This window comes from Panthera tigris, chromosome C1, assembly GCF_018350195.1.
Source record: "Panthera tigris isolate Pti1 chromosome C1, P.tigris_Pti1_mat1.1, whole genome shotgun sequence".
Taxonomy (NCBI): Eukaryota; Metazoa; Chordata; class Mammalia; order Carnivora; family Felidae; genus Panthera; species Panthera tigris.
In genome coordinates, this window is record NC_056667.1 from 67550270 (window position 1) to 67694448 (window position 144179).

The following is a 144179-nucleotide window of genomic DNA, read 5'->3' on the forward strand; positions in this document are numbered from 1 at the left end:
CAGGCGCCCCATCACTTACGATTTTTTAAATCACAACAAACAATCGGTCATTTGACACCTTTTACTGGCAATATTTGTCACCTCCACGTGTCAGAGGAAGATTTTTTAAATATTCTAAAAACCAATCAAAATGCATTTCGGCTTATCTTCGGTTTGGTGGGAAAGAAAAAGACTTTATCCATAACACTGCAAATTTAATCCTTGTCGGATTACTTTTGGTACCTCTTAAGTCACTATTTCAGTGTGCAGAATTAACCTGAGTTTGTTCACCTAATACCCACCGTCACGAGTTATGGCAGCTCCTTTCAACTTCCATTTAACTTCTTAATTTAGTGAACTTCATTAGTGAATTCTAAAGATCAGGCTGTTTTATAAATGAAACTTTTGCTTCTTATGTCTAAGCACTGTATGCGCTTTTGCCATAGTGAGAAATAAAAAAATAAGTAAAATAAAAAAGTTGAATTTTCATTTGTTAATTGCAGATGTGATACAGAAAAATCTTCCAGTATACATCTTTATCCTTGTAGCCTCGCACCCAGTGCACTGCCTCACGTATAGTAAATAATCAGTATGCATTGAGTATATGTGAATATTAATTTCATTGGAACCTAGATACATAGAAAAGTCTGTAGGTAGACAGTCACTTTTGATTCTAATGTAATCTTAAATGTGGTTTGAAAATGAAAAAGCGACATTTTAGAAGTGAAGCAAGCAACTAACGTTTCTTAATAAGCTTCTCATTTAAAAACTTCTAAAATAATTAATAAATCAGTTAGAAACAGTTCAAGTTCATACCCTTTGCAGGTAAGTTCAAATCAAAGTACTTCCCATGAAAAATGGTTCCGAAGCAAATCACTATCTTTGAAAGGTGAAAGCAAAATTCTAATACATTCCATTACACACATATTTTCTCCTTTCTTAAATCTATGAAATGTTATTCACTATTACTTCATTGTGTATAATATTTTCTCAAGAAATGCCAAGAGTCAATTCTACATCTCCATAAACTCTCCTTTAATGCCACTATAAAAATCCATATATATTTAGAATCAATATAATCCTTTAGAGTCAAATTTCTTCAAACGTTAGGCATTTGTAACCTAAGTGTCTATACTCATCTATGTGCCATTGCTGAATAGAACATTCTTTTTTTATTGCCAGAGACATGAAAGTCAGAGGCAACTATCTAGATTTCATGTTAAGTCTTCAACTTAATCCAAACATTATGTACTATTGGTAAAAATCAAAAAGGGGCTGGTGTTTTGAGTAAGGAAAAATTAATACATGCAACTGGAATTCTGTTTGTATTGCAAACTATTCATCTTTTTTTTTTCTTTACTGTGAGCAAACATATTCTCTTCATATAACTGTGAATATGTTTTAATAGTTTCTATATACCAAAACTCTATTTAAATTTTATGCATCACATATTTGGATGGAACTCAAATTCCACTCGTAAACTTCTAATTACAAGCCCACAAATTACTTCACAAAAATAGGATGCTAATTAATGTGTGAGTTAAAAGATGTTCCTTTTATAGCCAGTAGTCACTGGTTTTTCTTCAAATCTCCTTTTTAAATACTATTTATCAAAGATAATATCATTTATATTCTTTCTCAGAGTGTCTTAGAGCATACTATCTTTTATCCAGATACTTTATCATGTTTTAAATGTTTTGATAAAGACACTTTATTGAACTTTTAAGTATTTAGTAAAATAACACAATACATTCAAAACTGAACATGATAATTGGCACAATGTTATGATTATTAAATTCATGCTACTTCTTCCAAGAGAAATAAAATGCTAAAAGTTCTTTAACAATTTATTTTAAATGACCCACCAAACTACAGCAGTGATATATTGTCCTTGACATTTGATGGGTAATTTATATTTTCAGATGAAGGAGATCTACAATCAATGTAAATAAAAAGCATTAATTTTCAGAGGAAAAACTAAATCAGGGTGATCCTTTTAGAGTCACATTTCTGCAATCATCTGGTATTTATGAATGTAAATATCTTTACTTGTCTCTGTCCCATTATTGAATAGGGTGTCGTTTTCTTATTGCAAAGGACAGGAAAGTCAGAACTGATTACCAACTTTTCATCTTGAGTCTTTGACTTAATCCAGACATGAGATTTGTCTTTTTTTTCTCTCTTACTGTCTTAACAAATTTAAAAATCAATATTTTTCCGGGTATAGCATTAACTTTCTACAAGTTGTAATGTTATTTTCTGAAGTATTCTGTGCTGATAGTAAAAATCTTAGAGAAAGAAAAAAAGCACATGCAAATTTACTTTTCTGAATGTCTGGATACTTTTCATAACTTTTGGGAATGAGGCTATAAAGTTACAATTGTAAAGTTAGTGCTTTTAACAGATGCCATTGGATTTTCATTACCATTGTTTAGATTAACCATTTTAAGAGATTTGAGATGGTAGAATGTTAATACAAATGAAGGGAAATGTGAGAATCAATAAAATGCAGCAATGACTGGTATAAACAACAACAAAAAAAATTCTGAAAAGTTGAAGGACTCCACAAACTGTTAGTCACTTAATAAGTTAACACTTCTTTTATCCTGTTTTTCATGACTCTTTTAGTTTACGTTTAGTATAGACTCAAGCAAATAAGTCCTATTGAATAGTTGATTGTCTCTGGCTATAGTTGTCTTTACAGAAGAGCATTCCAACATAGACAACTTCCACACCATTTACATGGCCTTTCACATATGGGACAAACTGACTACCTCAATCGGCATTCATTCTGCCTCAAGAAACCTTTCTGAGATGTGACTTCTCTTTATGTCATACTGTGACTCTCTCCACTAAATTAAAGATTAAAATGTTGGCTTTAAAAGTATGCATTTAAGGAAACCAGTTTAAACTCTTTGTCCAGCCTTCTTATAAAGTATCAACTTATTGTATTCTTGTATCATGTTTTGAAAGCCTCTGATTATATTTCACATAGAAAAAAAATATCCCAAGGTATTGATTTAACTCCTTGAAAAAGTGACGTTATTCTTAAAATACATTGCTACCTATATAGGGCTTTAGAAACTTCAGTCTTAGACAATAAATTATTTTCAGAATAAAATCTAAAAAACATGATTTGGAAACGCTTAGTGATTTGGATTTTGTTTTCCTTGTTACGCTCATCTCTCATGACTTCATCCTGAACTACATTCTGCTCATTGCCCAGAAGGTATGATGTGTCTCCTCACTTCCAATGGTTGAGAATACCATCTTCTGTGAATGAGACAGTACAGACTTAGCCAACGCCGCTGATCCCCTCACATGCCTTCTCTTGGCTGATTCCACTACACTCCATCTAAGACAATAAGGAATTTCCTCCACAAAAGGACACTGACCTTTAAAGAATGGATTTAATTTCTTTCAAAAATATCAAAGAGGCAGGAATGGTATAATGAATCCCCATGTAGCTGTCAACTAGATAAACAGTTATCATTCTGCCATTCTTCATATCATGGTTTTTATCACTATGTTGGAACTGATGAGGTATATGTCTGTATTACCCTGGACTCTAACTTCAATGGTGAGTAGGACCACGTCTATCTAATTTACTACTTATGCTTACTGCCTGGCCAGCCCAGTGTCTGGCACATGGTACCTTCACTAAACACTACATGGATTCAGATCCTTACATTCGCACTAGGAAGAGCCTAGGAAATATGCCATTGATATAACTGATATTCAAAACAATTTATGGTGACTAACTAGCTTTTAATTAGTGACTGATTTATATTATTTATCCTCTTACAATGATTTAAGTATATATGCCTATATGTGTGCATGTGTCTGTGTATATGTATGCTCAAATGTAAACATATATATATTTAAGACAAGAAGTAAACTGTATCAAAAGTACATATAAATATTAAATGTAAAATATTTAATTATTCAATATATAATATATAATGTATTAGACTATTAATATATAATACATTATGATATATATGTATTGAGATCACTTACCTAAAAGATATCTAAAATAATTGAAGTCCATGGATCATGAAAGTGAACCATATGCTAAGTATGTGGCTAATGTAAATACCTTAAATGAATGCCATAATAAGCTCCAAGTTTTTTGATAACCACAGCACAAAGGAGTTCCATATGATATAGAATTCTAACTATCAGAAAGAAAGATTGCAATTTTTCAAGAAAAACAGCTTTGGAAGGGGGTGGGGGAGTCCTTAAACTATAAATGTGATTTCACCACAAACATTATACAGAAAATATTTAAAATTATTTTGATGACATATTTGAAATCATATGATTTATTATATTTCCTATTAATGGAAATCAAACATATATCTATTAAAACACCACATATACCCCTATGTCCATGGTATATAAACATTTTCTTTGGTAGTAAGAATAAAGGAGATAAGCATAAATATATAGATTTTAAGTAAATTAAGAGATAAATATTTATTTAAATTCATAGATTATCCTTTATGATTTTTAATAGTATTGGACAGTTCCATAAGCCTCTTACCTTAGGTTTTGATCTGATTAACTTGTCTATGAGTCACTCTAATTATCCAAGACTGATAATTGGCATTCAAAAAGGTAGCAGAATGCACCTGCCACTCTGACCACTGCTGACCTTCACCATGAATTAACTGCAAAATCCATGTCAGGCAGCTAATTGAATGAAGCTGCAGACTTGTAAGTGGTAATGGTTATGATTAGTGTGTAACATACCACATAACGGTAATGATGTAATCTGGTCTCAATAGACCTCAAGTTGAAGTCTAAGGAGTCATATTCTAATGAAAGGGAGACTAAATGACAATAAGAAAACTTCAAATGGACAGACAGAACTCCCTCGCTCCTGTCTCCAAAAAGAGAAATGTTCAATCAGATTTGAAAGGTTAGTGGGTTTTATGCTGCACCCTTGTGCTTGATAGCCCTTTAAGGTAGATAGGCCTGTCAGCACTCCTTTCATTTAGGTCTGAGTAGTTATTCTTCATTTGCCGCAGGGAGTGAGGAGTCAAATTGGCACTGCTGACTGCTGCCTTTCTTAGCAGCCGGTGAATTGCATGTTTCAATGAGGGGCATGCTGAGCATGGCATGTGTATGTGCAGTGGCTTACCGGTTACTTTTTGTCGCATGTTTTCAGAGCTATTACAGTAATGAGATTAGTGATGCCCAAGCTGATCATGCTTTCTTTAGACATTACACGTTGTATACAAGTGACAAATATGAAGTGAGCAGCCAGAAAATGTCATTTGGTAAGAAAGCACGAAGTGTGGGTGTTCTGGCTAAGCACACACTGTGTGCAGGGTGAAGAGCTTTTGTGGACTAGATGAATCCTGCTGGGCTCTCAGCCCCAGTGCTCTCGGATAAAAAAGAAAGCCTGTCCTGTGTGAAATTTGCTCCTGACTCCAGAGTCTATCCGATGCTTGTGAGAATATGACATCTTGTAAATATCCTCAGCAAGACATGTTGCTGAACCTCTAAATGAGAAAAATGAAGCCTTTCATAGCAAATGTATCAGCCCAGTGACCAGCTTACTCATGAGCAGAAATTGAACATGTGTCCAGAAATGCAAAGTGACGCTTCAGAATGTGCTGTCAGTCCAGAATATTCTAAATGTGGTTGGTGCTTCTGTAATTCAACAGTATCCTGTGGTGTGTAAATGGGCTGCACTTCTGGTATTCCTTTCCATAGAATCATATATTTACTACGTAAATGATACTTGAAGTTAATGGTGACTGGGAAACTGCTTAATGGAACTCAAGAGCAGATCTGAGAAATGGCATCGGTCTACCAATAGAGCTATTAGAATGGTCACAGATTTGCATCACAGATGCTACATTAACCTTGCAAGTGCATCGACTAATTCCATAAAGCCTGGTGTGTTTATACTGTATCCTGTCAGTAGGTTTGCAAGCTGTCTGCCATAAAACCGAAGTCATGGTATGGGACTATTAGGGGTGTAGCATATGTCTACGTTGTGTAACCAGTGTGAAAGGTAGATGGAATGTTCTTTTCCTTCTATCGGTACAAAAGTTAGGCTAAGAAATATCTTTTCAGTTTGAGTAGAGATACTGATAAACAAGGAAATTCAAAATCCTGAATTGGAAGATTAGAAATACTGATAATAAAGAAAAATGCTGTGAGGTCAATGGTGATCTCAGCTCACAACACTGAATTTTATCTTTGTCTTCCAGGATATTGTTTTCACAGTATGAGCTTGAATTCATATTAAATGTTTTCGAATTTAATAACTGGCAGCCCATTGAAACAAGACATTTAGCCAGGCTCTGGAATTAAGAAAAGGAAGGAAGAAAAGAAGGAAGGAAGGAAGGAAGGAAGGAAGGAAGGAAGGGAAGGAGGGAAGGAAAAAAAGGTCATAGCCTGAAAATCATTTTAAAATAATGCTTGAGAATAAATTACTAGAATTTATGCTTAGTATTTCAATTATTGATTCTAACCCAATGAATGGAACAGATTTTTTAAATGAGAGGCTTTTCTACTTCTTTAGTTAAGGTATTAAGGGATATTTACATGGAAAATTGTGTATTTACAAAATTTATCTTCTAGCAGAGTGTTATCTATTGCTCATTTAATATAAAACACTGAAAAATAAGAGATTTTCCACTAAAAAAGGAAAATATCTTTTTTTTTAATTTTTTTTTAACGTTTATTTATTTTTGAGACAGAGAGAGACAGAGCATGAACGGGGGAGGGGCAGAGAGAGCGGGAGACACAGAATCGGAAGCAGGCTCCAGGCTCTGAGCCATAAGCCCAGAGCCCGACGCCGGGCTCGTACTCGCGGACCGCGAGATCGTGACCTGAGCTGAAGTCGGAGACTTAACCGACTGAGGCACCCAGGCGCCCCTAAAAAGGAAAATATCTTAAATCAATATTTTACTTTCTAAATTTTGAAATCAGAATTTATAGGAGTATCTTCAAGTATTATTTGCACTGATTTTACCTCATTATACTTTTTCTCTTTTCAAATTGTACAACACATCTCTATATCTGACATATACATACATACATATATACATATATATGTATATATATTTAATGTTATATGTATCATATTTAATGTTACTGGCATTTAGGATTAAATTGTAGGTAATAAAGACAAATCAAAACTGAATACATATTGCAAACTAATATTTTTAAAAATGTTAACTTTGTCCTTATAGATATAGACATTTGATATAGACATATATATACAAAGATACAGATATTTGTCAACATTGCTAAACAAATCATAAGAGAGCCAATCGGCTCTCTAATGCATAGGAAGATAGTCAAAGCTTTATGGTGGTTTGCGATATTATAGATCAGTATGACGTCTACTGACCCGGATGTTTGGTAAGAAGTTATTTTAATCGTACATGGATTTAGGTTTTTTTCCCCCAATCATCTGTGCAACTAACAGAAACCATAAATGTAGTTTTAAAAATTGCCAAAATATATTCACGACATATAAAATTTACTATCGCATTTAACAGATAACACATTCTTTTAAGCTCCAACTATTAAAACACACTTAAAAAGATTAAGTGTATATTTAAGCTTGATTAATTTAATTATTAACTTTGCTTTACCTAAGAACTTCAGAAACCTACATATGCATCCCTAAAAACATTCACACTAGTTGAGCTACAATATATCTTATATAGACTAATGCATTAAAATTAAAGGTTTGTCAGCTTTATATTCTAACTTGCTTGTCAGTATATTGTTACATCATTACATTCTTAACAGTTTTGAGAGAGGGGAAGAATGTACATATAAAGGATCATAAGAATGCAGTTTTAAACAGGCAGGTGGGGGTGAGAAGTATTAAAAATTCAAAAGAAGTTTTAAAATAAAGCAAGGTATTATAAAGTTTGTATAACTTTATTTTTTTAAGTTTATTTATTTATTTTGAGCGAGAGAGAGAGAAAGAGAGAGCACGAGCAGGGGAGGGACAGAGAGAGAGAGAGAGAGAGAGAGAGAGAGAATCCTAAGCAGCCTCCATGCTATCAGTGCAGCCTGAAGTGAAGCTCAGTCTCACAAACCATGAGCTAATGACCTTAGCTGAGATTAACAGTCAGATGCCCAACAGACTGAGCCCCAAGTTTGTAAAACTTGAAATAATCTAAGTTAAAGCAAAAATAAAACCAGTGTTTTAAAGGTATGGCTACAGTCAGTAGGATCTCTTTGGGGTAAGAAAACAGTAAGTACCACAAAAATTGAAAATTTTCCTATCCAAATACGTTTATCTTCATATACTCCACTTTCCAGGTTAGATTAATTCAAATTTAAGGTTTGTCATGAATTTAATAACTTTTATATTAAAGTCTGAAGATGAAAAGCAAAACCTTCTCTTTTATAAAGATTGCTTCGAGGAAAACATTTCTCCCATCCAAGTACTAACCAGGCCCGACCCTGCTTAGCTTCCGAGATCAGACGAGATCGGGCGCGTTCAGGGTGGTATGGCCGTAGACAAAACATTTCTGAAAAAATTGATAAAATCAACTGGTATAAAGTAATATTCCAAGGGTATCAATGACTTCCATGCCAGGAATGATTTTAAAAGTCATATCAGGACTTTAGGAATATACTTCTATAGCTTGGACAGAAATCTTTTTTTTAATTAATTAATTAATTAATTTATTATTTTTTTTAAATTTTTTTTTCTTTAATGTTTATTCATTTGTGAGAGACAGAGAGAGAGACAGAGAGAGAGAGTGAACAGGGGCGGAGCAGAGAGAGAGGGAGACAGAATCAGAGGCAGGCTCCAGGCTCTGAGCTGTCAGCACAGAGCCCCACGCGGGGCTCAAACTCACAAGCGGTGAGATCATGACCTGAGCTGAAATCGGACGCTCAACCGACTGAGCCACCCAGGCGCCCCCAGAAATCTTTTTAAAGATATGTTCCATAATTTTTAAGTTTGAAACATTTTTAAAAAGTTGGGTGGGTAAGAATAATTTAGTTCTTCCTCAACAAAGTTTTCATATATTCATAGGTGCTTGTATTATTAATTTTGTTAGCATGTTATGGCATTAAAGAATGAACACATCAGATATTCTTCAGAATACATGAATGTAAAACATTAGGAAACATAAGGGATTCATAGAAAAGGATCCAGTGAAATTATCACCATATCTATATGACTATAGAACCATAGTCATATCCTCCAGCGTGCTTGTTCACGAGTATGTGTGTGGGGGGGAGAGAGCTGCACTGAAGACTTCAGTGACCATACTCTTGGATGAGACATACATGGCCTCTGACAAATTTGGTTCCATTTTAGATCATTCAAGACAAAGGGAGTGGTATTAGTAAGAGACTGTCTACTGACAGGCTCCGTGTCTACAACATTACTCCAATACTGTTATAAGCCGTTTAAATCAAATTACACGCATCAATCTAACGAGCTGCTTTATTTTTTACAGAAACATATGTTTAGAGGTAAAACAACGAAAGAGCAAAGTTTGATCCTAGTTTTCAGGTGGGTAGGTATCAGCCTGAAAAACCAAGATGGTCACATGTTCCACTTTATATTTTTAATTTGGAGAAACCGGAAACTTCGTGGTGAATAGTTGGAATATAGTTTAAATTTCGTAAGTTATCTTTTTAATTTTGGCTATCAGTCTGTATCTGCTCAATATGAGTGGATCTATTTATTTGGTGAAAAACCAATGCCAAACTGATCATCTGCCAAACGGGTAAAAAATAAATGTTTCATTTCATTATCTCAAACTAGAGAAACAATGTGGTTATACCTATTTGCTGCTGGCCATAGATGAAAATAGGAAAAATATTCAAACAATTGCCTACCTTTTGGAAATACCTAAATATCTGACAGGAGTAACTGGTTCTTATTTCTAAATACAAAGGTATAACAAAAAGATATGCTAAAGATTATTTTTTCATATTTTATTAAAATTAAAATCTGTTAGTCTACATTAAACAAATTGAAAAAAAAACCTCACATTTTGAATCCATTTGATGATAACTTAACTATTTTTAAAATTTCTCTTTCTTATTTTTCCCCTTATTTTTATGTACTGGATTGCATTTTAGACTCCTTAAAAACTTTGATTTCTTGTTGATTAAGCTAATTTCAATTAAGCTAATTTTAAACTATTTTAAGCCGAAGCCGATGTACTTCCTGTATTTTCATTTAATATCACCCATATTTATATCTACATATTTTTCCCTATTTTCTGGGAATGTACAACTATACCATAGATAACAAGTTCAAAGAAAATTCTCAATTACAACTAGAGTATACATATTTAAATTTCGATATGTGCCTACAAAAAAAAGAATCATTTTGATTTTATTTCTACCAAAGTGTGGGTGTATTAAGTTATTATATATGCTTGGTCTAAGTCATTGAAATAAAATACATTTATCTAACTTGCTGTACTAGTTTTTATCTTTTGTTTCTGTTTTGCAGTATTTTTTTGTTTTTATTGTTGATAGGTAGCCTATAAAAGCTACCTAGTTTTGTTTTGTTTTTTAAACTTTTGAGCAACTTCTACTCATTACATATATCAAGGGGATTTTTAGTAAAGCCGACAAATCTTTTCATTTTGGTTTTATAAATGCAGATATATGAGCTATCATTCAATTCACAAATTCAGAAAAAAAATCTATTTCCTAGATTTAATCAAGATGCCTAAAACTGAAAGTTACATTTCATTTATCTTCTCATTTCTTTGGGTTTGGGCAATATCTTGCAAATTAGTTTGTGATAGCAGAACTCTAAAATAGGTAGCCCTTCATGCCTATCTACTGACTTCCTGACTTGTGTCTACCATGGGGGTAAACACAACATATTATTCTTAAATACTTTTGTGAATGTTAACAAAATGAAATAGGGCATTGCTCCAAAGGAAGGGAGGAGAAAGAAAGAAAAAGACCTTCTCTATAATGCTGCTAGCAAGGCTTTATCTTTATGACACTAACGATAATCCCTTGTGTAATTAACTGTAGAGTGGTTATGCATGCCGCACGCAGCCCATGACAAGCCTCATAGAAAATACATCAGTATTAGCCACAGGTGAATTCGTTTAGAAAGATTAATGACTGCACCTGAATTTTAATGTCTGAAAAGGGATGGAACACTGAATCCTTAATTAAAAAGTTGAATGACTGGTATGGTTTGTTTAACATCACAAATTTCAACGGGAGGGTTTTGTATTCAAATGAAGTATGCAAAAGGAAACTTTCCTTAGAAAGTGGTGAAGTAAGGGTGAAAAGCAAAAATGTTTTATGTGCTTTACTTTATGTAAATCGATACATGGATCAGTTGCTTTGATATGGATCAAATGTGGTGTAATTATGGCTCTTTTCTGTTTACAGTGAATGTGAAGCGAAGAATTCTTACAGAACATGAGCTGGCATTACCCTCAAACCAAGAGAAAGTTTGAGTAGGGGAGCAGTAAAACCGACAAGTAATCTTATTCTTTCCTTAATGGGAAGCCGTTTCTTCTTCATTATTATTTTACAAAGTTTTTTAATGAAGAGAAAGTAACCTTGAAAAACAACTTGGCAATGCCATTCCCAGTAGAATTTTAACTCTGCTTTGCAAACTCGTTTACGGAGTATGTTAAAGCTTGTCACAGACAGAAGATTTTTCAATGACAATTTTAATCTTCCTTTTAAGGATTTAGGAGGGGGCCAGAGGAAGGATGACGTGGGCATGCTTCTATCTAGAAGAGAAGGAAACAACTCCGACTAATCATTTGTCCTTCGGGTAATAGTCAAAAGCAGATGTCTTAAGAGTGACCCAAAATAGTAATTATTTTGGCCACTGTGCTTACAATTTTAAAGTTATTATTTTCCAATTAATCACAGAAACAGTTAACATTTGGAAGTGTCAACAAAATCCAATATAGAAAAAAAAAGAGAGAGAGAAGAAAGTACACAAGGAAAAGAATTACATAATATGCTTGATCTATCCAGAGTCGAGAATTGACATATTTAATGTAGATGCAAAACTAGATCACTTTTTCTTTAAAACAAAAAAACAAAAAACAAAAAACAAACCCAAAAACTTAGTTTTATGGTCAGAATGTAGAGTTTTAAAAAAAGAAACCAAGAATATATCTGGTAGCTTTGTACTAACACAGTTTATACAATTGTCTGCATTTTCTGTTTGTTCTTTTCTTGAGATGGGAATTCTATTGAATTTTTACTTTAACACATATCAAAGCACATGTAAAATTCCTTTGCCTTTTTATTTTCTAGGTCAGAATGCTGCTCACATCCATGGCAAAGTAGATTTTGATGCTCCTTAGCTTCACACATTGCCTGCTGCACTATTTTTTTTCTGCCAAGTAAAAGCATGGCTTTTAGTTCTGTCCGCTTTCCAAGGGAACACATTTTTAATGAAATGTCATTTAGGAGTATTTGTTACTTCCTGTAAAAGCTTCTTTCATGGTTTTGTGTGTGTGTGTGAAGAAGAAAAAAAAAAACAGCCTCTTAAAATGTTGTAGTTGTAACTGTTCCCAGTATTCAGAACACTAGAGAGGGAAAAAGAGAAACTCCAGTTCTCACAGATGTATCAGATGTTTTTAATAATGGATTGAAAAAGCATGTGTTCCGTATATGGCTAGCGCCTCTGAGATGATTATAAAGCAAGTTTATCACTGCCGATTTCCATTAGTTATAATTACCTGTGCCATAGGGTGAGACAATGTTATTGGCACAAAAAGTATAAATATTTTTCAGAGACTGGATTTAGTTTTAAAGTAAACATTGACATCTTAGCATAAAGCCAAAATTGAAATGTAAAGAAATGCTAATGCTTTGGCAGCTCTTGTCTGTTGAATTCAGTTAATCCATTAGGAGTCAATCTGTGGGATAAGGTTTGAGGAGGCTTAAGGATCAGTATTGTTAATACCAGTTAAAATAATTTACAAAGGTGTCCATTAAATCTGTCAGCAAAGTGTTGACGGACAAAAATAGGTTGAGTCTGGATCCGCCCAGAGCTATTCACATTAAATGCCAGTTAATAATGTCTGTTATAATTTTAGTAAGTAAATGTCTGAAAGTTCAGTATTAGAGCTTTCTCTCTGTTATGTACCTAAATCTCTTTCCAAACTTATTTAAATCCTCGTCAGTAAAAGTTAAGCATAGTCTCAATGGGTTCATAAGCATTGCTGGGAGAGTCCTTGTAATTTTCTCAAACTCCAGGGGGTTATGTTCACTCCTAAACCAATTAAATAAGAAAGAATAAGCAAATTTCAAATGTAACAAAAATTAAAGGATTAAAACAAAAAAAAAATTTAAGTCACCGTAAAACAATCATTGAAAGACATTGTTAAAGAGGAAAAAGTGCTGTGATTCACTGAGATATTGGACCAAAATGTCAAATTGGACTAAAACTCATATTCATAACTAAGCATACTATATATATATATATATATATATATATATATATATATATATATATATATAATTTCTTCTAAAGATTCTAAATTTACTAGGTCCTGCTAACTCTGAAAGGTAGAATACAACTCTCATGATATGTGATAAACCCTCACCTCTGAGGCATCTTACCCTGTTCGTAAACCTGCCACATGTAATGCCTTAGTAGACAGAATATGAACCACTTTCCTTGCTGAATGAAGGGATAATATGTTTATATGTGAGTCTCCCTCCCTCTCTCTCTTCCTCAAGAGCAACACAAATTTTTGACATTGAATCCCAGTATATACTCTACTAGTAAACATAGTTTAGAGCTCTTGAAATATATTGTAGTTTAACTGGAAGGAATACTTATATATTTTGATGAAATGATTTTAACATACATTTATATATATATAGTATACATTTACATACATTTATATATATTTATATACATACATTTATATATATGTATATATATATAGTATAACCCATATGGCTAGTTAGTTATTAATAATATAGTATAATTACAGCAAAATTGTTACTATCTGAGAAATGAGAATGACACTAGGATGCCAATACTAATATGTATTGATTATTTATTATATGACAGTCACTATATTACAGGCTTTAAATGTTATCTCATTTTGACCTGAAAATATGTTTGTGAGAAGTATCATATTTTAAAAAAAATTTTGTAATGTTTATTTATTTTTGAGACAATGCGAGAGACAGAGTGCAAGCAGCAGAGGGGCAGACAGAGGGAGACACAGAATCTGAAACAGGCTCCAGGCTCTGAGCTGTCAGCCCAGAGCCCGATGCAAGGCTCGAACTCACAAACCGTGAGTTCATGACCTGAGCCGAAGTCGGATGCTTAACCGACTGAGCCACTCAGGTGCCCCGAGAAGTGTCATATGAAGTACATTTTGTAGATAAGAAAACTGAGGGGGCGGCTACTGTAGGCTCAATGCACTACGTTGTGCTAAAAACACAAAGACTTTTTCTTTCAATTTGCCGTTTCTCTGCCCACTCTATTTAACTCTCTATCATTGCTAAATTAAGAGCTACCCAGTTTTCATTCTATAATTCTAGAATGTTTGTCCTGGAGTTTGTTTAAAGATTTGTTACCCAACTTGTACACAGTCCTATGACAGCAAATGCATAAACAAGCAATTGCAGAAAACTGTAACTGCTTTCTGGCCCCGACTGGGATAGATTGGATGTATCACAGCACTTATAAACCATCCTTGGAGGGCTGCACCTAGGAGATAGCAGTAGATATAGGCAACATTTATGGAAATGCAAGCACTGAGTAAGGCAATCCACTAATACCTATTTTATTTAAGAGCACATATAAAGTTTTCTGTTCCTTTGGTTTGGGTTGGGGGTTTCATTAAGTAGACAGGATACACATTTCATTTTCTGTCAAGCTTTCCTTAGGTTCCATTCACTACAAGGCTGAAGTCCTCAGAGAACCGGGGAAACATACAAATGACACTTTTCTTCTTGTGGGAGGCTTCCTTTGCATTACATACTTTTCTGTAATTACATACATATCCTTTGCATTACATACATATCTGTAAAATAAAAACCATTTACTGGTTAAGAAATAAAACACATAATATTTTTTACACATTAAAAGCTTAAGATACAACAGTAAAATTCACTTGCAGAATCCAAGTAGTGGGTATATGGGTGTTTACAATACTTTCTACTTTTCTGGATGTTTAAAAACTTTCATAATAAAATGTTGAGTGGGGGAAGCTTCATATAATTAAATACAGTCTAAAATCATACATCAAACTACTAACAGTAGTTATTGCTATGAGACTTTCCGTTCCTCTGAATTTTTCTATTTTGTGCAAAAGCTTGTGCTATCTATTAGGGGAGGTTATTTCTATTTTATATGTAAAATAAAATTTGTAGAAAAAAGTTATCAGTGAAACAGAAACTGGATCACTGAACCGCTTTAAAATTCTGTTTCCCTTTGATGGAGAGTGAAAAGAAAAATAATGTCACTGATGTTGGAAAGGTTCTTTCTTCCTGTGTGTTGTGCCAGAGGAATTACCTTTTAAATTTCATTAGGATCCACATAATAGCAAAGTCAAAGAGCAACCACAAATAGAATATGTTGACACTCTATTATGTGCAGTATCTTGTTGGATATTTTATATATTTATGTATAAGTATTTTATATTATGTATGCTTATGATGTTTCCCTATCTTCAAATCGCATATGAATTAGTTGAGGAGACAAAACTAACATATTAAAGAAAAGAAATGTTTAAATGAAACTCTCAAACAGAAATTCAGAGAAAGGGATTTGAATGGAGTGGTTAGACAGAATTAATGTCTTGGAAGAAACTACAGGGAAGAGTCTGGGAGCTCAAAAATCTTTCCAAACATGTAGATTAGTCATTTACACACACACACACACACACACACACACACACACACACACACCAGGATCATGCTGCATAAGCAATTTTAACCGAGTTTTTCTATAAATATATAACATGAAAACTTGCGCTTATTAACTATTCTTAAAGCTATGACTTTTAATTGTTGCCTGAAGTTCAGTCATGTGGGCATATCCAATTTCATTAATGCTTATTTTGTGGATGGCTGTGTTTGGTCAGCAATTAGCTAGTATTCTAAATAATGTTGTAAAATATTCTTGGATTGAATATTTTGATATTTTTGCATAGATAAATCTACTGCTCTTTTCATTTATTTTTGTTTCTTCCTTTTCTTTTATCTTTGGGGTCTGGGATAATGGATGATTTTTATACCAAAGAGGAGATCTAGCAACAGGTGCTCTGAGTTAGGGAAAAGTCACATATGAAAATCAGTTTCTATAAAAGATCAAACTGTGAACGAATTCCTCATTTTATATGAACGGTTTCCCCTAAGTTCTCTAACTATAGATGTGCTTAAAGTGTACTTGTATTCATAGCATTTTAATGTATACGTCATAGTACCCACAATTTTGTTAAGATGTATGTTGAGTTTATTTCGTTATAATTTAGACAAACTTTTCTAAAAGTGAAATTAATTGGTACAAATACCATAAACTTTCCTTTTAAGTACTTTTTAAGCTGCTTTTGTTAAGAATGAGCTTCAGTATATTTTATATCAACATCATGCTGAAATTATTTTAATTCCATCCACAAGCTAAACTATTTGTCTCCAGCATATCAGAAATTCTGATGTTAAGATTTTATTGAAAAATAAGTTATTCTTACAACGCAGAGATGAAGTATTTCCAGGGTGAAAATGTGGTACTGCTGCTTTCTCTGGCAGTGTGCGTCTTCCATTTTCTTTAAAGATTTAATATTTTTCCAAACGTAGCTGTATGAAAAAGCTAAAGTACAGCATTTCCTGTGGAACCATTTGTCATTTACCTACATTCACTGTGTTTACTGTCCTCCGAGTATTGCTAAACTTCACTTTTAATAGGAGAAAATAGGCCTTAAAAGGGAAGCAGTATTTTACTGCTGAGCAAGAAACTATTTGTATTCCTCTTTCCAAGCCTGCCCAGGAGCATGTAGAATGCCTCTTGACCAAAGGAGATGGTATGAATATTCATGTGCTTTATGAATCACAGAGCTGAGGCCGTATGGTTTTCCCATTTATCAATTACTGGTTTAGGATTACCCAGGCGAAGAGTTGAACTGATTAACAACGTTCTTTTTGTTTGCTCCGTGTTGAGGTGAAACAGCCCGGTGACGACTGTATTATTTCTTGCCTCTTCAGCTGTCCACACTTGTGCAGGAAGCTTAACATCCTGTCAGGTTTCATCATGTAGTCTCTTTATTACCACGTTGTGAGAATTTGTGTAGTTGTAAATCAGAATAACTTTTTAAAGTTTCATTTCTCATTGCGGGAAAGACGCCATGGTTTCTATGGCTAAGGAGCATGGCTAATCGTGCCCATCATAAGGGAGCTCAGGTATGCTTGGCATCTGATTGGAAAATTAAAGTTGTAAAAGTTAATGCCACAGGCAGTTGAGAAAAGCAGCTGCAGTGAGAACCTGACTGTCGTAGAGAAGTTGGAATCATGCAGACAAGCTCACCTTGATTGATTAAGATAGCATGTTTGTGTTGGTCTTGATTTACGTCTGTTGGTGTTTTTTCCCTCTGACCTTCTATCTTAGTTCCTATTTAAACTCCCACTCCGAGACTTCTGCTAGGACTACTGACACTGTTAGTAAAATTAGAAAAAAAAAAAAAAACAAAATAAAACTGAATCCTTTAGTGGTTTGAGAATGCTGCTGTTCAGAAACTTTAAATCCTAAACTCTTCAAAAAAGAAATGAGTCATTGGTAACCTAGAGGCTTGATCCTCCTCTCCTCTCTACCCACCCCCCAACCCTCGTTGCCCCCACCTCGCCCCCCCCACCCGCCTTCATGTTTACTTTCATTAGTATGCACTGGTTTCGTTTAATTGGGTAGTGTGAAAATAGTCAAAGCCTGAAGGGGCTTTCTTGATGCTGAAGTAGCGATTTCTTTTCCAAGAGAACAATGAACCTGCTCATCCAGTATTTAGCAGCTTAGATTTAAATTCAAACTTTTCTTTTTTGCCCTGTTCCGTATTGATTCCCACTTTATCCCTCTTTTTCTGTTTCTTTGTGGTTTCATGTGCTATCTCTGACTAGGGTCATCTGTTTCCATCTGTGTGTGTATAAACATCCCAAGCTTTCTTCTCTTCTTCAGTGACAGGCAGCCAGTTTTAAATCTGTCGAAGACTGTTTTTTAGACCGTCTGAATTATTTCTCAGATTCCTTTAGTATTGTAAATATGGAGGAAATCAGGCAGTCGCTCCAATCCACTGAAGAGTCCGGTGCAGTCTGAATTTGCTGTCATCTGTTCTTTTTTCATGGACACAACCTTTACTGCTAACCTACTTGAAAAGGAGCCAGGGAGAAGAGAGAAACTGCCCTACACTTTAGTTGTGTAGAGCTAATACCTTTGCTCTAGTGTGAGAGAATCTAATTTTCTCTCTGAATCTGGAACTGCACAAGAGGCAAGTTATCACCTTCCAGCACTTAAGAATACCCCATGCTGACCTAGAGTCTCTGAGTGATTGAATCACCTTCCCCCACAAAAACAAACCTGATGCCAAAATCAAACAAACAAACAAGCAAACAAACCTTCATATTTTAAGTAGATTTAAAAGAAGTCTATAGTGTAGGAAAACAAAACTCTTTTTTTTTTCTCTTTGGAAAAATAATCCATTTGCCACGTAGGACTGTATAGCATCAAGACAGTGTCAGGGCTGTTGAATTTCTTCTCTCAGATCCAAGCATATCATTCTACATAGAATAGGAGCCTTTGGCTGTCTGGGATTCTGAAAATTCCATTTGTGAAGCAAGGAACAGTGTCAAGTTCTTTGTTCAACATTCTGAACACCAAGTCTCACACTGTGAATTCCGTTTTCTGGTTTCTAAATCCTGAGTGGTTGAATGCAATATGTATGTGGGATGAAGATTAGAAAGATTGTCTATATAAGTTCTTACTCCTTCTAAGGTGTTTATTTTTTGAGTGTGACTTAAGTATATCCATGCTCATTTTTTTTTCTGATGAGTGAGTTCAATTCTTTGGTTTACGTTTTATCAAATATACTTTTGACATTATGTACAGTCTAAGGTTCTAACACTGCATATCACTTTTTTATTTAAATTTAGTGTCTTCTAGATCATGATATGACTGAAGGAAGATTATGGATTCATTAACAAAATAGTGAATAAAACACAGGCATAGATCAATGAACATGCAAGAAAGAGAAAACCGACAGTCTTCATTGTCGAGTTTGTTTTTCGATAAGGTTGATCTCTCACTTATTCCAGTGCTCTCCTTCCTCATACACTTTTCTCTTCAAGTCATTTCTCATCCATATTATATTATACGCATAAAAAATATCAAAGGCAGAATTTTATATTTCTACTTTGCCATTTTTATTTATTTAAATTTTTTTCACCATTTTATTTATTTTTGAGAGACTGAGAGAGAGCATGAGTAGGGGAAGGGCAGAGAGAGAGAGAGACAAAGAATCCCAAGCAGGCTCCAGGTTCTGAGTTGTCAGTGCAGAGCCTGACATGGGGCTTGAACCCATGAACCGGGAGATCATGACTTGAGCCAAAGTCAGACTCTTAACCGACTGAGCCACCAAGGTGCCCCAATATTTTCAAATGTTTATTTAATTACTTTGAGAGAGAGAGGAGGGGAGGTGCAGAGAGAGGGAGAGAGAGAATCCCAAACAGGTTCCGCACTGTCAGCACAGAGCCCGCACACGGGGCTTGAACTCACAAATTGTGAGATCATGACCTGAGCCGAAATCAAGAGTCGGACACTTAACTGACTGAGCCACATAGTGCCCCTACACTGCCAGTTTTATAATTCAAAATCTTACCAATTAAAGTTATTCATGCTGTTGTTTTGGCTGAAAAATAATGTATAAGGTGCTTACAATTTTCTGCATGGTGATAACAACTTCAGAGAAAGTTGCATTTGGCAAACAACAATGAAAAAAGTTGTCTTAAGACTTATAAATTCACTAATAAGTGCACCTTACAGAGAAAACCATGGCAAATATAAAGTAGACCTGAATCACAAAACCAAATATCTCTTTAAAAACGCAAATATGTCATCTCTGTTTATATAAATGGATTATTAATCCCCCCTCCATTTTAAGTAGACTTTATTTTTTAAAGTAGTTTTAGGTTAAGAGCAAAACTGAGCAGAAACTACACAGAGTTCCCATAACCCCCTTCCCCCTACCTACTCACAGCCTCCCCCACTATCAACATTATACACTAGAGTGGTACATTTCTTGCAATTTACTTTTCTATTTGTTAATGAAAAGAGACAACTCTTGGGTATCGCATCCACTGATAATCTGGGTTTAAAAAAATCCCATTTTAGCTCAGTTTCAAGCCTTGCTGAGGTGCATTATTCCAAGAGATGAATAATTCTTTGAGTGCTGCTAAATTTGTGACGTTAAATGAGTTACTGAGGGTATACTGTGTTCAGTTCATGATACAGAGAGGATGCTAAAAGAAACAACTTGGAAAAGGTGCCAGTAAAAACACTAGTTGGTTTTTAGATAGAAACTGAGTGCCTGGCCAGAGATGAACATGGTGGATGCAATACAGCCATTTTGAGCCTTCTCCTCCTTCTGCCATCGCCAATTGCTTCTACCTGTGGGTGGACAAAATTCCAGATGTAATCGGTCAACGCTCAATCCTGCTTTGTCAATCTGCCTCCAAGTGGGACTATCAAATAGAACCTGCACAGAGAAATTAAAATGAAATTGTCGTATCATCTTAGGAAAAAATAAACGAGTTTTTAAGCCATATACAGATCTCAATATATGACAGCAACAAAATAAAGAGCATACTTAAGAGTGGAATGAAGCATGTGAAAGAGATGGTATTAGAGGTAATACATTCTTGGATAGCCTGGGTGTTTTCAGACTATCATGAGACTATAAACATCCTTTTTGTTTGGGGGATCTAACAGCAATTCCAGTACGGATACCGATTCGGAGCATTAAATACAGTGTGTTGCAAGAGCTTGCTAATGAATCCGCAGAATACCATCTATCCTGTTTATTCATCCAGGTCTTGAATATTAAATAGGATAGCCTTAAAAACTTGAGTTCCATAAGCTTTCATTATATCGGAGACAGATATATATTTGAGTGAATCAAGACTATGAGCATTGATTCTATCAAAGAGTTCTGGGAACATTAACAGAAAAGATATTCTCATGACATCATGTCCCTCAACATAATGTGTGCATATACTCCATGTAGGCATGTATATTTTATAAAATTATTGATGGGCAAAGAGATTCCTTTAAGGCTTTCCTCTTTAAATGGAGTCTCTCCTCAATTGTCTTATCTTGTTGCTTTGAGGCTTTTTAAGTGCTTGCTGGTTCATGGATCTAGTAAGCTTATCCACGAGCATCTTCGTCAAGGATTGTCCTAAAGCTTCAGTTAGTCCTCATTGTGATTGCCTCCAGTGGTCTTGCCTCTGTACACTTTTCCATCTTACCCTAATCCCACAAACCATTTACAAATAATTGTTATTTAAGAGTTAATTAAGCACTCATAATATTCCTGCTTTGGAGGAAAATTGGCTGCACATTAGAAAAGCTGAAGCTGTCATTATTCTATTATAACATTTCTGATGGAGCTTTCAATTTCAAGGCCAACAGGGGCACCTGGGTGGCTCAGTCAGTTAAGCAACTGACTTTGGCTCATGTCATGATCTCATGGTTCATGGGTTTGAGCCCCGCATCAGGCTTTGTGCTGATAGCTCAGAGCCTGGAGCCTGCTTCGAATCTGTGTCCCTCTCCCTCTCTGTTTCTCCCCTTCCCCTGCTCACTCTCTGTCTCTCTTTGGCTTTCAAAAATAAATAAATGTTAATTTTTTTTTAATTGAAGGCTAGAGGTAAAAAAAGCCCAAAATAAGTTGTTGTTATTTTTTTTTACTTCCCAATACTACTTTCTTAGTGCTCAATATCCATTGGGTGCCAGTGGTATTTAAGTCATTTCTTATAACAATCACTTACTTCTACCCATTTTTATCTTCATCATTTTTAACATTTTGGATAAAGAAGATCAACCTTATGTATCAACCCTAATACACAAAAGATGCTCTATGGTCATTTATTGTATGAATGAACAAGGAAAACTTTTCCATTTGGCTTTGGGGGTTTTCTTTTCACAAGTAAAGTATTTAATGAAATAAGTATGGAAAAGCATTACCAAATCCACGTGTATACATACCACAAAATACTTGGACGTTAGTACTTATTTAAGCATTAGGGGTACTTTTTTTTCCCTCCAGTGTTTACAAGACAGTAACAGGTCTTCTATCTTGGCATAATGTTGTCAAAAACTACAAGACTGTAGATAAGAAAAGGGTGCCTTTTCTTCATAGCTGTGCTCTGACAGAAAGAAGGGATTGGTGGTTTCAATCTGTGCTACATAACTGAAGGCAGACAGTTACTTAGGGCTCATTACATGCGGTTTGAACGGCTAAGAATAGATCTGTTCAAAGCATAGATATCAATGTCTTAAAAGCCATTCGTGGGATAGACAACAGCTTCTTCTTTAAGCCACTTAATTTTTTGTCTCAAAATTAATATTTCATTATTCCTTGGAGCACTTGACATGGTCTGTATGGTTTGAAGATGTACAGCAACCACCATACAAACTAATATTAAACTGTGTCTTTAAAACCCATCGAGAAGGTTTTGCAACTAAATGCTTTCACACATAACTGCAGTAATTAACTGTGGGAGACAGATTTAATGCTGCGATGGTTTATTTTAACCAAGGACAAAGGTAGGCAGAGACAGGGCAGGAGAAGAAATGGCTACTGTGGGAAAGTAAAAAATTAAATAAATGTCAATGTTGCCCATGTCAGGAACAGTGGCTCCCTGCTACTTTCTGAACTATCATGTTCAAAGCTGTTGATTTAGGCTCCTGCTGGTAAACATGTTTTTTTATAACCTCAACTCATCCATATTTCACACAAGAGACTTCATAAAAGAGACAGATTTATAATTTTCTGTCACTGAATTCAAGATTACCAATTATTTCTTTATTGAAATTTTTTGCATCCTTTACTAGAATAGGTATTCATAGCTTTATAGACCTTTTCTTTTTTCTCAGTCACTCAATTTAGATTTATGAAGCTTAAGAGTTTTCTCCTGCAGCAACTCACAAAAACATTCTACTTCAAATTCACAGTGCCTCAATCAATGTAATTATTTCCAGGAACAAGCCACAAGTTTTAGAATTTATATGCTTTAATAATTCTATATTCTTGGATTATGACATGATTTTACATGAATGGAAAACAAGGATTTTTGAGGACAGAATATATGAGAATATTTAAAGATCGCTTTGTAGATTAATTGGACATTTATATTGAAAACTTTAACTTTTCTCTGTGTACGGTCCAAGATTTAAAACTTTCCAAACCATATCAATAGCATACTTTCAGAACACTAATTATGTTGATGTTTGCAGAAATGGCACAGAATTTCAACCCAAATAGCATACAGAGAAACTGTAATAATGGCGATAGAAAAGTTTATGAAATGGGTGTAATCTTTTGACCCTGAGGGCTTAAGGGCATTGTCCACAAAAAGATGAACAACATGTTGGATCATCTTCTACAGGCACTACGTTCTGTCTTGTTGATAGAGTTTTGTCCCTGTTGCAGTTCTAAGAAGGGGTGGAATTTGTGGGGGTGTTACAACAACACGATCAGGCACAGGTCCTGTAGGATAGCCTGAGAAATGGTGAGGACCTAGAGGAAAACTATCTAAAATATGTCTTGAGGGCCCTGGCATTTCTTTTTTTTTTTATTTTTTAAAATTAATTTTCTTTATTTTTTGAGAGGCAGAGAGAGACAGAGCACATGTGGGGAAGGGGCAGAGAGAGAGGGAGACCCAGAATCCGAAGCAGGCCCCAGGCTCTGAGCTGTCAGCACAGAGCCTGATGTGGGACTCGAACTCATGAACTGTGAGATCATGACCTGAGCCGAAGTCGGACACTCAACCGACTGAGCCACCCAGGCACCCCAACCCTGGCATTTCTTAGTCGGCCAAGAATGATGTTCTATTCAGCCTGAAGAGATGAGTGGTGATCCCACAGGGAGAGAGTCGCAGACTTAGCCCATTCTGTGGCTTTTGAAGACTGGAAAAAAGAGCCCCCAACTCCAGCCAGACTCAGCAGCTCCCTCTCTAGGGGATATTTTCTTCTTTTCTTCTTCTTTTCTTTCTTTCTTTCTTTCTTTCTTTCTTTCTTTCTTTCTCTTTCTTTCTTTCTTTCTTTCTTTCTTTCTTTCTTTTTCTTCTTTCTTTCTTTCTTATTTATTTATCTCCAAGTTTTTATTTAAATTCCAGCTAGTTAACATACAGTGCAATATTAATTTCTGGTGTCCATGTAGTGATTCATCACTTACATACAACACTCAGTGCTCATCCCAACGAGTGCCCTCCTTAATCCCCATTACCTGTTTAGCCCATCTCCCCCACCCACCTCCTCTCCAGCAACCTTCAGTTTGTTCTCTATAGTTGAGAGTCTGTTTCTCAGTTTGCCTCTCTTTACCACCCCCCCCACCCTATATTTATTTGTTTCTTAAATTCCACATGTGAGTGAAATCACATAATATTTGTCTTTCTCTGACAGACCTATTTTGCTTAGCATGATACTCTCTAGCTCCATCCACATCATCGTAAATGGCAAGATTTCTTTCTTTTTATGGCTGAGTAGTGTTCCATCAGATAAACCACATCTTCTTTACCCCATTTGTCAGTTGGTGGACATTTGGGCTTGTTCCATAGTTTGGCTACTGTTGATAATGCTGCCGTAAACATCAGGGTGTATGCACCCTTTCAAATTAGTATTTTTGTATCCTTTGGATAAATACTTAGTAGTGTAATTGCTGGATTGTAGGAGAGTTCTATTTTTAGCTTTTTGAGAACCTTCATACTCTTCTCCAGAGTGGCCACACCAGTTTGGATTCCCACCAATAGTGTAAGAAGGTTCCTCTTTCTCTAGGGCATACTTCCTGAGGAGCAGAGAGGAACCTGGATTTCATCCCTCCCGCCACCAGGCACCTGGAGCCAGCGTCCCTTGAACAGCCACATGTTACAGCCATTGATTAGGCTCCAGGCAATTCAACAGCAAGGGCATCTCCAGAAAGTAAGACCCCAAAACCTATTCTTTCCAGACGTCACACCTGAAACACTCCCTTATGGACACCTTGGCTGAGTGCTCAATGCTCAGAATGGGAATGTTCAACAAAGGTTTGCAGAATAAATACATTAAATCTGCGGCTGAAAAGCCACAGATTACTACTAAGAATTAAAATTATTTGGATCTAATATGTGTCTAGGTTAACACTGCTTATCTAAACTATGTATACATGTTTATAGTTGATGTAATCTTCATGTTGATCTTCACAGCAATCCTCTGAATAGACAGGGTCCAATATTTTAATCCAAATTTTCATATTAAGAAGCAGTATTGTTCAGAGAGCTTAAGTGGCTTTCCTCAAGCTACACAGAAAGTTAGGTAGTACCACAAATAGAACTCATGTTCTGAATGTAGAAACAAGAGAGTGAAGACTGGAGATTCACATATGAGAAACAGAATAATTTGGATTTTGAGATTTTATGAAATGATGATTTTCAGCTAACGCTGAATACGGATAGATAGGAGAGTCCATGGAAACCATGGGAAGGTCTTCCACAGCTGTGTGAGTCATTCTTTTTCTAGTTTCCTTTATCTTTCAGACATTTTCCACATGTACAGTCACTTACACTACTGTTGTCACGTTTCCCAGTTTGTTTTGTTTGTCTGTGACTGTGCATGTTTGTCTGTGAGGGTGTGCGTATACTTTGATGCTGGATGCAGGAATAACCACCACCCCCTGAAGGGGGTCCAAAATAGGACCCAAGAATAAAGATTTAAAAAGAGATTTTGGGGGGGGGGAATTGCAAATAAAGATTATTATAAGAAAGTTTATAAATAATATTATAGAATCATTTCTGGGCCTCCTGGGTGGCTCAGTTGGTTGGGCATTAGACTTTGGTCATGATCTTGTGGTTTGTGAGTTTGAGCCCTGTGTTGGGCTCTGTGCTGACAGTTCAGAGCCTGGAGCCTGCTTGGGATTCTGTGTCTCCTCTGTCTGCCCCTCCCCTGCATGTACTCTGTCTCTGTCTCTCTCTCGAAAATAAATAACTGTTAAAAAAAAGAAAAAGAATCATTTCTGATTATTTTTACAGATAAGTATGTTTTCATGGGGCACTCTTCAAAAAAAAAAAAAGCAATGAGAGTCTCACATGTTAAGTCACTTCTGAAGTCAATTCGTTCACTTGTCTTTGTCCAGAATTTTTTAAATTACATGAAAATCCCAGATTCAGTTAGGTAGCCATTAAGGCTACATGTTTTATTAAGATGTCAGGAAATGAAAGTCCTAAAACTTTTGAGATTCTAGAAGCAGTATAAGAGTTGGAAATTTTGTGAGTGATGTAAGCGCACTATATGTGATGTTGAACGAGCCACATTGCAAATGAGTTGAAATTGTGCAATTCTGAGTTTTTGTTTATCCTCAAGGGTATATTGTTTTTATATTTTAAAAACATAAATATAACAAAGTACAGTATCAGAGGCCCTTTATAGAGTCACATTTAGTGGTGCAAACTCTGAGTTGCTATAATATAAAGAACGGTATAACTTGAAGGTAACAAAGCAGAAAAACAAGGCAAGAAAAAAAACCATGCATTTTATGTAAAGTATTTTGGCTTACAGTATTCTAAAGAGGGCAAAAAATTGCTGGACTGTAACATTCACATATTGTTTATGAACATACTAACAGCAAGATCTGGGATTCACAAACCCATCTCGGTCCATTTATTTTTCATCAGTACTTCTGTCCTTTCCTCTATCCTCTAAACAATACGTTGAAAACAGGAGACGTATAATCAGTGGTTTTCAAGATTCATTTTGATAGAAATAAAATCAAGTAAACTTGCTTATATTTTCCAGTGGTGAACCACACTATATTTTATTCTAGCTTCTCTTAATGCATCGATTTTATCCCCTGTCAGTGTGGGATCACTTTAAAGAAATAATTTTGTAACTACTTTTAAAGTACAAAAATTTACATCTCAATTTTCATCTGTTTTTGTGACTTAAGAATATGCAGCAATTTTCAAGTACTGTAAAAATGAGACACATAATAATGTAAAGTGAACAATGAGAGAGAAATCTGGGTAGTAAGTTTGATATGTCAATAGATTAAGAACTCTTTGGTTTCTCATGCTGCATTTTCAGATTTCTTTTTAAGGAGATATCTTCTTTTACTTTCTTCCTATTTTTTTTTATAAGATTTAAGAAATCCTCCCAAGATTCTGCAAGCTCCTTTTGGGGGCTTTCCATAATAAGGGCTGCAGGCTGTTACTTCAGGTGACTGTGAAATCTTCTTCATAGAAGTCAGTTGAAATTATGCTCATAGTAATCATACTGAATTTACTCTGAGAATAGATAGAGCATATAAATATGTATAGGATCAATTTTTACATTCAATCAAATATTTGCATTTTGCTCAAATAATTAACATGAGGATGAAAATGATCCTGCGAAGCACATTATCCACATTTATATAGCATGCAATACTTTACCAGGGTTCAAATATTATCATTATGCCTGATGTGCACATGTGAAAGCAGATCTTAGGAATGAAGCATTTATAGTAAACATCCATATGTTTTAGTAAACACAATTGCATGCTTTCCAGAGTAAACAAATGTGTGAATTCCTTAAATGGTACTGAGAATTAAAATAGTCACTCTTTTTATATCCCTAAAAGAAAAGAAAAAAAAAAAAAAACTAAGTAGCATGCTTTGAGATTGCAATGAAATAACAGTGATGAAAACAGTGACAAGAACCTATTTGGATTTAAGCCCCTTCCTCCCCCCACCCCAACCCCACCCCCCACACACTCACACAGGACCATCATACTAAGCCTACAGCTTGGGTCCTATTATCTTCATATTTTACAGAAGTCTTACCTCAGAGAGAAGCAATTTAGTAATTTTCAGGTCATAACTGACCCAGTAGAACATAAGCTCTAGTCTTAAAGAACTATACTATATTAAAGAATTCTACTAAAGCTAATGCTTTCATACTATTTACGAAGTTGAGACATTGGGCGCTTTCCTAAGTGTTTTCCGCATATTGAGTCATGTAATCTACCCTATTTGGTTGATTCCATTATGGTCTTCATCCTCCTGATGAGGAAACTTTCATCAATAAGAAATTGTAAGTGGAATTTGGGCTGAAGTCGTAGATTAGTAAAAAAAAGGGTAACAGTTGATTTCTACAGCTTTCTTGACTCTGAAGTCTCTGTCTCTCGTAATAAGGATGTCTTTTTACTTTTTAGGCCAGACAGGGTATTTTTCACATGGGAGATTTGTTTCCTGCTTTCAGGGTGGACAGGGGAGGCTTGGAGTCTCCTTGGACTGGTTGCTTCCCAAGCTTTAATTCAAAGTAGTCGATATGCCATTATGGTATGTTTGGGGACAGCCTGCTCTGGGGCCCTTCACTTCACTCTCGATGGTGGTATACCGGGATTCCCAGTGGTAATAAAACACGATGGCATTTCTCCCCTCTTTCAGTTAGGGACTTCACTGTCATGAGACCCTTCACATTTTTAGGACTTCACGATCTCATGAATTAGGGGTGAAATTTTGCCATTTATTAAAAGTTTACTTTTGGGGTAGCTACCCCTAGGAAAGTACCCTAGTAAGGTAAGTACTTTTAGACCATCTGTTAGGCTGTCTCTTCAAGAAAGAAATCACAGGAAACAAGAGGTATACAAAAACATTACTGTGGAGAATAATGAAAACACTTTGCATGAAAAAGTCATGGGAATTGAACTATGGTTAAAGCAAGAAAAAAGGAACTATATAAACTCAATTGCTTCATAAGTGTCCTCCCAGTGTCCTTCTGGACTTGCTGCATCCCTAGACTAGGAATCAGGGGGATCAGGACTCAGGCAGAAGTTCAGGAATATACTGTCAGGGTTGTAGCAGTGCTCTTTCCTCCCCCATATGAGCAGCATTGTCAGGATCCCAGCCATTTTCTAAACCTTCCCCGGATAAGACAGGCTCTGGGAGCATCACGAAACCAACCATTTTAGGTGTTGCTGGGACTCATTTTCCACAATTGTGACTACATTTATTACAGCTGTGGGAACAAACTTTCTTAAATCTCTTTCATGTTTTCTTTTCTTTCTTTTTTTTTTAATGTTTATTTATTTTTGACAGAGAGACAGGGTGCAAGCGGGGGAGAGGCAGAGAGAGAGGGAGACACAGAATTTGAAGCAGGCTCCAGGCTCTGAGCTCCAAGCTATCAGCACAGAGCCCATCATGGGGCTCGAACTCATGGACTGCGACTCGGATGCTTAACTGACTGAGCCACCCAGGTCCCTTTTTAATGTTTTCTTATGCTAAACAAAATTCTTAAAGAAAGAAAATGGCTTTTTTACACTGGTGGCTAAATGTCTTTAAGCTTACCCTCAGAGCCTAACCTCCTAGTCCCTGGGCCAGGTTTCACCAACAACTTCCAGCTTATGATTTTTGAATCGAATTTATAACTAGCCTCCTTAGAAGGCCTCACCTTGGTTCCTGATATAATCATTTCTCCCAAACTCAAAACCCTGAAAGCTCTTTTTTTACTGAATTCTATAATACCTTGAGCACCTTTGAAACTTATTAAAGTAGGATACTAACTTATTCAATAGCTGTCCAATTTTCCCCTTCAGAGAGTGATGTTTCCCTCATATGTGAATCCCCCCATAAGGAAAACACTACATGGCATGTTGACAACTATTGACTCTGAGGCTCTTTCACTCTTTTGCAGATTTTACATTTCTTTTTTTAATGTTTATTTATTTTTGAGAGAGAGAGACAGAGAGAGAGAATGAGCAGGGGGAGGAGCAGAGAGAGAGGGAGAGAGGATCCGAAGCAGGTTCTGAGCTGACAGCTCAGTGTGGGGCTCAAACTCATCATCTGTGAGATCATGACTTGAGCCAAATTCAAACACTTGGACACTTAACTGACTGAGCCACCCAGGCACCACTCTTTTACAAATCTTAAAATCCTGGCCAAATCTAGACCTCTCTGGTTCACTTACAACAAATTATCTTCCCCTTAAATGGAGGGAATATTGTCAAGCATTGCCAACCCTTATGAGTAAAAAACTAAATACGTCTTCAGGACACTCTAGCAATTTGGTATTTCGGGTATATAAATACCAAGTGTTAGTATCATAGGTTACTAGTAAAACAAAACAAAACAAAAATTTCTTAGTTATAAGTAAAGGTAAGATAGGTCAATGGAATGAAGCTTTATTTTTCATTACTGATGAGAAGGACCACCTGTACATTTTGATCAGTTCCAGGCATTTTGGGAAGTCCCTTAAAGCTGACCAACGGGCCACAGAACATTCTTCAAGAATCATTGCAATAGACCATATTTATGCTTATCTCAAGGAAGTAAAGTTGAACAGCCCACCTCCTTTTCATCTCAAGTGATACTATTTTTAAAAAAAAACAATAGACATTGCTTTTTATGTTTCAAAAGCACCGTGGGCTTTATGGGGAGCACAAGAAGATAACATATCTTCCAATTTTGAAAAATGTCCCATTGCATTGCAGCTGTTCTCTCCCGACTTTGCATTCTTCATTTGGTGAAATATCACCATTTACCACAGATATTCACGCACCAAATCTCTCTTCTTTCTTTCTCTCATATAAGCAAATGCTGTCACCTCTACCTATAGATGTATCTCAGATTTATTCACTACATTATCTAAGCCCTGGTCTCCCCTGGGTGCTTTCAACAGCTGCCTGATTAGACCTTCTATTTTTCTTTTTTTCTTTTTTTGTTTTTAAGTTTTACTTATTTTGAAAGAGAAAGAGAGAGCGAGAGCAAGCTTGAGCAGAGGATGGGCAGAGAGAGAGGGAGAGAGAGAACCCCAAGCAGGCTCCCACGCTCTCAACACAGCCCCACTCAGGGCTCAGTCTCACAAACCATGAGATCATGACCTGATCCAAAATCAAGAGTTGGAGGCTTAACTGAACCACCCAGACCCCTTGACCTTCTATTTTTTTTCATATTTATTTATTTTTGAAAGAGAGAGAGAGGGGCAGAGCACAAGCAGAGGAGGGGCAGAGAGAGAGGGAGACACAGAATCTGAAGCAGGCTCCAGGCTCTGAGCTGTCAGCATAGAACACAATGAGGGGCTGGAACTCACAAACCATGAGATCATGACCTGAGTGGAAGTCAGACGCTTAACTGACTGAGCCACCCAGAGCCTTCTTGACCTTCTATTTCTGTGCTTCCTTATTCTCTCTGCCCCATAAAGTGATCTTTCCAAAATGAAAATCAGATCATAACACTTTGATGGTCTCAATGACCCATGACCCAGAAACCCACATCCTTCCCCAACAGCCTCATCTCCTACCCTTGCTCTCCTCATTCCCTCATTCGAGGGGGTCAAATGGCCTCCTTGCTGTTCTAGAACACACCAGAAATGTTCCCACCTCGAGCCTTTACACTTGGACTTTTCTCTGCCTGGAATGTTTTCCCCAGGACTACAGCTTACATCTTTGTTGCATTTGTGTCTCATTCTTATGACACTTCCTCAGAGATCTCAGAGCCTATCGCAAATGCACATTCTATCACACTTCATTCCTTTACCCCACATCACGTTTTTCTGCCTAGCCCTTGTCACTATGTAACATTATATTGTATGTTCAATTCCTTTAATGTTTATCAGCTGTCTCCCCCAACTACAATGTAAGTTCTATGAGGCAGGGACTTTTTAATTTATCTCTGTAGCCCTAGTTCCTAAAAGAGTTTCTTGGATACAGGACATGTCCAGTGAATATTTTTTTTAATGTTTTGGTTTTTTTTGTTTTTGTTTTTTTTTTTTTTTGTAGAGAGAGGAGGACAGAGGATGTGAAGGTGGCTCTGTGCTGACAGCAGAGAGCCCGATGCAGGACTTGAACTCATGAACCGTGAGATCATGACCTGAGTCGAGGTCGGGTGCTCAACCAACTGAGCCACCCAGGTGCCCCTCAGCAAATATTTCTTAAGTGAATGATGGCTATATTTACACCTTCACTTAGGTCATTGTTGGGATTGATTTAGATAACTGCCTAATGCCACATTCAGGTAGCAAATTACTGGAGAGTTTCTCTAGAATTCTTACTCATTTGTAATACACTTGATTTTCATAGGCTCCAGAGACCCAGTGACCATATTCGAATCTAGCATGAAACCAGGAAGACAGGAGGTCTGATTTCAATTTCCCTCATCCCCAGCTAGCCGGACAATTAGGTTTCCTGATTTAATCGTTTTTAAAAAAAAAAAAAAAAAAAAAAAAAAAAAAAAAAAAGCTATCTCCTCACAATCTACCCACCCCAGAACACTCTAAGAGATTTGAATCTCCAACCAAGGACCCCTATTCATAATTTTGAATGACAACTATTGTAACCACACTCCATCCCTTAATTTTGCTGTTCCTGGGGAAGAAAAAAACCTGATGTTTAGGAACCAAAAACTTTAACAAGCCTCTGTCTTTATTTCATATGACACTTTGACTTGGTAGATAGAAGGATTGCAGATTGGAACTGAATTATATCTCAAATGAGCTAAATATATTCTAATAGGTGAAAAATATTTAAAAGACATATCCTAGCAATATCATGCAACTCTAATCCAATAAGAACTTTTTCAACTTTTCTAAGTAAAAGAGTTTGGATTTTTTTAAAGACCTATAAGCACTGTTATAAATAATTTTACTGAAAACAGTTGAATAATTAACATCAGAATATGTCCTAATAATTGGAAACATGGTGTAGGAAATATGGATATTTTATATTTTTATATTCGTGATGAAAATTAATAAAGAAGGTAACACTAACTATAATACCATGTGACAGGGAATGTTACAAGCATTTTATAATCACTCTCTTCAGATTTGACTCCAGCAGCACTGTCTCTTATGTGGGTATTAGTGAGAGCTTCACCACCTTGTCCATCGGCTACTGCCCTTGACTCCTACAGCCTATTTTCAGTATAGCTGCCCAAAGATGCTTTAAAGACTAAGCCATACCATATTGCTTTCCTGCTCAAAACTTTGCTGCTTTGATGACTTTCTACCTCTTTTAGAGTAACATGAAAAACGCTATCATGTCCTACTAGATCCTATGTAAGGCAGCCCTCAGGACCTCCCTGATATCATCTCCTTGCTCAGGCTGGCTTCTGTGCTCCTTCTAAACTTTCCTGGCATCCTCCTTCCCCTGGGTCTTGCTACTTGGTATTGTCTCTGCCCGGAACACTTCCTCCAGATGTTTGCATGACAGCTTATTTTTCTTCCTTCAGTGCTTTGCTAAAATGCCATCCTCTCACTGACACCTTCTCTGACCACACAGTTTACAAATGGCAGTCCCCACCCCAATATTTTTTTCTGCCCTCAAGTTCCTTCCATGCTAGAACTTATCACCAACCTCCATATACATTTACCACTAATTTCTTTGTTCCCAGCCTCTACCGACTACAATACAGACTCCATGGGGGGCTTTTTTGTCTGTTTTATTCACTCTTATAACCCCAGTCTTTAGAACAGGGGCTGGTACAAAATAGCTAATAAATATTTGTTTTATATATATATATATTATATTATATTAAACAATAATAAGATTCATTACCTATGTACTTAAATGGATAAAATCCAAAACACTGGCATAAGTATGGCAAGGATGTGAAGCAAAATATCACTCATTCATAGCTAGTGGGAATGCAAAATGGCACCGCCACTTTGGAAGACAGTTTGGCATTTTCTTACAAGGCTAAACATACTCTTACTGTCTGATCCAGCAATGGTGCTTTTATCCAAGGGAGTTGAAAACATGTCCACACAAAACCTACACAAGACTGTTTATAGTGGCTTTACTCATAACCACTAAAACAACCAAGATGTTGTTCAATAAGTGAATGAATAAACAAACTATAGCACATCAACGTGATGGAATATTAGTGATAGAAATAAATGCGTTGTCAGGTCACAAAAAGTCATGAAAAAAATCTTAAATATATGTTGCTAAGTGAAATAAGCAAGTCTGCAAAGGCTACATACCATATGATTCCAACTATGTAACATTCTGGAAAAGGTAAAACTATGGAGAAAATAAAAATACCAATAGTTGCCAGGGCTTTTGTGGAGGGAGGTAAGGATGAAAGGGTAGAGCACAGGAAAATTTTAGGGCAATGAAACTATTCTGTACCATATTGTATTGGTGAATACTTGGCATTAGATATTTGTAAAAATCCATAGAATGGTATTAACTCAAAGAATGAATCCTTATGTGAATTATGGGCTTCAGTTAATAATGTGCCAACATTGGCTTGTCAGTCATAACAAATGTGCCACACTAATGCAAGATGTTATTAAGAGGGGATTGGGAGTAGCAAGTACACGGGAACTCTCTGTATGTCCTGCACAATTTTTTGGTAAACCTAAACTTGCTAAAAAAAAAAAAAAGTTTATAAAGTTAAATAAATACCTTTATTTTGGGGCTCCTGGGTGGCTCAGTGGGTTAAGTGTCCAACTTTGGCTCAGGTCATGATCTCACCATTCCGAGTTTGAGCCCCGTGTGGGGGTTCTGTGCTGACAGCTCAGAGCCTGGAGCCTGTTTCAGATTCAGTGTCTCCCTCTCTCTCTCTCTCTCTGCCCCTTCCCTGCTCATGCTCTGTCTCTCTCTCAGAAAAATAAATAAACATTAAGAAAAAAAAGGAAATAACTTTATTTTTAGTCAATACTTTTAGTTCCCAATTTGGTAATAGACAAGTAGATTAACTTGTTTAATTCTCACAAACTCACCTTGATGTAGTTTCTATTGTTGTCCCATTTTGAAAATGGGGAGACGGCCTTGCCCAGGTTATGTGACTCTTGTCCAAGCTCATGTGGCTAGTTCTTGGGAGCCATAGGTGTGGAATCCAGAATGGATCATCTCCAGAGGCAGCACTCCCGATTTTACTCTCACCAAAGGCACTAAATATACAAGAGAAATATAGTGGTAAAAGAAGAGCTGTAGTCAGACATGGACACTGAGGTATATTTCCACCACATGTGCAGAGATGGTCTGTTCCTTGCGGTCAGAGAATGAAGGCATCTGTACGTAGTAGCTGTGCTGAGAAGGACATTACCATTCAGGAAGGAAGTCTGATGGTTTGTTGTCATTGCTTAGTATCTCTGTTGTTGCTTTTGAAAACAATTTGATCACTGTTGACGTACACAGTCTTTTGATGATAACTATGAACATTTTCTATATTACTGCATAGATCTCAATACAAACAGATTCAGAGATACATCTTTTCTAGTTTGCTTTTTAATTCATCGGTGGACCTAACATGTGTCTGCTATAGAGGGAAGGATGGGTTATCTAATTTTTGTAAAGGATTTTTTAATATACCTGAGGGGACATTTATGTAAAATTAAAAATATGGCAGGATGAGTCATTGAGTGTGAAACAGAATTCCAGTTGGCTGATGGGCCCCGCAGGCACATCGCTGAGGGCTTTATGTTATTCTTCTTTAAAGCAGTTTCTAGATATCCTGTTATCATGACAATCGTTCTCAAAGTCTGGATCTTCAAAGTGACCTTTTCCCTGTACTGCCCAAAATAGAAATTTCACTCCATCTCTGCCTGTGGCAGTAATAAAACAACCCTGATATTCAGCCTCTTTCCAGATTATACAGTTTATAATAGGATATCATCATAACTTCTTTCCAAAGCATAATATCCATCCAATTAACCTTGAATATTTTTAAAGAAAGCTCACAATAGAAAAGATAATTGCATAGTTGTCAAAAATTATGACTAACCAGGTACAATAGAACCAGTAAAATAATTCCTATCAAAAGATTAACATTTACCATGTTGTACTAATGAAACGTATTGTAAGAGATTTTAAAATAAATAATTGGAAAAATGGTAAATAGTCATCGCATGCAAAATATACAACTCAAATGAACTAAAATGGTAGAAAAATACATTAAATATAAAGAAATACAGTCTCTGTATTTAACATAGGAATATGTCCTGTCATCTAGAAATTAGTTTCCCTAAATACTTGTTAAAGAAAGAACATATGAAAAAAAAATGCTTTCCTTGCCCCTTTGTGGTGTCACGAGGTTATTCTAAGAACAACTTTCTCCTGGATCTCCTTACCAAAAGTCAAAGACGTTAAGGTACAGTCCTTGGTGAGAAATAGCAAGGAAAACCTTTCACACATATAGAAATGGAGAAAATTGCTAAAGAAAGAGAAAAAAAACCCCCTTGACAGATAAGCAATAGCTCTGCTTACACAGTAATTTATGGTAATATCAGAAAGCTTTTGATAAAATTTCACACATATTGCAGGGTAGGACATTGAAGAAGATAAAGGACTCAAAGAGATAGGGGAAAATTAAACCATTTATAAGAGGGGGAAGTATTTTGTAAAAAAATTTTGGCAAGTGGTTTTGATAGTCATAACAATTTATGTAATTTCTGTGTGCATTAGGCGCTTGCTGTCTGAGAAGTGGCAACCTAACATTTCCCCCATTGCTACAAAAAGTAATTTTTGAGAATAATAAATATGGAAAGCTTTGAAAATACGCACACACACGCGTGTACGCGTGAAACTTTTGTAACATATTCGGTAACGTTTGTGAGCAAAATTTCTATCATTTGACTAGTTTGGACCTTTTAAACTCTTATCTTTATTTTATTTGATAGCAAATCAATTTTCCAATAAAATAATTTTGCCTTTGGGGTAACATAATGAAAAAGCAATTTAAAATATATTCCTATAAATACCAAAAAGTATTTTCACACTAGGTGAAATATTTACACAAGTTGCTACTTCCTTTCTTTTTATCGGAAAAATAATAAGCCTTAATTTACGCATGTCTCCATCAACCCCTGAAGCCTTTATGAAGGTCAAACCTTGAATATAACATATTTGCCATTCTATGGAATTTTATGTTTTGAATTTTAAAGTTCTATTTGAGGCTCTGACTTCACCTTCTATACTAAAATATATAAATGGCAACATTAAGGAGTTTTTAAATGTTTAAAAAATATTCTTCAATGACCATGTTCAGTAAGGTGGCTCTGTCTTCTTCTGAACTACAGTGTATTTTTGGCTGGTGATTATCATTGTTACTCAGTGATTTCTCTCAACTCAGTTTCTGACCACAGCCACTACAGAAAGCTTCAGTTTAGCAAACAAAAGATTCTGTCGTTCCAAAAGCATATTATAAGAACTCTTATTTGTTTCTAAAGAAAACTAAGAGGAAAAATGGGAAAAAGTAATGCCAGTTTGTCTCTGTTCTCCCTAACAAATTTCTCCTGAGGCAGAGCTTTAATGAGTAGTTCTAGAAACTTCTTAGACAATGTATGTCACTGAACAGAATGGCTGACCCTTTCAAGCTGGCTGATTCTATTCAATAAAGATACTATCAGAATCTGAAGTAACTGGTTTGAGTTTTTAAAGTATTTCGAGGAAATATTTTGTAAGAGTGGGAAGCATATTTTAATGCCATTCCCATGTTTCCCTGAGAACAAAAGCTGATCTGCAAGGGCGTTGAAAGCATTACAGGCTAATTTCATTGCAATTTTGGGAGCTGGGAGGGAGGCTGGGAGACCAGGAGGTGGGTGAGGGTTCAAGAACATTGAGGTGAACACTGTTGACCCTCTGGAAAATCGCTAAGTGCTGGAACCCACTCTAGAAGGCTCATGTTTTGAACCTTTACAACCATCGTGCACCTCTCTTGAAAATTTACACTGTCATTTTATTTATAGCAGATGTCTCTTAAAGCAAACATTTTTACTTTATACTCTACAAATCTTACGGAAAATTGCAAACATAATGTGAGTTTTGGTCATGCTGTAGAAATCTACAGTATTTTCTATAATGGATTGTGAGCAAGGGGAAAAAACTGATACTGATCTAAGGCTGAAGGATAAAGGGTAATCAAAACAAGGCTTCTGTGGATTCTTTTATGGAACTTATTTTAAAAGAAAAGGCAAAAGTTGAAACTGTGGATTAAACCAACTAAATCAAATCATCTTGTATTCAAAATACATTCTGCACTTCAGAATAAAATGACCAGAAGTCAGTGTGAGTCTTAAGAAAGGAACTCAGTTGCTTAGATAAATCCACTGTCTGAGTTTAAAAAGAAGAAGAAGGAGAAGAAAATGAGGTTTACTTGGATTTTTCTAAATTAAAACTTCTGTTTCTTGTGTACATCCAGTGAAAAAGTAAAATCTAAGAATGCATTTTATTTTTCTAGCTAGTTCTGAATTGTAGTTATGTTGTAACTCAATTTCGGCTGTAGGGACGTAAATACATGTCCTGTGGCTGCTTAGCAATTGTTCAACTGATGGTAAAGAAGTTGTGACATCTGAAATTTGGCTTTTAATATAAAAATATAATGTGCAATTAAAAGAGAAAGTAAATTCTGTTTGGAAAGTCACACTAGGAAATATAAATAGGAAGAAAACAAGAGATGTTACAATTTCACAGAAGCAAATGTCAGCAACTTTAATTTTCTAAGGAGTAAGTTGATCCATGTACAAATATTTACTCCTATATTTCTTTTCCTAATTAGCAGAAGTTAAAATAGACAATCATATAAATTTTTGAAATTGAAATCCAGATAAGCAAAACTTGTATTTCTGAGAATATTCTGTTCATTATTCAGGGTTTGTAACAAGACACATTTCAAAAAGTAAAGTCATTAAAGTAACGTGGCTGTTATGTTTTCACAGGCCTTTGTGGGAATTTGAACCAACACAACAGCATAATCTCTCTGGACTTTAATAACACAAATCCATGACAAGGACATAAGATTGATAAAATTAGTAATTATGTATTTTTTATTTATGTAATAAATGTATCATTTCAAGGACATTATTTGAAATGACCCCACTGCGTGTGGATTTCTATGCTGTTTTCATTAATATGTGCAGAAAATTTTTACACTCTTAACAATTGGCTATGGGTGTTTCAGTGGGTTACTTACAATTATTATTCTGGTCACAGATGAGGGTTAAAATATCTCTAACCTTTACAAATGTATTATGTGGCACCATTGACAGAGCTTTTATTGCAGATAAAACCTATGACAAATTTTCTGTATGACAGAAGAAGAACATGATTTCATATTAAATTCTGATGATAGAGACATAGTTCTCTGCTTGTACTTCTGGAATGTTTTGGATATAGTAACAATGGGCAATACTTCCTCTTCCATTACATCAATAAAATCTCAAAATCAACTTCATTTTTATGGGTCCACTGCTTCAGTAAATATTTCTTATACAGAACTGAAAACAGTGTAAAAAATATTCAGAATCTGGTTCACTTCTAACCTTACTGATCAAAAGAGACAAAACATTCTGCTGGCTAGACATAATGAGAAGCAGAAAGAGGAAGCCACAAAAGAGCCTAGACTCTGAGCGTTGCCATGAAGGTGTGTAAGAACTTGAGCAAAAGTTTCTCAAATATAAGTGTCAAGGTAATGGCAGGTCCCTCTGACAGTCATTTAAAAGAAATAATAAAGCCTATTATAGTAACTTTATGGAGTTATAAAAGCATTTGAGTTTTCAGGGAACCACAGACTTGTAAAATGTTTCTGACATCCCATCAAAAAGTTGGTATTATGACATTGTCATAATACATAATCATATAGTCAAGGAATGATTAGAAGTAAATCCATAATAGCAGATTTTTTAAACAAATCTCACGTTGCATTCCAGACATCTCCTTGCTCCATTCTTTCCTAGTTTTAATGATCAAGAGAAAGGTAGAGAAGTTCATTGTTTCTCCTGATCCCTTTTCCAGACAATCTCTTGAGAAAGATGAGAATTCTAGTTGGTCTTTTTTTTTTTTTCAGGTATTGGGTTGTGAAGAAGTTCAAGTAAGTCCACGTCTGATGATCTAAACTATCCAATATTGTATTGAACACCTCTTCAAAGTTACCTAGTTAGGAGAATGTGTCTCTTTAAATTGCCCAGATGCCTCACAGTTATATCAAAGACTGCATGAATTGTGTTTAAGATTCTTGAGGATGTGCTGAACTTGAGTCTAGATCCATTGCTTTCTCTGCATGTCACTAGAAACTGCCCTAGACTATTTAGGGACTAGGCCTTTAATCATAAGATTACCTAAAACCAGACTCAAGCTTAACATATGGAGTAGCCAACAGTCACATGAATATTACCCCCCCCCAAAAAAATGTGACATGTGGCTTTCATTTCATTTAATTTATTTATTCTTTCAATTTATTTAAAAAAAATCTTTGCCCATTGCCTAAGCCTTTGGGCACATGTGTCTAATAAAAAACACTGCTGAGCATAAATAATGTATATTAACTGTGTCTATTAGGATTCTCCAGAAAAGTCCATCAAAGTGACTTATTTTATAGTCAGGAGTCTCAGTTGAAAATCTATTAGCAAAATAGTTCTATTAAATTGTATGATATTTCTAACATCAATTAATTACATTTATATCCAGCTTTATAGTGTAATGACTTTGTAACATTAATTTTGATTTTAATTTAGGAAGAGAATTTGTAAGTTTGCCTCATGTTTTAGTGTTTAATGGTTTTTCCACATTTAGACTGTCCAGAAATTAAGATTTTTTTTTCCATTTTTCTATTTGAACAACCGGTCATTTCAAACTTTTTTTTAAGGGTTTTTTTAAGGGTTTTTAAAGGTTTTTTAAAGGTTCTTTTAAGTGTTTTTTTTTTTTTTTCTGACTTGAACAACTTAACTTGCTTTGGGGTGGTAAAGAAACTCAGTAAATAGACAAACTAAAAGTTACTACATAATAATGCTTCTCTTTTACTATGTACTTACCATTCACTTTTAGCTATATGACCAGTAACTTCTTCACAAATATTGGAATTGGAGTTTCCTATGATTGAAGATAGACAAATGCAATAACCTGATTTTAAAATAAAATATGTCATATCTGACATTAGTTAATAACACCAACTAAGATGTCTATACCACGTCAGCACTAAGTTGATTCTTTCCCACAATAAACAAGTTTTACATCTGGTCATTTCAACCAATTAAACCGGCTGCTGAGATGACCTGGATCTTGGCCTCAGCTCCTCCCTTTGGAAGTCACACACTTGTCTGTGAATCTTGTTTCTTCATTTATAAGCAAAAAGAGTGACGATGAAGTAAAGTAGCAGATGAAAGTGCTTAGAACAGAGACTCCCACAGGCAATCAGTAAATGTTTTTTGCTATTACTAATATTATCATTCAACCTAATATTGTTATTTAAGCTTTTCACTTTTAGCATGTTACGCTCCATGCCTGACATGATCTCCTCTTCCTGCCTTGTCTTTGTAAATCAAATATTTTCTTCATGCCTCAGCCAAGCACTGGTCCAATGATCTCTCTCTTCTCAGAACTCATGTTGACCCTCCCTCCCAAATCACAGTTTAAGCTATGTGTTATTCTCTAAACACTTCTTACGTTCACAAAAGAAGTGCAAACTGATTTAAAAAGGGAACACTTGCTATGTTTCTTGTGCCTCCATTTGACATATAACACATGCTCTGTAACCATGTCACAATTAATACCATCAGGATTCAAAGAATTAACTAGCCACCGTTTATGACATCGGTAATTTTTCCTGGTCAAGTTAGAGAACCACATTGTATTAACAGAGATCTAGCTTGTTTTTTGTTTTTTTGTTTTTTGTGTTTTTTTGTTTGTTTTTTGTTTTTCTTTTTTTTTTTTTTTAATTTTTTTTAACGTTTATTTATTTTTGAGATAGAGAGACAGAGCATGAACGGGGGAGGAGCAGAGAGAGAGGGAGACACAGAATCAGAAGCAGGCTCCAGGCTCTGAGCCATCAGCCCAGAGCCCGACGGGGGGCTCGAACTCATGGACCACGAGATCGTGAGATCGCGAGATCGTGACCTGAGCTGAAGTCGGACGCTCAACTGACTGAGCCACCCAGGCGCCCCTGTTTTTCTTTTTTAACAATAACTCCTATTCCTTTAATGGCAACTCCATATCAGCCTTTGGACTACAAAACACATTCTTATACACTAAAATTCTTTGGATTGAGTCCAACAAAGCCCAAGATTATACAGTTTCCCTCTATAATGAAGAATTTCCACAACAGCTTATACGTCTTTTGTTGCATTACAGAATATAAATAGAGATTCTTGGATATGTCTATCAGGCTCCTTCAATTCCCTGAAGCCAAAACAGAGATGTCCACTATTACTGACACAGTTCAGGGTTACAACTATTGGGCATAGTGTCTAATACATGCAATGCTTGTTACCAACAATGGGGATTTCAAGTATTTAAGATTTACATACGGATTTCATTTGAGCCCATTAAATGGCTTGGGTGAAGGGAAGGTAGTTGTTTCAACGATTAGATGCCTAGAAGATGATTTTTTAAATATTTTAATTGTCTTCATGTTAGTATAAAATCTGTTTGCAGATTAAAATGAAACCACCAAAATGTGTGATGTCATTGTTTCTTTTGTTTTGTTACTTTGCTGAAAACATAGCTCTTACCTAGTTGTCAATCTTTTCTACTCATCATAAACTGAGTTCTTTATTTCTTCTACTGTGTCATAAAAGATTCAATAAATTCTTATTTGCATTTCAAATTCAGGTCTTTTTTTAGAAGGACATCAGATTCAGTGACAATTACATCACTAATCTCTTTGGCACTGACAGTGGGAAGCCACGTTCAAGCTCCTGGTGACTGAAGTCCTAAAGATAGAAGATCACATAATGTCTTTCTTCCGCAGCAGTAGTGATTTTTTGTGTTTGAATTCTTCATTTCATTTTTATTAACCAATATGTGCTCATTTAAGCCATTCGCTTTGGGTAGATATTTCATACTATTTGTCTCGTTCTCATTTTATTAAGAGATGTGTATCTTATTATTTTTGCTACAGAGGAAACTTTCCAAAATTATTTGCCACAGTAACTTTTTCATCATTATTTTATTCTTCTAAAAATATTATTTGAGGAAATTATTTCTATGTAATTTTAGAAAAGTGTTTTTCCATTTTGGTTTTGTTACTGCCTAAATAATGAAAATGACCAAAAGTTTCAAGTACTCGTATATGAATGTTTATGTGTTAGTTAATGTGTGTGTATACACACTATATATAAATATTTTGACATTCGGCACCAAAGAGAAAGCTAAATTTAGGCCTTGAATAAATGTTCTGTGAATCAATCATTGCTACTCTAGATTCCAGTTTTAAACTTTACTTTCAAAGGCTTGTCACAGTTACAGCCAATTTTATCACAGTAACTATACACAGTTACAGAAATTACATTTCTGATAATAAATTTTGCTGCTTCTGTAAAGAAATAGACAATATAAATTCACACGGAAGTCATTACAATAATTTAGTATAAATTAATAAAGTGACTATCAAATATTATGATATGCACATAATATGGGACTTGGATAGAAATGAGAGAAGAATTATTAACAGGACAGAGGAATTATTATTATTAAATAAATTTCCAAATTGTTTAGTGAAGTCACAATTTTAAGATGTTTGTGTTATCCACAGAACTACTAACTAATTATTACTTTTAAATTTTAAATTTTCAACAAATAAGAACTTGCATAATAGTTTATTTTAGACAGTTTAGGGGTAAGATTGAGTGGAGAAGTACAACCAGATTACAAAAACAGAAAGTATAAATGTCATTTCCGTATTTTTAAATCAACATATTCACTTTGACTGCACTGAAACTTGTAGCTAACCCAAACAGCTATTATGTATGCATTTAATTTGAAGTATAAAATGGATGCTTAATAAACACTTGTTAAATTACATTAAAGGAAAACAAATCAATAAATTATTTAATTTATTCTGACCAAGAAATTCCATTATTATGTCAGAAAAATCTGGTTAATACCTCAAAGAATTGGTTGATTTTGTCATTGGTTTTATTCCATATAATAGTGTATGTGTGTGTGTGTGTGTGTGTGTAGACCCAAGTTCAGGAAATTTTGGAAACAATCAAATCCAAATAAGAAAACCAAATCCACACTGCAATATGGAAATATTTCCAGGTAAATTAAGTGTAAAATGCCTACTCAAGATAAGAACTGTGTGAATACTTAAGAAGTTAAAAAAAGAAAGAAGAAAATTTAAAGATTGATTAAACAAAAAAATAAATATTCATTTACTGAAAATAGTGTGTTGATACCAACGATGTAATAAACAGTAACGTTTCTTGATAAAGAATACTTATATTCATACCAATATAAGACTAAGTAACTTTTTTATGGTCTCCCCCTTCTTATCTAAATCCTTTATTTTGCACATTTTATTTATTATTTTTTTAAATGTTTATTTTTGAGAGAGAGAGAGAGAGCAAGCGTGCAGGGGAGGGGCAGGGAGAGAGAGAGAGACACAGAATCCGAAGTAAGCTCCAGGCTCCGAGCTGTCAGCTCAGAGCCCGACGCGGGGCTCAAACTCACGGACCACGAGATCATGACCTGAGCCGGAATCAGACGCTTAGCCGACTGAGCTACCCAGGAGCCCCTATTTTGCACATTTTATAAGGGAATAAAAAATGAATTTTGCAGTTGCTACTTTCATACATTACTGCATGATAAAATAAAATAATGCTTCATTTGTTAAAAGTGAGTTTTATGAATGTCTCTATTACTTTATATACATAAAGACATAAGTACATATATAAATATATATGTAAAGACTTATGTGACATTTAGAATAAAAATAAATCTGTGTGAAAAAGAATCTGTGTGATCAACTGAAATGAATTTTTTTTCTTAGAATGGGTCTGATTATTAAAAAATATCAGCGGGGCGCCTGGGTGGCTCAGTCGGTTAGGCGGCCGACTTCGGCTCAGGTCATGGTCTCCCCGTCTGTGGGTTCGAGCCCCGCGTTGGGCTTTGTGCTGACAGCTCAGAGCCTGGAGCCTGTTTCAGATTCTGTGTCTCCCTCTCCCTGACCCTCCCCCGTTCATGCTTTGTCTCTCTCTGTCTCGAAAATAAATAAACATTAAAAAATATATATATTTAAAAAAATATATCAGCAATGTGGTCACAGCAAATAAATTTCTCTCTCTAGGTATTAATAGCAAATTGTGACTACTGAAACCAGAATAGTTAACTGAAAAAAAAATATATATATGTATACACACACACACATATATATCACTATTTAAACAATACCCATTCATCCAGACATTAAGAAATAGTTGCTGGATATCTTCTGATTAAACATATTCAAATATATGGTGTCTTATCAACCAAACAACTGAATGATTTGACTGAATTTTTCAGCAGGATGTTTGGGCATTATATAGACATAAGTCCTTTAAAATTTTTTTTTAATGTTTATTTATTTTTTAGACAGAGAGAGAGACAGACCGAGCGTGAGTAGGGGAGGGGCAGAGAGAGGGAGATACAGAATCCCAAGCAGGCTCCAGGCTCTGAGCTGTCAGCACAGAGCCTGACATGGGGCTGGAACCCGTAAACCACAAGATCACGACCTGAGCCAGTCAAACACTTCACCGACCCAGCCACTCAGGTTCCCTGACATAGTCCTTTTTAAAGGCCTGCATGAGTTCAAGAAAGTTGTTTACACACACAAAGATAATGCAGTTGTATATGACTTTATTACTATGTACAATGTGAAGAAATTTAAGTACGGAGGAGATAAAAGTTTTCTAATTTTTAGGAGGAAATATGTAAGTATATCCTTGTTCAATATTGTCTCCTTTCCTTCAATCTGTGCAGCCACAGAAAGAACAAAATAGCTCCTTGTGGAAAAAGAGACCAATGGGAGGACATATTTGGCAAGCTATGGAAGAGGTGGTTGACAGGGCATAAACAGAAAAGACCCCAGAGGCAAAAAGTGTGTGGGAACAGTTTTGCATGGATGAAGGAGTACGTGGGGATTATACAAACTGGGAGAAGACAGAACTGTTCTGAAACCAGAGAACCCCTAGTTCTAAGAAATCTGTGCATCATTCATCCTGGTTTTCTGGAATTTCAATATTCCAGATGTAGCTGTTACATGCAGCTTTGGAAAAGTGCAGAGATTAAAGCAGAGTATGAGTTTCATTCACCGAATTTATTAGAAAGCTTTTGCCTAAATAAGTACCCTTACACTACAAGTTTAAGGAAACATCATTTAAGATGTATATTCTTAGGCAGAGGCAAAAATCAAGAAGCAGAGGTTTGGTCAAGATGCCAGGGAATCAAAAAACTATTTAATGCAACTCCAGATATTCACTTTGAGATTTTTATGCACATGTAGACTTCGACAGAAAAATAAGTAACTTGAGAAACAGAAACCCACCAGTTGTGTCTTCAAGAGAATTTGAGAAATTAGATGCAGAAATAGGTTTGTATAGACAGACTACCTTGGTAATTTTGGTAACTGTTTTTTCAAGGAAGAGTGTTGGATTTACATGCGTCCTCATCCACGTCATCTGTTTCACTCCGTAGAAAGAGCTAAGCAATAAAAACCATCTTTTAAATTCCAGAGCTTCTGCAAATCCCGCCACCGCCAACTAACCACGAAGCTTTCTTCCAAAAGTGCTGCCATTGATTGTATTTACCCAAGCCTTTATATCTCATGGGAAGGAGCTTTAATTGTATGTAAATAATAAAGAAATGCAATGAAAATACGAAATGAAATACAATATAGCAAAGTTCTATTTGGGCTACCCATAAGCCTCAGCAACTTTCTTTTAATTAAAATGTAGGCCTTTCCCTTATTGTCTTAAATTCATATTTTTGTACTTAAGATACCTAGGGAAATTAGTAGACAACTGAATGCTTTAAATAACCCAGAGAACAGAAAATGTGTGAGGCTCTATTGTAGAAAGGTGCCAGAAAAAATTCTGAGAAGTGTGGTTTATTACAGTGCTCAACAGTATTAAAATAAATAAATTAGTTATAAAAATAATAATAATACTGAACATATTGAACTGATTTGAGTATAACAGTTTCAAATGTTTTCAGCCAGGCACTTGTCTGACGTTCAAGTAAATTTCATAGACTTTGCTTTTTGTTTCCTTTGCCTTTCATACCCCAAGGCCAATGCTTAAAATAACTCCAGATTCAGGTTCCCTATATCATCTTCATCTGTGTTCCCCAAGACATTTCTTCTATCCCCTGTTCTACCTACATTTCTCATCCATCAAAAGAGCTATCCATCTCGTTTCCATTTGCACTACATTCTCACTATGCTATCTTTGAAATCCATTCTATGGGAGGACCATGTTCGATGTGAAAGTGTTATAATGAGATCCTTCTGGTTCATTTGGTAATAAAGCCATCTGGATTTGATCCAGCATGTACAAGTTTTATACCAAATCTGACCTATTAGGGCTAGAATTACACTAAGGGTCCATTCCACATTGTTTCTTATTTAAATTATGATCCAATCATCAAGGATTTTAAGCAGCAAATTATGAAAAATAAGTTTACACAAAGATAACTTACAGAACACGTTACTAAGTGTGATTCTGCTAGAGGAGAGCCAGAGACAAAGACAAATAACCTAGTTTGAGGTGTCCTGCTAATTAGAATAGTAGCTCTCAAACTGTTTTGACCTGCGCTCATTTCAACAAGGCAAATGGCCCTGAAACTCACTTAATCTTCCTGATCTTTATTTTCATTGAAAATACGGCTCCATGATGGCAGTGAAATATCGCTCACTGTACAATTAAATTTGGAAGAGGAGGTTAGGATTAAGTGATATAGATGATTCATAGATGATTCACAGTACATACCTTAGAGTCAAGTTATTATAAGATTAGAGGACAGAAAATTAGTGGTAAAATTATACTTCGCTACCACTATAGAGTACAATTAAATAAATACACAACAAGGTAGATCATGATGAGCCTAAACCCAAAGGAACTTACACAGAAAAGTCAAGAATGATAATCGAAAATCATCACCAACACAAGACAGGCTTCACAACATTTACACAAGCAGCCTTCCCGCGGATGATGGAAGGCCACTCATCTCTAGGAGCTTCTCAGAATCTCCAAGCTGGTGTGGCAACCAAACTACTTAGCAAAGAAATTACTTCAGCAAATCTAGGATTATACAAATTTTGGCTTATAAACACTAAATCATGGTCACCCTGAAGAATTTGCATAGTATTTTACTGGTAACTAGGCTTCAACTATACATTAAGATGAAATTCTATAGAATTGCTTGTCATAGCCCCAAAAGAACAAAAGAAAGAATTCAGAATGCTTGTAGCAGCTCACAGACCAGTGGTGGACCAAGAAACTTCATTTTTTTTTTTTTTTAATAGGCTGGATTCCTGAGCTCCTCAAGATTTAGATCTATGTTTGGAATGGTAACCTAAAAATTTGTCAGTAATCATATTGTGAATCATTTGGATGAAAACTATAATTTGCTTTTGGCTTCCAAATACACATTTGTGTTCAGGATATCACGGGATCAAGTTGCACCCCTTTAATTTAGTCTAAGGCTAATGAGAACTTCACATCATAGATAAATGAAGAATATTGGCCAGAAAAGGCCAACCAATTTCATTTGAAATCCTCACAAAGATTTTTCTGTAGTTTGACTATGGAAAATGGTGAGCAAATGAACTCGGAATAAGTGATAAGATAGCACTGGCATTCCAAACTCAGAAGAGCCTGATTGTCATTTAGGTTGTGAGCAGCAATTTAAGTTCCACGAAACAACTTCATCTCTCCATTAAATTAATGATCTTAATTTAAATTTTATTGGTTTTGTAGTTTTTATTGACTTGAACTTATAAAATGGTTTTTCTTATGCATAGTTATATAAAGCCGATAATCATGCAGGGTTTATACCTATTTTTATGTTTAAACGTATTTAAGTAATACTATAATAAGAATAATTAAGTCAAGGCTTAGGGTCATTAAAAAACTTTGCTCTTAAAAGGGGCTTGTACAATAGTGTCCTAGTTTGTGGTACAGAGAAGCAGCTATGTGGCCTAGTCACAGTTTGTCTCGGCTAATCCCCAAAAGAACAAAGACATAAAATGAATGGAGCAGGCTGGACCTACGGAGAAAATGGGCACAGAGATTAGGAAACATTTCTGTAATCAGCTGGGAGGATTTTAGTTGGGAACTGCTGAACAAAAAACTTCCCCACGCCCTTTGAAGATTTCTACAATATTATCTCCAAAGAAACCCAGCAAAATGGCACTTCCTGGTTCTTCTAAAGAGTTTGAAAGGCCCCAAAACATCTTTCTCAAACTTCCAGAAATATCACATTTTGCCAGCTTTCACTTGTCCTCACATCAAATCAAAGCCCAAGCCCTGTTTACCTCGAAACTCTTGCCTGGGAACTCTCCTCACCATTTCCACTGTCACTAACCACGGCCAAAAAAAAAAAAAAAAAAAATTTCTCCCTCAGGAACTGAAGATAATCCCTCCAGTGGTTCTTTAATGTGAACCCTTCCTGGATTATAAAGCAATTTACATACCTTGCAATATTACCACAACAAAGTGCAGTTTACTTTTGTTGCCTGCTCTGAGAGCCATGAATGTTCCAGATTGCCAATTAAATTAGGTATTCAAGACAATCATCCTGACATTCAAAGTCTTTTATGATCTGGCTTCAATCTCTCTTCCCAATCATGTTCCCCAATACATCTAAACTCCAACAGTAAATTACTAAGTGTTCATACTTATCACTTTTCCACCTCTGTGAATTTGTACAAGCTATTTCCTTAAAAGGAAATAGTCTCTCCTCCTACCCAAGTGTCATAGGACAGATTCTCTAAGAAACAGGCTTTGAGATTCTGAAATGTATAGATAGAGGTCTAATTGGAAAGTGCTCTCTGGAACGGTAACTGTAAAAGATCAAGGGAAATTAGGGCCGTTTGGGTAGAGGTTGAAGTTAAAGTTGGATAAAATTACAACAGGGGACTCAGCAAATCTTACTGAGAACTAAGATTCTGGGGATACTTCACAGACATGTCCCCAATCTAGGTAGAGGAACCAGGCAGGCATTTGTAACACTGTATTCACCAATCATTGGATGCAGGCAGCCCTGGAAATGGGACATAGACTTTAGCAAGGCAGCTTCCTTCAGCTGAGAGGAAGAGAGTGGGATGGAGCTACGTGTAAATAGTCAGTGGCCAGTGATCAGGTAGATCCTAAAAGCAGATGTGCACAAGACAACACACCCACTTCAGGCGACCTGTTCCTTGTGCCACTCAGATCTACTTGCTTCATGGAGCCGTTCGTCCTACTTAGGAAAAACTCTAGAATTCTGGTGGGTCTTTTTTCCTGGGGCAACTCAGGAGATGCAGGTTAGTGGGAAAAAGTAGAGCCCAAGATTGCATCTAATATTCATTGTCCTTCCTCCAATATCTGCTGTAGATTCCCCAACATCTAGTCCAGCACCTCTGCTGGTTTAAGTAGGTTACCATGTAGGGTGAACTCCCTGAAGAGTCTCGTTCCCTGGTCACAATAAATTTCTCAGACCAGGGCTGATTCACCTTTTGCTTTTACCATTAAGTTGTATACAGGGAGTTCCAAGAAATGCCCTAGTGGGTCCCCTGGGTGCCTAATCTATTTTTCCTTTCTCCCATTGTATAATAGCAGCCCTACCTCCTCCTGGTTATAAGGATCAATTAACCTACAACATTCTTGTTCTCCCTTGTCCGTGTTCTCTTGGCAAAAAGAATCTGATGTGACTGGGCAGGAGCCATCACATAAAAACTTAATGGAATTCATGAGATGTCCCCTGAGGTAACTGTTCCCACTCTAAGAACTAGCATTTCTAGACATACAGAGCCTGAAGTTATAGATGTGTGGCTCACAAACTCCCCAAATAGGTCCCTGTGAACAATGGGAAGTAAGACCACTTACATTTCTGCCTCTTGATATTTCTACAGACTTATGTATTCCACATACTGGTGTTAAAGCACCCTTTAACGATCATTTAATTGAATATTACATCCTTTGGGATGTACTTATCCACACCAAGTATCATCAGCAAATTGGCACCTCTGTTGTGCCTTCAAGAGACTGTTCAACTGGCAATGACTGGTTGATGCAGAATGTGACAGGACCAGTGTATCCCATGACCATGTGCCCACTGTCATACCTCCATTGCTTTAAAGAAGCTTCTTTGATCCAAGAAAATGTTAGGCAGGATTCTATGGTCATGGATCATATACTCTCAGGTAGTGGTGTTTGCTGAGCTTCTGCAAGCTGGACGTAGAAACCCATACTTGGAATAGCTTATGATTTTAGACGTATCAATCATAGCTTCTTCTGGAGTAAAAGTAATCCTGTGAAATTAACTTGCCATCAAGTTGGTGGTCGGTTCCCTGAAGAAATGGCACCATATCTGAGGCTCATTATTAACTTGTTGTCAACATGTTAGCCTCTAAGTAGCAATAGTAGTTAGATTAGTCTTGGTGAGTAGGTACCATGTTAGAGCATCACCCATTCTACCATGGCTATTCTATTCATAAGCCATTTTGGCAGTTCTTGGGTAGCTGGTAACAAACGACTGACAGATGTGAACTGGCTGAGTCCTGCAGTCTACTTAGTTATAGTAACGTTTCCATAGTGGGTGGTCTTTGGTAGAAATTAACATGTAATGCAAAGATTGCCACATTTTGTACCCGTGCACATAGGTCTAGTCACATACTAGACTTCCTTATTTGAATATTCCTTTCTTTCTCTTTTCAAGCCACCTACCCAGTGATCTAAGCCATTTGACACTGTCCCCAAGTCCATATATATCCTTAGCCAGGGCCACTTCCCCTTCCACATAACCAGGTACACTGCTTAACTAGGTACACTGACCAAAGCTGTGCTTAATTGGAGAATTTCCCTTAACACACTCTGTTGGGAGCATCCTGAGTGGACCTCTAGTGCACTTGTAATTGCATTCCAAGTCAATCCAACTGTGAAACATACTCAGCCCTTTTTTCTCTTCCATCACCTGGTCATAATGGATACCCTTCTTGTAGACATAGGTGTAAGTAAGGTAAGGAAAAGGTGACAGTGCAACTATAATAGATGATATGGGGTCCTGGGCAACCTGTTCAAGCCTCTTACTTGTACCCCATGGCTCTCCTCATGCCTCATTCTGGATGAACCACTTCCATCTTAGGCTGATTTCTGTTTGGCCTGCCCAAACTTACGACTCAGTGGATCTGCCAGAACCCAGCTCACCATGGGCATCTCTGGACCCATGAACATTTGATGATTCATAGTCAGATTCTCCACATCTAACAGAATTCAGCAGCCCATAGGAGTTGTTTATGTGAATAGTGTTTAATACTGTGCTATAGATGGCATGATGCAACAGATAACTGCATGCCTGTATTGTGATTCTCTTTGGAATTTTACCCACCACAGACACCAGAGGATGGAACAGATTGTATAGTCTAAGTGGCAAGTCTGCTTGAATTGCAGCTTGGATTGCACAGAGTGTATTCTTTAAAGGTGGAAGCCTTCCATGTCACTCGGTAAATGGGTTGGATGTTCCTACATGTGAATATGCTGCCTCCAGAACCTGAAGAAGCTTAGCAGATACCATATTTACTTCTAGTGTTGGGAGTATGAGATACAATCATTTCTCTTTATTTTAGAAGAGATGCCCTGGCATACACTAGTCCCCGAAAACATTCACTAATAAGGTAGTTCTCTCTTTGTTGGATTTACCTCCAATCTTTCAGAGTTTACATATTTACTAAGGCCTTCAATGTACTTGCCACTCCTTGCTCAGCTGATCTGATTAACACGGTATCGTCAAGACAGTAGTCCAATGTGCTATCATGTGGCATGTATCAGTGGCATAGATAAATCTAGATCCCTTCTGAATATATTTTCATAGAAAGCACAAGACTTGGAGCAAGACAGTAAATAAATACTCTTGTCCACCTTATGAGAATTCACCTTGCTTCTGGTCCGCTCTCCTGATGGATATTGAAAAGAATACATGATCTAATTCAGTGGTAATAAACCACATGCCTGAGGCCACGTTAATCTTTCAATCAAAGACAGCACATTTGACATAACAGTTTCAGTTGGTGGCACTATTTGGTTGAATCTGCAGAAGTCTTTTTTCATTTTCTAGGCTTCATCTGTTTCCATAGAAATTAGGCTGATGAATTAAAAGGAGGATATTGTGAGGGCCATCATCCTATATCCCCGAAGACTTTAGTGGTGGCACAAATGTCTGCCATTCTTTTCAGGATGCAGTATTGTTTTTGATCAACTATCTTGATTAGGGTTTTGAGGGAATAGTTTGAGAAGCTTCTGCTTGGCCTTCCCTGTGATAGTTCTTATTTCATAGAGTAAAGGAATCAATGTGAGAGTTTTGCCAACCACCAAGTATGTCTCTTTTTAGACCTCATAAATTCCACTCTGACAGGTACCCTGGATGTCAAGATCAGCTGAGACCTTGTATCCAACAGTCCTCAAAATGTCTGATAATCCTCTTTTCCCAGTGTGGCATAGATGCTTCAGTTAAAAGAACTAGGGTATTAGTTATTGCATTTACTTGTTATAGTATTGCAGGGTCTTTTTTCTTGTGACCTCTTTTTTAGTCATTGATAATTCCAGATCTGAAAACAGACTGTCATAGAAATAGAGCAAGAAATATGATTTATTTATGGAAGCTGCCCTTGTCCTCCTAGTTATCAATTCTTTTTAAAAAAAAATTGCACAAATAGATAACACCCTTCATGGCTGCCCACATACCTAGAAATAACATTATCTATTAATGAGTTCCATTGCTTTCAGCAAGTCGACATCTCCCCACATCCTGGTTACAACTCCAACCTTACTTGCATCACATTTTATCTTGCTTTCAAAATGTCTAATATTTGGGGATCTTTCCATGTCCTTTGTTGTCAGCATATAGTTCTTTTTGCTAATTAGCAGGCTCAGCACTTATCTACTGGATTTATTATTGTGATTTGACCTGATTTATCATTCTGGTGACCAAGAGGGAAGGTAGGATTAGATCCAAAGGGTATACATACTGTCTTGCAAAGCAGAGATCTCTGATTCATGTTTAAGTAATTGCCTTTAACTGGGAGCAGTGAACCACTTTTGTACTCCCAAAGAATTGAGAGAATCTAAAGACTCAAGAATTGTAGAAGAGAAACTTAGATGTTCTTAACCCATTTCTCACCATGGCATAGCAAGTTTGCTAATATGGAAAATTCAACTTCTTCTGGAGATCCGTTACTCATAATTAAGCCCTAGGCTGACTCACAGCTTATTCAGCCTTCCAACAACAGGAGATAAGTCTTTTTTATGCTGTTGAAGCAGGGCCTCTGATTTTTACACTTAACTGGTGATTATTCTTAGCCTTCCATTGGCTTACTCCAATATATAGATTCCCCCAAGCAACAGCCATCAAATGCCATGGTACCTATAATTACAATTTCCCTTAAGCCTCTAAAACACCTGAAATATTGCACCACTATTGCATTCCTTTCCATCAATATCTTGTTCCAAATCCAATTCACTGTTAGATTGTTGAAAGAATTAACGATTGCCCTGGTAGAGCATATCAAGAGCTATCCATATTCCAATCCCCACCCGTGATGGAATCCTCATGGCTAAGCTAGTCTGTCCAGCTCCCAAATTCCATTTTATGGTCTACTTTCTAGGACTACTTCCCAAACCAACTGATTCAAGTTGGGTTGCCTGGGAAACAGACACTGAGATTCTAAGATTTGTGTGCTGAGGTTTATTAGGCAGTGTTTTTGAGAACACCTATAAAGGGAGAGAAAGGATGGGGCGCCTGGGTGGCTCAGTTGGTTGAGCGACTGACTTCAGCTCAGGTCATGATCTCACGGTTCATGAGTTTGAGCCCCGCATCGGGTTCTGTGCTGACAGCTCAGGGCCTGGAGTCTGCTTCGGATTCTGTGTCTCCCTCTCTCTCTGCTCCTCCCCTGCTCACACTCTGTATCTCTCTCAAAAATAAATAAAACTTAAAAAATGAAAAAAAATTATTTATGAAAAAAAGGAGAAAAGTAAGTAGAATTGGGCAGAAAGGGGACGTAGAAATGTGATATCATTGCAAATATGACTTCAGTTTATCCTCTTAGAAGCTCTGAAACTGAGATGATTGTTTAGAGATTATCTCAATCCAGGTAAGGGGACCAGATCTTTGTAATGCCACAGTAACCAGTCCCTGGTTGAGAACTCCTCTTTATTCTGGGAGGTGGTATAAACCTGGGAGTGATGGGTTCCTTTCAATCAAAAGCAATTATTGGAGAAGGACAAGGCTATGAGCTCTTAGCACATAATACTCACAGGATTTTGAGGAACGAACATCTTGATCGTGAGAGGTTTGGATGGTACAACACAGCATTCACTACACTACCTCTGACAATCTCCATCAAATTCCATCTTTGTTCTTCTAAGATGGAAATATCCTTATTTTTCTTCTGAACTCTTACTGAACTTTGCTATATATTTCTTATGACACTTTCTATCTTCTACTATATTTATAGATAAATCTAATCTAATCTTTTTATATTTAAAATTCCTTGGGTGAAGAATTTGAGTCTGATTTATCTTTGAGTTCTTTACTAAGTCTATTTCTGTACTTTCTCATTGTGTAATCAATATTTGTTTCATCTTGCAAACTTCTATTCATCTTCAGATCTCACCTTACAAATCATTTCCTCAAGAAACCTTCTCTAACTTCCCAGACTCAAAAAGGTTATCAGTGTTCATAACATCTTGTACATGTCTATCATTGCATTAATTACAATTACACTTAATTTGTCACAGAAGTAGTTGCTGGTAGAAAAAAAATCACGAAGGCAAGATCTATGTCTCCTTTGTTCGCCATCTTATCTCCAGAAATTAGCACAGTACTGACTGCATTACTAGTTGCCAAATAAATAGTTATTGAGTAAGTGAAAGGCTGGATGAATTAATAACTAAAGAGAATTCCCTTCAGGGTGAAAGTCACTTGGTAAAGAATAGAAATTAACGGTCATTACTGAATTGGGTTCCTGAGCTTTCTTTCCTCCCAAGACCATGCCAGGATCAGCAGCACCAAGGAGCTGCTTTAATGAGGAAAGGAAAAGATCAAAGTATTTCAGGCATTTCGACTGCAGGGCAGAGCTGAGTGAAAGACTACAGAGAGGTTGGTCATCTGGAAAGCATGAGGACCTTGAGTCTCTGAGGTTACAGATAAGATAAAGAGCACTTCACTATGAGTCAGAGATGTAGGAAGGAAAATAATACTGTTGAAGCAAAACTTTGTCTTCTGTGCTACTTGATCACATCCCTCTACCAACAGTCAAAGGACTGCATTTTAGTATTGTTTTATTTTAGTATTCTTTCATTATTATTCTAGAGGATGGACTTTAGCATCAGAATATCTAGGTTCAACTCCTGTGTAAACCACTTGTGAAATGAGCTCTTTTAAAAACTCACTTGGGCTAATTTATAAAATAAAATTAATAGAAAAAGCTACCTCAGAACTATTGTAAGGAATACATTAAAAATTTTTTTTTAATGTTTATTTTTAAGAGAGACAGAGCATGAACAGAGAGAAAGGGAGACACGGAATCTGAAGCAGGCTCCAAGCTCTGAGCTGTCAGCACAGAGCCCAGCTCGAACTCACAAACTCTCTAGCCAAGCTGTGAGATCCTGACCTGAGCCCAAATCTGACGCTTAACCAACTGAGCGCCCCCCCGCCCCACACCCTTGTAAGAAACACATTTAAAAATCCATACAAAAGCACTTTGTTAGTGATAAGTCATCACCCCTATGATTAACTCAGGTAGTGACAGGCCAGGCTCAATAAAGAACGGAGCCTGGGCAGCTCAGTAAGTGGAGGGTCTAACTCTTGATTTCGGATTTCAGCTCAGGTCATAATTCCCAGGGTTGTGGGATTGAGCCCAGAGTTGGGCTTCACACTGAGTGTGGAGCCTGCTGAAAATTCTCTCTCTTCTCTCTCTCTCTCTCTCATTCTCTCTCTCTCTCTCTCTCTCTCCCCCCCCCCCCCTCAAAAAAAAAGAAAAACCATCATGGCATTTACCCATAAGGTTATGGGCCATCTTTTTGTGAATACCTTATTTGGGGCAAGTTAAAAGTCTAAACGATTATTTTAAGTAATATAAGTGCTTTAGAAGGAAGCACCTGGTATTAGCAGGATACTAGCACAAGGATTCACTCAATGACTGCCTGCCAACTGATTGGTTGATATTCATGCCAATTAGGCCATAAATTTGGGGGCATTTGCAGTTGTTGTCAAGCCAGGTCATTACCAAATATCAATTATAATGTCTTTTATTTTTCATTGCATATTGAGATTTAGGAAAATAATTGGCTTACTTCTCCAGATCAAACTATATTCAGACCTTGTATTAGGTTTCTCATAGCCAAATATAATCTTCACTTCTTATGTCATTTTATTTATGAAGAAATGCTTAAGGTCCACAGGTTTGATGAAGATTCTGCTAAAAAATATGAACACATTTGTGACCACACGTGGCCCCTTGCCTTTTTGCCACATGACTGTGAGTATAGAGCACAGGCTGAGCATCGGTAAAGCTCTCTTTAGCCCTACCTTTTCTACGTGGCACTGTGAACACGGGCATACCCAGGCATGCCTGTGTTCTCCTCTGTAAAATTAGGCTTCTCTTTCAAGTAACATTTACCAAGCACCTACTACAATCAAGAAACTGTGCAGGGAAGAGATGGTGACTTAGGATGCCTTTGATGGCAGCATAGAACCTAATACCAGTGGTCTATTTTTTGAATCTTGAGGTTGCTTCCTTCTACTTTCAACCCATTTCTTCACATTTATCCTCCTCCCGTTCATTCCTTTGTAATATATGTATATATACATGTGTAATGTATGTGTCCATATCTGGTCCCCCACTGAAGTAAGTTCCTTTGAGTGCAAGGACTCTATGATAATATACATTTACATACACACCCACACACACACACATATATATATATATATGTATATATATATATATATATATATATATATATATATTTACTCCCCATTCTCACCCATAGCATTGGCAAAGCAGTTAGACATAGCAGACACTAGATGAAATTATAAGGATAAAAAAATTAATAGCTATTATCAAAGGGGATTGGGTAAATGTCATAACAGAAGTTTAAGAAATTTACTCTGAATAACTGGAGCTTATTAAACTTCTAATGTGTTACCTCACAAGACAACTGTAACCAAACCAACATGAGTTGGTTCCTTGGTGAGTCAGAAACTAAACCAAGTTGAGTTGTCACACAAAGAAAACTTTATTTGAAGCATATAAGATCACAGGGAATGGCTGCCAAAGCTGTATCTCCCTGAGCAAGGGTGGATGGGATCTTTTTATTTAGTGTTAGGATGAATATTTAAATAAGAAAGCCTGGTCATCAGATGCAGAAGTGGGCATATGTTCACATGTGAGTCTTAAGGAAACATGCCTAGACATACATTGTGTGCTATGCAAATGAGGCTTGAGCTCCTCCTCAGCTGGAGATTTTAGTAGTATAATGAGGTAAAGGTCATCATTAGTCATTCTAGAGGTTAGTCAGGGGCTAAGCTCAAACTGGTCTGGGTGGTCTAGGCAGCTGGAGGTCTTGTCAAGGCAGTCCCTATTGCTCAAGGGGCAGTTTTGTTTTCCATTTGCCTGAGATAAGAGATAAGCTGGAAAGAAGAGCTCAAGGGAAAATGTAGGACAAAAGTGGGTGAGTACAAGCAGGTGGGTAGTAAAGGTCCAGTCTTGGCATCTAGTTGGTGACACAAACATATAAGACAGTGAAATATCTTTATTTTGTATAAAAAGAGTTCAAATTCAGTTAACCTAATAATTTGTAGATCAATCCTGGATTCAAACGAGAACTTGTCCAATTTTAAGTCTTATGATATTTCTACACAGTCATGTTTCCCAGGGTAATTACACATGAGAAAGAACATATCCTAGAGGGAAGGATTAGAAATAGTTTTCTGAAAGTGGTGATATTTGAGATAGATCTTGAGATCAGATAGGATTCTGAAAGAGAGATAAGACAGAAACACGGTTAGCAAAGGGAAGAATACAGGCCAGCAATTGGGGAGCTTGGAGGATGATTGGGCTAATAGTAATCCATGTGACCTATAGTTTTGGTATATGACTAGTAATCAAAAAATATTATCATATGAACATAATGCAAAATTATTTATATACTTTTGCTATTTTAAAAACATATGTGTCAGGGTGCCTGGACAACTCAGTCAGTTGAGTGTCTGACTCTTGATTTCACCTCAGGTCCTCAGGTCATGGTCCCTTGGAGCCTACTTAAGAGTCTCCCTCCCTCTGCCCCTCTTCCCCACTCGCATGCTCTCTCTCTCAAAATAAATAAATAAATAAATAAAAACAAAAAATAAAAGCATATGTATCAAGTTATGTTAGCCCTCTGCTCAGAATGCTTCAAGGTCTTTCCATTTTCACTCAGAATAAATCCAAGATCCTTTCCACACCATCCCCAATGCTGCCGCAATGAATTCAGTAACTACTTTTTCTCTCTCACCCACTTAATATCATTTATACTAGTTTTTTTTTTTCTTTTTTTGTACTTTTTCAACTTGCCAAGGCCTCACTTCAGGGTAACTGGCATTTTCTGGGTCTAGAAATTTTTTTTCCTGGAGACAGTTCTATTGCTTAATGTCTTGATATAGTCTAGTTTCTGTTCAACTGTCATCTCCTAAAAAGGTGGCTTGCCTAGCCATGCTATCTGAAATAACAACCCTCTTTACTCTACTCTGTAACCATTTATCCAGCCTATTGTTCTTCCTATTAGTTGTCTCCACCCAACATTAAAATAACTGTCAAGGTCATCAGAAATAAGAAACATCTGAAAAAATGTCACAGCCAAGAGGACCCTAAGGAGACCTGACACCTGAATATAATGTGGTATCTTGGATGGAATTCTGGGACACTAGGTAAAAACTAAGGAAATCTCAATAAACTATGAATTTAAGGTTTATACTATATTAATATGTAAGATGTCAGTAATAGGGAAAGTTAGGTATAAAAAAGCTCTCTGTAGTTAATAATTTTTCTATAAATCTAAAATAATCTAAAATAAAAATTTATTTTAAAAAAAAGTAGGGTGTGTACTGTTTGATTATTGTCCATTTTCCTAGAAATTCTTGTTCACTGCTTTATTACTAGTGTTAGAACAATGTCTAGCACATAACACACATTTCATAAGTATTTGATCAATCAATCAATTAATTAATTATGTAATTTATACCTCACATGAACCTTCTGATGGGCTCAAAGATCTTAAATAATATTTGCAAGGTTATACAAAGAGCAAGGGTTAGAATCAAGATTTAAACTCAATTCAAGCCAATTCCAAAGTGTGTCTCTTTAACCAGAATTTGGGACTGAAAAGGGAAATCCGAGTACAGAATTTGTATTTAGTGTAGGTGCAGTAGGGAATCATGGAAGGTTATGAGCAGAGATAGTAGCAAAGCAGATTTTCAAAGTGAAGAATGAATTAAGAAGGGTAAAGCCAGGGATGGGAGGACCAATTTGAAGATTGTGACAACTGATACAGACGAAAAGATATGATACCTAAGCCAGGTGGCAATGACAGTGCAAGAGATAGTATGGTATAGGAATATATAAGACTGACAAGTGACTCAAGGTCGTGAGCAAAGAGAAAAAATAGAGATTAAACTAAAGTTATGAGTCTGGATGACTGGAAAAATCATCATCAACTGGAATGAAGAATTGTAATTCCTTTCTGACCTTCCTACATATCCACATTCTCATATGCAGCAAATGAACATAAATATACAAAAATAGGAAATTCTTTGAAAAAGTTAAAAACACTACACAAAATATAAATTATTTTCAAAATGATTTTATTTAGTAGATTCCTAAGCAAAAAGCTAGAACAACAGAGTTTATTATGTCATCTTAGTATATGTTTTGCTTTATCTGACAAAGTGTGAAAGGTTTTAATTTATTCATGTCTCAGGTATACAACTTTGGTAATAAAAAAAATCCTTGTAGAAAGAATATTGAGACCTCTGGCCTTCACATCAGTCTTGGGGTTATTAAATGATAATTATAACTATTACTTACTATCTATCTAAGACTAACACACGTACAACTCACAGAACAAAAGAAAAAGAAAGGTGTTACCCTGGAGCAGAGTAATTTTTTTATGATCAATAGTCTATCATTAGCATAATGTTTATTTTATGCATCTGCAGACTTTTTGTCACCTGAATTGTGGTTTATAAGTATTAACCTATTGATCTTTGCTACTCTCCCATCCGCTATAAGAGTTGCAGATAAACATCATCGCATCTTTTTTTGTAGGTGAAGGACAAAACAATAGCAAACCTTTAGATATCTGATGACTGGACATGGCTAAAGAAAGATTCAGAATCCAAGGCTGTCTAACTACATAAATTCCTCAAGCTATCCTGAAGGCTTATGTTTTAGTTTATTTGCAACATTCAAGCTGATAATATGTTCTTTTCAATGCAAATCTAGAATGAGTACAATAACATAATACACATTATTTTACCCAGCATATGACATGTGATTTAACATGCTTTATAAATTATCAAATAACATACTGAAAGTATACTTGGCCTGTTTCACAAAGATCTACAGCCATTTATTTTCTTTTTGTATTTTTTTCAAGTTTTAGCAGTAATTTATTAAGCAAGATATCCTGATTTCTCCCCTGGAAAAGTGTCTTTCCATTCTCTAGGGAATTCATTACACTGGATAGCAATCTGATTTCCTCTAGGTAGTGAAGATCAGCTCTTTGAATGACCAAAACAATACACCCTTAAAAATAATAAAAGAATACATTTACAGGAATCTAAGAAATTCATTACAAATCCATTACTTTTCCTAAACATTTTTTTTTAATTCAGTTTGTGTGGATTTTTTAATAGAAAGCTTTATCTGGTCCATTTTTTCTCTAATTTATTTTGCTAAAGTAAACCTGACACAAGACTGAGTCCTGGGACCAACATCCGAGTTATATTTAATGAAAATTTAGAGCACAAAGCACTTCAATTATTCATATTTCCTGATTTATACTGAAAAATGGGTGCACATATGTGTGTTCTTTTGATAGGGTTCAAATTAGTAGTGAGCTTTTGAAAATTGGTCCTTAGTAACTTCAACAAATGTCTTTTTACCAGCTTATCTTGAGCAAAACAGAGACTTTTAAATCAAACTTCTATTTCATCTATTTCTTTCTTTATTACTGAAATGAATAAAGTAATTTTGTATGGAAACTTAAATGCTTATCAAAATTGGGAAGCAATAAGTACAACAATAAAGCCATTTGTTAGAAGCTTCATATATTATTATATTATATTATTATGACTAGAGTGATACATTTGTCTTTTCACAGGGAGTTACATGGATTTTTTTAAGCGGTGAACCCAGACATGTCATGTCTGTGCAAGCCACAGAACCAAAAATTATGTCCAGTTGAACCCGCTGTAATTTGTTTATGCAAAGAGACTTTAGAAGTGGGAACCAACAGCCCCCATTTCATCAGATGCAGCACAGAAAAAGACTCAGTCACAGGTCTGACAAATCCACATTCAGGTCCATATGGTCATTTATCCTCCCTATGTCTTTGAAAGTAAAATACTGTGAAGGCGGCATTTGAGTTTTTGGTGACAAATTACTTTTCTCAATGGAATCAAAGGCTGTGGCCATCTGCAGTGAAATAGATGAGCCACAGCTGGCTTTCATAATAATCAATCCTGATTGCGGCAGGACCGTGGCACTTCTGGATTGATTGTGAGGACCCGCTGTGACAAACAATACTGACCAATTCAGCTACATAGACAACCAGTTATTTCTCATGTTCAGATGCAGACTCTACCTCATGTCATCGGAGGGAAGGGAAGATGAAAATCGTCCAATATCCTTGGTCAGTGGTGGAAACCTGAAAATTCAGAAAATTCTTCAATCAGACTTGGAGACCTAAACGAGCTACATGACATGCCGATAGTGTGATTAGATGTATATTATATCAGCAAAATGGGGAACCATGGTTTACCAGGAATTTCTGTCATGCCTCCTCAACCTGCACATGCATCTTAGAGAATACATCCTTATGAATAACTCCTGCTATATGAAGGGTAGTCCACTTGATTCCAGTTTTTCTCTTATGTCCCCCTGGCACAGCTGATTCGGCCAGGGATGGACATCCATGAAAAGGCAGGCAGTTCATAAGCATGGTAGTGACTTTGTGGTCCAAGCTAATCAAATTCCTCTTTTGGGAATTTGGAATGGGACATCAAAGACCCTGAGGTAGTTAGCTCTGAAGAATTACGCTCAAAAACTATATAATCTCTAAATTTCGGTAAACTGCCATAGGACAAACATTAGTGGCAAGAAAGGAAGAGTAACAACGGCTAACAAATGTCGAATACTTACCCTATGTCAGACATTTGCTGAATGTTTGTCACCCACTATCTGTTCTAAACCTTGACCTCACATCCCTACTAAACCTGTTGATAGGTGCTATTTATATCCTTGTATAACTGATGAAAATTCTGAAATTTGGAGACATTATTTAAATTCCCCGTCATGTAGATGTAAAATAAAGACAGATCCAAAGCTTAATTCTACTAGACTTCTCTTGATTATTCAACTATAGAACTGGGAATCTATGGGGTTGGGGTGGAAAGAGAGAGAGAGAGAAAAAAACACCATAAGGAGAAATAACCTTACTATATAGCCTTGAGATAGTGGTCTTCTTTTTGTATAGCTTCTGAACTGCAGTTCTCATAGATCTAAATATTCCTTGATCTCTGTCCTCAGAGACATGTTCCCATGTCCCCCACTGTGTCTCTAGATTCATGTACAGTACACAATACTTTGGGTAGAGCTATTGAGATAATTAAAGCAAAGGTCATAGTTTGTCTTCATTTCTTCAGATATTCATTTCAATGTTTGGTAATTCACATTGATTTCAGAGATTTGACCTTACTATTGTGTGTTTGCCTGAATGAAAGATAACCAACTAGTGACTGTGAGGAAATGTGAAATCTGTGTTTTTTCAGCAATTTCCTACCTTTCAATTTATAAGGAAAGCCCAAGACTGAGTCAGAAAAAAGTGTATTTATTATTAATAATGTATATGATCTAAATATACATGTGCTTCTCCTTCCCTCTAGAATCACTTTCATATTGTGATATATTAAATCTGTTCCAAATGAACAGGTCACTAATAGTTTTAGCCTGTTAACAGTGTTTCAATCCTGGAAAGAAAATCTCAATGCGGGGAGAGCAGAACCCCTCCCTTTCTCCACTTTTTACCAACTGGTTAAACTGTTACTCTAAAGATGAGTCACTGGGGGATTTATACCCAATGTTTTGTTTTTGTTTTTGTTTTTTTCTCAATGTCTGGAAAAGAAGAAGGCCTCGATAATTCAGACAGCCTGAACTTTCTGAAGAAGCCTGCTTTTTTATGTAGGAGCGACATTCAAACGAGAACAAAAATCCTGTACTATTTTACAGCTTACACTGTTTGTGCATTTCGGTTCCCTTGATTTTACTATCCCCCACTTCGTTTGAAGATGGGAGTTTTCACTTCACTGCCAAGTTGGGTTAATTCACATTTCGACTGTTCAAAGGCAAGATTCCGCAAGGGCTCCAACACCAGCCATGTGGCTCAGTCTGGGCCAGGCCTCCATACTGTCTGCGAGCCCATCAGCATCGGTGTGTTCCATGTTCCACAAGCAGACAGTACAATCACGGTCTCTTTTCCAGAGAGTCGACTACTGCTATGTTTGGCAGTAGTTAACTGTTTAAGCAAATGTAGGATACTGGCATAGCAATTCAAGCTGTATAATGAGACACAGAAATAGTTCCTTAGCATTTTCCATTACTTTCATAATGCTTCACCATCATTCTCCCTAAAAGTGTTTCTCTTTGTTTTATAAGGGGGAGGGAATAAAAGGTTATTTATTGCAAAAATGTAAAGATTCCTTTATTCTCTTTGATATTGTTCACAAATCCTGTGTCATTACAGACAAATTGTTGAGAAGATTTGCAGATAATCTTGTCTCAATTTTCTTAAACTCATTCCGCTGTATTTTTCTCTTAGAGTAATGTCCTCACTATAATGGAATTTCAAATATATTAGCAGATATTGCCATCGATCTTCCTCCACAATAAATAACTATTAAATGTATATGTTGCATTCATATACATAAAAAATAGAAAAACCGGTCAAATATATACATCAATATTTTACATGATTCCACTCATCTCTATAGCATATTTTTTGAGGATTAATGGCTCATTTTGCATTTCTTTGAGGTGTAGGGCTTTTGCTACACTGGCAAGTTCATATTGGGGCAGGAAAGAATAATTCAACAGAGTATATTGAAAGAGAAATTGAGAAAAACAATAAAACTGTATGCTACTTCAAACCCAACTAAATCTAGCTTCTTCAATACACACATACATTGAGATGTCTAATCAGGATTAAACCACGATATGCTGGTAAATATATATATTATGTATACATACATATATACATATTCATAAACACATATATATACACACATGCATATATATATATATGTGAAAAGAGTCTACTGAAGTGATATTGTATGTTCACATCGAATGTTTTAAGAAATATTAAAATGTCTGCTTGTGATAAATATTATAAAGATATGACAGAATAAGAGTGCTAGACAGTGACAGAGGCATCATGCTATCACGTGATCATCTATACCAAGGCACCATTTGAATAGAGAACTGCCAAATTGATGGACTGCATTTTCAGTTTGGGGGAAGATCAATGCAGGCAGAGGATGCAACAAAGGCCTGAGACCTGGGCATGCTGGTTGTGTTTGAGGATCAGTGAGGGGGCCGAGGGGCTGGAATAGCTGGAAAGAGCAGAGGGTGGTAAGACTTGTAGTCAGAGAGGTACAGGTGAAGTAGTATCTCACAGAGGCAATGGAAGGGCCTTGCGTTCTACTCCGGGAGAGAAGGAAGAGGATAATAGGAGAGTTCTAAGCAGAAGAGTAGCATGATCTGACACATATTTTTCATGTTGACTCTCTCACACTTGGTGGGTTTTTTTTCTTTTTTAAATGTTTATTTATTTATTTTCAGGGGAGGGAGGGTCAGAGAGAGGGAGAGAGAGAATCCCAAGCAGGCTCTGCAGTCAGCACAGAGCCCCATGCAGGGTTCGAACTCATGAACTGTGAGATCATGACCTGAGCCAAAATCAAGAGTCAGACGGTTAACCGACTGAGCCACCCAGGTGCCACTCACATTTGTTTTTTGTTTGTGTTTTTTAATTACTATGTGTGTTGTGAGATTGGGCAGGGCATGCACTGTCCAATTGGCTATGGTATATGATGATGCTTGTGGTATATGATGATGTGGTATATGATGATGTCTAGGCATGCTTCACTCATTCACTTTCCTTCTTTTTTTATTTTATTGAGGTAAAATTGGTATACAAGTTTATATTAGTTTCAGGTGTACAACATAATAATTCAATATTTGTATCCACTACAAAGTGATCACGACAATAAGTCTAGTTACCATCCAACACCATACAATTGATCCCCTTACCTCATTTCTCCCATTCCCACTCCTCTGAAAACTACCAATCAGTTCTCTGTATCAGAGCTTTGTTTTGTTTGTTTAGGTTTTTATATTTCACATGTAAGTGAAATAATATGGTATTTGTCTTTCTCTGTCTGATTTATTTCACTCAGCATAAGGTCCATCTGTGTTGTCACAAATGGCAAGATTTTCTTCTTTTTTATGGCGGAATAGTATTCCATTGTCTATTATATTCTTCTTTACCTATTCATCCATCAATGTACACTTAAGTTGTTTTAATATCTTGGCTACTGTAAATAATGCTTCAATTAACATAAGGGTGCATTTCTCTTCTTGAATTAATATTTTCATTTTCTTTAGATAAATATCTAAAATTGGAACTGATGAACCAAACGGTAGTTCTATTTCAATTTTTTGAGAAACTTCCATATTGTTTTCCATAGTGGTTGTACCAATTTTTATTTCCACCAACGGTGTATAAGGGTTCCCTTTTCTCCAAATCCTCTCCAATACTTGTTATTTCTGGTCCTTTTGCTAATATCCATTCTAACAATTGTGAGGTGATATTTCATTGTGGTTTTGATTTGCATTTCCCTGATAATTACTGCTATTGAACATCTTTTCATGTGCCTGTTGGCTCTCTGTATGCTTTCTTTGGAAAAATGACCATTTAGATCCTCTGCCCATTTCTTAATCACAGTGTTTGTTTGTTTGTTTTTGCTGTTGAATTGTTTGAGTGCTTTATATAATTTGTATATTTACTCCTTATTAGATGTGTGATTTGCAAATATTTTCTCCCATGAAGTAGGTTGTCTTTTCATTTTGTTGATGGTTTCCTTAATTGTGCAGAAGCTTTCTAGTTTGACACAGTCCCTCTTGTTGATTTTCGCTTTTGTTGCCTTTGGTTTTGGTCAGATCCAAAAATTCAATGCCAAGACTGATATCAGGGAGCTTACTGCCATGCTTTCTTCTAGGAGCTTTATGGTTTCAGGTCCCACATTCAAGTCTTTAATCCATTCTGAGTTAATTTTTATGTATAGTGTAAGCTAGATGTCCAGTTTCATTCTTTTGCCTGTGGCTGTCCAGTTTTCTCAACACCATTTATCGAAGAACTGTCCTTCTCCCTGTTGTATATTCTTGGCTTTTTTTGGTCATAAATTAATTTCCTGTATATGTGTGGGTTTATTTCTGAGATTTCTATTCTGTTCTATTGATCTATGTGTCTGTTTTTATGCCAATACCATACTATTTTGATTACTATACCTTTGTTGTACAGTTTGAAGGCCGAGAGTGTAATAACTCCAGTTTGTTCTTTCTGAAGATTGCTCTGGCAACTTGGGCTCTTTCGTGGTTCTGTACATATTTTATAATTCTTTGTTCTCGTTCTATGAAAAATGTTATTGGAATTTTGATAGGGGTTGAATCTGTAGATTGCTTTGGGTAATATGGACATTTTAATAGTTTAGTTCTTCCAATCCATGAATATAGAAAGCTTGTTCATTTATTTGTGTCTTCTTCAAATTTTTTCAGTGTTTTATAATTTTCAGTGTATAGGTCTTTCAACTCCTTGGTTAATTTTACTCCTAGGTATCTTATTCTTTTTTATGTAATTGTAAATGGGACTGCTTTCTGAATTTTTCTTTCTTTAGTTTGTTATTAGTGTGTAGAAATCAAGCAACTTCTTTATATTAATTTTGAATACTGTAACTTTCCTAAACTCATTTATTAATGCTAATGGTTTTTTGGCAAAGTCTGCAGGGTTTTCTATATGTAATATCATGTTATCTGTAAATATTTCTTCCTTTTCAATTTGGATGACTTTTATTTCTTTGTCTTGCCTAATTGCTGCAGCTAGGACTTTTTAATACAATGTTGAATAAAAGTGATGAGAGTGAGCATCTTTGTCTTGTTTGTGATCTTAAAGGGAAAGCTTTCAGGTTTTCACCATGCAGTAATGAGGCTCCTGTGGTTTTGTCATATATGGTTTTTATTATATTGAGGTACATTCCTCTAGACCCACTTTTTTGAGAGTTTTTTTTGTCATAAATTGATGTTGAACTTTCAGTAAATACATTTTCTGCATCTATTGAGATGATTATATGATTTTATCCTTTATTTTATTAATGTGGTATATCATGTAGATTGATGTGTGATGCTGAACCATCCTTGCATCTCTGGAATAAATTCCACTTGATCATGGTGCATGATCCTTTTAATGTATCACTTAATTTCATTTGCTATTATTTTTGTTGAGTATTTTTGTATCTATGTTCATCAGGGATACTGGCCTATAATTTTCTTTTTTGGGGGTGTCCTTGTCTGGTTTTGGTGTCAGGGTAATGATGGTCTTATAAAATAAGTTGGGAAGCATTTTCTCCTCTTCAATGTTTTGTAGGAGTTTGGGAAGGCTAGCTATTAAATCTCCTTTGAATGTTTGGTAGAGTTCACCAGAGAAGCCATTTGCTTCTGTATTTTTGTTTTTTGGAGGTTTTTGAATATTTAAACTTCTTACTCATAAATGATCTGTTCAGATTTTCTATTTCTTCGTGATTTAGTATTGGAAGATGGTATGTTTCTAGAAATTTATCCATTTTTTCTATGTTGTCCAATTTTTTGACATATAATTGTTCATAGTGGTCCTTTATGATCCTTTGTATTTCTGTGGTATTAGTTTTAACTTCCCTTTCATTTCTAATTGTATTCATCTGAGACTTTCCTCTCTGTTTTTGCTGTATCCCGTAGATTTTAGATAAGTTGCATTTCCATTTTAATTTGTTTGTAACTTTTTTTAAAATTTCCCTTTTGATTTCTTCATTGACTCATGCTGTTTAGTCTCCACATATTTGCATTTTTTTCCAGTTGCCTTCTTAATTGATTTCTAACTTCATACCATTGTGATTAGAGAAGATGATTGATATGATTTCAATCCTCTTAAATTTATTGAGACTTCTTTTGTGTCGTAATATGTGATCTACCCTAGATAATTCCATGTGCTCTTGAGGAGAATGTTTATTCTGCTGCTTTTGGATGGAATGCTCTGTGTATATCTATCAAGTCTATCTAGTTCATGTGTCATTTAAAGTCTATGTTTCCCTATTGATTTTTTTAATGTTTATTTAATTATTTTTGAGAGAGAGAGAAAGTGAGAGATGAGCAGGGGCAGAGAGAGTCTCAAGCAGGCTTCAAGCTCTGTGTGGAGCCTAACTTAGGATTCAATCTCATGATTGTGAGAATATGACCTGAGCTGAAATCAAGAGTCAAATGCTCAACCAACTGAGCCATTCAGGCATTCCTCCTTATTGATTTTCTGCCTGATCATTCACTCTACCTATCTGGCCCCTGCTGGCATTTGAATTGTGTCCCTTATTCCAGACAGTTTCTGTCTTTAATCACATAATAGGAAACCATTCTTAAAACCCAAGCTCAAGGTGCCTGGGTGGCTCAGTTGGTTAAGTGTCCGGCTTCAGTTCAGGTCATGATCTCATAGTCCATGGGGTCAAGCCCTGCATCCAGCTCTCTGCTATCACCACAGAGCCTGCTTTAGATCCTCTGTCCCCCCCCTCTCCCTGCCTCTCTCTCTCTCACTGTCTAAAATAAATAAACATTAATAATTAAAAAAAAATACACAAGCTCAAGTTGCTACCCTTTATGTTTCATTTTTTTTTCTTTCAATGCATCAGTTTTCCTCAGACATTGTCATGCTCACATTCTGAATTGTAAAATAGTTCTAAAACTTCCAAGTCTTCTGGGATTTGTTGTGTCACTCAGAATAGTTTAGGCCTAAAAACTAGACATACCAGAAGATCTTGAGCTTATTGCCAACTAGAGACCAGAATGATTCTAAAGATCTTTTAAATTTCCTTTTTTTTTTTAAAGCATATTTATTTATTTTGAGACAGAACACAAGCAGGGGAGGGTCAGAGAGAGAGAGAGAGAGAGAGAGAGAGAGAAACCCAAGCAGGTTCTGTGCTGTCAGCACGGAGTCAACATGGGGCTCAATCCCATGTAAGATCATGAACTGAGCCAAAATTAAGAGTCAGATGCTTAACTGATTGAGCCACCCAGGTTCCCCAGATCTTTTAAATTTCTCTTGAAGAAGATCTGGGCAAAACTGGAAAAGGACTCATAAATAGACAAAGTCATCCCCAGGGAATGAGGAGGTCAGCCATAGTGTATCCTAAAATTTACTCCACAACATACTGCTATAGAAAAAACAGCCGAAAATTCACTTCCAATATAGACTTGAAGAAGGAAAGAAATATCCCAGAAGCAGACTAGGCATGTTTAGAAGTGGAAAGAAAACTATACACTCTTTGTTCTGATAATGACATCTGTAAGAGCCAAGTTGGTGGGGAAAAGAACCTCGGGTTTCTTTTTCTTACAAGTTTCCCTCCATTCAGCTTCCTTCTTGAGTACCAAACATGTCAGTGGAGTTCAGAACTTTCACTACCATGCACAGAATCTACTATACACCCCAATTTAACATTTCATTGAAGATCAAAATGTCACTTATTAACATTTGGTTTGTCCTCATGAGATTCCTAGCACTGGCTCAATAATACTCTAGAATTGAGCTCATAGGGTCTATAAAATCTTCCAGGCAAATTTAATTTTTATTTGCCCTGTTTAATATGCATTACCAGTTAGATTTATTAAGCATGTACTATGTGTCAAGCACTCTGGGCTCTGGATATTAGGCCTTGGTTATAACAAGATTCATAAAAACTATTCTTTCCTTGATGAATGCATGTTCTAGTAGAGTAGACAGAACTATAAATAGGTATATAGTGATGTAGTCTATTAGGTGCTATTACTGAGGTAAAAATAAACTGTGAATACACAGAGGACACTATCTTTCTGAAGGAAGATCCCATGCAGAATTGAGCACCTCACTTTTCACTTGTCACTTTACATTTTAACTCATACTAGCATCCAGGAAAAAATAATTTCATGTATCACAAATCCTATAAGGTTGTAAAGGTAAGATAGTAGATGGGCTTCGATGACATCTTAAAGACATTGAATTGCATGCTATATAGCAATGGGAATACCCTGAGGGTGTTTAAGCAGAAGAGATACTTGATTGTAATTATATTCCCTCATTTGTATCCCTAGACCAGGCCTTTCCTCTGAGCATCTGATTCATATATCCAACAGCCTATATTATTTACTTCTCTCCTTAGAGGTATCACAAATCTTGCAAATAAAAAATATTCAATATTGATTTCTTTCTAATCTAGCCCCTCCCCTAATCTTTGCCATTTCTGACAGTGAGTGACGTGACCACCTACCCACTGCTAACTCCAGACACTTGGAAGCCATTCTCAAGTCTTCCATTTTCCTTATCCCCCATCAGCAAGTCCTTTAATTTTTCCACCTCTAGGTTGCATTTGGGATCTGTCCCTTCCTATTTCCTTTACTCCCACCCTAGTCAAAGCCACCTTCATGGTACAGACTCACTATGACAATGATTTCCTCCTGGGTTTTTCCACCTCCACTATGTCTTGCTCCAGGCCCTTCTCTATAGCAGCCAAAGAGTCCTCCACTTATTTATAGCATAGTGCTTAATTTGCATCCTTCATAAAACATATTGCAGCCTGTAATTAAATAAATGATGATGATACATGATAGATAGGTAGGTAGGGAAATAGACAAAAATGTAGACAGTTAAGTTGCTGTTATTTAGTTGTTTATTCTTTGTCTCCCCTATTAGACCATTACACTGCAACCTCCATGGGGTCTCTTACATCCACTGTAACCTCTACATCAAAGTGCTCAATGAATTTTTGTTGAAAGAATGAAATACACTTGGGGCACCTGGGTGGCTCAATTGGTTAAGCGTCCAACTCCTGATTATGGCTCAGGTCATGATTTCACAATTCCTGAGTTCGAGCCCCACATCCAGCTCTGTGCTGACAGCAGGTAGCGGCTTAGGATTCTCTCTCCCTCTCTCTCTGCCCCTCCCCCACTTGCATGCATACTGTCTCTCAAAATAAATAAATAAACATGAAAAATTGTTTAAAAGAATGAGATACACTTTCCTTTTTTTGGTCATTTTCCTTGGAATTTATGTAACTAATTTCCATATATTTCCAACCTATTTAACTTAGGAGTCTAAAAATTCCTTCCTCTGACCACTTTTTACTAGGTGCAAAAGATTTGGAAAAGATAACATCTCATCCACCCCTTTTCACTGCAAAGCACTAGAAAACAATATTGCAGGGCATTTTCAAATGCTATAATTCCCATATATGGCCAATTTCTAGATTTGCTGGAATTTTTACTTAAATAGATATCCATTTAGTCTGTCATCAAAGTGAAGCAGATAGTTAAGTCTGCTTCTCTATTGTTGATGTCTTGAGCGAAATAAAAATAAATAAAACAATTCCACTCAAACATTGTTTATATATATAAGCAACATAGGTAACTTTGCATTGCAAGTACACATAAACATTTTTCTTGTGTTATTTCACTCCCAGATTCTAGCCAAAACATTAAAAAAAAAGACTATTCTTGCAATCCTTGCAGAATTTCAAGCCTTAGTCAAAGAAGAAAATCCCAAAAATCTTTTCAGAAATCCTATTTGGGCGCTATTCCCAGCCTAATTTTGCAGACCAAGATGTTTGGGCAGTCCTGGTATGCCAGGGATAAGCAGTTGAGGATTTTTATCTGAACCAAACCCAAATTCCAGCCCTAATTAAAATACCACAACATTGTTAACTCCTTGACTATGTTAGACATTGGTTTAGTTGAACTAATTCCACTTCTGGAATACAGCCTCTCATTTACCTTCCTGCTGATTGCTTATATTTTCATTTCAGCTCCCCATTGTTTTTCAAAGGATAGAAGTACTGTCCCAGTTTTTGTTGCTATGCAAACATCTCTAGAGTTACATAAAGAAAGCAAAATTACTAAAGACAGATAATACAGGTATGGTAACAGAAACTTCTGGAACCTTCTGTCTTCTCCATTTTTCTTCCTCTGATGACAAGATGGTGCAAAAGATGTCTTGTGACATTTTATTTATATTTTCCTATACATTTGGAAGAAAGGAATACTGAATATATATGTGTGTGTATATATATACATACATATATATACACACACACACATATATATATATATACACACACATATATACATATTTATATATATAACAATTCAAATGTTGGAATTTAAGTTCATAGTCCCCTATGTAGGAAGCATGAACAGGCAAGATGAGTGCAAACTCTTTCTGTGTTTATACAACCAAGTATATATGTAATTGATGCATAGAAACTACCGTTCTGTAAGAATATGCCCTAAATTCTTTGAAATCCCATCAAAGAAAATCAGCAAAGGACACATGTTCTCTGTCCCTCGTCCCAAGACTGCTTCACGTAAGTATTCATCTTTTGATCCTGTTCCCTTCAAACCTTCTTTAAGCCCCTCAATTTTAACTTGCATTACCTGTTGTTAACACCGCTGCTATACCCTCATTACTATTTCGCTGGGAGTTCTGGAACCTGGTATGAAGTCAAATATAAAGTGACAAGTGAAAACCAAAGGGTTTCGAAGTACAAATTGTGTATGATCGTCTTGCCATAACAGAATAGTGTCTTTGTCCTGCAAAATTAGAGATTCTATGCTCTTCTACTTCAGAGAATTAGCAGTATGAATGCTATTCGACAGCTAATGGGACTTCTAGAGAGATTTGGAAATGTTCCCCAGAAGTAGCAGAAGTAGGGTGTTCTTGGATTCCCCATATACTTTTCTCAACACATAAACATATCATTTATTAAGCTGAGAAATTGTTCACTGGCCACTTCCCCTAAGTGCTGGGCAAAAAGCAATGAGAGAAGTTCAAAAAATGTCTCTCTTGTGGAGCTCACATTCTAGTTGGGAAGATAGTTAACAAACAAATGAGTAAGTACAATGTATATTAGCTCAGAGGATGGCAAGAGCTGTAGGGAGAAGTAAGGCAGGAAAGGAGGACAGGACTGAGCTGGGAGTGGGAACGTTAGGCAGTAAATGGAATTTTAATAGAGTGACCAGGGAAGCCCTCACTACATAAAAGACATTTCATAAAAATCTTGAGTCATGCAGGCAAGGTATCTGGGGAAGGGCATGCTAGATAGAGGGGACAACGAATCAAAGGACTTGAAAAGGGTGCCTGCTTTGTGTGTTGGAGGCACAGCAAGAAGGCCAGAGGTCCAAGTGAAGAAGGTAGGGAGAAAGTGTAGGATATGATGTCAGAAAGGTCAGAAGGAGGGGGAAAGAGTCCAGGCAGGGGCTTGTTGGTCAGTGCAAGGACTTTGGCAGTTATGTTTTAACCTGAATGACACATGAAGCCTTTGGAGGTGTGTCAGTTTCCTAGGACTACCTTAGCAAATGACCACAAACCAAGTGGCTTAAAACAAGGGATATTTATTCTTTCTTAGTTATGGAGGTCAAAAGTCCAAAATCAAGGTATTGGCAGGACCATGCCACCTCCAGAAATTCTATAGGAGACTCCTTCCTTGCCTCTTCCTGCCTTTGGTGGCTCTAGGTGTTCCTTAGCTTGGGACTATATCAACAGGATCTCTGCCTCACTGTTCATGTGATCATCTCTGAGCCACTATTTCTGAAAGAGACAGAGAGAGCAAACAGAGAAGCAGGGGAGGGACAGAGAGAGAGGGAAAGATGATCCGAAGCAGGCTGTGCACTGACAGTAGAGGGCCCAATGAGGGGCTCAAACTCACGAACTGTGAGATCATGACCTGAGCCAAAACTGGATGCTTAACTGACTGAGCCAGCCAGGCACCCCACATCTCAATATCTTTAACTTAATTATATCTAGACAATTTTGTTTGTTTGTTTGTTTGTTTGTTTGTTTGTTTTTTTGTTTTTTCCAGTAAAATCACATTCACAGGCTCTGGACATTAGTGTGTGATCACATCTTCTTTGAGTCCACATTCAATCTGTTACATGGAGTTCTGAGGAGAGAAGCAGCAAGATCTGACTTGTGTTTGAGCAGGTTCATTCCAGTTCCTGTGGTGGAAATGGACTATAGGGAAGCAGGACAACTGTCCAAGGGACTCCAACAGACCGTAGAACACAAAGCAATAATTTGGGTGAGTACGTGACCTGTACCCGAGCAGTAGTAATGGAGGTGGTGAAAAGGGGTTGGATTCTAGACACATTTTAAAAGTAGAGGACAGAATTACAAAAGATTTTAGGTGAAATGTAAAAGAAAAGGTAGAGTCAAGGGTGAATCCAAGGTTTAGGGGCTTAAATATTTGTGAGTTACTTTTGATGTATATGGTAGGAATGCCTCCTTTTCTATAAAGCTCGTATATTTGGGGTATTAAGGTCATTAGCTTGCCGCTAGTCTTCGCCCAGCGGGTCTCACAATGGATGTCATTTCCCTCCAACAGCTTTCTCTGACTTCAGTAGATTAGATCAATATGTTTCTATGCTCTGCACCCTAAGGTCAAGGTCATCCCTATTATACCCTTTTGGGTTGTTTTTTTTGTTTTTGTTTTTGGTTTTTTTTGGTCATTTGTTTTAGTTTGCTTTTGCAAACTACCCCAGAAATTAGTGTCTTAAAACAAACAAAAACATGTCTCTAGCTCATGGTTTTGCAGATTGACAATTGGTTTCTCTTGACTGTGCTGCTGGTCTGGTCTGGGCCATGGACTTCTTGCTCTGGTCTGGACTTGATCTGGCATCTGCAATTATCTAGTGGGTCAGCAGCAGCTGCCTGATTCACAATGGCCTCAGGTGAGATGGCTATGATGGCTGGGGTCTCTCTATGTCTCTCATCCCCCACAGGATGGCCTGAGTTTGTTTAGAGCAGTCAAAGTGTTCCAAGAGTGTAAGAGCAGAAGCTTCAAGACCTCTGGAAGCCTATGTTCAGAACTGGCACAATTTCTCCTCTGTTATTAGTCAAAGCAAGTCACAAAACCAGTCCAGAATCAAAGGATGAGGAGCTGGAATCTATCTATCTATAGGAGAAGTTACCAAGTATTGTTGTGATTTTGCAATCTATAGCATCATTTAATATAATTGCTTATTTTTGTGTCTGTCTTCTCTGCTAACCACCCCATAAGCAGGGACAAAGTTTCTCCTGTTCACTACTGTATCCTGAAACAATAGACATTGAATACACATTTGTTTTTTAAAGAAATGAATGAGTGAAAGAATCAGGCAGTAGATGAACTGAAATGCAAGTCAGTCTGCAAATGTCATGATCACTTGATCTATCTCCATTCTCTTGAATCTGCATCAGAATCTTCATGTTTGGGGTGCCTGGGTGGCTCTGTTGGTAGGCTCAGGTCATGATCTCATGGTCCGTGGATTCAAGTCCACATTGGCTCTGTGTGACAGCTCAGAGCCTGGAGCCTGTTTCGGATTCTGTGTTTCCCTCTCTCTCTACCCCTTCCATGCTCATGCTCTGTCTCTCTATCTCTCAAAAATAAATAAAAACATTAAAAATTTTTTGAAAAGAAGAATCTTCATATACTCAATATCTGTAACCTGTATTTGCAGGTAAGGTAAATTATTGCTTCAAATAAAAAATCTGAATGAATGTGGACATTTGCAAAAAATGGTCAAAATAAGTATTTCTAAGAATTGTTTAAACATAAATATTTGGAATAACTTCTTAAGGCAGCTAGATATTCATTGGTTTTATGTTAGCCTAGAATAATAAATTATTTTAGATTTTTTTGGAATAGTTGTATTTGTATATGCAAGTTAACAATATACTTACATCTTGAGTTTGTAGCAGGTGTTATACAGACCCATTTTTCTTCAAGGTTTAGAGGTCAGGTAACTCTCTTTTTTGCATGAATCACATGGGTCTCCTTTGGAATGTTTTGCAGAAACTAAAGTCTTTTGAAAGTATTCTTTTGTTTTTCACTGATGTTCATCTTAAAATCTAAAATTCAAAGGATTCATTAATGTTGATATGCCTTCCTTGTTAAACAATGCTATTGTCTGGGAAACTCCAAGTGTTTTACAAATGGAATACAGAAGCAAGTTGTTATCCTTTTTGCAGAGGAAACTTATAAGTGCCTTGGTGACAGAGATAAGAACCAAAATTAAAATCTCAGTGCTCAATCATTTTCACTAATGACGTCATTTCCAAAGCCCCATCTATTTTTCTGTTGTTACTCCATGCATCAGGAAGAATTATTGAAGGAGAGCAGATTATGCCACCCCCAAATATTTCTTGGCATGATGATTACTTTGGGCTAAAGGCAATCAAACCCAGGAAGAGCTCTTTACTCCAACTGCCTAAATTTACACTGGAGAAGGGCCTGTGCCAGGAAAGAGCCATCACCAGAGACACCTTTTTACCTAAGAAACTTATTGTAACAGGGCAACCTTTGCTCTCCAAATGTCTCTTCTTCCTTCCTCTGGCCTTCCTTCTCTTTGTAGTCCCAAGCCCATACCCCTTATATCAGGGGGTTGTATAAGCTTCAATCGCCTGACTGCCTTTAGGACTCACATTTTTATGGGGTTCCCATATGTAGGAAATTAAATTTGGTTAATCTGCCTTGTAACAATTTAATTATTGGACCATCCAAAGAACCTAGAAGAGAAAAAGGGAAAGATTTTCCTCCCCTCCCCTACCTACCAGTTAACTCCTTTTAGACTCTCTTTCATGGTTCAAACCATCATTGATACGAACTTCTTTCGGCACTAAACCTGAATGTCTTCCAGAGCCTTATTGATCTAAGGACATCAACATGTTGTTTGTGCTGATTGTCTGCTGCAGTTAGTCTAATGAGTCTATTGGACTGTTCAATTCTGTGCTTGGTAGTGTGCTTGTGTTTTGTACTCCCTACATCAGAGATGTGGAAACACGGTAGTAATCTGAGAAGCCATTCAGTGAGAGCAGCTCCCAGAGAACCTTTAGCTCTCCAAAGACTTCTTTTTTTTTTTTTTCAAGAACAAAAATTTGGGGGAAGTAAAAACACGGTGAGGAGCTTTCTAGGAGTCCTATCGATAAATGAAGACTTAAGAGTTCGGTTCCTTAGAAATTGGAGGGAAGGCATCAGAAAGAAGAAAGAAAAGGGGGCTCTGTATCGAGTAAATAGATTGTTGACCATTAGGAACTTGCGTCTGCTTGGAAGCAAGCGCTGAGAGGAGTTAGGGGTCTAAGACTTCTGTGAGGAGTCCAAGCCTATGAAAGTCAAATGCTGGGAGAGGCAGGGTTGGGCAGGGAAAGCATCCAAGGTGTCCTGCCCTGGGCAACACAGACAGGCCTTAAGAGCCCCCATTATGCTTAGTCATTGTCTAAGAGGAGGCTGAAGAGGGCAATTGTGACAGTGCTGCTGGCTGGTGGCTGTCACTTCCCTTCGTCTCTTCGTGCAGAACCCCGAGGTTTTCCTAGAAGGGAGATCCATATGGTGCACCTTCTTGGCTGCCAAAGAACTGGAAGTTCTCTTAAAATATTGGGGACTAAATGCTGGGCTAACCCAAACCCTGTCACCCCCACTGGGCAGGAGGCAGGCAGTGGGAAGAAGGCAATCGAAAGATAATTTAAAAGAATCCTAATGTATTCAGTCCTTCTGTTAATCAGCATAATTTTTCAATCATTGCGGTTTGCGTGCCCTTTTTGGAGGTTTTACTTGTCATTGTGTTTATGGGAAATTGACACTTATTAATTGTTTTCAAGCTTGAACCAGTCCTTATTAGAATTCAAATATATTTCCCACTACTGGGTCCAATATCTATGTAATCATTTATCTTACAGTGAATTTTACTGTAAGTGTAATATTTACAAGAAGCAATTTGTCATTCTTGGGTTAAGTATAGAAACTTCGATATTTTCTTGGATAAATGTGTCAAAATAACTAAGATTCAAGCAACAGAAGAGAACAGGAAGCTTATAATACAGCATTTTATATTAGAGCTGGGAGGTTTGCTATCTGGTCTGAGTCCGTTATCGTTATTGTTTTTATAAATATGATTTTCCAATTATTAACCATCATTAGTATTAATGGCATTAATGCTGGTAATCTGTCTCGCTAAGGATTTCAAAGTGCTGTATTTTTTTATATGCTAAATGAGTTCCAGGGCTCCAGCAGTGATTCCCACCCTGATTTGCTACATCCCAAAGTCTCCAAACACAATTAATTTTAATTCATAGATGAATATGCCATTCAGCACTTTCGGTTAGGGAATGGGGTGGCAGAAACTCACAAACAATTTTGGAATATTTCAGCCCCCTAAAGACTTAAATCTCCAATCCAACCTTTGGCAACTACATCCTCCTTTTCTCACCCCGGGGATAGCACTCCTTGTCATTTAAACATTGCCCTAGGTTTGTGTTCCCAGGGCTGGGGAGCCCGGATGAATGCTTGGGCGAGGAGTGCAGAGGCAGAGGGGGATGAAGATCTGAGGCTGACGCCCAGAGGTACACAGGATCTATGGAGCTTGTGCCCCACGTCTTCCTTCCGTGAGCTGCTCCTCAGTTCTTTCTAACATTCTAGTCGCATCTTTCCCCATTTCCCACTCCTCCTGTGCTCTGAACATACTCAACTGATGGTCTCAGCCGGTTGTCTCTCTCATGCCGCCCCGCCTCTGTACCCATGTTCACTCCACCTGGCGCACACCCACAGCCTCGCCAGCTTCCCTTATGTGTCCATCAGGGCCCACTCTGCCTTCAAGAGTCACACCCGGCATCGCCTCGTTTGTAAAGGCCTTCTCAATTACTCCAGCTGTGCTTTGCCTTCCTTGCCCTCTTTCCTCTGTACCCTTTTCCTTTGGACAGATGTCCAAAACCAGACTCAATCTGTTTACACACTTGTGTCCATCATCCCCAACAGAAACGAGAACAAGCATCATCTATTTTGAAATGGGTAGCCCTAGGTTCTTGCCCACAAAGCGCTTGGTGAATGTCTGTTGAATGAATGAATGAAGCCTTATTCCTTGTTCCAGTGCACCAGGGGCAAGCACCTGCGCATTGCTCTCTGAGTGCCTGCCACAGGATCTCTCACATACTGGAAAATCCAAGTTCACGCAAGTGCTGTATATAGTCATCTCCACACACTGTCTGGTGTATCCCAAACGAGCTTTCTCTCCACCGTCATTGAAATCTGGCTTTCCCTTGGCATTGCTGGCCTTCCTCTAGTTACTGGAAGAAAGTATTTCAGATAGAATAATTAAAACAACTATGAATTCCTGTGTTACTCTAAGTGTAAACTTGTTAATGTGTGAATGCTGCCAATAGTATGTGCATTGAAAAAAAGAATGGGAAGCCAGTAAAACATAGAAATAAACTTCTAATGGTGGCATTTCAGGAAATAGGAGAGGACAGATGGGAAGATATTTCTGGACAAGGAGCTTCTGGATGCCCTTCACTTTGTACCACACAAGCCATTTCCTGTTCCTGTACAGAAGGTTGGATCTGCTTGCTACAACACTCTCTAGCTCTCCTGAGAATAGTACTTCTATTTCTGTCTTTTATAAAAAGGTAGAAGCACTAGCCCTTCTGGTTGTCAGAGACCAGGAAGGAGCCTTCCTCATGTAATGGCAAGAAAAACCAAGAACAAAGAAGTCATCTTTTTTTTTTTTTTCCCTGCATCCAATAGAAACCATAATAACACTTCCCAGTTCAGAGAGAGACAATCAAGTTCAATGGAAACAGGTTTATAATAATTAAACAAGAAAAGCTTATACTGATTAGGTATTTACCCAGTTGCTCTGCTGAGCCCTTTCTTCTATTCCTTACATCAACTGTATAATAAAAGTCATTTTTTATCTCCATTTTGCACACAAGTTCAGCAATTCGTCCATGGACACAAAGCTGAAAATTGCCTGAGTCAGCACTGGTGCCTAGAAAGTTGTGACTCAAATCCTCTGGAAGCTATCCCCTGGTATGAGGAAGGGGACACCTAATTAAACTTACATGTCAATATACAACCTAGCACTACCTGAACTGTCATTATAGTCCCATATATGACAAGACATTTACATTATGTTTATTTCACCTCCTTTTATTTCATGAAGGTACGGAAGACGTTACAGTTTATGGGTCCATTTTTTACTTCAAACAACAGATATAGAGAATATAAGTTCTTTACTATTATTTCCAATATATTTTCACACACATTTATGAAAGATCTAAAATATGTAAAGGACGCTTTCAAAATATTTGGGGAGAGATTTTAAAAGAGAGTATTTGGTCCCTGACTCCAAAGAGTTTTACAATCTGAAAAGTCACATTAAGACCTCAATAACATTCCAACTCCAGCCTGTGTGCAAACTGTGTCCAAATTGATATCAGAAACCTGAGAACTCACCCGTCCCCTCAGAGAGCAATCAGACCATTGGATGTCAGAGACATAAAATAACTATTGTCTTCACCCTGTTACTTTCAAGCAATTGTTTCCTAAACACTGTTATAGTCACTAAATCTGCACACTTCAGAAATTCCAGATCTTCACTAGATCTCATGAAAATGTGTGTTGGCATTTTCCTTTAGATTTCCTTTAAAGTATTACTTCTGTCCATCAAGTCAGAGTTCCTGTAAGTGTGGTGTGTTGAAATTCTTTCTCTTTCCTGACAGGATGCGGATTCCCAAAAGCAGCAAACATCTGACTGGTCTCCTTACTACTCTCTGCAAATATCCCACACATGTGTATGTTGAGAGTCTTAATGTCATTTGTTGAAATATATTTAACCAATGTCATTTGGTTCACACCAAGTTAATAATGGCTTCCCCAAGGCTATGATCAATTCAGTCAACCAGCTGGTTTGACTGATTTTTCCTTTGAATTGACCTAATTGCCTGGCTGTTTGGGCATCTGCAGACACCTTTACACAAAGAGAAGGCAGGCTTCCCGTTAACTTGCTAAATGAGGGTTATTCTTTTCTCCTGAGATCTTCCACGACTTACTGAGTGACTGTTGGCAAGAGTTACAATCATATTGTGCTCCCTCTTTCTCATTTTAAAAATGGGAATAAGAATATATAAAGCTCTGATGATACTAAAGGGAAAGGCAAGTAATCACTGTATGTTTAAAGACACATCTGCATTGTAGTGAAAGAAAGATTTCTTCTCTTCTGAAATGCCAGCAAAAGACAACATGAAGTGGGGAAAGAACCCAATTAGCAGCTTAAGGAGATTACAAAACAACACATTTCCTTTCAGTTGTATATTTGGGTCCTTTCGAGGAATTAGTTAATTAATTAATGCTGTTTTCTTTTTGCACTGCAATATACACCACTACCTCTTTAAAAGTTAACAGGGATTAATTCTCTTTCAAAATAAATATTCTACTTAACAAATTGTCCACGTTCCTTCACTGGCACGTTCGTCAATCAAGTCACAGCTCTGCTCTCTTTCAAAACTCCGAGTTTTATCCAAATGTGTTTACCTGGCAACTAATAAGAGATTTTCTGCCTACCCTCTAAAATCCTGATGACAAAACAGAAGGACTCATAACACGTTCACAAAAATCGGATCAGCCGGAGCATCAGCTAATCTGGGTATATTTTTCCCTCTGATTAACCAGTTCTTAATGACAACATTTCTTATCTTACAACTGTGACATGAAGAGGGAGCTGTAGCTCTTCTGAGACACAGTTCTGCAAGAACCAGCTTATACACGCTCTCCGATCTCGTGTCTGTTTCTCTTTCTCTCTCTCCCTCTCTTGCGCTGTCCCTCATTCATTCACTCTTCCATCTTTTTGCCATTGTGCCAGCTCAATTTAAATGTATCTGCTCTGTATCTGTTCAAGTGGAGATAATCCATGCAAATCAGGAGCAGTGGTTCTCAGTGCTTGGTTCACAGAGAGGACTCAGCTTGAGGAGGTCACTCGCTCCCAGCCGCTCCTCCCATTATATTTTTCCCCTTATTGCAGAACTGCTGTATGTATACAGTGACTGAAAGGACTCAATTTACTGCAACTGCTGCCTGGCTTTACTCACAACTTTTTTTTATAAAGGAACTTACCTCCATCTGTCTTTTCAAGGTAGGAAGTCTGATTCTTCTAAAGACGTGTGTAATGCCTCCACTGTCTGCTCATTATCAAATGTCACTTGAATGCTTTATATTGTTGCTGGCATTAGGCACAAATGCTGCTGATTCCAGGTGCCTCACGCTTTTGTTACTTAACCGAATAGGTACAATTGTTTAAGTGTCGGGTGTTGTAATGTTTATTTTCCCTGCAGCCAGCTTCAGGTTTACAATGTCAGAAAGATTACAGTGCCCACTCTCTAATCTAGAAATACAATCCTCTATCAAGTTTTCCCTCTTAAAAAAAAAAAATAGTCTCTCAGTATGCTTTAACTTATCATGCATCCTGGCCAAAGCATAGTCAAGTGTAGAATTCAATCGTGGTAATTTTTGCTTTTTAACCTGGAACCAACCTGCAGCGTTTTCTGGGAAAAAGAACTAACTGTTGAAATGTTTTTAACAACAGCAAGAGAAGGATAGATCTTACCTCATTCTGCTGCAAAGCAAGAAGCTGAGGGCCTTATTGCTAACAGGCCTGTCAAATAGATTTATTCTTCACAATTTACAAATTGTTACTAGGCTATGCAGAAGTATTATAATTAGTTAGGATTCAGTTACTGTGATTGTACAGGCGATTATTTATTGTTTTGAGGTTGAAATTAGATTATAAAAAAGTTTAATGTTGCAAGCCTAACAAAAAAGCTTATGTTTGTATAACACTGATGTCATTTTTTAAGACTGATTTTGATAGCCAAATGGTTACGTTTAGATTAAAAATGCACGTAAGAGGCTAACAGATTTGACAATATACATGCTGATTTATGAAGGCAATTTCTGGGCTTACATTACTTCATATGTGTTTCCTTGAAGTTACTCGTAATAATACTTTAATCATTCCTTCATCATTTCAATCTTAAAACATACTACATGTCATAAAATCATAGACTCAAAAATCTCTTTTTGATTAGTACAAATATAATTATAACATTCCAGTTACAATTTAGTTTTCAATAATGTAATATGTCTTTGAACGCCCTCCTTATTAATATAATTTTACATTTATTACCTTATTTTTCTACGAAGCTTTGACTTGTAGCTACGACAAGACTATTTAATCTCTTGTATGGCATAGAATTGAACATAAACAGTAAACAAAGTTGACAGTCCTGAAAAGAAGAAAAAATGATCCTCTGGTATACTGAATAGTTCTGATGACATAAATCTTACATTTCATCTTCCAGGTAGATACTTGTAGTTAGTGGAGTTCAAGGGAAAAAAATTTATTATCCACATAAAATATCTCAGTGCCAGAAATGTGCAGTTCTTTTTCTTTTTGATACAGACTCCTCTACTGAAAAAAAAAATGCACTCTGATTTTTGAGTACAGTACAAGGCATGAAGCCCTGTCATTGTTAGCATAAAGAAGACATCTACACAAGTATTACTGTGCAGAGGGCAATCTTTCTGTCTCTGGCATTTGTTAGGTTACTGTACATAGAATTTAACAGATGAATATGTTCTGCTTCGTGGCATTTTAGTGATCCTATTGGTATGCAGGCTAGTCTGCTAGGATAGCAACAGAAAAAAAAAAAAAGGATATATGTTTTATAGCAGTGGGTAATAAAAGCCCTACGCAGTGAGAGAAGAAGAATTGGGCTCCTTTTTTATGCAGTAATTAGAATTTCCTTAAAACTCTTTGAAATACTGAGTGGTAAAGTAAACTGAGGCTTCCCAGGAAGGGCTAATTGAATGCATCTATTCGAATCATGTAGTTGCCCATGAATATCTTCTTCCCAGACACTGTCTCACTGGAGGATTCCATTCACATCTTCAGTATTACAGGGAAAGAAATGGATTCCTCACTAATGGTAGAGGGTGATTCTTTCATATTTAAAACGAGTTTGAGAAGGGCACCCGACACAGGAAAACCTTAACAGATGGAAAGGTGTGTGAGATCGCCTGGTTGTGGGAACTTCACACTAGTGCGAAACCGAAGGATGCCCTTTCAGAACAAAGGAACGCCATGCAGTACTCTGTCAGCAGTCAAGCTGAGGATAGATATAAAAAGTGGCCAGGGAGATCTTTTGGGGAGAGGGAAAATGCAAACTACTAGGCATTCCCTTTTCAGCCAAATTAGCAGCAGCTGATAGGTATGACGGCATTTCCCCCACGGAATATCAACCCATCATTTCACAGTTATTTCAAAATCACATATCTTATAGACTTTCCCATTTGTTTGTCAACCTCCTAGGAAACTCTCCGAAGACCCAATAACCTGTATGCCTTGAGTTAGCTTTTACTGTGCATCCTAAATAAAATGGTCACAGCCTTTAACTCTGGGTTTCTTTTGCTTCATCTGTAAACTTGCCATTCCTCTAGTAACTCATTCAAGCAACTGTTCAAGATAAGTTACATTTTACTCCATTTTAGTGTGCCTTGCAGCAGAATCTATAGAACTGGTAACCCTTGTAGCTGTATATAATACCATGTTGTTATTCCCACCTGGCTCTTTTCTGCTGGTTTTACTGAGCGCAGTTAAAAAGATAAATTATCATCTTAAAGGGATGCCATGGAGGGTGTTAATAAGTTCTCTAACTTCAGGAGTGTTCAGAGGTGCCAGAGAAACTTGCGTCCCTGCTTGAGGGAAAATGATGTGCTTCATCAGCAGACATTCAATGCCTATATCATCTGTAGATATGCAAAATTTCTCAAGAAGGCTTGTAGCATGCCATACATATTTTCTAAATCTTGAAACTATTGCTGTGTGTGGCGTGATCATAATTTTAAGTGAAAACTCAGCAGATACTAATTGGCTTATCTGTATTAATTTAATCTGCACGACACTGTGAGGTCTAGAGAACCATCATCTTCATTTCGCAGATCAAGACATCAAGGTATAGGGAGGTCGAGGTCCGGTAAGTTAGTCAAGGCTGCACAGTTGTCGTAGGACTGGGATTTGAATCCATTTATTCGGATACTGGCTTCAAAACATCACACAACAATGCCTCCCTGGCTAACAAGCTCAGATGACTGTACGTAATAAGGATACTCCCCACCAGTAGCCAAAGTGTTTGCATTTACCCATTTGTGGTCTTGATTGACACGTCCGATTCTGATTTTTCAACTCGCATCATAGCTCTTTACTTTGTCTGTAGTACCATTGTAGCAGAGGGTTTTTTTCTTTTGTTTTGTTTTTGTTCCTTAGGTGTTTCATTTAATGCATGCCAAGAACCCTATAGAACATTTGCCACTTACCTCAAGGAGTTAAGAACCAAATCAGGTCTGTGATTGACTGACTTGTCTACTGACAGCCTTAGAAGCGCTGCCCCCACCTTTACTTTTTATTTTATTTATTTTTTCTGTCTAAAGAACAAGATTGACGTCTCTTTATACGTTTGGAATTCTTCAGTGGTGTAAAGTGCTTGGTAAGGATGGAAATTAACCTGAGGCTTTATCTAACTACCTTTCCTTGCAACTCCATTGAAGTTCTGGTAACAATTAAAATTTTCATGCAAACAACTGTTCCCATCAGAAAAAAATACATTCTTCTGTCTTGTCATATTATTCTTCAAAATCTCCTGGGTAGTGAAAGGAAGCCTTCTCCCTTGCCTTTCTTTCTATTGGGTGCATGTGAATGAAAATTTCCCAAGTTGAAATGTACCAGCACATTAGAAAAGCAGAGAAAGAAAACAAATGGAAAAAATGCTGAAGTGAAAATGCATCTTTAAACGGTCGGACTCTGAAACACTGAAATAGTTATCTGTCCTTGTGTTAGAAGGTGTCACCTCCTTAAGGAGAAATGAGCAAGAACAGGCCCATACAGGGGAGCATTTGTGGCTTTACTTCTGTCTTTTTATTTGGGATAGCTTGAACTGTCTCCCACTGTTTTTCTGTGTGGTGTGAAAAGATGAACTATTATACATGTAACTCACAGGAATCCGATTCAAAGACTGTGTTCATTTGACCTTCGAATATCCAGTATGTAATGTAAACAAAAGTCTGAACAGCACCAACACATAATCAAGTGGCAGAAATGTGGGGAACATGGGTCAGTAGCAATTGAGCAAACTACACATTTCTCTAGTAACGAATGAAAAACAATTTTGATGCCATTCTGTGATACCAGCATTCTTTTTAGATCTTATTTGAAGTATCAGGCAGATGGACTGCCCTATATATCCAGAACCCCTATCTGCTGTCAGGCAGAAAGGCTGAGAACCTATCTTTAAAGTTATTTTAATATATCAGTTTTGCCCGGATTAGCTAAGTTCAACATCGACCATTGGTACGGGAAAGGTTGGGAATTAATTTAAATTTGAGCTTACCCTCCCATCATCTCTTGCTGAGTGAGTTCCTTAGCCTGTGAGACATTCCTTTCAGATTTGATTTCTCCATTACTTGGCTGATATTCCTACTTTGAAAGAAAAAGAGGGGGCAGGAGGAGAACAGAACTTGGTGGCTATGAGCTATGTGTTGATATAAACAAAGAAGTTAAAACTGACCTAAAACCATTTGAAGAATGTGTCCCTTGTTGCTAAATTCTTCAGCGTCATAATTCAATTTCCTATCTAAAAAGATGTCACTTTTCTGAAATTAAAAATAAAATCCAAAGATTTTGCTCACTGTGGAAAGCTTGTGATATGAGCAAAAAATACTCAGATAAATTAATCCTCAAATGTGTTAACTGGACAGTTAGCCACATATCCAAGCTCAAAAACAAAACTTCATGGGCGAATAAGATCTATAGTTTGGAAAACAAAGCCAACACCTGTAAAAAGCCTTAAACTAGGATTGGAAAGTCTGTTTGCTTACAGCTGCTGTTACATACATTACTTTTCTATCAATCTTCTTCCAGAAATATTAATTAAGTGCCCTTCCCACAGTCCCTGAGACCTCTTCTTTGTATCGTCACAGCACCTACTGTATACATTACACAAGTCAGCCTCTGCGTTCTTTCTCATATTTCCCTGGTTGTTTATGGGTCATACTCTTATATGCTGAGTAGCTTATAAACTACTTAAGGGTAAAAATCATATGTATTCTGTGTCCTTTGTAGAACTTGGCTCAGTGTGAGGGCCAGAGAGTAGTCTTGATTAATATTTGAATGATAGATTGAATTTTTTAATATCTAGTTAGCTTAGGATATATATATATATATATATATATATATATATATATATATATATAAATTTGTCTCAAGGGCAAGACAAGGAACATCTATCCATTCAAAACGTTTCTTAAGACTTTGCTATATTCCAGACACTGGACCCATGCTGTGACTGCATATGACAGTTTACATGTGCTCAGGTTTAAAGAATAGCTACTGGAAAAGAGTTTATTTCAGTAGATAAAAATTATATCTATATCTATACATACATGATATATACGGCATATATATGGCATATATATATATATGATTTCTAAGTTTGGAACTTAAAGGTGAAGGCAAATGATGGGAGAAGTAAGGTGAAAGGTGAAAGCAGGAGACAAATGAAAAAGACAAAGAGAAATAGGGCAAAAGATGGTGAAAGAATCAGGAAGGGAGACATGTCTTGATCCATGAGGAGGGAAGGGTTTTGAAGATTTTAAAGAATTCAGACCTTGACGTTTCTCATGGACGACAGTTTACAGCTTTGTAATTCCTATCGCTAAATGTCCATACACTATAAGAGGACTAGAAAAAAGTAATTAATCTCAAAGAGAAATTATTCACTGACCTGAAGTTTTGTCTCCCTCCGAATGATATACTAAGCGGGGTTGGGGTCCTAAGTAAGTATGAAAGCAAAGAAGATATAAGGTGGGTTTTAAGGCAAACTGCAAAACAGTCAATCCAATAAGAAATCCCACACAGAGAGTTGACAACCATAAATCAAATTCTGGAAGGAATTTGGCAAAATCTGGTATTACTCAGGCAGACAGACATCAACACCTAAGCAGGGTGAGGACGGAGCCTGTCAGAGGAGTGGGCAGCTTCAAAGGTGCGATTGTCAGCCAGCATGCTCCTGGAAAAAGGCTGGAATTCGTGGATTTAGACATAGGTTTCAGGAAGCAGTGCCGCCGGAAGTGAAACAGGAGAAGCAGTTTGGGGTTCACCAACCTGCGGAGAAAGCAGGTTCCCCGTCTGTCCGCTTCTGGGTCCCAGAACGCAGGGGAAATAAAAATCTCCCAGTTCTTCAGAAGATTCTCTGTGAAGGCTCTAACCACATGGCCGCCCCTCCTCACTGACCCGGGTACTCTGGACTCATGCTACTGGGCATGTGGTGGTCTCAGCACTTGGTCATTTCATTTTTCTGCTCTTAGCCATGGAGATGGTAAAGACTATTTGTGAGATTCTTCTGTTAGCAAATGAAAAGCCATTGCATGCTGGCCGCCGGGATTTTGTTGGATTCGGTAAAGGTGACTGTACATGCGTTTTTCTAATTAATGAAGAAGATAGAGGACCACATTTTAGAGTCAACATCCTTATTGGAAGACAAAAAACAAAAGCATTTAAAATCTTGTGAACTGAATTTAGAGAGGAAGCGTAATGAAACAGAAAGAACACTAGCTTCAGACAGACAGTCCTAGGTTGGAACCCCAGCGATTGGCAATAGTATTTAATTTCTCTAAGTTACAGCTTCCTTATCTGTAAACTAGAAATTTAAAAAAAAATGCACTTTAATGTTTCTCAGTTTTATAGTAAAAAAACTAAATAATATCTGCTATATACCCCAAACAATGCTGAGCTTATGGAAGACTTTTGACAAGACTTCCCCATATTCGGTTTGTTTTCTGCCCAAAATCAAATTTACATTACCTTGGATCCCTCCCATGGACATAAGCATTTGGATGTTTAATGGCTTAATTTTAATCTGTAGCTGAAAAAAAAAGAAAAGAGATTCATGGGACAGCAAAGCACTGATACTGTTACTAACATAGTATCTGAAGATCATGATACTTAAAATTCTCAGGTCTTGTCTTATGGCAGTGAGGCCAGTCATAACCATGAATAGCAAATGCTCAAAGAAAGATGCTTCTTATGCTAGGGGTTATATCTGTAATTTTGATTAAAATTAATATTTTCGTCTACTTCTGCTTCTCAGGTCCTGACAATATCCTTAAGGCCTGATGCCTAATGACCAACATGTGTTAATTTCTACAGCTTTTTAAGTGGCCGGCAGGTCAGTGCTCCCAGGCATTTCTGTAATTGGCACTCGCAGCAAAGTTTGCTGAATTCCTTCTGAGTAGGTTCTGTGCGTCACTCTGAATTTCCAATACCAACATTCAAAAGCCAGATTGAGAACTTTTGGAAGGATTGACTAGGGATTAGTCTAATATAAAATCCCTCCTAAGAGGACTCCGATTTTTAGCTCTTTGTGTGTGCGTGTGAGATGTGCAGAGAGCCCACGTCAGAAAAAAAAGAATAGAAAAAGCACGGGGACATGAGAAAATCAGGAGGACGTTTCACAGCTTTGTAGGATTTTCCGATTTCTTTGGAAACTATGTAAATGAATTCCTTAAACACAGACTGTCATTGATTTTTCCTGATGTTCATTGATCCCCTCGTCATTGCTTCATGTATGTGTTCTCCCAAAACATCTAGTATCGATATTTCTCTCCCTCAACTCTGTCCCAATCCATTATAAGTATATCATTAAAACCTGTTTAATTTCCTGTGAAAGATTGTATTAAGTGCACTTTTAGTGTAATTATGTCAATAGTGGAAGATAAACACGTATTAGGCAGTGCAAAATGCTGATTATCTGTCAAGGTAAATCTGTTTATTTGAGATATAGCAATCTGACAACCCCCTGGTGTTAGCCGGGAAAGTACATTCTTGTTCCAGGTACAGTTTGGTGGGGTTTGACAGCAAAATGCTCTCCATGGCCTCCTGCTGTGGCATAAGCTTCATTGTATGTAAACCCATATACATGTGTATCTGTGTAATAAAATGCAGACATGTGGATCATGTGTTTTAGGCATATGCGATATGCTTACATTCTGGTGTTTTTGTACATGTAGAAAACAAAAATGTAAATTGACAAGTTCAAGAGAGGGGAGAGTGGGTTACAGGATTAGCCTGCGTTTTAGTTTGTGTCCAGGACAGGGTTTGCCCTCATTCGTGTTGGCTCGGAACCGTTTGCATTAATCCCCAGAATAAAGGAAAGAGCCGGTGCAAAGAAGGGGAATCAAGGAAATAGGTCTGGTACAGGATGTTGACCAATTCTCGATGCACACATGCTTCTTTTATTCTTTTCACTTTTATCCTTGAGGTAGTAGTTTCTAAATATATCCTACAAATGCCACTGACTGCCAGCTGCTATTGGGCACAAAGTTTTTGTTTAATGAGATGAAACAGTACGAGGAAGTCAACGTGCCGCACATGACACGTCTGAATTTCACCAGGTTTTTGTGCTGCAGAAAATGAATCGAAATGAAAATGGATTGAATATTCAGGCACGGTGTGCCGACCCCTCCGAAAAATAATTCTGTCTGACTTTATTACATGTGATCATTTCCTGAATGCCACAGAATGCTGAGTAGAATAATAAAAATTGATATGTATATTGACATTTTAGTTTTCTAAATAGAAGCTGAGAAAATATAAACAGCATTTTGGTCTTTGCAACTCTTCTGACCAATCATTCATATGCTGACTAATTCACTTAACTCTCAAATACCTCATTCGTCCTTAATATAAATGTCTTCTGAAATAATTTCTCCCCTGTAGATTATGCACGCCTTCAGTTTGATTCAGAATTTACATGTGTAGTTTGCATATTTTTGCATCAGAGTGTCTGCTTTAAATTAGATAAAGGTCACTGTCATTCATAATCAAGAAGAAGGTGGATTAAAGGTCACAATTCAATAAAAAAAATCTGATTAGATGTAGAGGTTTGTTCATGTGATTCAATATCATTGGCTAAGTGGAAATCATGAGTCAACAAATTAACCTCAGTATAATGGGCGACTTGCTTCACTGTGATCGAAAATATTCACAGATTTTTACCCCCCAATGTCTAACTTGTTTTTCTCTGCGTAGCAGTGACAGTTCCTTCTGTTACTACTTTTACCATTAGGTGTCTTTTATAATGTCATTTGGTTTTAGGAGTGACATAAATGACAATTTTATCTCCAAAATAAAGTAGTACATTATAATGAATTAATAATAGACAACTGTGGATTAGGAAGTCCCTGAGGACCTATGGTTACTCTACCATTTTTCCCCGAGCTAGTTCCTCGTTCTTCCACTCTTTTTAAAAGATGGAGCTGTCACAGCACATTTCTTCTCTTACATAACTATTTTATACCTCTCACAGAACACTTAAGAGTCCCTCTAAACCCTTCCACATCTTGACATCTACTCGGTGTTTCCGTCTGTGATTAGAATGGATATGTATAAAATAAGTGTAGCCAGGGGCAGACAATTAGGCTTTGTCAATTTGGTGAACCTTTTAAGGTAGTTTGACAATGACTTGAATAAATGGAAAGTAGTTGAGAACAAACAAATGCTAAGATGCAGGTAGATATTTGTTTGGCCCATAAATCAATCTGAATACCTGAAGGAGGAAAAATTGGTAGACTTTTCATATATGCTTAGAAATTTGACATTGAGTACTGAGGTGTTAACATCAACGCTTAGTGTAACAGAACTTACTACCAAAACGTGAAGAATCTGAATTGATCATCTTAAAATATTTCTTTCTCTTTTTGCCTGTGCTCTTGACTTAAGAGGAAATCTTAATCCCCCTCCCTTATTTGTCTACTCCATTTGCTATATTGGCATCTTAACAGAAGATCATACATCAAAAAAAAAAAAAAAAAGGAAGAAGAAGAAGAAGAAAGAAAGATAGACAAGGAGACACCACCTCTTTAAAGCACATTGTTTATTTTTCCAAGGAAAATCAAACATTTTTATAGGAACTATAAAGGTTAAATGGCTTAAGCAGATTATAATTAGTTAATTTTGTTAAACATATATTGGATCAATTTTACATTATTTTAATTACCTTTTGGAACAAATGGTTTGGTGAACAAATTCACTTGATGTTCAGGATCAAACAAAATTACCTTTCCTCTGGGTAGGCTTAAGTTTCACAAAATGATTTGGAAATGACCTCCTTTGCTTTCATCTAAAAATATCTTTGGATTTAGAAAATGATTAAAGTTGGATATATTGTGTTTTAAGCCAATCAAATTTTATCATTTTCATGGCTTATTCTTTCTTTAAAGAGGAGTGTAATCAAACTTCACTAAACAGATGTTCACCCTTTAAGGAGACTCTTGTAATTCATGTAGTATCATGGTATCTGTAGAGTTGATTCAACTCTTATTTATGCCAGAATACATATAATGTATTCTGGTAAGTATATTCAGTTGTTTCTTTTTTCTGATAAGATATAAGAATGAAAGCTAGATAGTCATTAAAAATCAGGGCCAAATCAGAAATGCTCCAATTTATGTCTCTGTAGTGTACGTTATGTGTATATACCTACACTCATACCTAGAAATAGTCCCTAAATTGTAAATACTAGGTCCCAGGTTGTTGAGTAGTAAATAAGAAAACCAGATAACTGTCTCTCACCCACCCTAATTTAGGGCATCTAGAGAGCAAATTGGGAAAATGCAAATATGATTTGCCCTTTTTCTGTCAGTGTGGATTAGCAAGTTCATCTAGTGCCCAAAGGTAGTTATCTCTCTTTTTGCTTACAGAAGGAGTTCTCCATGAGGGATGATTTTACTTCCCAAGAGACATTTGGTACTGTCTGGAGACATGTTTCTTCGTGGTTGGTGGAGAGAGGTGGATGTTGGTATTACTAACATCTAGCCGGTAGAGGTCAGGCATGCGGCTAAATGCACAGGATAGCCTTCCACAACAAAAGATTATCCTGTCCCAAATGTCAATAGCCTTGAGGATGAAAAGCCCTCTCTTGTAAGGAAGAGGGAGATGTTTCTTCATTATATTTCTCAACTCTATAGTATCTCATTTCCCATACCCCAACACTACATCATCCTGACCTGCATCTGGCTAACTTCTCTTCATCCCTCAGAACCCTCGGGTCAGTCACTGCATTCTGATAAGCTCTGCTGGTTTGTCATCTGATTATGATTACATTCCTTTGTGTCATCACACTGCTATATACCTCTAAACTTGATTAATATGCTTTGCTGTATCCCATCCTCGACTATAAATCTCTTGAAAATTACACTGTTTTTTATTGCTAACATCCAGCATGGTTTGTGGAAGGAACATAACTGTCCTATTAGACTTGTTGTTGTGTGAAATTAAGCTTATCTCTAGAAACAATACTGTATAGGGCCTTTGGGTTTAGCTTAAATAGCACCAAAGATACTATTTCAGGAGTTGTGGATTAAATATATAAATTGTAGTTGCTGGCTTAAAAGCATAACTCTTTTTTAAAAATATCTTGCCTGTGTAATTATTCATATTATATCCAGCTATATATAGCTGGATGTGTTTTAAAACACAATCATGTATGTATGAAACATGGCATGGTTGCAAGTATAAATATTTTTTTCAATAAGGGATACATTTTAATGAAGGCACTCCAATACACTATCATATATATACATGTATGTAAGTGAAGCACACTTGTAAATTCCCTTTAGTAAATTTCCCAAGCTCTAATGACTATTTGTACTTAATATGCCAAATACTATACTTGCAATAAAATAGGGAAGACCACTGTCCATATCTAAATAACATGGATGCTTTTCCTTCACCATTCTGTCTTATGTTTTTGTCTTGATCTCTGTTTTGCATTATAAACATGGTCAATAACAGTATCAAATTATAAAGATACATCTGTGCAAGTGAATATTAAGTGATCGGTTAACACTGATTAACATTAATCAATGAGAATCCAGAACTACCTTTACATCAATTGTTACATCTTTCAAAAGTAATATTGATAACTCTGCATTTGGCAATCCTGTGCACTTTTATTATTTCACAAAGAGAAAAAGAGTGAAGTCAAAATCTAGCAATTCTCTGATTAATAAATGTCAGCCCAAGCAGCTAATTTGGATACGTTACAAAAAATCTACTTTCATAGAGCTTAAAGATTAAGAGCGTTTAGACCCAGAAAGATTTATGTTCCATTTCTGGCTCTGCCATGTAGAAACTTAAGACCTTCAGCAAGTTTTGTTCATCTGTAGAATGAGAACAATACTAACATCTACTAACACCTCACATGATTGTTGTGTAGATAAGTGAAATATTTAAAAACAAGAATTTTTATGTGCCCTTAGACACAAGAAGTCAGCTCAATAAATGATGTCTATTACCAACAAAAGTAGTAGTTATAGAAGTAACCACACTACTAACAACAGCAATGGTGGGGCACTATAAATCCAGGATTTCTTTTATAATCTGGGAAATATACCTAATAACACTTCTGTAACTTAAAAATGGATTTATATTAGAAAAATTTTATAAAAGAGATTCTCTTAGTGTTTTTCTTTGCTGCGGTCATAATTCATTCTCTAATGTTATCTTTCTGCTCTCTCCTACTTCCATCCTTCTGTTGCATCAAACATTCATTTTATCCCCTATCAATGTTAAGTTGTTGTTTGCAAGTATGTTTGAAAGAATTTTTAAGAGTGAGTTCCAGACTTGCACTTCTCTAGTAAATCCAATGGCATTTTGTTCTACACCTCCGTGTCTTCACATGGCACACCAGAAGAACCTAATTGTAAATAAAAAACCCAGCTTTTTGTTTGTTTGTTTGTTTGTTTGTTTTCTAATGAGGGGCATCACATTTAAGAGAGGCTGTAAAGGGGCACCTAGGTGGCTCAGTCAGTTGAGCTTGTGACTTTGGCTCAGGTCATGATCTTGCAGTTCTTGAGCTCGAGCCCCATTCCCATCAGGCAGGGGACTGTCAGCATTCAGCCCACTTCAGATCCTCTGTTCCCCTGTCTCTGCCCCTCCCCCACTGTCCCTCTCTTCCTCAAAAATGAAAAATAAACATTAAAAGAGAGAGAGAGAGAGAGGCTGTGAAATATGCAAGTTTCTCATCAAACTAGGAGAATGTCATCTATTTCCCCTCCTCTGACCCCGACAGGCCAGAGTATCTGAGAATAGCATTTCTACAAGGCTGATCATAGAGTTTGAGTTCAGCAAATGTTTTTGAATGGAACTGGAATAATGAATGTTTCTAAGGAGTGGTTCTATAGAAGCTAAAATAATCATGAGTCCAATTATCATGAGTTTTTATTGAAATCATTAATTTTATTTCTTGGAATAAGGTAATAGTTAAAGAGGAAAATAAGACCTGTGTACCATTTTGTCTTCTGGGCCTTCTAGGTCAAATTTTTCTTGGAATTATTCTTGTAATCTTTATATAAACATACATAGCTGAACTTCTTCATAGGATGCAGTTATGGTTAGCCTTTAACAATTTTAACTTTTTGTTTTTAATTAATTTTAAAATAATTGAGGCATAACACTTGTTTCAAAACTTAAAGAAATAAAATGAATTTGCCTATATATTTGAATGGACTACTACCCTTTCACCATTGTATTTTAAAAAGCAAATGCTAAAATTTTTTTTAAACTTAAAATAAGTTTATTAAAATTTATATGAATTGGGGAGCCTGGATAGCTCAGTCAGTTGGGCATCTGACTCTTGATCTCAGCTCAGGTCTCGATCTTGGGGTCATGAATTCAAGCCCCACATTAGGCTCTACACTGTGCATGGAGCCTACTTAAAAACATGAAAAATATGAATTATGTTACATATGTCCATGATACATATACATAATGTTTTTATTTTTTTTAATGTTTATTTATTTTTTATTTAAAAAAATTTTTTAACATTTTATTTATTTTTGAGACAGAGAGAGACAGAACATGAACAGGGGAGGGGCAGAGAGAGAGGGAGACACAGAATCGGAAGCAGGCTCCAGGCTCTGAGCCATCAGCCCAGAGCCCGATGCGGGGCTCGAACTCACGGACCGCGAGATCGTGACCTGAGCCGAAGTCGGACGCTTAACCGACTGAGCCACCCAGGCGCCCCAATGTTTATTTATTTTTGAGAGAGGGAGAGAGAGAGAAAGAGAGCACGTGTGCGTGCTTGCGCGCAAGAGAGAGCGAGGGAGGGGCAAAGAAAGAGGGAGACACAGAATCCGAAGCAGGCTCCAGGCTCTGAGCTGTCAGCACAGAGCCCGATGCAGGGCTCAGACTCACAAAACGCGAGATCATGACCTGAGCCGAAGTCAGACACTTAACCTACTGAGCCACCCAGGTGCCCCTATATTACATAATTTTATGTACATATATTATATATATTTTTAATATATTTTTATTTAATGAACTAATATATATATAATTTTAATATATAACAAATCAAATAGTGACATCCTTGACCCCCACATGTGATGAGGAAGGGCTAAAACACAAAGCTTGCTTTTTCTACATTGACCGTGAAAAATAAAATATGCTTATCCAGACTACACATGAGACTAACCTGAAAAGGCTAATCAGCACCCTATGTGACAATAAACATAACTTAGCACAAGATAAATAAATGATCATTCTGAACATCAGTTAAAAACATTAAATGAACAACTTAAAATGAAGCTCTCTAGCTAGGAACCTTAGGGAGAAAAAGATTTATGGATTTTAGTTAATCACAAGTTTAATATGCACCAATGGTGAGATCCGGCTGCTAAAAAAGCATACCACCACCTTAGGCTAAATTAATGGGCATTGTAAGAAGGACATTGGAAAGAATAGTTCCATTAAATTCTCTAATTATTAGATCACATCTAACATATTGCAATTAGTCCTCCATATTTAAAGCAGAAAATTGAAGAACACAATGTGTCAAAAAATGTGTCCAAGATGAAAAGGAGTTTGAAAACTATGTCACATGAGAAATTGTAAGGACCCAAAATTTTTGGCCAGAAAAGAGAAGACTAAGGAAAATGTAAGAAATAGTTGATAAAGATATCTTTCAACAAATATTTATTGACACCCTGTTACAAATACTGTGCTTAAGTGTAAGGTAAATAGAGAAAATTAACAAGGAACTGATCTTTTATTTTTATCCCTTAATTAATGGACTTTAAAATCAAGAGGAGGTGACAAGACTTTAATAGTCATACAAATGAACATTAGATAGCAAATAGTGATAAGAAAGGAAAGGAAAAGCAACAATGAAAAAATAAATAAACTGATCTAATTGGGAAGACTCTCTGAAGACGTGACATTTAAATCACATAAATAAAGGTGGGGGAGGAGGGAGGGAAGGCTTCCTTCCAAACAATGATAATGGTGTAGGCAAAGTCTCATAATCAAAGCCCCAGGGAGGAAAAGAACTTAGCAAAATTGAGGAATGGAAAGAGGAAAGGGTGATTAGAATATATGAATAAAGAAGGAAGAACAGTGTGAGAAGAAAGAGGGGCCAGCTTGTAGCCCTTTGAAGACACATTAAGTCTTCTATTCCCTGTGCCAGGGGTAGTTATGGAAAGATTGCCACAAAGACTAAGGTAAGGAGATTTGCCTTTCATAAAGATCACTCTGGCTTTGTGTGGATAATGTACTGGGGAGGGGCTAAAGGTGGTAAAGGATCTACTTCAGAGGCTATTGCAGTGGAAGAGGCAAGAGATCAAGGTCATTTGACTTTCACTGGAAAAGAAGACTGAATAACAAAGAGAGATTCAGAGATATTTTGGAGGTAATATCAAGTGAATTTGATGATGGATTGAATGTGGGCACGGAAAACAAAATGTGGTACTGAGGAAGATCCCTACTGTCCGATATGAGTAAGTAGATTAATTACTGAGAAGTGAAGAAACTTCAAAGCTGAAGTTCAAGTGCCTTGGCTTGGGAACAGTAAGTTTGAGAAGCAGGATCAATTGTTAAACAACAACATCAACAAAAACCATAAAGACAATTTTCATATTAATTGGGTGAATCTCTGGTGAATTGTCAGGCAGAAGAGAGAGCAGAATTATTTTGTTTTCTTCAAAAAAACAGATCTGCAACCACAATGTCAGATTTGCCAGCAGGTCAGTTTCAACTCAGTCCATGAAAGAACAATTTTTAAGAACTAGACTATCTAAAAAAGTGAAGACTGTCTTGGAATGGGATAAGTTGCCCTTCACAGTAGCTATACTGGCAGAGACCAAACTCTACAGGAAATGTCTACAGGAAATGTCTACAGGACTTTGGTCTCTTTCAATACTGTTGTGTTCAATTCCAGGAATCAGGTTTTAAAACCTTGAGAAGAAAACAAAGAGGATTCTCACTTAGGTCACTGCAGGTGTTTAGTAAACCATTTCATTGCTGATTGCTATTGGGCATGTACCTGGCACCTTTCTACCAGAAGGGTTATTGATTGCATTGAGCAGCCATTGGCTGTTAACTGAAGTGCACACACTTTCCCTTTTGGGTAAGTGAAGGTCAGCACCATGCCAGAAGTGTACTGCAAAGGTTAGAATCTGAGACTTCTCTTCTGTGATGATCCTAAATCCTCCTTATGCAAATGTCACTAATTTATTATGGCTTGCTTTCTTGCTGTACTTACTCTTAGCCTCAAGCGTCCTTTTCCACCCAGCACTCCCAGACAATCAATACCTTCTGACTGGCATTGTCATTTGAGATGGTATCCACCCAGTTGTCATGAGTACTCAACCCGATGACTCACAGCTCCTATGGGCATCTACCCTCACAGACTCCCCAGGGAATGAGAAGCTATGATGATTTCTTCTAGGGCTCTCACCTAGAGAATTAATGCCATTTGGCAGCCAGAACAATCTCTTCTCCCCCTGCCCCCATCGGTATGCTTCATTTATTCTCCCTTCTGAAAAAGCTTTGTAAACTTAAGACCATTCTGCAGTGTGGTCTGTATATATACAGGTAGAAAGATCACACTGTCAATAGGTTTGTCAGAATAACTTGCTGTTTGATCCTGCATTATGTGGAGAGTGAGGGAACGAATTGGCCACATAGCCAGAATCCCATGATAGACACTGTACCTAATCAGAGCCAGAGATTGCAAAACATCTCAGTCCTCGGGGGGGTAGGGGGGACAAATGCTTATTTTTCTTTTTCATAGACTTTAGCCTTCAGTAATAATTGTGTACTTTGTGATTGTGGTTCAGGGATAGTACCTATCACATTAGAGTTCAATTTTAATATATCTAGAGCTCTTTAATAAGACAGTCTGTTAAGACTAGGGCACTGACTGATTAATAAGTTGGTTCAAGTAGACTTTCGTTCGGTTCTCAGGAATAAGTGCTCTGTCTAGTTGATAAATTTCCACACTAAACACAAACGTTGTTATTTGTCATATACTAACTGTTTTAATGGGCCATTCTTCATGATCTTTAACAACTATCAATTGATCTCTAGAACTCAGATGTCACACTGCAGTCCAGCTACGTTCAAAGAATCTAAGTTTAAGTGAACTATAATATAAAAGAAGTAAAAAAAATTAATTTTCTCTAAGGACAGAAATGTATTAAGCGCATTAATGAAGATGTGAACAACAAGCAGTGACTCAGGGCTGTTATTTTTCTCCACAGCAGAAATATAGTAATCAATCCAGACAGTTATATCTTCAGATCCTCAGGTTTTAATAAAGGTGAGTCTAAGAATTCTATTTAGACTTTCAGACCATTACACCTTGAACCATCAGAAATAATCAGATATGTTTAAATCATCTGGGAGATAAACTGAGTGATTTCATACTTGTAAAACATAAACTCTAGAGGCAGCCTAATTTTCACGTTTATCGTTTGTGATTATTCTTCCGGTTCCTCCTTGCCTAAAAAAAAAACTATCAAACTCCGATTTCCCTTCAGCAGACTGGCAGGTCTAGGCCACTTGATATAAATAAAACCTAAAATGCTTAGAAATGAAATGAGCTGTTTTTTAAAAATGTTGAGGGCAAACACTTATGTCCAGGAGTACAAAGGGATATGCCTATTTCTTCATCTGATAGTCTCCGGTGGCGACATTAGCACATCGATGTTTTATGCATTTCATACATAATACTCCACGTGATTATCAAATCCAGACTGTAGAGGTGAATTAAGTTTTCTGAGAATGGAATAGGGCGGGAGGAAGAACATGCGCTACTGAGAAAAATCATCCCGTTGCTTTATCTTCTAGGAGATCTGTGGAAGCCTTTCTTTTGGAAAGTGCTCAAAGACAGATCAAATGTGATAATAAAGGTTCACTATCTGAACAGGTCTGCCCTAGAAATAGTGCTTTAGAAATCTGAGGTGGGAAAGAAAAGCAGCCTGTGCCAGAAACTGATTAAATTTCAGTCATCTATCCAAAGAAGTCCCTGGTTGCTTGTAAAATGCTCCATATAATTACAGTAACTACGGGTTTTAAAGGAATTTACACATTAGCCTTTATCATGGGACTTTCTTTGTGGGTGCATTTCTACTTTAAAATCAATATCTCTAAAATAAACTTTAATAAGATTTATTAATTTTATCTATGTGGACCTTTTAAAAGTCAATATCAAATATCTTTCTCCAGATTCTTCTTGGCATTTGAAGAAGCTTAGATATAATCAAATGTCATGCCCTCTGTATGTTAAACGATCATTGTTCTATGACTTTGCTCTTGTATACAACGTAGCCCAGTTTTAAACTTTGAAAGAGTTGTGAATCAATACAAAGGCTGCTTAAAATGTATGGGTCATCCTGATACACGATCTCAGTACTGTGGACAAGGCTCATTAGTTGCTTCTTGAGCTATTATCTTGCTCGGTGTTAGATTTGAATAACCCAGAGAAGTAGTTTGACGGTCCCCAGTTGACCCTGCACCACGGTGGCTAAAATCACTTTTTTGCAGGGCGCCTGGGTGGCTCAGTCAGTTGAGCGTCCGACTTTGGCTCAGGTCATGATCTCAGAGCTCAGCTCATGAGTTTGGGCCCCGCGTCGGGCTCTGTGCTGACAGCTCAGAGCCTGGAGCCTGTTTCCGATTCTGTGTCCCTCTCTTGCTCTGCCCTTCCCTCACTCATGCTGTCTCTCTTTCTCTCAAGAATAAATAAAACATTTAAAAAATAAATAAATAAAATAAAAGCCCTTTTTTGCAACATGTACACACTTCACAAAAAACAAAAAGGCTTTCATAAAGTTGTGTCCCAGAGAACAAGCTTATACTATCTTGCACTGAACATAGAGAGCATTTGTAGGATATCACAGCTTTCAAGTCTTCATTTTCAAAAGAGACTTAGCACCAACATTTCTTCCCAGTAAACGTCAAAGGAGAAGACTCCCTGTCAACCACACGCTCCATGGCCTCATGTTAAGTGGCTATAATCTTAATCCAAAGAAAAGTGAACTCATATTTTTCATTGGATGGAAGACTTCTGAGAAACTCAAATGTTAAGATCTTCATTGATGCCAGAAGAATTCTACCATTAAAGCATAAAGGAAATATTTTGTTACCCCCCTGAAAAGGAAACCTGATTTAATCTTAAATCTCAGAGGTTTGTAAACACGAAAGTCAACTTCTCACCCCCCCACCCCCCCACCCCCTAAAAAAGGTAACAATGAAGCCTTAGTATGAGATTGGAAGCTGAATGACGTTTCCTTTTTTTGGTCTACTCTACCCTGATAATGTCTAGTTTCATGAACTACAGTTTCTATTTAATAAATCTGTGTACTATCTTGGAAAACTTACTATGGAGTGAATTCATGGTATTCAAACTGTATTGGTTAGGCATACCATAAAAACATAATTTAGTAATCAGCCAAGGTAAACATCACATCTTTCCACTCAGATAATGGAAGAAAACAAAACTTCAATACTTTACATGGCTAGCTACCCGGGGATAAAGATCACCGCAATTTCAATATCTATATCTACCAAATTCAACAATAAGCTATCTCTGGCCGCCCTCTGCGCTTCTCACACACAGAAAAGATGGTATTTGACAGCATTGACTCAAAACATCAAAGGGTACAGACATACTTAATTATCATTTTATAGTCTGCCCTTTACCTGGACTATTTAAATAAGGTTTTTATTTCCTTTCTTATTTGCTAGTAAATGACATTTTACATGATCTATAGAGGATCTATCAATCTATATTAGGATTGGGTCTAGTTGCTTATAATGTAAAACCGAATTAATAGTGGCTTTAGCCAGCTAATATATATTTTTTCATGCAAAAAGAGTCTGGAGTTAGTCTGCCCATGAGTAGTTTGGTGGCTCCATTTACAAGTCACCCATGTTCCTGTTTTTTCTGCCCTGCCAGGCTGCATGCTGGCTTTCTTTCTTTAAGTTTCTCTCCTGTTTGCAATGGAGCACTAATGCTCTCGTCATTATATTCTTTTTTCCAAACACCAAAAGGGCAAGGGGAAAAGGACCTGTAGGATCATCCTAGTGCATTCCTCTCAGATCACCCCTACCATCACATGCCTAAAACTCATATTTATATCTCATTATCCACCCTTATTTTGAAAAGAGGCTGGAAGGTAGTTTTGTGGACATAGACATTGCTGTTCCCAACAATATAGGGATTCTCTTACTTAAGAAGAGAAGGATGATATGTATAAGGCGGGCAGGTAGTTGTTTGACTGTTGCCACACAGTCTTGAAATTTGCTCCTTTAAATATGCTTTCGAGGTGACTTATTTGGGGACCTGTAACCCCAAATCTAAAGCAAAATATTTCCCCCCAAACCAAGTGGAGATTCTGTTAGCTAAGATCTTTTAGCTTTATCTGCCTGCTTGAGCAGCATTGGATTTTAGAAGTAAAAGCTCTAGATATAAACTGCAATCTTAAAATAATTTGATTTCATCTAAACAGTTCAAACCACCAACTATCTTTTTTAGGTGTCATCTTAGTTTCTACTTGTGAAACTTTGAGGTGATAGGCATCTGTGGTTTAGGTAACTTTTATTTTCAAAGCTTAAGAGAGTCAGATAGAAAAACTGTTGGTTTCACATTATGTTTTTATTCCGTTTCACCTGAAATATGATGGTTACCAGCACATTGTTTTATTGCTCTTCACGGATTGTCATCTGAGAAGTCTGCTAGCGCAGATTTCCTTCTTTTGTTTTTCACTTTTCTGATAGCTAGTTTTTAATTTGAGTTAAGGTGAAATAGAAACAAAACTCATTTTGATTAAATTGCTCCTAAGTAAATGGCAATGTTTTTGGTCATCCAAAAAGCTTTCTAGCCGGTATTTGCCATAAGCTAATAAACTAGAGCATCACAAGATTAAAGACTATTAAAATATGGATTTTCCTGACCATGTTTAGCATCCATCATTATGATGAGGATGACCAAAAATATCTGAAATATGCTGATGGTTTACAGAAAATAGGGTCAGAAGATAATCTCAAATACTGACCCAATAAGGATTAATTCAAAGAGATTTCTAAAACTGTCACATGCCATTGAATGAAGCACATGTGATACGCTGCCTGGTCTATGGCATCCGTTGGTTGTAGGAGATTAAAAAAAGAGAGGTCACATGCTTTTATGTTAACATATTTGCACACTTCCTTGGAGAACATTCCCCTGCTGAGGAACATACAAAGAAGGGAACTCTAATTTATCGAAATGTAATCCAAAAATATCTGAGGTATCTTACTTGATCAGAGTCAGAGAACACTGCAGGGGTTAGTCATCTGGACAGTTTGGATGTACTTGGGTCAAATGTTATTTTAAGCTGGGATATCTTTAAAATTCAGTAAAATTAATGGATCTTTCCTAGTATACCACGCCATTATCATTAAAGTACACAGAAGCTGTTAACACATGGCATACCTGATCATCATCGCTACCCGCTGCCAACAGATGTATCAGTCAACAACAAATGTATTCTAATCATGTCCTGGAAAGAACGGTTTCACACCTTTGAAGGCTGACATCTGCACCATGTAGAAGTCTGTAAAGTCTGCATTTATTACTACTTGCTATGTGCATCTGAGAAAACATGTAAGGGTTGCTCAAAGGATGTTCTTACGGAACTGAGAACACATGTTCCTAACTGTTATAGGTAACGTTTTAAAGTTTCACAACACAGGGGCGCTTGGGTGGCTCAGTCGGTTAAAGCGTCCGACTTCGGCTCAGGTCATGGTCTGGCGGTTTGTGAGTTCGAGCCCTGCGTCGGGCTCTGTGCTGACAGCTCAGAGCCTGGAGCCTGTTTCAGATTCTGTGTCTCCCTCTCTCTCTGCCCCTCCCCTGTTCATGCTCTGTCTCTCTCTGTCTCAAAAATAAATAAAACATTAAAAAAAAATTTTAAGTTTCACAACATAGATTAATTTTGTTGATAAGTAAGTATATGACTAAATCCTACATTTCATGAATGCTGGAACCATGTCTTAAACTTATTTGCATGTCCCATAGTGCCTGGCACAGGGCCTGGTAAACTGTATGCTCTCAATTAATATTTGATGATGAGTATTTTACCTTACATCTACACCAAACCAAAACATCAGTTAAAAAAGATTTTTGACATTTAGATCCCTTAATGTCCCTATACTCATTTCTCATTTAATTTCTTTTAAAAAATCAAGTAGTATGGAACTGCCCTGAATAATAAGAAATATCCAAGAATGCTAATGACAATAAATAAGTTAGAGTTTTTACATTTGTGAGTAAAGTGGATGGTTTTGGAATTAACTCATGTTACTAATTCAGCTCTGAAATAATGATTGGGTAAATTTTGACCATTTGTGGGTATATCTTTTCTTTATGTTTTGAGACCTTGGTATCCAGGCTGTAAAAATATAGGCGAGAATATATCAAGTCACAGGCATAATAGAGCAGTGAATAAGTGCTCATCTTTTTCACCATTATTGCCTCTATGTTATATTTATTTTCCCCAAATAATTATTAGCTTTATATAAATAATATACTTTATTCCCTTGCTAGTGGAAAATGATGTTTGACATTAAGGAAAGGTCAGGTATCATGAATAGGAAACCACAATGAGCATTGCCTTTAAGGATTATTGAATTAAGAGGTACATATATTTGACAAAGTATAGAAATCAAATAGCTGCCATGTTAGCAGTGCCCTTTTACGTGCCATAGATTTATTGACATTTACTAAATATAAAAAAAAGTTGAAACAGTGAGTGCTTAGTATGCAGTATGATGAAAAACCTAATATCACTTCCCTGAAGATTATATGACAGCATTTTAACCAGGGTAAATTCACCAATTGATTGGACATCAGATTGGAATATAAATTAAACTGGCCATTTAATTTTAGAAAATACACACACAAACAAAATTAGCTAAGTCGCTTATGTCCAGTTAAGTTGTAGCTGTTGACCTAGGTACAAGTGAAATCCTTATTACACCCACATGCACACGTAATTTCCATGGGCCCAAGTTAGGCTGGATATTTCAATGTGACAAATGGATTCTGCAGTTCACAGGGGTGCTTACTGCAATAGATGTCATGGTAGCAGCTTTCCAGCTGAAAGGAAAAAAAATTGTCCAACTCCACACCTTTCGTTTAAGCGCAAAATCACAACGTAGAATTTGTATCAGAACTATTATGGGAGAGATCAAAATAAATATATACATCCAAGGTTCTAGAATCATTCCTCTCACAAACTCCTTTCTTTTTCCTGATAGATAACATAATTTTTGCCCCAATTCTGAAGTCTCTTGCGTAAAAAAAAAATTTTTTTTTTACATTTACTTATTTTTGAGAGACAGAGAGAGCAGATCACAAGCGGAGGAGGGGCAGAGAGATAATGAGACACAGAATCCGAAGCAGGCTCCAGCCTCTGAGCTGTCAGCGCAGAGCTGACCTGGGGCTTGTACTCACAAACCATGAGATCATGACCTGAGCTGAAGTCGGATGCTCAACTGACTGAGCCACCCAGGCACCCCTGAAGTCTCCTGTTTGTCAGTATATCTGATCAGTAAAATAAAGAGTTTTGCAGAGATTAGGGAGTAAAAAACATAAAAATCCTGATAAGAGTTTTCATAGTCTTTCATATGCCAGTCAAGTGGTCATAAGTACTCATGGGGCCAAACTGATTTATACTCATCAGATTTAGTGATATTCATATTCCAAGAACTTAAAAAAAACATTAAATTCAAACCTACTTATGAAAATACAGTTTAACCCCAGGTGAATGTTTTTGTTTGCCATTACCTGAAAGGCTACACGGACTTTGAAACTTATATAAGCTTGAAACGTACCCAAAATGTTAAACTCCTCTAAGGAATGATATTTAAAAAAATTTTTTTTAACTTTTATTTATTTTTGAGAGACAGAGTGAGACAGAGCATGAGCAGGGGAGGGGCAGAGAGAGAAGGAGAGACAGAATCCGAAGCAGGCTCCAGGCTCTGAGCAAGAGTTTAGTACAGAGCCCGATGCGGGCTCGAACCCACAAACCGTGAAATCGTGACCTGAGCTGAAGTCAGACGCTCAACCAACTGAGCCACTCAGGGGCCCCTGAGGAATGATATTTTTAAATGCATAACAATAATACTTCATACGCAATTAAACCAAAAACCCATAACATAAGTGCCTTTTGCCTTATTTTCTCTAGTAAAACATCAAAGCAAGAAAGTTTGCTTTAAAAAGAGAGAGGGAGGTGGACTTATATATGACATTTGAAAACACTGAATTCAGAAGGCCTTGTTTTGTTGTTTTATTTCATAAAACTGTATGTCTCTAGTTTTGTTTTGTTTTTTTTCCTCAGAGAAAAATGAGCCATCATGAGATTGTAATATTTCACAATGAAGTGACCTCAGAGTCCAACACTAGAAAGAACAGTGGACTGAGAATTAAGAAACTAGTTTCTAAAATGAATTCTACCATCATCCAGGTGTATAGTTTGGGGCAAGTTGGGAAACCTCTCTAGACCCTGTAGACATTGTTTATGATGTTGTAAAGGAAGGATATTGGAATAAATTATTTAGTGGTATTTATTATGTTAGGGTTTTGCTTAACATCTCCCAGCTACATAGAGGACTCAAAGAGAAATAACCTAAATGCATAGTTTTTATTACCAACTGGGGCTCCTGTCATGAATCCCACTTTCCTATTTGGAGAAGGCAGCCTGAAAAAGTGGAGAAATACCAAGGAGCCCTTTTTTGTTTCATTCTTGGAGCCTAAGCCAGCATCAAACCAGAAGACCCAGCCTTTTAGCTGCCTTTACCCCCAGGCACTTCCCTTACTTTCCTAACCTTCCAGAGCTAAGTGTTCCCCTTGCCAGCCCCCTCCACTGCAAAAAGATGTCATTTCCAATCTGAATGGAAAGTGATAGGATATTGTTCTGTGATAGTCCATACCTTGGTACATTTTAACTCTGAAATCTATCAGGAATTTTCCTATCTACTTTATGTTCCAGGGATCCATTTGAGTAATATAAGTTCGGATAGATGTTTCTCAATATTTTCAATTCTAATGGCATCGTTAGGCATGTCAAAACTAGAGCAGAATGATTAGATACACGGCTCTAGAATCAGTCTGTGTCCTTGTCTCAGCTTTGCCATTTATCACCTGTCTAACTGAGCGAGTTACTTGATTTCACTAAACCTCACGTTCCCCATCTGTGAATTGCAGATCATAGGAGACTTTCCTCACAGGATCTCCTATAGCATATTTGGTCTTTGACCTGATGCAGCCTTGACTCCATAATCCATACTCTTTAATACTACACAGCCTCCTACCCTACACATCGTGTTTCTCCAATTTCCATAAAAATGATTATCTCCTTGACTTATTTGACACCACAGCAGAGCATAAGGGCCAGATGGAATATGACTTTTTTTTTCTTTAAGTAGATGAAAACATAATCTAGGTTTGGCATTTTTTTGGCACTCAATAAATATTGGCAAATTTCCTGCCTTTGACAGCACCTCTCCCAATAAAGAAATTGAATTTATCTATGGGCATTGAATAAGGCTCCACTTCCCCTCAAAAGTCACATGCAAAGGATGGCTAAATGCTGGCCTCACCATCTTCCTTAAACACAATGGTTTTCAAGGATCACTGTGGTGTGAGGTAGGTTGGCGGGTAATATGGTCAGGAATGCAGACAGACAGACCTGGAAAAGATGTGAGCTTCTAACCCTCATTTATCCACTGTCCCTTCATTCAGGCAATAAATGCTTCCTGTGATAGTATGGGATATCAACAATTCTTTGCCCTTACAAACATTCTAAATGGCGGAGACATTCAATAATCAGGGAAACTCATAAGTAAACCAGTTAATAGTAGATAGTGAGTGCCTAGAGGACAGTTTTTGGAGGTAACGTGAGGGAGAGCGACTCAGGTGGAGTGAGGCGCCTCCCTCAGGTGATTGGGAAGGCCTCTCTGAAGAGATGACCTTGAGCCGAGATGTCAGTGACGAGGAGGAGCAAACACAGGAAGAGCTCATTCAGAGGAGCAGACACAGAAACAGCACTTGGAGAACAGAAAGAAGATCCACATGCCTGGTGCTCAGTGATCAATGAAGGACATGTATTACCACATGAGTTCAGAGAGTGGTGTAGCACAAGACCTGCTCAACAAGAAGTGATAGGTGGAGAAACCAGTGTAGGAAAGTAGCCAAAGCCATATGTGACCACATTTTGCTTCACATCTCTGCTCTACTTCTTTCTAATGGAGAGATCCTGGGCAAGTCGCTAAACCTCTCTGAGCTTCGATTTCCCTCAGTGGAACGGAAGCCATCGTAACTACGCCTCACAAATCTCCTGAGTGTCGAATGACCTAGTGAATGGAAAGAGCCTAACCCGTCACCTCACTCACAATAAGCGCTCGACAATCACAGTAATACATCATTATAATTCTGACTGTGATCATACGGTTGTGATGCCACCATGGCGGTGGCGGTGATCTCCAATTTTCTTTTTTTCAAGATATCTTTCACCGAAAAAAGTTCAGCAAAATCTGTATGGTAATTTAACCAAACTACAAAATGATTTCACTATCTCTATTTATACAGTAAAATATGAAAAAATGAATCCCTTATACTAGATTCTGGTCACGAGAAGAATGCACAATGCATTATTAGTAACCCCCATCCAATTTTGCTTGGATATGAGTTTGCTTGCAATCCCAGCCTCCAGATCTAACTTTCACGACAGGATTTAAGGAGCAGCAAATATGGATCCTTTCCCAATATCTCAGAATAGCATACAGTTAAAAGCACAGGTTCTGGAGCCAGCCAGCCTAGGTTTCAATCTGGTTCCACCACTTGCCGGCTGTGAGACTGTGCACATTGCTCATCTTCCCTCTGTCTCGGTTTCTTCATCTCTAAAAACAATACCTACATTTTAGCAATCACGTGAGCTTTCATTAATAGTGTATAGAAGTATAGGTTATAGTTTTTTTACATAAAATAAATTCTCAACAATGTTAGCTATTATTATGACCCATGATCCAGTCTTTCTGCCATACTAATTTCATTCTTTCATTAAATTTTTTTTTGACGTTTATTTATTTTTGAGACAGAGAGAGACAGAGCATGAAGGGGGGAGGGGCAGAGAGAGAAGGAGACACAGAATCGGAAGCAGGTTCCAGGCTCTGAACCATCAGCCCAGAGCCTGACGCGGGGCTCGAACTCACGGACCGCGAGATCGTGACCTGAGCTGAAGTCGGAGGCTTAACCGACTGCGCCACCCAGGCGCCCCTAATTTCATTCCTTTTAAACACTGCTAATTTTAGGATGGAAGGGCTAGAAATTGATTTACATGTTGCAACCTCCCCAATTTTATCCACATATTACCATGGTTTTAAAAAATGCCAGTTTTACAGTTTGATTTTCTGGCCAGTACATTGATAAGTTACATGAATATATTTTCCTCTAAAGTCTTAATAAAACAAACAAACAAACAAAAAACAAACAAAGTACTTTGCTAACATTTAAATGGAGCTATCAGTGAGTACTAGGATTTCAGATGACTTTTATTGTATTCTTTTTGTTTTTATATGGCCTATTAACACATTTATTTTCCTAGAACTGGCATTTGTAAAAAATGGTTGTTCACCTCTGCTTGAAGTCATTATCACACATTGATTATCAGTCAACACCTTAGAAGGATTAGTTGCCAGTCAGAGATGGTAAGAATTCTTGCAGGATGGATGTGAGGACGATAGTACAGGCTGAGGAGCAGGGAAAAGCATCCCAGGAAAAGGAAAAGAAAAATGTCAAGGGTGGGAATTAAAGGAAGTAGGGTATGTCAAGGACTGCCAAGGAAGAGCCAAAATGTGAAGCCAAATGAGTTTGAATCCAAAGCCTTATGAATGCAGTAATAGCAAGACAAAGCTACATTAAAAATAATTTTTTTTTAATGTTTATATTTGAGAGAGAGAGAGAGAGAGAGAGAGCAGGGAAGGGGCAGAGACAGAGGGAGATACCGGTTCCAGGCTCCAAGCTGGCAGCACAGAGCCCGACATGGGGGCTCCAACCGTGAGACCACGGCCCGAGCCAAAGTCGGACGCTTAACCGACTGAGCCACGCAGGCACCCCTAAAGATACATTTTAAAAAATACTTTTAGGGTGCGTGGGTGGCTCAGTTGGTTAATTAAGCGTCCGAATTAGGCTCAGGTCATGATCTCAAGGTTTGTGGGTTCAGCCCCGCGTGGGGCTGTGTGCTGACAGCTCGGAGCCTGGAGCCTGTTTCGAATTCTGTGTCTCCCTTTCTCTCTGCCCCTCCCCCACTCTTGCTCTGCGTCTCTCTCTGTCTCAAAAATAAATAAGCATTAAAAAAAATTACTTTCATGTGGGGCACCTGGGTGGCTCCGTCAGTTAAGCATCCAACTTCAGCTCAGATCATGATCTCGTGGTTTCTGAGTTCGAACTCTGCTTCCAGCTCGGTGCTGCTGACAGCTCAGAGTCTGGAGGCTGTTTCAGATTCTGTCTCCCAATCTCTGCCCCTCGCCCGCTTTCTCTCTCTCTCTCTCTCTCTAAAAAATAAAGAAACACTTTAAAAAAATTTTTTTAATACTTGCATGTGATTTTATATTAAAAAAACTTTCTGGAAATCATTTTACCTGATCCCTATAAAAAAAGAAGACGAAAAGTAAAAGAAAAAGAAAACCTGTCAAATATCATTATTCCAATTTACAGATGAAATTGTAAAGCTCAGACTGTGGAAGTAATTTAATATCACATAGAGCTGCATCTTGAACCCACAATTTCTGACTTAGTCCAGTATCTTTCCAGTACACCAACCTGTTTTCATTCATTAATTGATTGCACACTCAAAATACAAAATGAAGTCCACATAAACCAACCCCTCACCCCCAAACCGAGAACTACAATTCTTGTTTACAAAAACATACAATTTGGTGTAAGAAATAAAATGTGCGTGTACAAAAGAACTTAAGATCCCTTCCATAGAGAAGATGAGCAAATACAGGATTAAATATAATTTACATGCATAATTCCAACTGCCCCTCCACAGTCCCTCCACCTCTATTTTCCCCCTAATATTGGTCATTCAAAATCGATTTTAGAAGAAGGAATATAATGCATGCATTTTTTCCCACCATCTGTCTCGGTTTTCACTGATTTTTGAGATTCCTTCCTTCCTCCATTCTACATTTATTATATCCTACTAATAGCCACACTCCTGAACCAAGCCCTGGGGCTACAATGTTAAGATAGTCACCACCTTTCTCACTCAGGGAGTCTGCCAATTCTTAACAATGTTTAATGGAAAACTTTTAGTTCAGTAAATAGTACAATTGGAGTCCAGATATCAAAATTTCCTAACACTTCCTTCTCTTCAGCAAGTCCCTGTTTTAAGTGCAAGGCTGCTTTAAGTGTGGCTGTTTGCAAGACAGGAGCGATTACTATCCTTGTCCCATTGTGATGACCTTCACTTTATCACTCCTTTCATTCCTGGTTAACGTTCAGTGGCCTTGTCAGACTTTCTCCTCTCCTATGCCAATCTGTCGCTTCCAGACCTGTTTCACCTCCCTTTCTTGACTGTAACATTCAGAACTGGATTTCTGAGAATTGTTGGTGCAAGCTGTAATAATGCTACTTTTTAAAAAATAAATATACTGATAAAAATAGGAATGTGACTCTGATACTAACCAAGGATTGGAAAAAGGAATAGTTATACAGTGAGTTATTGCAACCTCTTATTTATTTCACTCTTAATGCTCAGTAGAAATCATTTTCTACCTTCAAATATTAGTCAGACACACAGCCAGGTGAGACTGTGAATCTTCATTGGAGCCAGTTAATTTTATCCACCCCCTTGATGTTCTGTCTGAGTTGGGAATACATGTTCATTGCCTTGGTAATTTTCTTGTGCTCATTGCCCAGGTCCCTGAGGATTGTTAATATGAAGTGCAGCTGGGCCTATATATCTATGGCTGTCAATGCACAAGGTTATTCTGTAAATACCATAATCCTCGTGAGTGGGGAGATGACATTCTCATTTGAGGTGTCTTGGTCTGATCCTTCTGGAAAGAGTTCATAAACTTTTGCATGTGTCATCCTAGCATTACAAGATCTCTCAGAGAAATATCATTTGCTTTAGACCAGAGGAGACTGAGCCATCCCTGTGCTTGTGTAGCTGCTAATATACAGTCTTCTTTCAAGTTCATCAGTAAGTTAGTCCACTGTCCAGATATACTATTTTTTTTTTTTAAGATCGCTATTGGTCTATTGGATTTTGGTTGAAAACAAACAAACAAAAAAATGCTAACAACAGTTACCATACATTTTATATGCTGGCATATTCCTTTGTTCAGAGTAATTTTTAGAACATTGGACTGTCATTTCCAATCATTGGAGGCTCCATCATGTGCATTATAATTCTGTGCATCTGTTCAAGTCTTCAGTCAGATAATTTGCAAATGGAGATCAAAATATGGCCAGAGTTCTTAAGTCTGTGAAATCTGACTCAAATTTCCATTCCTATTTTTTTTCAGTAACCTTCTATAAGTAAGAAAAATAATGTACATATTTAGTTACATAATCATTTTAGAAATTGTCTACCCTGAAGGAGTGTTGATTTACTACAATTAACACTCCTCTTAGTGTACAGTCAATAAAGTTTTTTTGGCACCTAGTCTATACCAAACACTAATATACTGATAGTACAGTGGTTAATGACTACATAGTGGCTAACTGAGTTCAGAGTGATAGAAGTTAAATGACTTACCCAATAACAAGCAAAGAATGTTCAGGGCACACACTTGCAGACGTTACTTTGGGCTAACTCCACCAGAAACCCAGGAATTTAATAACAATACTTAATAATTCCATAACATTCAGCATGCACCACGACAATGTTCTGTATAATTCCTACTCCATGCGTAGGAAATATTGGTATCTCTCTTTTGCAGATGAGGAAATTGAGCCACAGAATGATTAGTCACTTGACTAAATTCAGATAACTTCCAAATGGCAGAGCTAGAAATTGAACCCCGGAAGTCTGACTCCCATGTCAAGCTTCTAACATGCACACAGTATAGCCCCTCATTGAACTCTGCTCTTGATCTCTGGGTCTTTAAATGCCCCCTTCTTTCTCTTGTTTTGAGAATTTCACTCTTTTTTTATTCTGTCATCTCATTACACTACATTAGTACCTGGAATGTTTTTCTCCCCATCTTCTTTGTGGCACTAAACTTACTCAACCTACAAAACTCAACTCATAGTTTACTCTCTTCCTTGAATCTTTAGTCTAATATAGATGTAGTCTCCTCTGTGTTCCTATTATATCTTGTGAATGTGTGTGTATAATAACTAATGTTTATTGAGCATTAATATGTGCCAAGTATGAATGCCTTTCCATGGATTATTTGGTCCCATCTTTGCAACATCCCTGTAGGGAAGGCACTCCATTTCACAGAAAGAATATTGAAGTACACCAATAAGTAAGGGATTTCCTTAAGATTGTAATTAATCAATTAATCATAACTGAAACAATAACGATTCAAACTCAGATAACCTGATTCTAAATGCCTTCACCATATATCCATATATGTGCTACACACACACACACACAATTATAATCATAATATTTGCTCCATTGTGTTTTTCACCTTTACTGAAAGGACCCTGAGAGTCAGAGCCATGACTTATTTGATTTTGTATCCCCAATTCCTCCCACAGTGCATAGCAAATAAATATAGCTTGAAATTCTATCTGCTGTAAACTTCTCTGGTTCTTCCTCATTGGTTCCCTCCTTTTTCCCCTTAGTCCCCCCCGCCCGATACTTATCTCATGGTGTTTGCCAGGGCTTCAGTTCTCATAAGGTCTTTTCACCCTAAGTGAGATTCACTGTTGTGGCCTTAGCTCCCACCTACATACTTATGATTCCTTCACTCACAGTGGTAATACTGATGTCTGCCTTTCTTTCTCTGACTTGCAAACTCCAAGTTATTCTGGATTCAGCTTACCCTGGAGCTTTGTTGGGTTCATGCATCCTTTCCTCTGTATTTTGGATTCATGTTTCTATGATAGCAGGACACATTATTTGTGCCATGTTATAATTATATGTTTACCTGTATCTCTTCCCCCTGGGAGATGATGGAAAGGAACTGTGCTTGTTTATGTCAGTATCTCAGTGCCTGGAAGAATGTGTCACATAAAGTATGTTCAAAAATATCATTTAGTCAATGAATACGTGAGAAATCTGAAGAATCTATTTTGAATAACATTGTCTTTACAAGAGGATGCTTTTTATCGGAAAGTTATGGGTTAGTGTTTTGTCACTTTACAATAAAAGTAATTTCAAGATGCAGTTACAAACAAATAATATGTTATTAACCCTTACTTTAAAATATATATTTAATGTAAGAAGATTGATATTTTATTCTTTTTCACACTTTTTCAATATATAATTAACAATAGGAGGACACATTAACCTTATCACTGGTATCCAAGCCTCTGCTCTTTGAAGAGTCAAAATCCTTTTGCCCAACTTGTACTTGCCCTGGGTCACGAGTCCACATCAATGCTTCTGGTACAGAAGCAATCTTTTCTCTCTTCTAAGGTAGCAGGGTCATCTGATTGGACTTCCCATGGTCCTGGCTGAATAGGAAGGGAATTAAATTGCAGTGTCAAAGGAAATTACTCATTCTAAGAAGCATTCACGCATTATCTATGGCCAAAACCATCTCTGACACTCATTTATGATTAAAATTAAAAGAAAGAAAGAAGAGGCAGTTTGGCAGCATTTCTATGACAATAAAAATGTGAAGACCAAATTAAATCGATGGTACAAGTCTGTGGCACACCAGATAAGAAAGTGGCTTTCTCGGTGGCGTTTTAGAATTTAGAGGCATACCTAGGGAGAAAAGGAGAGGAAATGTGTGCTCCAATGTGAGATGGTCTATACAGAACTTCATTCTAGAACAAACCTTATTTAGCTTGGTGCCTGATAAGTTCAAATCACCCAGGCATCCTCTCGTGGGAAGTTTTTAAGGAGCAAAGGTCTTTCTAAATGAAATCCTGAAGGTCTTAAAGGAGAAACCTTCTCCAAAACAAGCCCATTCTTCACCTTGCCCATAAGCATGTACAGTTCTGCTTAATTTATTTTCATCATTGTCCTAAGCATCTATTTGAAACCTGTTTACATTTTTAAGGTAACAGGTGGTTACAATGATTGGTGCAAAAGATAATTTCTTGATAATGTATCCCTGAAATAACACGGAGCTGAGGTAAAATGCAGGCTTTAAGATATTCCAAAAGTACACAGCCTGACTTAAAAATTGTGCTCAACCCTATGTCTGTAGAAGACATAAAATTAAAATGTTAGATTTAACAGGAAACTCAAATTGATTCTTTTAAGAGTAAAAATGTTTTTTTGAAAGGTCACGGGACTATTTTCATTGCTGGAATAAATATAGCAGCAAAGATAGTTTAAATGAGAGAGGCACCTAGATTTATGTGAAAGACTTATCATCTCTTTGGCCTATTCACACAAGGCAGACAGAACAAAAATGATTTATCAGCTGGGCGATACTCCTTTTAGAGAACTGTGATTTGTTTCTTATATGGACCTATTTTTATACTTTTATTTTATTGCCTGGCATTTAAACACTTAAGCATCTTTTTCCTTCAGACGTCAGTTTTCTCTACCAAGTGAGCATTTATGTTCTCCTTGTAAAAGCAGGTTCTTGTCAGGTTTGAAGTAACAGCTTACTATTTATTTTATTCTGATGCTTAAGCATTTTAATGCAAGTGATTCTTGTGTTACTTTCATGTGATCGCATTGCTAGATGATTCTATATTTCCATAAAAATATGTGTGTGGAGCTCACTGGGAGTTATATACATTTATGCATCCATTATGTAACTATCTGCTAAAATCCATCACAACTAATGGAGAATTTGGTACCAATTACTTATAGTAAATGTTAGTAATTGTATGTGTTTTGGATCAGAATTTAACCTAAAACAAATGCAGATTCAAATTTTAATTTTCTACAGTTTCCTGGAGAAAAGTGTGAATTACATGAAAATTAGTTCATTAGTTACTTCCTGGAGGAGGGGGAAGAAGCTAAGTAGCAGTTAATGGTGTTTAGGCAAATGTGTTCCACTCAAACAGTGCTGCTGACTGTCTCTGTGAGGGCAACAGGCCTGAGTTAGTGACAGTTAGGTTTCCTGGACACAGCACTTGCAAAATAAAGATTGTTTTATACCCTATTACAAAGCTAGAACTTTAAGATACCAAGTGCAAGTACTTAAGAATAGATAATTCTAAGAACAACTAAAATTTCCTGCAGTTTTCTCCCTAATAAAAATCTCATTATAAATGCCCAAGTTAATCCACTAAAAAAACCACTTAAATATCCATATGTTATAGTTCCTTATGTTAAGAGTCTATAGAAATTACAACCAATATTGAGAAATATGGAGTTACACTGGGATTGATCAAGCCAAATTAGATCTGTATTCTAATTTATCACATGGCTTTCAACAATTTTCTGTTCATTTTATAATGATTTTGAAAGAAATTGATTGGCCTTGTCTGAATTTGGCTATTCTACTAAATGATATCAAGCTATGCCTTCACTATGATTCATGGGTCAATTCACCATTTTACAACAAATGATAGGTGGAAAAAGTTTCCATCTGGCAATTTGGATATACTTTTAGATAGAATGTCAGTAGAATTCAAATTTCCTTTAAGACTTAAAAAAAAAAAGTCGAAATAATCAGTAATTCTAATTTTCCATTAAGTAACTTTATTTTTCTTAATTGAGTTCTTAATGCATGTGTTAAGTATGCATTTACTATCTTATTTTATCTTTATAACAGCCTAACGAAGTCAGTATTATTGTCCCCCACATTATAGATGAAAAAAATCAAGGTCCACAATGTTAGCCAACTTTTCCTCTGACATACAGCTTACTAAAGTTGTGGAATTTTGATTTGAGCTTAGCTCTTTCTGTTTGCAGAGTCTGGCTTTTTATCACATCAGTGCTTTACAAATTGTACTCTCTTTTTCTAAAAATGTTAACAGGCACTGTGTGTGTTCTGAGAAAAAAAAATGCAAGTAATATTTTTTCCTAAAATAAAAAATGAGGTATATGTAAAGACAATAATAACTACACGTATTTGATTATTACTGTACAACAATCTTCCTTTCACAAGAAGTTACTTGTTACAGTTGTAAGCATATAAAATAATATTGTTTTAAAAGCCAGTAAAGGATTAACAAAACTCAGAACTATAGTTTCTTCCTGTCTTAGTCAGCTCAGGCTTCTATAATAAAATAGCATAGACTGGGTATCGTAAACAACAAACATTGATCTCTTATAGTTCTGGAAGCTAAGAAGTCCAAGATGAAGAGGTGCCGGAAAATTCTGTTCTTGGCAAGGGCATTCTTCCTGGTTTACATATGGCTACCTTCTCACTGTATCTTCAATGTGGTGGAGACAGTAAGCTTAGATAGCTCTTCATTTCTTTTTTTACAAGGGGGCACTAATCCCTTCATGGGGGCTCCACCCTCATGACCACTTCTAATCCTAATTACCTCTCAGAGGCCTCACTTCCTAATACCTTCACATGGAGGGTTAGGGCTTCAACATATGAATTGGGGGAGTTCACCACCATTCATTCCATAATGCCTCAGTGGAAAATAACTATGTGATAGTTTAGGGGAGTAATACACAAGAAAATGCAAATTATTGTCAATAGTCTAGTTTTGGAGTTTAGTGACAGATTGACCTGGGGTCATTATATTACAAAGAAAAGTAAAATAATAATAATAATAATAAATAAAGGACATTCATGGATTAATGATGAGGGTGAGTCAAGAGTTATAACTGGTGTGATTTATGATTGATCCAATCTTGTGTGCCTAAGGTAAGGAAAGTTGTAGGGAAGGGGGGGCAGGGAAGAGGAGGAAAAAAAAACCTTTTTGCCATACCAGGAAACCCAAAATTCAAAGGGGACATCATCTGATTCACAAAAGGATGGTCTTCAATGTTCATACTGAAGCCTAAACAGCCTTAATCAACTAATCCCCATGTTCATTTATAGAGTGTATTATATATTTTGTCTTATAACTTCAATAAGTATTTTTGAGTTAATTTTTATCCTAGGTTAATTGTAGAACATAAATGTTTCCCATGGATTTGTGATTGGTAGAATAATTTAAATGAAAAGAATATTGTGTCTGAATCAAATAATGAAAATTGGAACAAGTCAAAATAAAAATCAGCAAATTTAGCTTTTAAACTCTTAAAAATCATAAAGCAATTTTTCTACACGAAACAATTATTTTTGCATCATCCAAATTCACTGTGCAGATCATGTAATTAGTGATTTTCTTTCCCTTAACACTCAGTACTCATATCAAACAGCTAAATGATGTTTTTGTAATCACTTTCTCATTTAAAAAGATCATTTTTTCTTGCGTGTGAAATTTTCCCCCCAAATGCAACATTAATTAGGCTTTCTTTTTTATCTTATCATGATAAGATTTGTTGTTTTATCTCTAAGAAGATAAGATGATTTTTTAATGTTTTACTGAGAGTTTGTGGCCAATATAACGTTTATATGTATATGAGTTATCTTTTGCTGCATAACAAATTATTTCAAGACAGAGCGGCTTGTAACAATAGTAAGCATTTTTGTCTCTCCCAGGGTTTATGGGTCAGGAGTCTGGGAGTGGCTTAGCTAGGTGATTCTGACTCAGGATCCCTCAGAGGGTTGCTGTCAAAGTGTCCAGTAGGGTCTTAGTCATCCAAAGCCCGGAGTGGGCCAGCAACAGTGGTGGGCTGGAACCTGCTCACATGACTTACAAAAGAGGGTTCTCACATTCCCTGAAATTCTGCTAGCTAAATGTTAAGTAGCCATTATTAACAATTAAATTATATTAAAGTTATATTAAAGTTATTGAAGTTATGTTACGTTATGTATTTACTAAGTTAAAATTTATAATGAAATTAACCATTACAGTATTTTTAAGTACATAGAAATAAGTTATACCCAAATCAAAGGTAGTATATAATCAAAACTAATCACTTTCTAAAAGTTTTACTGTTTTACTACAATCAATGCTTTTGAAGTTTATTAGTTCTTTTAAAAAAAGATTTAATGTTTATTTATTTGGGAGAGAGAGACTGGGAGAGAGAGAGCGTGTGTGAGTGGCAGAGAGGGAAGGGGACAGAGTTTCCTGAAGCGGGCTCTGTGCTGACAGCAGAGAGCCCATGCGCGAGGCCAGAACTCACAAAACTGTGAGGTCATGACCCTACCTGAAGTTGGATGCTTAACCGACTGAGCCACCCAGGTGCCCCAGAGGTTTATTAGTTCTTTTATATCTATATGATGGAAATACTATAGAGTTTTGTGCTACTGTGCACCTCTTCCTAGTCCACATCTTGTGATATAAATTGGTAGGTTGAAGTTGGCCATTGTGCATTTATACAGCAGAAATGGGTAGACCTTATAAATTGGGACTTGATTTATTGTTCTATTCATTGGCCAGGCTTAAGAAAGTGGTGCACAAGTTGTTCATAATGCAGATTGCATTTTAATGTGTGTTGTGTCCATAGCTGTCACATCATCAATCGCATAAAAAAAAAATTGAGGAAGTATTTTTCAAGTCTCCAAAAACTATTTTCTAATTCAACAGAGAAGTCATTCAAGCCATTGATGAACAAGTGAAGTTCCAGCTTATGTGTTTATTCTTCAACTTTTGCTTTATTCATTAATGTAAACAAAAATATCAACCAGCATTCACTTCAAAACTACCCTTGTTCATCAATGACGTGAACGTTTTCTTTGCAGAATTGACTAGTGATCAATTTATCCAAAATCTGATCTTGTGACTCTTGTTGGAGATAAATTACAAAAACTGGTAATAAAATTTTCGAGAAATAAGACAGATCACCTGAAGTATAGGTATATGGAGTTTATAGTAAAGAATATTGTATATTTTATTATTGTTGGTAAACTCTATACTATAGATCCTTTATGATAAACTAATGTGGGGATATTCATGTGTTGAAATAAAGATACATGCATGCTTTTTCAGAGAACAGAAAACCATTTACCAGCATACCATTGAACTGATTGAACTTCCTATGTGGCTCACTCACTAAGCTGGGAAGCTGATGCTGGTTGTTGACATGAGGCCTCAGTTTGTCTCCGTGTGGCCTCTCCATAGTGTTGCTCAACATGCATCTGGCTTCCACCAGAGGGAGTAAAACAGGAGAGGAAGAGCCAGATGGAAACTAAACCCTTTTCACGACCTAGCCTTAAAACTCACATGGCATCCTCTCTCTTGAAACAAATCTAAATCTAGGACTGTTGTCAAAGAATGGTTGATTAGATGAGAGTCACTGCTATTGATGGATTGGATGTCTGTGTCCCACTCCCCCCCCCCCTTATATATTGAAGACTTCACCTACAGTGTGAAGGCATTAGGAGGTGAGGCCTTTGAGGCACTTAGGTTATGAGAGTGGAGCTTTGTAAAAAGTCTGGAACCTTATTAAAGAGGTTCCTTGGCCACTTCCATCACATAAGGTTACAGTGAGGAGATGGCTGGCTATGAGCCAGACTCCAAATCACCCTGTGCTTTGGTCTCAGACTTCTCAGCCACCAGAACGGTGGGGAGTAAATTTCTGTTTTTTATAAGTCACTCACTTTATGGTATTTTTGCTATAGCAGCCCAAACAGACTAAGTCAGTCACTAAGCCAAGGCCTCATCCAAGGGAAGGAGAAAACTCTCTCTTTTACTCTTATTCAAGAATAGCTGTCAGCATTCCATCAATGCATAATCGTTTTTATATATATATTTTTAAGGTTTATTTATTTATTTTGAAAGAGAGAGGGAGAGGGTGTGCATGAGCGGGGGATGGGCAGGGACAGGGAGGGACAGAGAGAGAATCTCAAGCTGGTTCTACACCCAGTGGGGAGCCAGATGTGAGATCATCACATTAGCCCAAAGATTCAAAGATTCGGCACTTAACTGACCGAGCCACTCGGGCGCCCCAGTGCATAATTGTTTTTAAGGAACCACTTTAGCCCAATAAGTTTGAAAGGCATGTATCCTACTACATTGTCCCATCTTTTCCTATCCTCGCAAAACCCTTTTCCAGAAGTAATGGGAAGACTAATAGTATTTTGCTAAAATATCAGAAAGAGAAATGATAAGTAAATTATCCATTAATGCCAAAATGCAAAATACATATATAAGACACTTTTCTTTTTATAAATATTAATGCCAGAGAATCTATACAGCACCTGGAAAATTTAGGTGAACTGCTTTTGGCCTACTAGCCATAACTGTCCTAGATTCAGAATTATTTAATTAAAAAATGAGAAAGAGAGGGAAAGGCAAAAAAGAAGATAGGAAGAAAGAAACTGTATAATGATGTAAAATTTAATGCTTAAGGAATTTTTTTAATCCTATTCTAAAATTTGTTAGTAAAAATCTAGATATTCAATTGAGATTATGAAGTTTGGAATATTCATTATATATTCTATTCACTTACCTCAGTACCATTTCAAAGGATTTGAGCTTTTGTTGGATCTGCTCTCGGATTCTGAATTTTATGAATAAATAATTTTTTATAGTTCTAGCCTCTATTGTTTCACATTTGATTTTCTGTGACAAGATATAATACAGCAACAGTAATACTTTGCTTTTCCATAACAGTTTCTGCAGCAAGTTTATAAAAGTATTGTCTGTTAACCCAAAGCTAAATTGCACACTGAGAAATGTGACAGGTATTTGGGGGATGGGGAGATAAAGGGGATGGAGTGGGGGATACTCACCTGGGAATATAATGCTTCTTACTCAGGCTTGCAAAATACCTGCAAAATGAAAGTTATCCATCATATTTATGTAGAAATAGGTCACACATTTCTGCAGTTGTTCTAATCCTTTGGACATCTGTAAACACCCATACCACATTTGTGTCATTATAATCTCATAATCAGAAGGAACAATTTGGCAAACCATCTTTACTCCAAGGATATGATCTTTATTCAAACTACATGTTGCACATTCCAGATTCCATTACAACAGCATCTGAGACTGCTGTGGACTGAATTTTGTCCCCCTAAAATTCACATGGTGGAGCTGTACTACTCAATGTGACAATATCTGGAGATAGAATCTTTAGGAAGTAATTACGGTTAAATGAAGTCATAAGGATCTCTAATCCAATTGGAAAGGCTGTGGCCAATAAGAAAAGAAAGAACCCTCTCCCCGTCTCCGGACTCCCCTCTTTCTCTTCCTGCTGTGTGAGCACATAGCTCAAAAGCAGCCATCTATAAACCAGAGAGGTCTTACCATAAACCAAATTGGCCAGCACCTTGCTATCAGACCTTAGAGCCTCTAGAACTGCAAGAAATTTCCGTTGTTTAAGCCACCCAGTGTGGTATTCTGTTATGACTGCCTGAGGTGACAAAAGACAGATGTTGTTATTGGGAAGTGAGGTGTCTCTGTAACATACCTAAAAATGTGGAAGTGGCTTTGGAATAGGGTAGTGGGTGGATGCTGGAAAAGTTTTGAGGTGCACACCAGAAAAAGTTGAGACGTCTGTGAAGGGATTATTGGCAGGAAAATGGACATTAAAGGTGAGGTGAAGGCTCAAAAAGGAAAAGAGAACTGGAGGAAAAGCCTCCATATTCTTAGAGAATGCAGACATAATCAGAAACAGAATGTTGGTAGAAACATGCACCTTCGTGGCCATTCTGGTGAGGTTTCGGATGGAAAGGAGGAACAGGTGATTGGAAACTGGATGATTGGTTACTGGAGCGATCCTCATTATAGGATGTTCTAGTATTTCATGGGAGGTAGAACATGAGACTGGTGAAGTTGAATATTTAGCAGAGGAGATTTCTAGGGAAAGTATTGAAGATAAGGCCTGGATTCTCCTTATGCTTATAGAAAAATGCGAGAGGAAAAAGATGAATCAAAGAAGGAATTGTTAAGCAAGAGGAACCGAACTGGGAAGATTTGGAAAATTCTCAACTCATCCATATTGCAGGGGAAAAAAAAAGAAAGAAAGAAAGAAACAAGAAAGCTTGTTCTCACTTTTCTCATTTGTTCTCATTTTTCTCACTTCATGCTGAAAAAAAACACTGAGTGTGTGGCTGAACAACCACTAGATACAGAGATCATGGGTGCAAATCGTGACTTTCAGCCATCTCGGCAGATGCCAGGCATAGAGATTACACCAACAGAGACACTGCAAGTCGGAAATAAAGGGACCTGAGAAAGCAGGACAGGAGGCAGGAAGGCTGTTGGACTTCTTGGATTCTACAGGACCAGACTATAGAGCTATTTGGCTGCAGAATGTGTTATTTCTAGACAAAGTAGAAACAGCCCTGAAACATTCAGAGATCATTCATGCCACCACACCCACTGCAGAACCAAACAGGTAGGGTTACCCTGCAGAGCCGGGGGCGGGGGAACACTGCTCCCACCTTGGGTCTGGAGAGCATAGCATAGCACCAAAGAGGATTATAGCCTTCAAATCTAACAGATTTTAGCTTCTTCTGTAGCTAAGATTCTAAAACACACAACCGCTGCCTCTGCTACCAAACACATACTCATCACTGACTTAATTCACCTGCTCCTGGTGTTTTAGAAGAGGATCATGGCAGAAGCATCCTCTGTGATACAATGTTTCTAAGTGCTGTGCAGAATCTAACTTCATACAAGTTGCCCGTCCTTTACATCTGCTCCACTTCTCTGACCACAAAAGGTACAATTAGTACATGAGGTCTCCAGCAAGGACAACTTTATTAAAAACTCGGGATGGTTTCCCTGAACCTGGCTAAAAGGATTATGAACTGAGAAGCAAATTCTTGAGTTTGAGAGCCAGATTTTAGAAGCATCAAAGAAGAAAAGAAAGCCCAAGAGTAACAACAGAAACAGTAACAACGGAAAGGGTTCACGGTGAATAGCTTTCAAAGACTGTGCTTCCTTGCAGTCATTGAAAATAAAAAAGTTTTTAAATGAGGACAGTATGAAATATGAGGTGGCCCAACCAAGCCTTTCCAGTGTAATACTGGGAAACAGTAAACAATTACATTATATAAACCAACCATCTGAGCAGAAATGATAATTAAAGTAATGCATCTGTATGCTCCATTGATTTATGAATTTGTTTAATGATTCTCGTTCGGAGTAGCAAAAACTATTATGCATTCACTGATTTTTAAAGGCAATATATAACTGCCTGACCTTTTGTTGCACCAATGGAAGTAATATGCAGTAATACTCAGAGAGATTCAAACGGTCACAGTGATTTTTGATTACATTTTAAACCATATCTATTTTTTTTTCTTCATTGAAAAAGTTTTATGATTGTGTATTCATAACTATTGATTGTTTGGGAAAGAATCATGGCACCCGAGCAAAACTGCCTCCCAACAGCTAGGGTTAGTCTTAAATCAATGCAAGCAAAGCCATTAACCATGGCAGAAAGCTTGGCTCCAGGCCCCTCCACAGACTTCAGTCCACAGCCACTAAAGGGGTGTCTGCTTGTAGCCAGGTACTGCCGGACAAATGCTGTGATGGGTGGTTGTTCTTATCAGGGAATTTCTTTGTTTATATGGTACTCAGTCACACACTGATCTTTCTATTCATGTCTTGTGGTGTCAACTTCCTTGTTTGTTTTCATTTCTTTTTGACCTGGGAGCCAGAGAATCTTAGGACACCGGGAAACCCAGGAACTAAGTGACGACAAGAATGGCAGAGAAGGAGGGATATTAGTGCTCTGAATTTTGAACTCTTCACAAGCTTCCATCTCTCGCATTTTCTTTCTCTCCCTTACACACACACACACACACACACACACACACACACTCCTCATACCAGTCTGTCCAAAAATGCAAGAAAGAGATGCTAAACAGGGACATGCTTTGCAAGCTGCATACACACACCAGCGTTCATTCACTCAGTAAATATAAGCATTCTCTCCTCAGCATACCCATGCTTGACTGGAAGCAGATACAAAGAAACTATAGGAACAGCCAATTTGCCAAATCAGATAGGACCACACTTTTATCTATTTCTGTACCATGCCTATGGGGGTGACCAGTTTCTGATGCTTCATATGGAGGTGGCAGGCTGGGGGGGGTGTGGCCAAACAAAATAAATAAATACTTTCTTTAAACACACTTTAGATACTCCTTCCCTAGTCAGGATAATACTTTACAATCTTCTATTTTCATGTTCTTCCCCCCCCCCCCGCCCCATACCTTCCTGTCCCATATCAAATTTAAAATAATAATAATTATTATTGCAAATATCATTTGAGTATTCCATGAAATATTTTGGCAACCTTACAATTTATTACATGCCTTTCTTTCATTTCCTTTGTGTTAAGATTTACCTCTGTTGAAAATTTGATTGTATTTTTAGGAATTAATTTCTGAGAAAAAAATACTAAGCGACAAATAACTCTCTTTGATTTTCTTGGTGCATAGGTATAATTTTACCACTCGCCATGTCTCATAGGATGTGCTGTATTAAATGATGTAGTATTTACCCTGCCTGAGAATATTCTGACAAGAATCCATGTGCTTGTCGCTGTCAGAAATTTGCATGAAACAATGTGCGAAGATGTCTGACATCGATTCAAGTGAATTTTTGTAAAACATTTTTGTCTTGTAAACCAAGATTAAACTGGATCTTCAAGGATTTCAGTAAAAACTACTGAAAATTACTTTGGAGGCAATTTAAAAAGAATTGCCAAGATTTGAATCTAAAGAATAATCAGTAAAGAAGCCAATGTAACAACATCAAATATTGAAGAAAGCTGTTGAAAACACTTGAATATAGAATCTCTTTCATAACTGTAACATAGTTTGGACTTCATTAACAAAATTTTGGGGACAGACTGCATGGAAATACAAAGAAAGCACAGAAGCATAGTTGACCTAAGTAAGATCTTTCAGGAGCAAAATTTAATGACGATAAAACACGATGATGGTAACTGACAATGCTGTGATTTAAAAAGTTTAGGTTTTTTACATGTAAGCGTTTGTTCACACGCACACATGTATATCTTGATTGTGATGGAGCATTCGAGGACGATTTATGTGTCGTTTTTGTAGCGATAGCATGAATTTTCTATCAGCATATCTCTGATCATGGAAAGGAAAAATATGCTCATTTTTTCTGACTTATGACTCAAAGGGATGGTTCTAAATAAAAATGTCCACTGTGTTTTCATTGATTCTATGATTAAATGCAAAATTACAAAAATAAAATGTTTAAAATCTGGGACAGATTTCCCACTAGATTATGACAATTTAAAACTTGGTCAAAATTGACCCTAAATTATTTGACAGTGTCCCTTTAAGCCTTTTAAGGGTCACTTAGCATTTCCATTACAAATCTCAACTTTCAGAGGCTTAATGCTTGGCAGTTTAAAGTTGCAGGAGTCTGGAACTTATACAAGTTGTCAGACCAGATGTTTTTTATTTACTAGAGATTTTTTTTTCCTTTTTACCCTTTCTTTTCTTTCCTGTTTCACTAAAAGTGTTGCTAAAACTGCTGGTAACTTGCAAAGTACACAAAAACTAAAAACTTAAAGCTTTTTTATTTTTCTGCGCCAGAGCCATAAATATTTTTATTTAAAAATATGATAATATGTAGGGATCTGCTCCCTACCCCATGATGAAAGTAAACCCACCGATTCCAGTATTATTTTATGTATTACAATAAAAATGAGAAATAAAAATGAATGTTTAAGACCAATGATAAGCAGCAATCTGATAATATTAAACCGAATGAAATTCTACCGAATAGACAGGTATTTGACAAATGCACAAAGGAAAAGAAATTGAGTTCAGATTAATTGTAGAAAAGTCTTTGATGTCCTTATCCAGCATACACAACCTTCAAGTTGGTGGAAGGAGGTTTGGATCCTCTACCTAGAGGAAAGGTGCTGAATGCTCAGAATCAAGTACACGTTAAGTAGTGTTTTTAGTGCTTCCATTTTCTGCCAAAAAAAAAAAAAGTATTCCTCTTATCAACTGTACTCACTTTTTAAGAACCTGAATGACTACATAGGTGACAAAGTTATAAGCCCCTTCAAATAACTGACAAGTGTCTAAGTCAGTTTAAAAAGATTAAGAGTGGCTCCCTTGTTGTGAAATTATACAAAAGTGCCATTTCACTTTTGAAGCAATTTGAAAGCCATTCATTTCAGTGGCAGGTAGCCAAAATACAAAAATCAGAGAATGGCAGCAGAGATGTCAAACAGGCATACACACATATTTTCCAAAGGCTTGTGCTGCTTCTAACCTGAAAGGCACAGCCTCAATAGGTTGCATAGACAAAAGAGTCGCAGCAAAGATCTGCACTAGGTGCATGTATGTGGACCGGGTTCTGGCTTTCCCTGATTCACTCTCGCTGATCGCCATTTCTTAACTAAACTCTTGGACCTGGGTGCCACATTGTGGGTGCCTGGATGCCAGTGTGAAGTTGCTGGCCACGGAACAGTATATGTATCATCCCAAATATATGATGGATAATATGTCGGTACACCAGTGAACATTCTGATAGACCATAGCTGAGTTTCCGTTTCTGAAATCTTCTTGCAGTTTAGTTGCCTCCAACATATCCATTGGAAAGACACAAGATCTGGCAAAATGCATGCAGGTAAGACTCTATTTCTCCTTGTCACCTAATACAGTTGAAATCTGACTTTGCACAGCAAGCTTGAGCCCTAGCAGTAAAAACTGAGATTGAACAACCAAAACACTATGAAGAATAGTTTGAGTTGTAAGTCAGGCAGTGTGCTAGTTCCGGAGGGTCCAGGAAATACTAGAGTGCCCAGTGGGGGTAGGCCAAACAAGAGAATCTTGGAAAACTTGAAAACTTCTGTTGCACTTTATATCTTTAACTTAAATTCTTAAAGTCAACGGTGGTTAAATACCGTTGTATGTTACTGCTGTATGCTCTTCCTCCCGATTTAAGATTGCCATGTGAGAAAGTGTTTTTTTTAAAGCTCCTTTGGTGAAGCTTATGTACCTGTCTAGTTCACAGCCATTTCTTTTAGTCATCTAGACATTTTCCATGTAGGAAAAAAAAAAAAAGAGAAATACATACAATTTAGTGGCCTTAAGGCAGCGGCAATGGAAGTGAAAGGAAAGAGTGTTTACATTTGACTGGGTAAGTCAAGAAAGGTTTCAAAAGTGAGATGACATTTAAATTAGTGTTTAATAGGAATAGAAGGATTTAGTCAGGTAAACAAATCAGGTTAGGGAGTGGGTTAGGGATAGAAAGATAAACAAATGCTTTCAGAATATTCAGAGATAGTAGTGGGTGAACATAAATTGAGCATTGGGGGTTGCAAGGAGGGTTGGAAGAAGTATTGATAGCCAACATGTAATGAATGCTTGCTACACAGTGGGCAATATTGTGTGTGTGTGAATTAATCATCACAAGAACCTAATGGCTGGGTGTTATTATTAACCTCACTTTACTTGTCAGAATTTGTACCCTGGTGTTCCCTCCTCCAGACCCTGGCACTTAGGTATCACCCATCCTGTCAATAGCAATGTTTAGCACTGAACTTCAGGGGAACGGAGAGAGTCTCAAGAACTGGTTATTGGCGTACTGGAAAGTTTAAACTGGGCTCTTTAATTCTGTAAATATTAAGGAGACTTTGAAGATTTTTGAGCAGATGAATGTCATGTTCAGATCTGTTATCCAACACAAGGACAGACTAATGAGGGGCAAGTTTAGAAGGAGAGGGACCACAGTCTAGGTTAGACGTTCTAATGGCTGGGCCACCGAACACACCTGAATTTAGAAAGGTGCAGATTCTTGGGCTTCACATCACACCTAGAAATCACAATTTCTGAGATGATCAGAGACTTAATAAGTGAAGTGGCAAGAACACGAGAGAAAGGGAAGTGAATTTGAAAAGAAATATGCAAAAAAATAATTTAACAGGATATGATGATTGATTGGAGGTGGAAAGATGAGGATGAAGAAAAAGTCTATGCTGACTCGAGGGTTGGTGCCTAAAAGCTCATTTGAAGAACGTCTTCAAACAATCAGAGAACCCAAGAGGGAGAAAAGGATGAATGTGGTGCATTGTAAGTGCTTTGGGATGACCGTGTGGACATGTCAAGGATGTTGTGGTTCTGGCGGTCACAAGGGAAGCTTTGGATAAAGTTACAGATGAGCAGTTGGTAATCACCAGTGAACCGATGGTAGTTAAAACCATCGTGAATGGAAGAGTGTGTCCTAGAATAAAATATGTGGAGTAAGAGAAGAGGGTCAAACATGAACCCATGTAGCATTTAATGCATGAGTATAAAATGAGTAATCTGAGGAGTGTTGGAAATGCTGTAGGGTTGAAAAAGGGAGAACTAGCACCAAAGAAAGATAGAATGAGAGTGTGGGTGTAATATGACATGATGGCAAAGGGACTTTGGAGTCCAGCAGACTGGATTTGAACTTACTGGGCAACTACTTTAAGCCAGTACTTTATATACATTATTTCATTTAATCTTCACAAATAACCATACAAGGAAGCTACAATTGCCAGTCGTATCTCACTGATAGGGGAAATAAATATTAGAATGAGGACCTTCCTCAAGGTCACTTAACTAGCTAACGATGAAGCTCTGGGATGCCATTTCTTCCCCCAGAGCCTAAACTCCTAATTATATACTAAACTACCTCTATAAATTCATACTTCAGATGCCGGATGTGGATCTTGTTGAACATTGTATTTCCTTGCACCTAATACACCACCAGAAACAGAGTAGGTCCTCAATAAACATTGAGTGAGTGAAGGAAAGAATAAGGATTGAAGTGTAACTGGTGTCTTTCCTCTCCTCTCTTTGGCCCCTCTCAGAATACTTTCCCACTAACCTTACTAGAAACCAGCATATTTCCAGTCTCACATTTATACCATAAAGCCCTCACATCAGCTTCATCCAAAGAAAGGTTTCCTTCTCCTATACCCGTACAACATCTGTGTGTGCCACTCACCTAGAATGTATTCTATCTTGTCTTGTAATCAGTTCCCTTTCTGAATTCTTCCATCTTGCTTCAAAAGCAGACTGCGAGCTTTGCAAGGAAATTGGTGTACTTCTGTATCCTCTAGGTCAACCAGCCCCATGTCTTTTACCAGATAGGTCTTAGGAATTGCCTGCTTATTGATTTAACTGGTTAATATCAGAATATTAAATAGCATTTATCCCATGGCTGTTTCACAAATATCACTACACTCCCTTTCTCTTTTTGAGAAAGATTCTAAAGATACAAAATACAGATTTTAGGAAAAGGAACTGTATAGGAAAAAAAATACGTGCCAGACATCCACAGTTACCCTCTGTAATGTTCTTTGCTACTTGCTGTTAGAGCAGACAATCTTTTGCTATGCCTTAATAAACCCCAATTTGCAGTTTTCGTGTCTTCTGCATTTCAAGTTATATTTAGTTGAAACTTGGCATACAATTTTTAGTTTCAAACATGCATGTATGCTTTCTCTTCATCTATAAACTTGTTTCGATGCGTGGTCCAAAAAGTAAATTATCAAGTTCTTCGGGTGCCTAGTTGACTATGATGAAAGTGAAGGGTTTTCATTGTCCCTATGGGGGACATAACGTCTGTTGGCATTTGGGAAAGAATGCATTGCAGTCCCAGAAAGGGCACCACAGACAACTTGTAGAACATTTCATGGAAAACAAGATTAGAAGCACGTTCCCTGGGTCCCTCAGCTTTGCCAGCTCTCACACACAGATTCTGAATTCTCACAGGTGTTTTGTGAAAAGTAACGGCCTCTTTTTATCTGCCATTACCCAGTGAATGGTGACCCACTCCCTCTGGGCCTGACCTTGTCTCTGTCTTTGTAACCCCTGGATCAGACTATTGCTCTGCATTTATACAGATAACATTGACAACTGCCTAAGAGCCTCATTGTGTACAAAATTAGGAAAGTGTTTTCTTACTGCCACCATTACGTATCTTTCTCTCCTGTTATTATCTTGGATAGGATGTGAACATTGTTTGCTAGAGGAATGCTAACAGAAAACGCCTACCAATTGATATGAAATTATTCTATTAGGTAACAGCTTGCCAGTGGGTAGAAATAGAAGCACCTGAGATAGCCCTCCAGGACAATTCTCAAATGTTTTCCTCTCTCCCACCCCTAATATTTATACAATGGCTTTCCTCAATTAGATTTCAAATGAACTAAGGGAAATGGTGTCATCTCTAAAAGGAATGTTAAAAAATTAAGCATGCTGAATTCAACCTAAAATTTCACTGAGGCTTAGGTTATACCTTGCAAAATGCTATCTGCTTTCAGGGGAAAGAAAATATTTCAGATCATATTTAAAAAAGAAAGGTGTGGATCAATGAAAATAATATGGGATTTTTTGCCAGGCATGGATTCAACTTCTTTCTCCTCTGCTTACTATATGACCTTGAACACATTTACTAAATTTAAAATTAATTTTTGTTGAAGGGGGAGCTGAAGAAATTAGAAAGCAAAAAAGAGTAAGGAGAAAGAAGTGAGAGGGTCCCATCCAATTCTCTGTGAGGGAATCTCTGGTTATTTTCTCCGCATTATGGAATGAGGTACACGGCATTCTCTTCTGACAGAAGCCTCGTAAACATCTCAGTGGGATACTTCAGTCTGTCTTCAAGGGAGCATTAAGAAGTTATCTTTTTGAAGCCCATTAAGAGTCACAGATCTCCTTTCATCTCAGGTACCAGGTATTTAAAGCTCATCTGTCCAAGAGATGCCTACATAATAGTTACTGACATCCAAAAAGCTTCTGAGAAAGTGTAAACACAGCAAGGTTTGTCTTCCCAGGTTGACCCCTTTTTTAGCCAGAAGGAAGAACACTGGGCCTTTGGGCCTTGTTCTTCTTCTGCCTTATTGTTTGTCTTGTGCTTTATATTCATAGGCTAGGAAAGCTAATATTTGTGATCAGGCCCCCAGATTCCTTCTGTCTTCGGTTCTCAGGTTGTAAACATCCTACATCTGAAAATACAATGCCAGCGCCCCCCCACCCCACCCCAACCCTGTAAGTTTTCATTCTATCTCCTTCACATTCATGTGATGGCTAGATCTACTAAAGCCATTCATCTTTACTCCTTTACTAGCTGTTTCCTTCCAAGTCTCCAGTATATTTGCCAGGATATAACTCCAACATTTGTTGTTGTTGATGTTGTTGTTGTTGTTTGTTTGTTTTACCTCTTGTTCCATAACATGACGTTATGGAAAAAAATACTAGCGCTTAACCCATGGGTAGTTGATTAAAAAAAAAAAAAAAACAACAACTTCTTAGCACCACTTCAATACATATTTTTTTATTTCAAACATGTCTTGTTATTTGTTCTGTACAACAATGATATGAAATGAATAACACTACCATTTTCCAGGTGAAATAAATGAAGCTTGGCAGGAGCGGGGAGTGACAAGGAGTTTATAAGTAAGTTGCCTAAGGTCCTAGAGCCAGTAACTAATAAAATCCATATACAAATTCAGCTCTCCTGACTCTAATGTGCATACCCTTTTCACTAAACTCTTATGCCTCTGGAGTTATTTAAACTCCTTAAGCCCTAATTCATTCATTTTCAAAATGAGGATATTAATCTCTGCATAGCTCAGAATGCTCTTGTGAAAATCAAAGAAGCGAAAGTGCTGGGTAAACATTAAAATGTTATAAAAATATGGAGTAATAATAAAGTAAATTAGCAAATGCAGAGTAACAATCATTTTCCTAAAAGTTATTATACGCATTAAACTAAAAGGTACTTATTAATTAGCCATTTTTACTTAGAAGAACGAAGCCCCCAAGTATGGAAATTAGACCTCTAATTCCCTTTTCAACATAATCTAAAAAAAAATCACAAAAGCTAATTTATGGAAACAGGATAAATTTTATACCTTTAAACCTGTGTGGCAGAGGGTGAATTTGCAAGGCAATGTGGGGAAAGACAGATTTTTCATAAGCAGGTATGAGAATATTTTTCCCACATCATGTGAATAAGGTGCAGTGAGAGAAAGCAGTGACCTCGCCTCTCTTGAAATGAATGTGCCTTGATGACTAACTCGAAGATGCCATTTCATGCCCTCTGTGCTCAGGGTAAAATACACGCACTGAATCTAGATTTTTCAGAAACTGATGGTGTCCTAGATTTTTGTTGCATTAAATTCAGTTTGAATCTTTGAATAATCCAATTTAAAAACAGATATATGGAAATGTTGCTTTTGTGTTCTTTAATTTCTTCAAATATATGATATATATGAAATTTTCTCTCTGGTGAAAATCTCACGGATAGTTTTATTAATTTCTATTGGAATTGTAAGATGTCAACCTGAATAAAACAGCCTTGTTTTGGGGTTGCATTTTAGAGATTCCATGATACTTGTCACTTTGAAAATCGTGAAGGTATTTGATTTGTATTAACTGCCTACTGTTGTCCCCACCTAGATACAATGGTGAGCAAGACAGGACTGTTTCCGTTATAATGGAAAAGTAAGGTATCAATTAAACAGTTACCCGATGTATAACTGGAAATTTTAATAACTCCTCCATAGGAGCATTATCAAGTGATAGAAGAGAGATATACTTAGTGAGATGGAGGAAAATCCACTGAAGAAGTGCTGCTTGAGCTGAGGTCTAACAAATTGCTCAGCATTAATTAGAGAAAGAGGGTAGAGGAGCAGGAAGAAGGAAAGGATTCAGAAAAAGGGAAACCGATGGTAAAAGCCTGATGTGGAAAGGACTTTGGTTCCCCAAAAAAGATAAAATAAGTAAATCAATAAATAAAACTGTGTAGTTGAATGGAGATGAGATCATTATTTTTATAATTTTTAAATTTTAATTCCAGTATAGTTAGCATACAGTGTTATGTTAGTTTCAGTGTATAATATAGTGATCCAACAATTCCGTACATCACCCAGGGCTCATCACAACAAATGCACTCCTTAAATCCCATCATCTACTTCATCCATCCCCCCACCTCTCCTCTGGTAACCATCAGTTTGTTCAGTTAGTTAAGAGTCTGCTTCTTGGTTTCTCTCTCTTTCTCTCTCTCTCTCTGTGTTTTCCTTTGCTCATTTGTTTTGTTTCTTAAATTCCACATGTGAGTGAAATCATGATATTTGTCTTTCTCTAACTTATTGCACTTAGCATTATACCCCTAGTTCCATCTAGTTCCATAGTCATTGCAAATGGCACAATTTCATTCTTTTTATGGTTGAATGATATTCCATCCCACATGTTCTTTATCTATTCATTTATCAATGGACACTTGGACTTCTTCCATAATTTGGCTATTGTAAAGAATGCTATAAACATAGGGGTACATGTATCCCTTTGAATTAGTGTTTCGTAGTTTTTGGATAAATACCCAGTAGTACAGTTCCTGGATCATAGGATAGTTCTATTTTTAACTTTTTGGTGGAACTCAATACTGTTTCCACAGTGGCTACATCAGTTTGCATTTGCACCAACAGTGCAAGAGGGTTCCTTTATCTCCACATTCTTGCCAACACTTGTTTCTGGTGTTTTTGATTTTGAGGCTAGATAATCCTTTTTTTAAAGAAATTAATGTTTATATGTATTTTGAGAAAGAGAGAGAGTGGGGGACGGACAGAGAAAGAGGGGAACAGAGCCTCCAAAGTGGGCTCCATGATGACAGCAGAGAGCCCCATGCAGAGCTTGAACCCAGGAACCCCAAGATCATGACCCTAGCTGAAGTGGGATGCTTAACTGACTAGGCTACCCAGATGCCCCGAGGCTAGATAATTCTTAAACACACTTTCTTGACTATGAACAACAAATATGCAGGCTTTTAAATGACTCTGTTAGCTTATTGTTTACACTCGATTACTTCATGTCTGATCTATTTATTGAGCTCCAGCCATTGTGAAGCATTATATTACAAAAGGCTGAGTAGACCTAGGGCACTAAACAATATAAAAATGGCTTCTGTCCACATAAAGCTTACAGTCTATAGATTCAATCTGTCATTGGTTACCTATGTTTTTCAAAGAAGAAGGAACTCCAGGTTTTGATTTAAATCCCAAATTTCAATAGTAGCTGTTCGGATGTTACATTTCATTCATTCATTCATTTATTCATTTATTCATTTATTCATTCATTTCATGTCCTCCATTCTGGAAAAACTAATGACTCTTTAAAAAATAAAATACATTTTTGGTTGCCCTTTCGAAAAGAAACTTCATAAACCATCTCTTTATAAACAGATTATTCCACTATATGGACCAATTCAAAAACAAAATTCTTGATTAATTGAGGTATAATTTTACAAGTCCAGATGTGTGTACATGGGAGAATGATTTACCAACTAGATATTTTAGTCTAAATTTGTTCATAGATCTCATTTAAACATATCTGAAGACTTGGGATGCTTGAGTGGTTCAGTTGGTTGTGTCCAACTTCGGCTCATATCATGATCTCACAGTTCATGGGTTTGAGCCCCATGTCGGGTTCTGTGCTGACAGCTAGGAGCCTGGAGCCTGCTTCAGATTCTGTGTTTCCCTCTTTCTCTGCCCCTCCCCTGTTCGCACTCTGTGTCTCTCTCTCAAAAAAAAAAAGACATTAAAAAGAACTTTAGAAAACATATCTGAAGACTTATCATTGCTTTGCCCATTTTTCCCCCCACCAGATTACAGTTATCTACAGAGATCTGGGTGTAAGTTCCCAGAAACTGTGATAGGAACTCTTTGGGGAATTCACAAGTGACTTCTGCTGTGTGAATAGCTAAAGCAAGGCATTAATAATTAATATGGCACTCATCAAGTCATGGTCATTTGAAAGTATTGATTGCTTTGTTGGGTTATGAGATTTTAGGCTGCATTCTTAATGTTTTCTCTAATCCTCTTCCACTAATCATAAAAGGGATAGGATGAGGAGTATATACGTATGCCACTTCCCCCAAGTGGTAGATGAGAAGATGAGTCATGACCAGTCTCATGAACTTATGATAAAAGTTTCTGTTTTCAGCCTTGATCTTGCCCCTGAGCCCCAGCATTGTATGTCCACCTGCATCCTTGTCACCTTGACCTAAATATCTATTTGGCACCTCAAACTCAACATACCCACGAGCAGAAATTTTTATGTGCCCTCACCAACCCTTTTACTCCCAACCTGCTTCTCTCCTGGCTTTCCACACTCAGTGAGAGAAACTATCATCTACTTTTTCCAGCCAGAAACTTATGAGTCAATCTGACTTCTTCTCTACCCCCTCTTGCCTTCCAACATCCAATCCATTAGCAAGGTTTTTGAGCTCTATATCCAAAATTTACCCAGAACCTATCTTCACAATCATTCCTCACCACTACAGTAAATAACAGTCCTTTCTCCACATGCCATGCACGGTGATCACACCTTAACTTAAAACTCTTTAATCACTTCCCATTTGAATAAAATCTGGACATTTGATGAGGTCTCCAAGACTCTCTATCATCTACTTTTTGCCTAGTTCTCCCCCTTCTTCTCATATGATGCTTTCCTTTTTTGTTATAATCTTCACTCATGGGAGCTATTTTACTATTGCTTGAACAAATTAAACATGGTATTGAATTTGCTGTTTCCTCTGCTTGGAACTCTCTGCCCCCAGATCTTTGCTTCTTGCAATTTAGTCAGTTGTCAGTTCTAGTATTAACTCATCAAGTGTATTTTTCCCAGTAGCAAATATGACATAGTATTTTGTTCATACAAATCATTCCCTATAATTATATGTAGTTTTATTCTCTATGTTGTTCTTACTATCTTTTTGTAAATGTGCTTACTTTCTATCTATTCCAAGTAAATATAAATTTTACAAGGACAGGAATCATACCTATCTTTTTCGTGCTTATATTTCCCATTCCTGGAAAAGTGATTTATAAATATTTGTGAAAAGGAAGGGAGAAAGAAAAGAGAGAACAAATGACAAACGAATGAACAAATGATGGAAAAAAGAAAATACACAGCCAGTGTGCCCCATAAAACCACATTGACACCCCTTATCTTTCATTATCACTCTTCAGTCTAGATATAATATAAGCAAGGAAATATTTCTCCCAAAGCATTCCAAAAACATTTTAATGCACCCTGGGGAAAAAGTCTACTTATCTAATATCTACATTTTAAAAACTAAGTAGTAAATCTGTGGATACAACAGGAATGCAAATGACAAGAGGAACAGAAACAAAGAAAAAAGAACGACCTCATCTTGCACTGTTGAGCAGTGTTAGTTGCATTATCTTTAGTTTTATTTTTTAAAAAGGAAAAAGAAAGACAACACACCACAATGACAATTCACATGCATGTTTATTCTGTTGGGTATCATTCAGTAGATGATACACAGGGCTACGTTCTCACAGTGTGATTATTCCCTGAGTAGAGCTCCATTGATTTAAAAGTCTCCAAGCTGCCATTTTGGAGTCCGCTGAATGCAAATATTATAATGCCATTTGAGATACTCTAATGTGCCTTTTAGAAAAGTAGTCTCTCAATAATACCCAAACTTACCATGATTGGGATTTGGACTACATTCTTGCTAAGAGAAGATGGCTCTCCCTGCTCTTACCATTTACTTTCAGCCCTTTAAATTTGACAGTTCAGAGTTCTTCCCTAAGATTTCACTGATTCTACACAGGGTGGTGCGAAGCTTTAACAAAGTCCTGGGGTGCCGGAGTAGCTCAGTGGGTAAAGCGTCTGACTTCAGCTCAGGTCATGATCTCATAGTTCATGAGTTCAAGCCCCACATTGGGCTTTGAGTTGACAGCTCAGAGCCAAAGACTGCTTTGGATTCTGTGTCTTCCTCTATCTCTGCCTCTGCCCTGCTCGTGCTCTGTCTCTATCTCTCAAAAATAAACATTAAAAAAAATTTTTTTAAGTGATTCCTAAGGACAAAGACTCTATGTTATAAATCACGATATCACAATGGGGACTGGTACATTAGAGGCACTCAATAAATGTTTGTTGAATAAATAAATGAATGAATAAATATATCAATATTAATTTCTACTTTCTTAGTAAGAAAAATGAGCAGTCCGCCCAGTCAATCTGGTTTTTCCACTTCCGGTACCCAAGAGTGAAATAGAAACTTCCTTTAGAAGTTTCAAAGGTATAAACACTTTCTTTTCCCTGACTTTTTAAAATACAGCAAACACTTATTAACCACCTGTTAAACGCAAGGCATTGGAATAAACACGAAGCAATTAAGATGTCTTCTGCCCTCTAAGAAAACCTGTTCACAGACAACCCTGTAAGACCTCTACCTATCTTTAGAAATGTTTCCTGCCTTCCCTACAATAATTCCTTGCTCTCACAAAGTTCACAATAATTTTTTCCAAAAACAAATTCCCTGTTAATGCTGCCCTCCCATTCTGGAAAGCCCTTTGTTTTCCTGTCTATGCCTAATGAAGGAGATAGTGTCCATTCTTCCTTCAAGCTTTAATAGACACTGTGTCTGGCTTATAGTATCCCAAGAAGCTGAACATTGAATGATACTTATTTGGCCCATTGCTTTCTCCAAGATACTTTGGTATGGTGTCCTAGGCTTTCATTAAGCGATCGTATAGTAAAACGCTATAGGAATCTCACCTTGACATTTAATACAGGGAAGTTTTTTCAGCATGATTTTTCTTTCATTATATTACTCTGTGTCTCCTCTCTCTATGAAGTGTCACATGAGAAGATTTTTCAAAACTAAGACTGAGGTAAATCCCTACTTCTCCCAAAGAATTATTTTTATTGTGTCCAAAATGTTCATTATGTTCATTATATTAATCTTATAACTTTTGCAGCTGCTTTTTTAATTTTTTTGACTAACAAAAGCTTAGATTTGGAAATCCAACCAAACTTTAGTTATCGCATGGATTCCACTGTCCTTCTAATATTATGCTAATTTCTCCGCAAGATAAGACAATAGGGGTCACCAAATTTATATGTAAAAAATGTTTAGTCAGAGCTAATTAAAAAAAGATATATATATATATATATATATATATATATATATATATATATAGGCTTTTCGATTTTTGAGGGAATAGAGCAGTGATGAGTACAGATCAAAAAGTATCAGTCTTCATAGCATTTATCGTCTTTGTATTTTTCCTTTTTATTTTTTAACTGAAAGAAGTGGCACAAGAATGCCCATGCTTTGATCATCAAATGATCCGATATGGCTAATATTTTGTTACATCTCCTTAAAATCTGTTGAGCTATGAAGCCTTTCTCATGTTATTACAGCCTCTTCTCAAATGATCAAGTGATATTCCATTCAGTGGATATGTCTACTTTACTTAACCGATCCTAACATCTTAATGATGCAGGCTATAGCCTGTTTTTTAATCATTGTAACCCTGTTATATTTTGGTATTGTCAACCTGTAGGACTTTCTGCCACTTTTCTTGTTAGATTATTCCAGATATACATACATTTTCTTATGTTCACTACATTGGATTCTTGTCTCATTTATCAGCATCTATGCCCTTGCTATATGTATTTACATAGTGGTAGAAATTTATTAAGCAGAATGAATATCCTGAGTCATTTAAGTATTTGGATGTAATTATGGACATGAAAAAAATATATTGCAATTAGAGGACAAAATTTAGTAATGTGTAGTATTCCTGACAACTATAAGATCAAGAACAGGAAACTTTGATTTAATCTTGGAAAAAGAAGCTTTCTGTGATATTTTAATAATCTCCTTGCTACAGTCAAGCATGCTAAAGGGTAACCTAGTCATTATTCAAATTAAGCTATTAATGAGTCAATCCTATGGTAATCCAACTGAATAATTTTTTCTCTAGAGATGTCTATACATAACAAATTTTCCATAAAGTTTGACAACTAAAAAAAATGTGTTCTAGTACAGAATTAGCCTTCCTCTGAGGGACTGCAGGCTACCAACTGGGTAGAATTCTCACATAGGAGTAGCCACCAGGGAGCTTAAAACTATGTTAACCCTAGGCACCAACAATTGGTTCATTTGGTCAAATAAATAACAAAATTCGTCCAGTATACTGCTAACGAATCAAGCCATTTAAATGTTATCTCTGTGTAGCAACAATGTTGTAAGAGACTTGTATTTTATTTGTTTATTTTTTTCTCAGTCCAGAGGGGTAGCTTTCTTACTTGCCAAGTTAAGCAATTTTCTGAAATACACATTGGAATATAAATTAATGCCTCCATATATTACACTGAGGAAACAATAGCCTAACAATGGAAACCTATAAATACTTACACCATGATATTTTCCTCTGAAAATGTCTACTCTATTAATACATTCCTATTTCTAATATGAAATGAACAAACACTTCAATTAAACTGTGTTGCAAATGACTTTTCTAAGGACGTTTAATGCTGTTGAAAGACCTCTGTTTCTTTATGAGGGTGAATCGTTTTTACATTCAGTATCTGTAGAGGACTTAACTCATGCCTCAGTACTTGTTTCTGCTGTGTTTTTGTTTTAATAATCTATTATTCCAGCTCTCTTTTTCCTCTCACTCTGCCTCTACCTCCCATTACTCTAAAAACCAACAGAAAGCCAGACAGAAAGGAAAACACGGTGAGGGGAGAAAGTGAATATTTTACTAGAACAAAGAAAGGATGAGCCCTGAAATTTTTCTATTTTTATTGTTTTTATGGCTTTGCCTTGGTCCAGGAGCATGTTTTCTTTCATATATACATTGGATTGGAAATCCACCAATTGTATTTTGACCTATTTCCCTATTCTAAGTTCAGTTCTTCATGGGTCCTCTTTGCAACCAAAGATTTAACTTATGCATTTACTCCATGAGTAAAAACACAGGAAAATAAAGATAAAAAAGGAGTTGAAAATTAATCATTTTTAATGTGATGGACCCAAGTGTAGGACAATTAGCTTGGCAGATATGGATGTTCAGCTCTGCTCTCTAGACCTAACAATTCTTAACATGAAATGTAATGAAATAATTGAGCACTTGAAAGGCTAAGACTACACCTTTTATTATCTGCATTACTGTGGTCAGGAAAGAGTGAAACAATTAGTAAAAACTCCAAAATTCTAAGCAGTACTCTAGTAGTCAATCACTAGAATTCTTCATGTCAGGAACAATGAGACACTGGTAATGAATGTTTTGAATCTGTGACTTATACTTGGATTGTGATAACCATTGTTTATTTGATTTTATTTGCTTCTCCATCCTATCTGGCAGCTCATCTACCTGAGCCTGGAGCTCAGTTGGAGGTATATTGGACCAAGATTTACTGGGCTTCCCATTGGGACATCTACCTAAGATCAGTATAAAACTTTAACAAAAAGTCCATTTGTATGTGGTCAAACAGTTTCAGGTCAGAAGCGAAGCAGCAGATCATGAATTAGAAGATGAAGTGGTGAGGGGCACTTGGGTGGCTCAGACAGTTGAGCGTCCAACTTTTGATTTTGACACAGGTCATGATCTCATGGTTCGTGAGTTTGAGCTCCATGTCAGGCTCTGTACTGACAGCATGGATCCTGCTTGGAATTCTCTCTCTCCCTCTCTCTCTGCCCCTCCCCTGTTTATGCTCTCTCTCTCTCTCTCTCTCTCAAATAAATAAAGAAATAAAGAAATAAACATTTTAAAAAAGAAGACAAAGTGGTGGTTTAGATAATAAGTCCCACTGAACTAAGGTGGAGACCAAAGCAAAGACTGGTGGCATAGAATGTAGACATGAAATAAAAAGTTCTCAAAATATAGGGAAAGTAATGAATGGAATTTATCAACACTAAACTTTCACTTTCACTTCCATCCACAAATAATATCTTACACTCTCCTTCAAAATGAAAATAAACAAGGATTATATATGCTGCCCTCTTTGTTTATCTCACGGCTATCCCCACTTCCTTGATGTTTATTTCCATCAAGACTAAAGACAATCAAATGTTTTCTGTCTTCTCTTATCAAAAGAAGTAAGACCCTCTACCTTTGTGCCATAAAAGACATCTCTTCCTGGCACTGAATCATTGGTTGGGAATAATAATGGAAAATCTTCGTTTGATGACTACAATATCCATAAGCATGATTGCAATGAAATCTACATTTTACTTCCCTGGTTCAACTTTTGCACTTATTCACCCTTATTTGAAATCTGTTGGATTTTAAACCATACCACTGACATTGGGTAGTTTGATTGCAAATGACAGCTCTATCACTGACTATATGATTTTCAACACAGTACCTGATTTTCCCATGGTCAGGTTTCTTCATTGGCAAATG

General features: G+C 36.9%; 2 long non-coding RNA genes across 2 annotated transcripts; one reads left to right on the forward strand and one right to left on the reverse strand.

Moving 5' to 3' along the window:
- The first annotated feature begins 7785 nt into the window (after positions 1 to 7785).
- Positions 7786 to 12041, forward strand: LOC122241166. Its single transcript, XR_006221162.1, has 3 exons — positions 7786 to 7874; positions 9438 to 9493; positions 11356 to 12041. It is a non-coding gene; the product is annotated as an uncharacterized LOC122241166 (long non-coding RNA).
- Positions 12042 to 19722: 7681 nt separating this feature from the next.
- LOC122241165 lies at positions 19723 to 114815 on the reverse strand. Its single transcript, XR_006221161.1, has 4 exons — positions 114675 to 114815; positions 62948 to 63010; positions 34883 to 35053; positions 19723 to 20690 (listed from the first exon to the last, which is right to left on the reverse strand). It is a non-coding gene; the product is annotated as an uncharacterized LOC122241165 (long non-coding RNA).
- Positions 114816 to 144179: the final 29364 nt, after the last annotated feature.